At 36.6% G+C, this 144,179-nt stretch overlaps 1 protein-coding gene across 1 annotated transcript; it reads right to left on the bottom strand.

Annotated features, from left to right (window-relative positions):
- Positions 1-61,086: 61,086 nt before the first annotated feature.
- LOC127833965 (uncharacterized) lies at positions 61,087-140,113 on the bottom strand. The gene is made up of 6 exons (XM_052359487.1): positions 139,250-140,113; positions 81,936-82,653; positions 81,227-81,282; positions 76,303-76,449; positions 75,321-75,510; positions 61,087-67,165 (listed from the first exon to the last, which is right to left on the bottom strand). Exons 1-6 carry the CDS (start codon positions 139,298-139,300, stop codon positions 66,948-66,950), a joined length of 1,380 nt encoding a protein of 459 aa, XP_052215447.1. The 5' UTR covers positions 139,301-140,113; the 3' UTR covers positions 61,087-66,947.
- Between the last annotated feature and the right edge of the window lie 4,066 nt (positions 140,114-144,179).

The following is a 144,179-nucleotide window of genomic DNA, read 5'->3' as shown; positions in this document are numbered from 1 at the left end:
ACTTCAACATGTATTTATTATTGCAAAATAATTCCACTTGACACTTTGCTATTGTACATTTTTGTTTATGATATGTGATCTGCCTTGCGTCGTTATGATGTATGTCTGAAATAGCTCTTAAAACAAAATAATAATTTATGAAGGTCTATGTATCGTTTTTAAACAACCGCTTTTTCGAGGAATGCATGTACTGTATTCAATTTTCTGTATCTAGACATCATTACTAAACTTGTTTTAAATGAATAGTGGATGCAATATTTCTTTGAGTGTGTCATTCGTGAAAAACTTATTGTATGGACACTGTTTGCCTTCGCTCTGGAAAAAATGTACAACTTTATTATTACAAGAGGGACAAATTTCATAATGTGCTCATCTGCGACCCAAAGACACTTACCTGACCTAAGCATATAGTTTTATAAGGTTTCCCAAAAGAGATCTTAGGAAAATTCATGAAACACATGCCATGTTTGTATCCAACCAAATCAATCATTTTCCAACTCAGTCCAACTGTTCTCAACACGTTTCACGATGAGTGGGTAAGTAGTGCGATTTGTTAGTGTGTGTTCACATGATTTTACTGCAGCCAAATAACGAAAACTACCCCTTCCGATGGCGACCATGTTTTTTCAATTTACCGCATCAATTCATTAAAAATTCAGAGCAAGTTTCATGAAAATTGCGCAAATGTATGGCAAGCGGTTCGACGCATAAGCCCAAGAAACTAGGTTTCTCATGAGAACCAAGGTTTTCAGAATGAGAACCTAGGTTCTCATGAGAACCTAGGTTTTCAAATGAGAACCTAGGTTCTCATGAAAACCTAGGTTCTCATTTGAAAACTTGGGTTCTTGAAGCCATGTGCAATCTTCAAGCGAGGACCTAGGTTCTCATTCTGAGAACCTAGGATCACATGAGAAACCTAGTTTCTTCGGATTATGCGTCGAACGATTGCCATACAAATGCGCAAACAAACGTCACTCCTTGAGTGTAAACAAGTGTTTACTTGTAGTTTTGTACCCCATGTGATCCAGTTTGCACTGCTCTGAGATACAATTGGGATAACTGTTATGAGCAGCAAGGCTTGTGCAAATAATGATGGCTTCCAAAGTGTTCACATGTCAAAATCTGGACGACGCATAACGAAAACATTCACGAAGGACAACGTGCGACTGACAAAAGGTGATCACAAAAGGATATCATAAACAATTTGTGCATAGGATAGCCAAAATTAATGCAAGGTTATCCATACTAGTCATGTTGCACATTGCGCCAGCGTGTCTGTAAGAGGCGAGGTATTTGTCTGCCGCTGTAGCACTCAAGCATCGATATTGTTTAGATGGGTAAAATAAATCAAATATTCTCTTCTCTGACATCGATTATCAAAACTAAGTAAATAAGCATATCTATACGGAGAACAAGTATAATTTTGTCAATAAGAAATCGTGTGCTAACTTCAGAAATAAAAATAAATGGTATATGTTTTATAAGGGTTTTTAAGGTATAAAATGTATCAAACTTTAAGTACATTCATAAAGGCTACATTAAAAACCACTTTCGAGTGGATTAAAAAAAGGTCTTTTGACTTTAGTTGGACGAGAGCAAACACGTTTCTATTTACGCCGATAGTCCACATTAATTAAGGCACTGAAAATAAATGGCAGATTAATTTATGAGCTTTGTATAATATTATAAATCATATCTTGTACATTTATCTCCTGTTTATGAATGTTATTGCATGTACATTTCCTCGACTTGTTAACTGTGTTTGATTAAAAATTGTATACATCATGCAAAACTTATTCATTAAAATATACATTTCAATGAGACGCATTTAGTACATGGCTCTGTATAAATATAAAAGCCGCGCGGTTTAATGCATGTGTGCGTTAAGGCTTATCAGGGATGACACTTCCCGCTTTTATGATATTTTCGGATTAAATAAAGTCTCATCTTAGCAAAAATCCATTTCGGCGGAAAGTGTCGTCCCTGATTAGCCTATGCAAATTGCAACATCGAGTTGAAATGAATAATGCAGTTTTGCTTTGAACATAACATTTATAAATATCTCATCTCTGCATTCTGTTCTAGAAAACATATAACTTAATTATTCCGTGAAATGCAAGGTAATCAATGGACATTATATTTCATAGTTTATCAGTGTTTCATTCTTGTTAAATGGCTTTCGTTTCAAACATTACGATTTAATCGTCACTATCGTAGAAAAGACCTTAGCGCATTATAGGAGAAAACTTTTGATGTCGTTTTAAATAATCATGTATCGATTTATTGACTAGACTTTTATTCTACAGTCCGAGATAAATAGTTATAATTCAGTGAATGACTTAATGCACGTGCGTTTTAATTGAGTTATGAAACGGAAAAAAAGTTGACAGGCTATCGATTCCGTTAAGAGCAGAACAGGTATCTGAAAATAGTCTCGAAGTTTCAATAACAATAAATCATTGAATGATATACTGCGTCATTTATCAAAGTTCCTGGAATCGCATAGAAAATGGCCTTTGTGACAGACGACACAGACTGGGATATACAACCCAGTGTCCACAGAACGAGGCGAAGGCTAATTTAACCCTTTGCATGCTGGGAAATTTGTCGTCTGCTAAAATGTCGTCTGCTGAATTTCTAAAATTAGCATTTTCTGCGATTTTTTTTCAAAGAATATTATCAGAATAGCAAACAGTTTGGATCCCGATGAGACGCCACGTTCTGTGGCGTCTCATCTGGATCCAAACTGTTTGCAAAGGCCTTCTTAATTCGGTTCCCGCACTGAAAGGGTTAAGAGTCGGATGACAGTAACTCAGAGATTTTCAGAGATTTATTTCCGTTGATATTTGGTTTTAATGTAAATTATTGTCTTCGTTTTTAACAAAACCAGACACATCCAAGTTCACGCTGAAGAATTAATTATAAATGTATGCGACAAAAACAGACGTGTCATAAAATGTCAACGTATCACATATATGTCTCTTCTTTCAATGAAATATCGTAATTTGTGAAGGAGATGCACCTGCTAAGAAGCCACATCGCTATCCTATTGTCTATGTGTGCATGTATATATGATAGTAAGGGCAATACAAAGCTTTAACATTGTTACTGATATACGTCTCGTATTTACTCAAATAACATACAGGTAAATACTTATTTAATCAAATAACATACAGATAAATACAGCCTTAACTATATCAATTTAATACACGCTAACAAAAGAAACAAGAGTATTGTCAAATACAAAACATCAATATCCTACCGGATAGTTGCACGAGTAAGAACAGGATCTTCAGCAATTGTATTAACCTAAAATATTCACTATTCAGTCATAGCATTGCCAAGATTTTAATTATTTCTGTAACTATGCACACGGAAATATCGTTATTATCATCACATGGCCCTTCATTCATAAACCGAGGTCCGTGAATTGCGCGTATGTACTTTTTTGTTGTTGACGGTTGCAGATTTAGTTTTCACTTACAAGTCTTGCTATAGCAATAGCAACCACCATCTTGTGGGACGAAGAACGGAAATAACGCTTATATTTACCATATGGTTCTATCCACATACAGAATTTCATCGACCTTGCGCAAGTTCTGTTAGTTACTGCAGGATCCATTTTTTGAGAGACAGAAAGACGCACGGACCAACTTGCAAATTCAGCTTTTGATTTGATTAAGATGGACATTGTAAGCAATTTTCATGAAAATCAGGAAAATAATGTGACCTGTAGAAAGGTAAAGGAAGTTTTCTATATTTTGACCGTATGACCTAGTTTTTGACAAACTACCAACTTTCAAACTGAAACTTTATTTCATCGAGATAACATTCAATTCTGTCCAATTTTCATGAAGATCTGGTAGAAAATGTGACCTCTGGAGTGTTCACTAACCTTTTCTGTGATTTGGTTTGTTGACCTAGTTTGGGCCACATATGACCTACTTTCAAACTTAACCTAGAATTGACAGAGATGAACATTTACCAACATAAGACAAACAAGGGCTGTTTGTAAAACATGCATGCCCCCATATGGGCTGTCAGTTGTAGTGGTAGCCATTGTGTGAATACGTTTTTTGTTACTGTGACCTTGACATTTGACCTAGTGACCTGAAAATCATTAGCGATTATCTGCCAGTCATGCTCAATTTACCTATGAAGTTTCATGATCCTAGGCCTTGCTTTTCTTGAGTTATCATCAGGAAACCCTTTTACTGTTATGAGTCTCTGTGACCTTGACTTTTGACCAAGTGATCTGAAAATCAATAACGGTCATATACCAGTCATGATCAATGTACCTATAAAGTTTAATGGTCCTAGGCGTAAGCATTTTTGAGATATCATCTGGATACTATTTTACTGCTTTGAGTCACTTTGACCTTGACCTTTGACCTAGTGACCTAAACATCAATAGGGGTAAACTGCAAGTCATGATCAATGTACCTGAAGTTTCATGATCCTAGACGTAAGCATTCTTGAGTTATCATCCGGAAATCATTAAACTGTTTTGACTCACTGTGACCTTGACCTTGGACCAAGTGACCTGAAAGTAAATAGGGGTCATCTGCAAGTCATGATCAATGTACCTAAGAAGTTTCATGATCATAGGCGTAAGCATTCTTGACTTATCATTTGGAAACCATTTTTCAAAGTTGAGTCACTGTTACCTTGACCTTTTACCTAGTGACCTGAAAATCATTAGGGGTCATCTGCGAGTCATGATCAATGTACCTATATTGTTTCATGATCCTAGGCATGAACGTTCTTGAGTGATCATCCTGAAACCATTTTACTATTTCGGGTCACCGTGAGCTTGAACTTTGACATAGTGACCTGAAATAAAATAGGGATCATCTGCGAGCCATGATTAATGTATTTATGAAGTTTCATGATCCTAGGCATAAGCGTTCTTGAGTTATCATCCGGAAACCATTTAACTATTTCGGGTCACCGTGACCTTGACTTTTGACCTAGTGACCTCAAAAGGGGTCATATGCGAGTCATGATCAATGTATCTATGAAATTTCATGATCCTAGGCATAAACGTTCTGAGTTATCATCCAGAAACCATTTTACTGTTTCGGGTCACCGTGAACTTGACCTTTGACCTAGTGACCTGAAAATCAATAGGGTTCATTGTGAGTCATGATCAATGAACCTATGAAGTTTCATTATCCTAGGCATAAGCGTTCTTGAGTTATCATCCGGAAACCATTTTACTATTTCGGGTCACCGTGACCTTGACCTTGACCTAGTGACCTCAAAATCAATAGTGGTCATCTGCGAGCCATGATCAATGTACACATGAAGTTTCATGATCCTAGGCATAAGTGTTCTTGAGTTTTTATCAGGAAACCATTTTACTATTTCAGGTCACCGTGAACTTGACCTTTGATATAGTGACCTGAAAATCAATAGTGGTCAAATACGAGTCATGATCAATCTACCTATAAGTTTCATGATCCTAGGCATAAGCGTTCTTGAGTTATCATCCGGAAACCATTTTACTATTTCGGGTCACTGTGACCTTGACCTTTGACCTAGTGACCTGAAAATTAATAGGGGTCATCTTCGAGTCATGATCAATGTACCTATGAAGTTTCATGATCCTAGGCATAAGTGTTCTTGAGTTATCATCCGGAAACCATTTTACTATTTCTTTTTTTTTTTGTTAAACGTCGTCAATTATTAATTGTATATAGATTTCTCTATAGTTTGAAAAACATTTAGGCAAATATTTCTCATGTAAGATAAAGTGCAAATAATTAATAAAATATTCCCTTTTAATCAGTATGTTGGTTTATCGGTCAATAACAATATCACTTTGAACATTGAATTATTTAAAAGTTATTACAAACATTAAATGTTCTCCGAACAAATGACTCATAACACATATAACAGATTGATAGGAAGATATGAACAAATCAAGGTTGCTCGCCTAGAATGGTCCTGTTAGTATGGAAGTACTTGATATATAAATTTATTAGCCTGTCGGTGTTGTAAAGACATAAAATATTTTATGACTGTCTCAAAGTGTAGAATTATTTTGCATTTAGTAAAAGAAAGGCAACACATAACCCTTAACTGGCTGACGAGAACTTGTGGCTAAATACAACTACAAAGAGGCATTATGATTCTTGAAAATAAAAGTAAACATCATTATATATGAATTTTCTGATCAAAAGTGTTATTTTTAGTGAATAGGGGAAATACATTTTCAAGAATAAACAATATAATTATAAATGTTTTGGCGAAGTGCATCATAATATCATCATAGTACAGTTTTGGTCTAAAAATCCTGTATCATTTTTTAAATTTCATAACACCTTGTTGCAATAAAAATCATGAAAAATAGAATTTTCAGAGTAACCTATTAAAATAAAATAAACAAGGGCTGTTTGTAAAACATGCATGCCCCCTATATGGGCTCTCCGTTGTAGTGACAGCCATTGTGTGACTATGTTTTTTGTCAATGTGACCTTGACCTTTGACCTAGTGACCTGAAAATCAATAGGGGTCATCTGCGAGTCATGATCAGTGTACCTATGAAGTTTCATGATCCTAGGCCCAAGCGTTCTTGAGTTATCATCCGGAAAACCACCTGGTGGACGGAGCGACAGACCGACAGACCGACAGACTGACCGACATGTGCAAAGCAATAAACCCCCTTTTCTTCGAAGGGGGGCATACAAATGCTTTATATGACCTTAGATATTATTTTTGCAATCATTTTTCATCAATTACAAATGTTTACAAAAAATTATTGTTTCATGCTACTCATGGTACCAGTTTTTGTCAGAAAATTAATCACATTTTTAAAAAATGCATTATCCCTTGTTGCCAAAAAAATCATGAAAAATATAATTTTCAAAGATATCCTTTAAACAAAAAGAAAATGCTCCTTGCATTCTGGGAAAGTTGTAGTCTGCTAAAATGTTGTCTGCTGAATTTCTAAAATTAGCATTTTCTTCAATTTGTTTCAAAGAATACTATCAGAATAGCAAACAGTTTGGATCCAGATGAGACGCCACGTTCTGTGGCGACTCATCTGGATCCAAACTGTTTGCAAAGACCTTCAAAATTCGGTTCCAGCACTGAAAGAGTTAAACCTTAAATATTATTCCTTCAAGCATTTTACATCAATAATTTATGTTTGAAAAAATAATTGGTTCATGCTAAATACTGTTTGATATACTGTAAATAATGTAACTACACATCCAAGTAGTGAGTCCATTAAACTATTGCAACCGAAACACCTGGTGTGCCAAGGCACACGTCGAAGTCAAATGCCTTCTGACTTAGTGCATTTTACTATTTATATTTGTATGCATTTGTATGTGTTTGAAAAAATGTATAATCTTTAATGACATCTTCTGACCATGCATGTCCTAGATTTCAAAATCCAGGCCCTGGTCTGACACATTGGTAACATAAACGTTAAACTGTTTCCAGGCTTCTGAATTTAATTAGCCAGGTCACAGGAAAAGGGCAGTCTAATCAGTATCCAATTAAACTATTTGTCATTGTCAGAAAACCGCTCTTAAGCAAACAGCTTTCAAGCAACTGCAGGCTGAACTGGATCTAAACTGGCCACAATCGCTTCAATGTCTCTTTTACTGGGATATGGTTCCTTTTTACTTTAAAGGGATCTTTTCACGTTTTGGTAAATTGACAAAAATTTAAAAAAGTTGTATCGGATTTGCAAATTTTCGTTTTAGTTATGTTATTTTTAGGAAACAGTATTACTGAACATTTACCATGGTCTAATATAGCCATTATATGCATCTTTTTACGATTTAAAAATTATAAAGCGTTGCAACGCGAAACGATTGAATAATTTGGAGAGTTATGTTGTTGTTGTTTAATTGTGTGAAACTACGAAGATTGCTTATACTAGGTATAAAATACGTCAACCATTTATACTTGGCAGAATAGTCGAGCAGGCTAATGCGTTTTTACTCCAGGACTAAGGGGGTCACTGGTTCGAGCCCTGCTGCGGACTACTTTTTTTTAAAGAATTTTATTCTGGATTCTTAACTGGAGCTTTTAATATCCAATGTTTACATTTATCAATATAAAGCATTTCATGACTTACTTCAAAACATGTCAAAATCTGTGAAAAGGCCCCTTTTAACATAATATCTAATCCTATAAATATGAGGTCAATATACATGGACTAAACGGTAAATTACGTCTAATTATTTGGACTGTAATGACATCAACTACTTAAATAGAAAGAAGAAAGAATTCATACTTACCAGTAATTTGAGTAAAGAGTTTGTATTCAATGTTGTATTTCAGGACAGCTTGGTGATATGCAAATCCCATATGACATATTGATATCGGGTATCATAGCCATTCAATAAGTCGCAAAATGCTTAAACAAAATTTATAAAGCAAAATGTGACTTAAATTGATAACTAAAAATACCAGTATCATCAGTATGCCAGTTTTGCCTTGTCAAACTGTCGAGATCCAGAAAGTGCTTCATTCACATTTAATATAGCCTTCGAATTCAATTAATTGTTGCATTACTAAATAGCGAAACAAGCCGATATAAGCTGTAAGAAAGTTTTGACACGAGTGTTATCAAGTCTCTCATGGGCGAAGCCATAGAAAGTGATCCATTCACATCGAATATATCCTTCGAATTCCATCCTTTGTTGCCATTAGCGGAGATTTAGTGAATAAATAATTCATATATCATAAATGACAGCTTCTAAATAGCGAAACAAGCCAATTTATGCAGTAAGAAAGTTTTGACTCGAGACTCTCTTGGGGGCGGCCATTGTTAAATATTGAAACACGAACGACAACTCTGCTAGGAGAATGTAATCAATGACGAGCAATCTCCTACGCAGTGGCGAATGCAAAAGGGAAGTAACTGAAGAATCGAGTTATCTCAATCGGACTGGCTCGGTCTTTTACATAGGTTGCCATTGTGAGAATTTTTTTTACGATTATGATACCTTGGACGATGCTGTTAGCATCGTCAAAAAACCGACAACTTATTATCGGAAATAGCAAATGCCGTTTGGTTATTGGAACACTTCATTGAAGTTTAAAGAAAACCACAAACATGTTCTAGCTCTTCGATGACTTTCGAAAAGCTACCAGCACGCATTTTTTTTCTAGGTTTGCAAGCGTTGTAATTATTATCGATTTTATATTATGTCACTTGAGAACTGATACAAAAATTGCTGGTCAGCCCTCGTTGAGACTATCTAAAAGTAGTGAAACAAGATGTTTTGTACTAGGCCTCGTCAGTGTGCCCCTCGGACCATACGGTACCCATCAAGCGCCAGTCTGGTCTTGAAGAATGTGACCTGTTTATCACTCAACATAACATCCCAGCCCTAGATTGTTTTCTTGAGTAAACAAGTCGGTCAGCAGACAAATACTTAAGGATAAATCAAACCCGTAAACCATGTTCAATAGTGTTTCCGTCATGTCTGCTGCGAAACCGTAAAAAAATTAATCTGGATTGTGAAAGGAAGCTTGTGATAGTTCGATTAAAACACCTCTAACCTCTAATACCTTGTATAAAGATGAGTTCAAGTATGTGAATACGTTTTGAAGAAATAACTACATTTTAAATCATCTGGAACCTGTCGGCGGCGATAACTAGATTATATTCGCGCTGTAATAAAACCATACATTTTTACACATGAAAGTATACATTAGCGTTCTCTTTAATTTTAAATGAAGTGAAACAAAAAAGTGTTGCAATTTATATTTAAAAAAAATATAATCGAATGCAACTTGAAATAGATTCATTGTGTTACTTGCATATTTAATAAAAATAAAATTTTCAGTGAAAGAAAATAATTTATTTCGAAAATAAATCTGCCATATGGCTTAAAGATTATTAGATCTGACTTAAAACTGATGGGTTTGATAAAGTCGAATCTCTTGTTTCGATGTGCTAAATTTATCATTGAAACAGTTTTGGAATAGAAAACAAAGACTTCAGTCCCTTCAATATGTCTGAAATGTCCCGTTGGTGTGATAAAATATTATTCTTATTTATATCTTCGTAAATCACGTCGTGAGACAAAAGTATCAAGAGAGTGATCTTTTTAACAATCGTTTCTGGGAAATTACCAGACAAATGAACTTCCTGTTCAGACGTTCATTTTACGATTTCTTTGTCGTCTAGAAGTAAAGACGAACAATTAAGGTGAAGCAAAATTTTGTTCGACTCGGATAATGCACTGTTCTACGAGAACACATTTTTAAGTATTTCAGATTTTTGTGTAGCTATTAACAACATTTGCCTTTGCTCAGACAAAAACAAACGATATGGCACTGTAAGCAGACATGTCCATAAAATAAAACATATGCGACTTATCTTGAATAAGATTAACGTCTCTGTTCTGGAAAATTTAGTGAATGTGGTATGACGAATGTGTTAAAGATCGAAGGCGTCAGAGCGCCAGTGAATCTGCACCAGTGCAGCGTAATGCACGTCGTCTGCTGCGGCTTAAATACATTACCGTCTGCCTTCTGTCAGCACAAGCTTTTTTCGACAACGACATGTGGCATGCTGCTGACCCAAGAATAACACTCATCCTCTTCCAATATTGCGAAATGTATTTCCTTGATTCGTCGAGGACAAAGACGTGTATATTTACGCTGTTATTTACCTGTTTTGACGGCAATACTTTTCAGAAAGATTCTCGAGAATATGTGGCACTGGCACATAATAATAAAAGAGCCTCACAGTGTGATAACGGTGTTTAATGCTGGCGCGTAATGTGTCGTCCAGATTAACCTGTGTAACCGCGCTGGCTTATACGGAACGACTCTTTCCACTTTTCTTTTATTTTCGTTTAAAAGAAGTCTCCTACAAGCAAAAATTCAGCTTTGTCGTCCAATATAAGCCAGTGCGGACTGCACATGGTAATCTGGGACGACACTTAACGCACTAAAATAAAACGCCGTAAACGACAAAAAGATCATGTGTCATTGCTTGTCGATATATTACAGGGTTGTCTTGCCTTATATATTTCATCAAGGATACAGTTTTCTGCGGCTAAAGATGCAGCTTATAACAACTTAAAATGAAAGTATATATGTGTATAAATAACATTAAAGTCAAAGCATTTTATATTTATCACTTAGGTTTTAAGTTTTCTGAATCATAATGTTCAAAATCTAATTACAAATATTATACATGTATTATATATGAAACGCAATTATACAGTAACACAGAGCGATTTTTCGTGTATATTCGTTTAAAGTGGGTATTCACGATTTTGTCAAATAATTATGAATTTATATAAATTGTGTAAAAAAAACTTATCATACATATATTTCCTTATAAATCAAAATAAAAGATAAGTAAAACATTTGTCGAAAAATGCGAAACTAGCCACATTTTTAATTCTAAAATCGAAAAGGTATATGCAGTCGAATTTGCCAGTATGTATATCATACATGAACGATGTGAATCTAAATTTATTCTTACGGTCGCTTGCGAACAGCTTAAACTTGAAAGTCAATACCACGTGTTCAAGCCAGTTTCCGTAACTACGATAAACCTGATAACTGCCGCATCCGCGCCGAGAAAGAGTTGTATAATTTATGCCAGAGTTGTGAGTTGTTCAACTATATTCATTAACAAATGAAATCATAATTTGAATATCGTGTTAAATGCAATATTCTTTAACGGAGCGTATATAGAACAGAATCAATAAACAATGTTATAAATAAACGTGTTGCGGAAGAGGATGTTTATGAATGATAAAAATAGTCCATTATCTGCTGCGTCTTAATCACATGATATTTTTGCACAGCACAGGTCATTCATGATTCATAATCTTAGGCTATTAATATCAAGAGTCGAATACACTATCACGCATCGGTTGCGTAACCTAGTGCTTGCTACTACAGCGGGGTTAAATTTGATATGTCAGGTAAACGTTCTTTTGTTCTCAACAGGTAGCGGCAATATCACATGTATTCTAAATTGCACGGTTCATAACAACGCAATAGTATAAGGTTAAGCTTGTTTATATCCACACTTCTCAATTTATAACACGTTGAATATGAGTTACGAAAATGCTGACTTTGAAATAAAGTTTCGTTTCTAAATAATTAAATTAAAAGCACAAGTTAAACTATTGTGTGTATGTGTTTTCACTTGTAAGTCACATAATCGCCGCATGAAATGTGTGTCATTATAGTCAAACCACATATTAGTGTTAGTAGATACAAATTATACTACGGGAGTTTCACATCATATGTGTCCTCACATGGCTTATTATGAGTTTATTTCTACACCATCGAAATATATCGCATGTTAATATCTAACACGCAGTATTCTTTCGACAGACATTTCAAATCACACATTTATAGCCGCGTCATGTGAAAATGGCGTTTCGGCCAGTAGCTCAAGCCCAGCCTTTGTATTTGGGTAGCCTGGTCCGAGGCGATGCTGTCCGCTATAAAATCATTTAATGTTTTATGGTCTCATTATGTATCTCCTGACCAGACTGAGAGATGCGCAGGATGGGTGGGCTATAGCTATGATGGGCGCATATGACATAAGACTCAATTTCGCATGACGCGGGTATTTTTAATCTCATTGCGAGTTGTAAATGGCATATTTAGGCACAATGCATTTCGATATGCAATTGAATTAAAAAAGCAAATACAGCAAACTGGCAGATAAGGGTAGCCTATTCAGGCGCTTAGGAACGATTTCCAGACGGGATGACCGAGTACCGAGTACGTTAGATAATGAAACGATTTTCTCTTAACATGACATTATACTATTTCGGGAGTGCGTTTTTTCTCATGTTGAAAGCAAAACTGTTTTTATCGATAGTCAATTATGTCTTCTCCTGACGATTTAGTTACCGAGTACAGATGCTGAAATTCTGCGAGATGGAATTTAACGCGTAATGGTAACTGGGCCACAATTTGTGTACATGTGTCGTTTGAACACGCAGAGAGTAGTCCGGAATTCCGTACATTGAACTGTGTTACATCCTTTACGCTGCCCACAGACACAGTGATGCAGCCAAATTTCAGGGGATTTCTCTCGAATCAGCCTTTAAAATATTCGAATGTATTCATTCGTGCCTGCTGGCGTTATGTAGAGGTCATTTAAGGTGAAAAGCTGGGTAAACCAGCTATGCCGAATAAGCGCGCGAGTGTTCTATACCGATGTTAAGGTAAGAGACTGGTTGACACCGTATGAACTACTAGGGTAGCAAGTAATGCATCAACGACAAAGTAAGGGTAAACAGAGCTGTCTTTAAGACTACATATTTCATGAGTAAGAATTAGTGGTCGCAGATTTTTTTTATTTTTTTAATTTTCATCAATTATCTTATTGATTATTTTAATTTGCATATGGTGTACAAAAAGTTTGGTAAAGGGAATTTCCATCATGAAATTACATTCTTAGTGTGATAGGTATTCGATATTCCAACAATATTCTTTTAATAAGATTGCACAATTTATTTTATATTAACTGGTTCTCATAATACCATTGTCATCATATTTTTAATGCTTTCAGAATGTCAAAAAAGAGACATGTTATTGTTACTTTGTCTAAGTTATCTCTATAACACAAATATGGGGATAAACAGTGCACACACATCTCGTTAGTTGTTCGCGTAGCGAACAGCAAATGTTGTTACTAAAAATTTCAAGTCAGTTCGCTGCTATCTACAGAAAGCCTACTGCCCGCATGCCGTATCCGCGCGAGAAAGATTTGTATAATTTATGCAAGAGGTTTGAGTTCAGCTCCTCCAACTATATTCATTCACAAATGGAAACATTGTGTGAATTTCGTGTAAAATGGAATATTTTTTTAACGTAGCTTATATAGAAAAGAATCAATAAACAATATTTGTATTATACGTATCGCAGAAGAGATTGTTTATGAATGATTAAAATAGTCCACTATCTGCTGCGTCTCAATAACTTAGTACAGATCATTCATAATCTGATGCTATTGATAGATTCGGAAAAACAACGCAATAGTATAAGTTTACGCTTGTTTATAATCTCAACTTATAAAACGTTAAACGTGCGTTAAACAATAACTTCAGGGATACGATAGACAACAACAAAAATGCTCCACACTCGCTAAAACCGAATATAACAATTAAATATAGCAATAATTATATGTTTCGTAACCTCGTCCATGCTTCTACAGCGGGGTTAAATTTGATATTTCTTGGAAGCGTTCTTTTGTTCTGAACAGATAGCGGCGATCTTTTGTATTTACGGGTGCTAAAAAGGCAATTATAGAAGGTTAAGCTTGTTTATATTTACAGTTCTTAATTTATAAAACGTTGAACATGAGTTCACCAATAACTGGTAAACTATAGACAACCTCAAAAATGCTTTATACTCGCTAAAACCGAATATTAAAAAAACAACTAAATTTAACAAGACATATCTTCTAAAAATGTAGTCAGCGTAAATGCTGACTTTGAAATAAAGTTTGCAATTTACGTTTCTAAATAAATCAGTTAAAAACAAAAGTTTAACTATTGTGTTTTTTTCCCAATGTAAATCGCATATTCACCGCATGAAATGTGTGTTATCATTGTCAAACCACACATTAGTGTAGGTAGATAAAAATTATACTAATGAAGTGCACATCATATGTGTCCTCACATGCCTTAATATGAGTATATTTCTTCATTATCGAAATATATCGTATGTTAATATTTGATTTAAACGCAGATTTCTTTCGAAACATTTAAATCACACTTTTATAGCAGCGTCATGCGAAAATGAGTCTTATGCATTTCGGCCAGCGTATCTTAAATCCAACATGTGCCTTTGCGCAGTTTGGTCAGAGGCGATGCTGTTCACTATAAAATCATTCAATCTGTTATGGTCTCATTATGTATCTCTGACCAGACTGAGAGATGCGCAGGCTGAGTGGGCTATATATATGATGGGCGCATATGGAATAAGACCCATTTTCGCATGACGAGGGTCATTAAAAATCTGATTGCGAATTGTAAATGGCTTATTCCATATGCGCCCATCATATATATAGCCCACTCAGCCTGCGCATCTCTCAGTCTGGTCAGAGATACATAATGAGACCATAACAGATTGAATGATTTTATAGTGAACAGCATCGCCTCTGACCAAACTGCGCAAAGGCACAATGCTTTTTGATACAAAATTGAATTCAAAATAGCAAACTTGTAAATAAGGTCAACTTATCCAGGCGTTCAGGAACGATTTCCATACCAGCTGAACGAGTACGGCAAACATTGTGGTTGGATAATTAAACGATTTTACTCTTATCGTGACACTTTACTATTTCGTTAATATTTTTTCTCATCTTGAAAGCAAAACTGTGTTTATCGATAGTCAATTATATTTCCCGGACGATTAAGTGAACGAGTAATAACCTTGAAATTCTGCGAGATTGATTTAAACGCGTAATTGTAACTGGACCATAATTTGTGTCTTTTGAACATACAGAGAGTAGTCCGGAATTCCTTACACTGAACAGTGCTACATACTTTGCGCTGAGCCTGTACAGACACAGTGACACAGTGATGTAGCCAAAGTTAAGAGGTTTTATCTCGTATCAGCCTATGAAATATTCGAAAATATTCATGCGTGTCTGCTGGCGTTGTGTAAAAGTAATTTAAGGTGAAAAGCTGGGTAAAACAGCTTCGCCGAAAAAGCGCATTAGTGCTCTATACCTTTGTTTAGGTAAGAGTTGTTGACACCGTGTGAACTGCTAGGGTTACAAGTAATGCTTAAACGACAATTTACTGGTCAACAGGGCGATCTTTATGACTACCTAATTCGTGAGTAAAATGTATTGCTCGCAGATTTATTTTTTTATTTATTTTCGTCAATTATCTTATTGTCTATTTTGAATATGAATATGGTGTCAAAAATCAAATGTTTTGTACAGGGAATTTTCATCATGAAATTATATTTTAGTGAGATAGTTATTCAATATTCTAACAATATTCATTTAATATGATGGTGATTGCAAATTGTCTTTATATTTAGTTCTCTTTACCATTTTCATCATACTTTCTATGCTTTCAACACGTCCAAAAAGGGCCGTGTTGTTGTTATTTTGTCTAAGTTATTTCTATGAAATAAATAGGATGAAATAAAAAAAAGTGCACACAAATCTCGACCCGTCCGTTATGACACACTATTTATAAATTTGAATTTCGTGCGTTCATTTCAAACTTGCGATTAATTTTGAAATATGCAATACCGAACAACTTCAGTACCTTCAGCGCTTTGATCTTAAGGTAGCGCACTTCTAATGGGCACATATCCAAATATAATCTAAGTAATTATTTTCTTAATCAGCATCATTTCACTGAACTACATGCAAATTTGTAGGTAGGCTTTCCATGCTTTTAAAAAAAATATACCGATTTTTTCAAAACCACCCCCACGCTCGGCTTTTGTCCAGTTTATTTTCACCCCTGGGGTATATAAAAGTTCCATAATTCATTCAAATTTCCAAATATGGGCATGCAGTTGGTGTGTACAGATGCTGTAAAGGTGTTTAAAGTTTAAACACGATGAAATAAGTATTCTTTTACAGACATTTATTTTTTACAAATTTTTATCTATGGAAGAGCGCCATGAAATGTAAGTGATTTCAGCCAAGTAAAAATTGGGTCGGTTAAAAACAAAGTGTCATAAAATTCAAAATAGTATCATTTAAGTCACATTTTAAACTTAGTTTTTATAAAAACACTATATACAGCAAAAATACCAAGAAATAGACAGATTTACCGTTTACTTTTTGAAATAAAAATAAAAATGCATAATGCATGGTTCGTATTTTCAACAGTAAATCAATCAATTTCGCCATAACGTTGTTTTAATTTTAATAATTGAAGAATGTGCATAAAAATTGCAACATATTTAACAATACATATAGCTTATATGCCATATTAAATCAAATTACGTTAGAAAATAAATAAAACGCGTCGCAAAAAAGTATACGTCGTCGGCAGGATTCGAACCTGCGCGGGAATATCCCAAAAGATTTCTAGTCTATCGACTTAACCACTAGGCTACGGCGCCTAATATTAGGCTCTTCAACCTTCGAAGAAATCGCGGGAAATCATTAGAGGTGCGCTACCTTAACAGTGTTTTTTTGAACACTATTGCATGTATCCATAGTTTGAACGCACATTGTTATACACATTTCAAATGAACCCGATCGCACAACAGATTTTGGTCGAGTGCTACAGAAGTGTATATAATGCTTACACGGTCTCAGATTAACGTGAGGTATGGTTTATATTATAACTTGAGCCTCGCATATCAATTTCGCAGTCCGGGAATACACAATTGTTGTCTGTTTGATGTCGAAAACTATTAGCTTTACTATATTAATTATTATTATTTTCTATATGAAGTAAATAATACCAACTTGTTTTGTACAACATACTTGGCTGTTTTAACTCTATATAATTTTTGCATCGTAATCATTAAATTAGCGAAAATCATAATAGTAAGCCAGATACAAATAACGGTCCGCTGGCGATGTCAAATGGATTCAATTAATAGTGACAATATGTAATATCGCATTTTAAATGCTTTCATAATAATTATATCATTATTAGAAGAAACCATTCATGTAATCAGAATAATTTTTCTTACACCTTAAATAATTTTGCAATGAGCACTTTATGTTCATCTAGTTAATTTGACCTTTTCACTTCTGTTCAAAAAGTGTCTTCATCCAGTGGGGGAAATTAAACAAAAACACACATCTGTTGGTAATAATAACGTCACCTTTTGTTAAGCGATTATCACGGTTTCATTGAAATAATTTGCTAAAAACAGGCACGTAGCGCGAGTGATGAACAAAGTCATTATTTGATATTTGAACAAACAACGATGTTAATTGTTAAATTAAATCACACAAACTGGCCTGCAATTTTACACGTTAACAAATGTAATTAGCTAACCGTGACACCCGTCAACTAATTACGCCTGTGAAAGAGGTGCTCGTGTCAATTAGCTACTCAAACGTGCCAATTAACACGTGTCTGCCGACAATCGTGCGTGCTTTAATGAGGCTTTTAGTAAATAAAAGGACCATAAGTAACATTCAAAGGACATACACATAGAAATAACAACGCCTTGCGTCCAAGACACAACTTAAATCGAAATATTTGCCCTCTCGAAATCCGTAAGTATGAATTTAGTTTTATTGTTATAACAGTTCATAATATAAAATATACATAACACATTACCTGATGGACCTTATGATTTAAGATGCTTTACATTTAAACGTCTACATGTTTTAGTAACAGATAAAAATGGTTTACTTGTTATGTTTACTTATTTTCATGTTAACTTAATAAAGTTTTACGAAGCATAACGTTATCAATATAAATCTATGTATATTTTCAGATCCCGTGTACTGATACAACGATGACTACTATATACGTGACAATCTCTGGAATCGTCGTTCCCTGTGACGTAACAACGACAACATCATGCTATGACGTCATACGCATGTTGACCTCGAACAGCATCAAACGTGACTATGCAATGTTCGAGTCGACCAGTGAAAAGGAGAAGCTGCTTCCGATGAAGTCGTCGGTGCTCAAGGTCGTAACGTCATGGGGCGACGAGTGGTTCCGTAAGTCGTTGGTGATCCGACCAGTAGACGCGCACACATGCAGACTGGCGAGCATGTCACGTGCGCAGAGGATGCTTTACCGTCTGACCCACGGAAGGAAGTCGTCAGTTAGACGCGTATGTTCGGGCCCTCACCGGGAGGTAGTCACAGAAAAATACTGCGCATCAAATGCCGGTAAATGTGACGAAGTTCTTGGTAAACAGAACATATTGCGTCGCTTTTTTCTTGATGTAGAAATGTACAGCAGATGGTCCTCTTCGCGACTGAATGCCGTGCATGATGCCGTGGCATACGAGGCATTGGAAGAAGTACTTCTGGGGAGGTTACGTGATGACGACAAGGGTAGGGAGTATGTGGCTTCAGGATTGCAGCTAGACCGGATGTGTGTCACTTGTTTGGATTCAAATGAAGACGGAATTAGCGATAGTGGATCCGACGGTAGCGAGCTAAACAAGTGCTTCGTAGCGAGTCTCAACGACACGTGCACCGCGGACTTCAACTGGTAACAGACTGAAAGCGAGTTCTGTAATGACAGCGACTGCAGCAGCGTCGGAGAGCTGGAGAAGAAATGTTCTATAGGAGTGTGAGGTAGCGCTTAGAGGCACCGGCCAAGTAAGCTGATGAAGGGAGTCGATCTAGTCAACTCGTTCATGAGAGCCTGACAGGATGTGACGTCACGTGTTATGGATGACATACTTAAACTTATTTGTTTGCTGTATTTGTTTTTGTTGTTGTTATTGTTAAGATGGAATGTGCTACACACTGTTATTAAAACGCCTATCAAGTACGTTGGTTTTGTTCTGTTTTGATCTATGCTGTTTTTGCGTTTAAGAATCCCGCTAGGAAAGAATGTACACACGGAATCTTATTTACAATTTTTAGTTGTGAGCGTTATCCCACGACTAATGTAGAGGCAGTTATGCAAGCCAGTCTGCTTTAGTTTAGCGATAAAGTGTTTTTTTTTATTTATTTTTTTTATTATTATTTTTTTTAATTGTTGCGGCTGCATCAAATAAGTGCCTGCTGTTTGTGTATCACAATGTCTATTACAAATTAAATTGTACTCTCTGTATTGCTTTCAAATATGACAATATGTTGTAATGCCTGGGTATTGATGACGTGTGCAAACTACAGAGGCGGCCCAAATAATATGTACACATGTCGAGTAAAAGTCATGTCAGTGTAGTGAATGTAAATTTATTATTGTACTACTACTATCCACCTATGGTACCCCCCAACCACATCTCCATATCCCACTGATAATTTTTTTTTTTGCAAAACTCTATTGTAAATATTACCGGAAGTTTATCATTTATTAAATAATCTTGCTTTGTTATATTGCCCTTATTGTATATTTTGTATACTTGGGTGAAAATAAACGATTTGTTCTGTTCTGTTCAGTTATGCAAGGAACAGCCTGGGCCCGTATTCACCAAATAATTCTTAGACTTAAGTCTAAGAATAAAGAAAATTCTTTAAATTAGAATATTCAAGAATTTCTTTAATTTTGAGTCAAACTCTACAGTAAACATCTCTATTTATATTATTCTTCATATAGAACATTTTGTTAATGACATAATAACCAGTGGAGGCCTGTATATATTCAAACACTGAACACATTTTTCTTGGTTCCGAGTCTATTCTTTATTCTTAAGTCTAAGAATCGGTTGGTTAATACGGGCCCTGTATGAAAAACAATAGGTTTAAGATCTTGTGCGACATATAGGCGAATCTAGTGTTTATAACAGCTTGTGCGACGACATTGGCCAGTTTATCATTGAATGAAATCAGTACATATTGGCTGCTTGCAGGGAAAACGGGGATTAATGCTGCATTAAAAGGCTGTCTTGTGTGCATTATTATTATTATTATTATTATTATAATTATTATTATTATTATTATTATTATTATTATCATTATTATTATTAGATACACATAACACAACATGTACATGATTATAGGCTTGATATTCTTTAGCAAGGGAACCAAATCTCTAAAGATGGTTGCAAGTGGAGTAACCAATTGTGAAAAAAAGAGACATATTGTTGTTATTTTGTCTAAGTTATCTGTATAACATAAGTATGATGATAAACAGTGCACACACATCTCGACCTGTACGTTCAGCCACACTCTTTATAGATTTGAATGGGTTGTGTTCATTTCAAACTTGCGATTTAAAAAGCTATAAGATCATTTTGAAAAATGAGTTGCGTCTAAGAGTGCATACACATCTCGACCTGCGCTTTAAGACACACTCTTTATAAAGTTGTATTGGTTGTGTTCATTTAAAACTTGCGATATAAAAAGCTATAACATAATTTTGAAAACTGAGTTGCGTCTAAGATTATGTAATAGCGAACAACTTCAGTGCCTTCAACGCTTTGATTTTTATATAATATTGTCATGACCCCATGTTGACATTTTTATTAAATAGGTCACGAGAACATGTTTGTTTTTATGACCATGTTTTACATTTTAACTCTATGTCAAGTGTTATTTCTTATTGCATTCAAAACTAAACATCTTATTATCAACATCTACTATGCTTAATTTACCGTTTGTATGGTTCATATCCGTGTAAAATCCATTTTTGTTGCTCACTACAATCACATGTTTGGATAGACGCCATATTTAAAGGAAGTGACTTTTGACCTTTTGTTGAATTATGGGTAGTGTACATTGACGACCTATGTCAAACTTGTCAGCAGACGGTTTACCTTTTCATTTTCGCAGTACATTTCTTCATCATGCGGAGGTTTGATTTTTATCAAATAATTACGGTCATGTGTATTTATATGTTCTAAACCTTATTATTATACTTAAAGAAACATTTCCAGTCATTTTAATAAAGTTTTTACTGTTTAAACTTTAGGCGGTAACTCTGTTTATTTTGAGGTGATCGGTTACGCTCGGAAGACGCGCGGATGGTGCGCGGTTGAGTTACTGCTCGGATTAATGTTATGACCGCGCAAGGCTCGGACCTGCTCGGAGCCTTAGTATATAAACACTGTTAATTTCGCAGTCGAGGACTCTGATTTTTTTGGAATTAAAGGCACATTCTTATTACTAAATTTTTCTCTAATAAATATTATTTTTAGGCATTTTCATTAAAAGTAAGTTAGAAACATTATTCATATTTTTGCATATGATGGAGTTTTTGAATAAGATTTAAGACTAAGGTATAGGGATATTTAATCCTACAGTTTTAAGATTGATTGAGCATTGTAAATGTGAGTTTTGAGAATTGTATTATTTATGATAGATTGTTGAATGCATTGATGTACTATTGATGCAAGTTTAGTTAAGAATAAAAATTTGTTGAATTTTATTTGGTTGTTTATTATAATTATTATTTGAGAGTCATTAAATGACTCAGGCTATTATCTTCAGTTTATTTTACCAGAGTCCATTTTATTTAAAATGTTTTTAAATACAACTAAATGAAAGAAAAGTTGGTTTAACACCAAGAGTAGGCCCGCTATCACATTGCGTTAAGGAAAAGAAAAAGAAGAACCGCTCGGCTCGTTACAATATTATATATTTTATATATATATATATATATATATATATATATATATATATATATATATATATATATATATATATATATATATATATATATATATATATATATATATATCTATATATATATATTATATATATATATATATATGCATTGGCAGTTTATTCGGACAACAGATATGCTGTTTACGTGTATATCTTTTGCTCGATCAAATTTAAGTGGGCATCGAACGGTCGGTGATGACTGACCTCGGAAATAAGGAGAGTTCATGCTGGCGGGAACCGAAAAATGTCTGGATGGCGCTCCTGTGATTTTAGAGGATCCTTCTCGGGTGAGTGGATTCGATATAAAACTGTAAAATGTATATATGTTATTTATACATCCTTTAATGGGCATATTGGCAGCAAATGCAGTATCATATTTTCAAATGATCTTTTAGTTTGCGTTTATCTTAAGTTATTGATTACACCATATATCTCGTGTTATATTTATGAGATAACATATTTACTTTCATAATAGTTAAACTTCGGTCACCCTGACACTTTGTGGGAGTGGGAAATATATTGTTGGTATTCTTCATGTATTAAGTAGAGAGAATAAAGTAATGGTCTTGCGCATAAAATGCACGTGTTTCAAGTTTTTGCATTTATATGAGGTGTAAATACATTGATATGATTATCAATGTGTGTATTCGGTGGGGGTAAGATATGGAGAAGGAGAAAAAAGCGCTAATTGTTGATTTTCAATAAAGTAACGTTTAATTTATTTTAAGGTCAGTTTATAGTTCGTGTCAAATGGGACCCTAATACGATCCGCTTCCACTTATGGAGAAGTGTGGCACAACGTTTACGGATGTCACGAAGATTCCTTAATTTAGCCGTTCCGTGGAGGCTGAACATCGTTGCATATTAAAGAAATGGTAACGACTGAATAATATTTTTTTTTTATTATTAATGTGGAAGAAACCCCGTTAAATACAACATACATACCTTATTTGTCCATGTATAATAACTTTTTTATAAGAAAATACATTTTGTTAAATTAACAAGGAAAATAATGATTTGCAAGATGATGATGATGGCGATGGTGGTTGTGGAAATGGTGATGGTGCTATTGAATGTGGGTATTGTGGTGAAGGTGATGATGGTTGTGATGATGGTGTTGGTGATGGTAATAATGATGGTTATGATGGTGATGAATGTGATGGTGGTGGTGATGATAGTGTTGATGGTGTTTGTGATGGTGGTGGAGATGGTTGTGGTAATAGTTGTGACGGTGGTGGTGATGGTTGTGATGGTGTTGTTGATAGTGGTAACGGTGGTGGTAATGGTGGTGTTGGTGATTGTGGTGTTGGTGATTGTGTTGATGGTGGAGTTGGTGATGTTGGTGATGACGGTGGTGATGGTTGTGGTGTGATAGTTGTGATGGTTGTGATGGTGTTTGTGGTGACGATGATGGTGGTAGTGATTGTGATGGAGGTGGTAATGTTGATGGTGAAGGTGATGGCGGTGGTGATGGGGTTATGGTGATTGTGGTGGTGATTGTGAATGTGGTGATGGTGGTGATGATGGGGAAGATGGTGATGGTGGTGGTTATGATGGTGGTGATGATGATGGTGTTGTTGATGATTATGGTGGTGGTGATGGTAGTGATGGTTAAAGTGATTGTAGTCGTGATAATGATGGTAATGGTGGTGATGGTGGTGATGGTGGTAAAGGGGGCGATGGTGGTGGTGATGGTGATGGAAGTGGTGAGGGGTCATAGTTGTGGTGATGGTGGTAATGTTGGTGTTGGTGGTGGTGCTTGTTAAGGTGGTGGTGATGGTGGTGGTGGAAATGGTAACGGTGGTGATGGTGGTGGTGTGGGCGATGACGACGATGGTGGTAATGGAAATCATTGTTATGGTGGTGTTGGTGGTAATGTGATGGTGATGGTGAGCTATTGAATCCTTGTGGCGAGTAAGTTGTGAAAACAACAACCTTTAAAGAATCTACGCGGTAACAATTTAATTTCAGTACATGTACATTTAGAATTTTTACAGCCATGTGTTTATATTTTCTGATTAAAGTCCCTTCGTACGCATCTAAAAAACGTGTTTTAATAAGAGTGCGACATTGTTACTATCGTTTGTCCAGTTCCACACATGAAAAGCGTTCGTTTTGCAACAACCAGGTGCTATAATTAACTATAAACGTGCAATTCAGTACATGTAGTATTTTATGATGAAAAATGTTAATTGGAATAAATGCACACGATGAGAAGGTATTGACCCATTTAAAATATAGAAACAATATGTTAATTTACGACTTAAACATTGCAGTAGATGATACGTTCATAAAAATATTGTTGACGGATGGGAGGGTAGAGGAAATACACGTAAATGTCAGTGCTTGACAATGATAAAACAATGAAATGGAAATACATATAATGAAGCATTTAATTTCAGGCGAAAAAAAGATATATTTAATATTTTTAATGTGGTTTGATTGAGAATTTAATGCAATGCTCGTTGATACCAATACATTTTTTTAAACATTTATTATTAGAATTATGTTGTGGTTCATTCTTTGTTAGACTAACTGACTTTTTCATTACCGCAAACTTAGATGTACGCTGAATGTTTTTTCATCTTTTAATCATAATGGAGTTTGTGTGAATCCTGTATAAAATTATGAGAGATTGTTAATAAATGGCATTTTCCTCCTTGATGTTTTTTAACACCCCCTACCCCCACTGTAGACAATTAAAGGTAAATTACACGGGTGTTTGCAGTTTTCGTAGCCGGTCGATTGGCCTACGTTAAAAAGTTGAACAGTCTGCTGTTAACTACGATAACGTCTGCTCTACTACGCTAGGAACGATAACCACCACATCTGCCTGTTTATAGTTCACCACTGGTACACTGCAGTGTGCGTATGTAATCAATAGTGTATAACAGCTTGTAAGACCATATTGGCCAGTCTAGTGTTTAAAAAAGCTTGTGAGGCAATATTGGCCAGTTTATCATTGAAATCTGTACCTATTGGCTGCTTTCAGGGACAACGGAGCTTAATGCATGTCAAATAAGATTAGCCTGCTCACACTGATTAGCCTGTGAAATGCGCTTAAGCTATTCAAGGACGACACGTTCTGCTTTTATGGTGTTTTTCGTTTAAAGAGAGTCTCTGGTACTGGGCTGACAATTAATGCATATGCATTAAGCCCTGTTTTCTCAAAATGAAGCTTAAATTATCTTTTGTATTAATGATTTGAAAAAAACACATTTCGACCAGTGGTTTGAGACATACTTTTTATAAATTTGAATGGGTTGTGTTCATTTCAATCTTGCGGTATTAAAAGCTATAACATAATTTTGAAAACTTAGTTGCGTCCAAGATTATGCAAAAGCGAACAACTTCAGTGCCTTCAGCGCTTTGATTTTATATAAGCATGGGCAGTTTATTCGTAAAACAGCTATGCTGTTTACGTGAATATCTTTTGCTCGATCAAATGTAAGTGGGCATCGAACCGTTGGTGATGACTGACATCGGAAATTAAGAGAGTTCAGACTGGCGGGAACCGAAAATGTTTGGATGGCGCTCCTGTGATTTGATTTTAAGCTAGAGGATCTTTCTCATGCAGGATTGTACATTATTGCAAAGTGAATTCGAACAATTTCAGTGCCTTCAGCGCTTTGATTATTTGCAACCATATCTATTCATGCGACACATGAACACTACATGATAAGTATTGATGCAAAGCATCAAAGGGCGTCGGGAATTTCTGTCTCAAAGGCACTCAATGAAGTTACATGGAACGATTTTTTTCTACTGTAAATATTAATATATTGGCCGATTATATTAAACAAAATAGAAAAAGATACTGGTAAAACCATTATCTATAATTTTGTGTTCTAACCCCCAAATAACCATAATTTATGATGTTGTTTTATAACCCCCAAATAACCATTATATATGATTTTGTTTTGTAACCCCCAAATATTTCATAGTGTATTTTATTTACACTGGTTTCCTTTTTTACTGGCATTCCGTGTGCAGTTTTCATTAATGGAACAGAACTGTGTAGGTTTTAAAAAATCTGCTTCATCTTGTACATGTGTAAGCGTAATTTCATAATTTTCTCAACTTCAAGGGGAGATTATTCTGGACATATGTTTACGTTGCTCATTTACGATAGGGGTTGAGTACTCATTGATATGAAAACACTGTAAAAGTTTGAAAAAAATGACGGAAAACTGTAAATTGCATGAAGAAGCTGCATTTCACAATACTTTGAAATTCAGTAAAAGATCATAATAGATTTATTGCTCCGATATTATCATCATTTTTAATAGGGTTCGAGTAATACTGATATGAAAACACTTAACAAGTTTGGAAAGATTCAGACGAAAGTTGTGAAATCTTTTTTAACAAGTGGAAATTCTTTATTTTTCTAAATTTAATAGACTTTTTTTGGACTTATTGTCCCGATGTTTCTCATTTTAAATGAGGTAAAAATGCTCATTGATATGAAGACACAGTAAGCTTGGAAAGAATCTGATGAAAAATGTTGACATAATCACCTAACCAAGCAGTTTTTCACTTTTATTTTTAAATTCAAAGAGACATAATTCTGGACTTATGGTCCGATATTGCTCATATAGAGTTTGGGTTGGGTCCTCATTGATAAAAAAAACCTGTGCAAGTTTGGGAACAATCGGATGAAAATTTTGGACTTCGAACAACGATTTCAAAATTTCTCAAATTCTAAGGAAGATAACTATGGACGTAATGGTCGGATAATGCTACATGTAAAGGGCCCATACCATCTGGATATTAATACGTGTCGCGCTTTGCGCTCTATATGTGGTTCTTAATAAAACTCCGAGGAGTGCTTGACTCTAGGGAAACGGGTTGCTGGGACACAGCACCTCCTTGATAAGCGGCTGCTTCCTTTATCGCAACTCATTGTTACAATCAATAATACGAATCGTGCTTCGCGCTCTATATGTGGTAGGGATAGTACTTAGGGTCTATGATAGACAACCATAAAAATACATGGATAATAGATGTGTTGTTTGCATTTATTTGTTAATATAAAAACACGTGTATTTTTTATAAGATATTTAAGTGATGTAAGAAATTTTAATTAACGTTGTCACCACGCGGCATCCATTGATTTTAATAAAAATGTCCAATTGTAGTTAAATGGATTTTAAAATATCTACATAAAATAAAGCTTTATTATTTTTATTAACCTGACTGAAAAAATTGTCAGCCGCCAAACTGTTCCGTTCGTGCCGGAAACCGGGATTGAACCGGAGGCCTTACATGATTGTTGCGTAAACAACTGCAGTCAAACGCTCTCCCAACTGAGCTATTCCGGCTGACATTTATGTACTGCTATTTGGTGAAGTTGTGTAAATCTATCGTTATAATATGTCTATTAATAAACAAATACATTGTACGTTTTCGGACCACTACGCCTCCCAATAAACTTGCTTGCGCGATAGGTCGTCAAATATCGTATTACATGGATTCTCCACTAAATAAGCAAATTAGAAAATCCACAAAATAAATTTATTTGGTTTATGTTTTGTTTTTATACAAAACCAGAAAGTTTCGCGTATTAGCCCAGTCCTGTGATCTTTCCCCTGTGATCATTTGTGGATCAGTTATTAATTAAAACAATTAGCTTTGCATTATTGGCAATAAATGTTGTAATAAATGTAATAGGCACAAATGCAGTACTTATTTACACTAATTTACACAAAAAATCACCACTATGCAAGGTATTCTTAAAACAAAAATATATGCATCGATCTGTAAAACTTCTCCTCCCATAAGCGCAAAAAATGCATTACATACTAGTCGCCGCTCTCCAGAGCGACGCCAATAACTCCTAGCCTATTAAAAAGACGAATGCTTCGATCATTGCAAGAAAATATGTACGAAATATCTTCGTCACAATCGGCTCAGGCGCTAATTTGTCTTTGCTGCGTTTAATGAAATTCGTCTTCAATGTATAATTTGTCTTGCCTATTTTGTGTAATTGTAACATATTTGTCTCAATCTATTACAATTTAACACATATCAAAATCGTGCATACCCATTTTGAAAATGGTTGCTTAAAAACCAAAACCAGAATGTATGGTCAGACCCTGTTTACAGACCCTACAGTGGAGAAGAAACAATGTACTCACACTCGTGTAAGTGATCTCTCGGCCATACCTTTTGTATCAACATCCTCGCTTATAAGAATATGATGTGTTTATTCCTAAATATAACATCCCAACCTTAAATAAATACATATATTAAACAAGTCGTTTCTATATTAAGCAAATCGCCCAGAAGACAAATCATCAGATAAAACTAATTTCCTAACATATGTCCAATAGGTGTTACCGTTTACATTTCCACGCGTATTTTATGAAATAGCGAACTAGCAGATACACAAATAAATCAGGGTAGTGGGTGAAAGCTTGTGAAAGTTTATATAGAACATCGCTAATCGCCCTAAGACGATTTATTAACCAATTTATGCCTATTGGACTCTTCCATCCTTCTAAATTGGATCAGTTTATTTCCAAAAGAAGGGATGTCTAGCATATTTAATTCTATATTTATATTTCTTACAAAAATTCCTTTAAGCAAACGGTGCAGACCCTGATGGGACGCCGCATCATGCGGCGTCTCATCTGGGTTTACGCTGTTTGCCAAGGCCTTTTTTTCTAGACGCTAGGCATAAATGGGTTAAGAAATCTCTATGTTTGTGACTAGATACCGTCGCCATGATTACGATGTGCATCACCTTGAATACGCCAGCGTTGATTCTGAGCTATGGTTATAGTGGCCACATCTATGATAACAAGACGTATTATTTGATGCTGTCTGCTTTTAAACTGATAATTTCACTGTTTCAAACAGTGAAAATCAACAGTGAAAATTATCGATAATATTGTAAAAATGACGTCATGATCTTCCGTCCACATTGTTTAATCACATATACACAGATAATCATGTGTAAGCATTATACAAAAGAAAAAAATGTTGGATTTGGTGAAATATCGATTTTAATTGACACGTAATCATTAAAAATTATTTTCTATGATCACTCGTGAATTTAAATCGCTATTCCACCAAAACCCAACATATATCTCTATATATCCTCAATTTAACCCTTAAAGCGCTGGAGCCGAATTTTAAAGGCCTTTGCAAACAGTTTGGATCCAGATGAGACGCCACAGAACGTGGCGTCTCATCAGGATCCAAACTGTTTGCTATTCTGATAGTATTCTTTGAAAAAAAATCTAAGAAAATGCTAATTTTAGAAATTCAGCAGACGACATTTTAGCAGAAGACAAATTACCCAGCATGCAAAGGGTTAATTAACCTTTCCGATTGGACAACAATTCACTGTACATTTTTGTGGAGTCATTAGCGTCACTTACAAATTTCAGAGTTAAAAGTTTTTGTTCCATTTGTATGGCCTCTTCTTATGAGAGAGGTCATATATGGCATGCTTGGATTTATTCAATAAAGCCTCGTTCAGGAAAAACTGATTAGCCTGTGTTGAGAAGTTCAGTTTAATTAAGACAAAAACTACATCCCCAACTCCCTTGGGTTCCGTTACCCAATAACAAAAAATAGCACGATTGCGATTTCAAATGATACCAAGAAGGATGCTTAGACATGTCCATCAACCAAAACATATGCGACATATCTTGATGAATATTAGTGTCTCTGTTCTGGAAAATTAAGTGAACGGAGTCTGACGAATGTGTTAAAGATCGAAGGCGTCAGAGCGACAGTGAATCTGCACCAGTGCAGCGTAATGCACGTCGTCTGCTGCGGCTGAAATACATTACCGTCTGCCTTCTGTCAGCACAAGCTTTTTTCGACAACGACATGTGGCATGCTGCTGACCCAAGAATAACACTCATCCTTATCCAATATTGCGAAATGTATTTCCTTGATTCGTCGAGGACAAAGACGTGTATATTTACGCTGTTATTTACCTGTCTTGACGGCAATACTTTTCAGAAAGATTCTCGACAATATGTGGCACTGGCACATAATAATAAAAGAGCCTCGCAGTGTGATAACGGTGTTTAATGCTGGCGTGTAATGTGTCGCCCAGATTAACCTGTGTAACCGCGCAGACTTGTCAGGAACAACTTGAGAAGTTCAGTTTAATTAAGACAAAAAATACATCCCCCACTCCCGTGGGTTCCGTTACCCAAGAACAAAATAGCATGATTGCGATTTAAAATGATACAAAGCAGGATGCTAAAATACACTCATTTTCATAGTATTTTATAACCGATATTCATATTATTGTTATTATATTCATGCATGTACATGCACTTTGAAATTTATCAAGAAGCACACTTAAAAACAAACATCTTACTAAGCGAAACATAATTATGGTCTAAGACATTAGCCATTATTTCTAGTGTTTAACCTTATGACCGCTTTGTTAATGATTGAAAATGGGAACCATAAGTGCATGAGGATAGAATAAGCTTAAGGCATGATTAAGTAAAGTATTTAAAACCTGATGGAAAAATAGCGCTGTGTGCATGTACGCTTATTACCGGGGTACTTATCAACATTTCATTATCTGTAACTGGCAAAAGCTATTGACCATAACATGGTTAAGGGGCCCAGCTTCCGTTGTTGATTGCTACTAAGAAATGGCTCAAAGTGTTGCCAGGGAAGATCGTTTCCGATATTAGAGAAACAGAAGGTAATTCTCAATTTACGGGTTTATAAATTAGATTAAGGACACTCACAGCCTGAGGTTTGAATTACAAGCTTTTTTATCCATGCAACGCTGCTGCATGCAGTGTTATGGGAAATTAGATATAACGGTCCACTCTAATTGACAGACCTCTGTGTTTACCGCCGCATCACACTTAGAGCACGTAGAGCGCGGATTTTGCCTTGGTTAACAAGCGTAGTGTAACTATCTTATTTCTCAAGCATTTTTAAACCAAGAGGATTTAGTAGATAAACGGATAGGTTAACGTTTCCGACTAAAACTCATCATTTTAAATTACCAATAAATTTTACCTAAAATCACTTATCGTGCATGATTTTTTTTTATAAATCGCACTACCACAAAATCTACCTACCATACATCGTTCACATACATACTGTATCATCAACATTAGCTAACTTCCAATACGCTGAAGTTTACTGAAACTGATGTATTTAAATTGATATAAAGGAAAAATAAAAAACACGACTGTTAACTTTATGTGAGTTATTTTATGAAGAACCTTATCAGGGTAACACAACAGAAATACATATACCCGATTTTCTGATGTTCATTTTGACTTATGCATAATACATCACGCTTGTTTGCACTTACTTTATTCTTAAATACTTTTTTTATTCATCATGACCTAACTGAGGGCATAATAACTCTCCAAACTCTGAAGTTTGAATATCACACTTTGAAAATGGAGCATAATGCATTTTCGTAAAGTGTCGTCCCAGATAAGCCTGTGCGGTATGAAAGGCTTACTATTACGACAGTTTCCGTCTAAACCGGATTTTGCTAAGAAAATAACTTTTTAAGGGAACACTACTAAAATAGCGAAAAATGTCATCCCTGTTAGTCATGTGTAAACTGCCTAGCTAAACAGGGAAAACAATTAGCGCACATTAAACCCCGTTTAACTAGAGTGTGACGCCTCCACTAAGCAATATCCTGATGTAACAAGTTTCGGCAGTTTATTTTTTGGACAACTCTAGCGTTAACAACAGTACGACGCACTGACACGCCTCTGCAGTTTATTTCACGGACTACTCCAGCGTTAACAACGGCACAACGCACTGACACGGCTCTGCAGTTTGTTTTAGGGGCGAGTCTAGAGTTAACAACGGCACGACGCACTGACACGGCTGTGCAGTTTGTTTTTGGGGCGAGTCTAGAGTTAACAACGGCACGATGCACTGATACGCTTCTGCACATTGTTTTAGGGGCGAGTCTAGAGTTAACAACGGCACGACGCACTGACACGGCTCTGCAGTTTGTTTTAGGGGCGAGTCTAGAGTTAACAACGGCAAGATGCACTGGTACGCCTCTGCAGTTTGTTTTATTGACTACTCCAGCGTTAAAAACTCACGACGCACTGATACGCCTTTGCAGCTTGTTTGATTGACTACTCTAGCGTAAAAAACGGCAAGACGCACTTACACGCCTCTGCAGTTTGTTTTAGGGGCTAGTCTAGAGTTAACAACGGCACAACGCACTGACACGCCTCTGAAGTTTGTTTTAGGGGCTAATCTAGAGTTAACAACGGCACAACGCACTGACACGCTTCTGCCGTTTGCTTTAGGGGCTAGTCTAGAGTTAACAGCGGCACGACGCACTGACACGCCTCTGCAGTTTGTTTTAGGGGCTAATCTAGAGTTAACAACGGCACAACGCACTGACACGCCTCTGCAGTTTGTTTCATGGACTACTCCAGCGTTAAAAACGACACGACGCACTGACAAGCCTCTTCAACTTGTTTTAGGGGCAAGTCTAGCGTTAACAACGGCACGACACACTGACACGCCTCGGCAGTTTATTTCATGGACTACTCCAGCGTTAAAAACGGCACGACGCACTGATACGCCTCTGCAGTTTGTTTCATGGACTAGTCCAGCGTTAACAACGGCGCAACGCACTGACACGGCTCTGCAGTTTGTTTTAGGGGCTTGTCTCGAGTTAACAACGGCAAGATGCACTGATACGCCTCTGCAGTTTGTTTCATGGATGACTCCAGCGCTAAAAACGGCACGATGCACTGATACGCCTCTGCAGTTTATTTTAGGGGCTAGTCTCGAGTTAACAACGGCACGACACACTGACACGCCTCTGCAGTTTATTTCATGGACTACTCTAGCGTTAACAACGGCACGACGCACTGACACGCCTCTGCAGTTTGTTTCATGGACTTCTCCAGCGTTAACAACGGCACGACGCACTGACACGCCTCTGCACTTTGTTTCATGGACTTCTCAAGCGTTAACAACGGCACGACGAACTGACACGCCTCTGCAGTTTGTTTTATGGACTACTCCAGCGTTTACAACGGCACGACGCACTGACACGCCTCTGCAGTTTGTTTCATGGACTACTCCAGCGTTTTCAACGGCACGACGCACTGACACGCCTCTGCAGTTTATTTTAGGGACAAGTCGAGCGTTTACAACGGCACGACGCACTGACACACCTCTGCAGTTTATTTCATGGACTACTCCAGCGTTAATAACGGAACGACGCACTGACACGCCTCTGCGGTTTATTTTAGGGACAAGTCTAGCGTAAACATCGGCATGACGCACTGACACGCCTCTGCAGTTTGTTTTATGGACTTGTTTAGCGGCATGACATAAATTATATTTATTTAAAGATATGCACAAAGATTGCTTAATGTTTGCTTGATGTATTGTACATTGATATGAATATGTGTGGGATGAACGGACAGTTTGAAATAGTATTGCTTTAGTCGTTTCGACGTTTATATTAAGCCAATAACCGATAAAATATTTCTTATCATCCTTAAGCATTTACTCATATACAAATAAATTGAAATTTTATTTACACCAGAGAGTCACAAATCAACGTACTAGACAGTACACACATCCTAACACAAACAGAAAGTAACAAATCGACGGCACATGACAATACACTAACCCGCACACACACAGAGAGTCACAAATGAAACGCACAAGAAATACACACACACTCACGAAACAGAGAGTAACAAATCAAAGGCACTAGACAATACACACACCCTCACACAAGCAGAAAGCAACAAATAAAAGGCACTAGACAATACACACACCCTCACATAAATAGAGAGTAACAAATCAAGGGTATTAGACTGTACACACACACACACCCTCACACAAACAGAGTCACAAATCAAAGGTTCTAGACGATGCATACAATCTCACAAAACAGAGAGTAACAAATCAATGGCACCAGACAATACACACACCCTCACACAGGAAGAGAGTTACATATCAAAGGCACAAGACAATACACACACCCTCACCGAAACAGAGAGAATCAAATCAAACACATAAGACAAAATACACACCCTCACACTAACCGAGAGTAACAAATCAAAGGCAATAGAGAATGCAAACACCCTCACTCAAACAGAGAGTCACAAATCAAAGGCATTTAACAATACATACACACTCTCACAAACAGAGAGTTACAAATCAGAGGAACTAAACAATATGCACACCTCCACACAAACAGAGAGTACCAAACCAAAGACATGAGACAATACACACACCCTCACACAAACACAGAGTCACAAATCAAAGGCACTAGACAATACACACTACCTCACATAAACAGTGAGTAACAAATCAAAGACACAATACAATACACATACCCTCACACAAACATAGAGTATCAAATCAAAGGCATTAGAAAATACACACACCCTGACACAAACAGAGAGTAACAAATCAAAGGAACTAGACAATACACAAAGTATCACACAAACATGGAGTCACAAATCAAAGGCACTAGACAATACACACATCCTGACACATACAGAGAAACACAAATCAAAGGCACTAGTCAATACACACACCCTGACACAAACAAAGAGTAACAAATTAAAGGCACGAGACAATACACACACCCTCATACAAACAGAGAGTCACATATCAAAGGCACTTGCCAATACACACACACTTACACAAACAGAGAGACACAAATCAAAGGCACTAGACAATACACACACCCTCACACAAACAGAGAGTACACAATCAAAGACATGAGACAATACACACACCCTCACACAAACACAGAGTCACAAATCAAAGGCATTAGACAATACACACACACTCACACAAACAGAGAGTCACAAATCCAAGGCACTATACAATACACACACACTCACACAAACAGAGAGTCACAAATCACATGCACTAGACAATACACACACACTTACACAAACAGAGAGTCAAAAATCAAAGGCACTAGACAATATACACACACTCACACAAACAGAGAATCACAAATCAAAGGCACTAGACAATACACACACTCTCACATAAACAGAGAGTCCCAAATCAAAGGCACTAGACAATACACACACCCTCACACAAACAGAGAGTAACAAACCAAAGGCACAAGACAATGCACACACCCTCCTACAAACAGAGAGTCACAAATCAAAGGCACTAGACAATACACATACCATTGCGCTAACAGAGAGTCACAAATTAAAGGCACTAGACAATACACACACAGACGCACTCAAGCAGAGAGTCACACGTCAAAGGCACTAGACAGTAAACACACCCTCTCGCAAACAGAGCAAGAAATCAAAGGCACACTACAATTCATACACCCTCACACAAACAGGGAGTAACAAATCAAAGGAACTAGGCAATACACACATTATCAAACAAACAAACAGAAAGTAACAAATCAAAGGCACTAGACTAAACACAAACTCTCACACAAACAGAGAGTCTTAAAGCAAAGTCACTGGACAATAAACACACCCTAAAAACAAACAGAGAGTCGCAAATCAAAGGCACAAGACAATACACACACCTTCACACAAACAGAGCGTCACAAATCAAACGCACTAGACAAAACACACACCCTCACACAATTAGAGTCACAAATTAAACAAAAACGCACTAGACAATACACACACCCTCACACAAACAGAGAGTCACAAATCAAACGCACTAGACAATACCATCACTCTCACACAAACAGAGAGACTCAAAACAAAGTAACTGGACAATAAACACACCCTCTCACAAACAGAGAGTCGCTAATCAAAGGCAATAGACAATACACGCACTCTCACAAAAACAGAGAGTAACAAATCAAAGGTACTAGACAATACACACACCCTCACACAAACAGAGAGTCACAAATCTAAGGCTCAAGACAATACACATAACCTCACAAAATTAGAGAGTAATATATCAAAGGCACTAGACAATACACACACTCTCACGCAAACAGAGGGTCACAAATCAAACACACTAGACAATACAAACACTCTCACACAAACAGAGAGTCACAAATCAAAGGCACTAGACAATACAAACATTCTCACACAAACAGAGAGTCACAAATCAAAGGCACTAGACAATACACACACCCCCACACAAACAGAGAGTCAAAGGCACTATCCTACACATAGCCTCACACAAACAGAGAGTAACAAATCAAAGGCACTAGGGAATACACACACTCTCACACAATCAGAGAGTCACAAATCAACGGCACTTGACAATGCTTAAACTCTCACACACACAGAAAGTCACAAATCAAAGGCACAAGACAATACACATAACCTCAAACATACAGATTATCACAAATCAAAGGTACTAGATAATAAACATACACACACTCTCACAAAAACAGAGAGACACAAATCAAAGGCACTAGACAATACACATAACCTCACACAAACAGTCACAAATCAAAAGCACTAGACAAAACACACACCCTCACACACACAGAGTCACAAATCAAAGGCACTTGACAATACACACACCCTCACACATCCAGAAAGTCACAAATCAAAGGCACTTGACAATACGCACACCCTCACACAACAGAGAGAGTCAGAATCAAAGGCACTAGACAATACACACAACCTCACACAAAAAGAGAGTCACATATTAAAGGCAATAGACAATACACACACCCTCACACATACAGTCACAAATCAAAGGCACTAGACAATACACACACCCTCTCACAAACAGAGAGTCAAAAATCAAAGGCACTAGACAATACACACACCTTTACACAAACAGTCACAAATCAAAGGCACTAGACAATACACACACCCTCACACAAACAGAGAGTCACAAATCAAAGGCACAAGACAACACACACACCTTTACACAGAGAATCACAAATCAAAGGCACTAGACAATACACACACTCACATAATTAACAGCATTGTTCTTTTTTTTCAAACATCAGCACATTTTCTTCCTCGTATAGTTTTGATGCATATGTTACCATAAAGTTAACTCCGTAATATTTATTCAAATTATGTTTTTAACAAAGTTTTACTAAAACTTTTAGTTAGAAACAGTTCAGGTAACATTACAAACATTCATTAACGAAAATAAATCAGGTCATAAGTATTTTGACCTTGAACCTTCTGTTAATGTTGTTTCCATAAAATACAAATATTTGTTTTAGTCTATCGTCATACCAACACATACCGAATAGAATTACGTGATTTCGTGTCTTGAACGTAAGAATACCAATGGTATATAACTAAACATTGAGATCAAACGTGATAGGTTACACAAATCCCTGTTGGGAGACTCAAGAAAAGGTACCTCAATAGTTGAACATATGCTTGTAACATATGCATCCTTTCCTTATCGTACAAAGCCATTCAAAGGGCTTGGTCGCGATCAGGCTTATCAGGCGAGTGTATAGATGTAATAAATACACACACTAACCCTTCTTTTAACTCAGACAGACAGGGTTTATTTTTAAGGCAGTTTCTCGTGCTGAACGTTTAAGCTTTCTTTGATTAGACCAGATCACCTATCAACATTATTATGGAACCACTCGAGTGAATGCCGTGGGTTTTGACACGTGATTAGCCGCTGTTTTTTTTTATAGTTTATTTGCAACGCAAATATACTTTTGTAATACCGCATTTCAAAACCACAGGGGAAACGGTTTTCCTTTTCCAAGCCTTACCTGATTTGGGGCAGACGAAATAGATATTAAATATAGTCGTAATTCTTACAATTTTTCATTTGCAAACTTTTTTCTAGCATGTTCTTCCAAGACCATTACTTTTACTATTTTGTTATATTATGCTGTTGTTGTTTTGATTGTTTCCTTGTTTTTTTTTGTTTGTTTTTTTTTGGGGGGGGGGATATTATATATTATAGACCTCAACTGTGTTTCATGAATGCGTGGATCCAACGGCATTTTTTAATTCCCTATGTATCTTGCATAATATTGAAATGCGACCGACCTCTAAATCTGATTTGCGTGAAAGTACTTTAGATGCGAAAAGCACGAGAGATGACGATGTACTGCGCAGTGACCCATAGCCGCAAGGTGCATTTCAACTCAACCGAAAATTGCGTACAGTTTTGAAGGGGTTCCTGTGCACATTGTTTCAACCAGACCGTGAGATTATTTATGTTTATTGAACGCCATTCAAAAAGTTTGCACTATAATAGACCTTATAAAATCTGTATAAATTACTGTACAGAACTATGTTAAGTAGTCCTGTGTCCGTATTAACAATACTCCTAAGATGAGGATTTAAGGACATTTCTTTAATTTATGAAAATGTTTCAGTCTTAGAAAAAAAAATTTAATTACGCGTTTACTTTCATATGTTCAAAAATTGCTATTTTAAATGATAAATACTTCGTACCTTTTTAAGCAGAAAAATGAGACTATACCAAGAAATACAATCTATAGAACCACCTGGAGCTTTATGCAGAAGGACGATGTAATTGCAACTGCATGAAAGTATAAGCCGCTGCGAAAATCGCGTGGGACGACACTTCACGTGTGGACCTGGGACGACACTTCACGTGTGGACCTGGGACGACACTTCACGTGTGGACCTGGGACGACACTTCACGCACATGCATTAGGTCTGGTTTCTCAGAGTCTTGTTTGATTGTACAAACCTTTTTTGAAAACGCTAGTGTGTACATATGGACAGTTTACAAATAAACATGTGTGTATATCAAAATTTAGCACATTAATATAAATTCGATGAATACACTAAACACATATATATGTATGTTTTTTCTTGAAATAAAATACTTTACGACAATTACTTAACGTTAAGTGGTTATTTTCATAATTAAATAAAATTAGATAACGTCTGTCGTTTCTACCTACATAGCGAGTTTAAACGCGGGTGCCTAACTGGGCTTTAGTCTCACATACTGGCTGAAAAAATTCATAATCTTTATAGGGACTTTATTCGCCCAACCAATGAGTGCTTTCACACAAGTTTTAACCTGAATTAAATACTTATCCGTAAAATTGAATCATTATGTCATGCTTAACTTGGTTCGTTTTTGTCATAGATCATTTATGTACTTGATTCCAGGTAAGCTGAATAAGATCATACAACATTAACTGTTAGTAAATATTAATGCGCCTGTATTTTATAATCATTTAAGCTGTTATCAATATATCCCTTATTGCAAACTAAAGTTAGGCGTAAGCTTTTATCCTTGGTATCGTTAACCCAACGTTTGGATTGATGGTTTTAATCTATATAATTATATTGATGCTGTGCCTAATTACGATAACATAGCATATAGACATGCTACCAATACCTACGACAGTGTGATTTGATAATTACCGATTCATCACATTCCAAACAAGAATGCGACCAAAATAATACCTCTCTTTAATTACATCCGATGCAATTAACCTGTAAGCACTTAACCTGCGGTCACTTGTCCAAAATCGAAGTCATAAATTGCAAAAGGTATCCGCCAATTTATACATTGACTCATTGCGTCCTAATTAGCTCTCCATTTGAAAGTCTGCAGTTTGATAACCGAGCCAATGATGACGGTCCATTAATGGACTGGATGATAATTGATGATGATGATGACGACGACGACGACGAATATGACGATGATGATGGTGGTGATTGTGATGATGATTTAAAACATTGTTTTTATTTTTATTTTCATGCGTCTGCTTAAAATGTTATGCTTATCCGTATATTATATATCGTGACCATGCGGTTGATGACCAACAAAGCATGTTAAGTCGATAACTTGAGGCAGTTATTAACATAATGAATGCCTTGTGGGCTACAGTTGTTTCTGTCGTAACAAAGTGAATGTGGTCCACATCTTACATACAATGAATTATTCATTGTTGTGAATTGTATGCATCGGTAAATCTGAATAACAATTTCCATATGATATTGATTGATGTTAAATAGTTAAACGCTGTTTTCTTTTAAACAATTAAATATACAAGCCTGAAGTATTACTTTATGAATAAGATTGCGTACACACCGGTCTCACTAGCGTAGTGACGTCACCATCTATGTATAGAACGTTATGAATAGCGCATGATTGACATTTTGACAGTAAATAATACCAGCGGACCTGCGTACAATTGCTGACATTTCGATGACAGCGGAACAGACGTGTTGATAGTACCAAGAAGTCTGTACGAAGGTAAAATAATCTGACTTCAGCAATATGCAAAAAAAAAAAAAGTTATTTAGCAAAAAGACAAGTACCTGCTATTCTAAATCTTCCACTAAATTAAAATGAATACGCAGTATTTGAATATTTTTTCCCATTTAATTTCAACATGAATTAAACCCAACGTTTTACTATTAAGAATACGAACGGAAGTAGCAAAGTAGCAATAATGTATGACTCAATGATGTTAGCAAATCTAACGTTTATCATTTCAACAACGGAGCCTTGTGCCGCTACAACTAATGACATACATGTATTGTTAAAAGCGGTTGCTGTCATGTATGGTGTCATGTATTGCATTTCCGTGTCACATTTGTGAAGCCATGACGTAACATAAAAGCGCTCTCTGTCCGATGAACGAACGAGTGAAATGTATACAGGTGAAAAAGATTTCAGTGAATCTTAGTGTTTACGTTGCTTCATTGGAGATTTGCGTGGGGTATTGGGTTGGCAATCGGCATTTTAAAACTGACTTGTACGACGATATCAGTAATTTATGAGAACATGTCATATACACTTTTACTCGTGATGTTAAATGTTATGTATGGTTTTCAATTGGACATGGTTCCTATATGGCCCATATATTACGATCGTTGTGTGGTTTTAATGACAATTAGTGTTGTATGTTAAATTAGACCGTTATAAACCTTTCATTGTCCCGACATTACAAACAACCCTACTGTTTGTGTCACCTGTGCTATAAAGGATCACAGTAATTTGTCTCGTGTTTCGTGTGTCGCCCTTGATGAAAGAAAAGAAAGATTTTAGATGGCACTATCCGGATTCCGCACTTTATACACAGAGCGACGTAGGAGAAAAAGTAACGTACACATGTGCACGTTTAGGTTTTAAAGTTAAAAAAGTTTACAGTTCAAAGCTTGCCATAACGGGCGATTTGTTCGCGACTACAAAGGTAGATCTAGATTTCCTCGGGTAAATGACGAGTGTTTGTGCCATACAAAGGATGTTTTAAGATATGAAGTTACATGGATGAAAGACAGGTGTCTCTCTAGTGCAGAGTCTTGTTTCCTTTCGATGGGCCAATTTCAGTTTTTGGACAACATTGTTGAAGCCAGTACTTCTTTGAAAGGTTGTGATTGGTGCAACCTAATTAGCTATTGTTGGTTCTGACAACCAATAGTAAACCATAATAAGAAATTAATATGTGGTCATGTTTACAACCAGTTTGCGTGAACAAATTGAGAGCGTTTTAATGCATCCGTATATGTAGTAGTCACAATTTCAAAGAATTCTGTATTACATGGAAAATGTAGGCACTTTTAACTTACCTAAAGTTAACTTTATTCAAACAATATCTTCATTTACCTACGCACTAAAAAACATGGGCTAAGTCAGCGTTAGCCCTTAGCCATTTGAGTTTATGTCGATAAGTGACATTCAAACGGTGTGTTATAAGGAAATGAATACCGTGTTGGCCCTGTGATGTGAGATCATAGATAGTGCAAACAGTTGATAATATTGCGAACTTAAAAGAAATCAGACTTGACAGAGACAAAGTACTGTGATCCTTTATAGCACAGGTGACACAAACAGTAGGGTTGTTTTTAATGTCGGGACAATGAAAGGTTTATAACGGTCTCATTTTGCATACAACACTAATTGTCATTAAAAACACACAACGATCGTAATATATGGGCCATATAGGAACCATGTCCAATTGAAAACCATACATAACATTTAACATCACGAGTAAAAGTGTATATGACATGTTCTCATAAATTACTGATATCGTCGTACAAGTCAGTTTTAAAATGCCGCTTGCCAACCCAATACCCCACGCAAATCTCCAATGCAGCAAAGTAAACACTAAGATTCACTGAAATCCTTTTCACCTGCATACATTTCACTCGTTCGTTCATCTGACAGAGAGCGCTTTTATGTTACGTCATGGTTTCACAATTGTGACACGGATATGCAATACATGACACCATACATGACAGCAACCGCTTTTAACAATACATGTATGTCATTAATTGTAGCGGCACAAGGCTCCGTTGTTGAAATGATAAACGTTAGATTTGCAAACATCATTGAGTCATACATTATTGCTACTTTGCTACTTCCGTTCGTATTCTTAATAGTAAAACTTAGGATTTAATTCATGTTGAAATTAAATGGGAAAAAATATTCAAATACTGCGTATTCATTTTAATTGAGTGGCCGATTTAGAATAGCAAGTACTTGTCTTTTTGCTAAATAATATATGATGTATATATATATATATATATATATATATATATATATATATATATATATATATATATATATATATATATATATATATAATAAAAGTAAAAACACGTGTCTGGGATTTTAAGTATATATTGATTTAGCCAACGCGTTTCGCATAGCTCATCAGGGCATAATACAATATATTACAACGTCAAAATGTCATGGAGATAACGTCATATCAATTATGACGTCATAACGTCAATAAATATTAAATGAAATTTAATTTGGGTTTAAATACATGTATAAAATGTTGTTCTTTTGCAAACCTAGCTGAAATATTGTTCGAAAATAGCTTATAAAATGGAAATATTTTAAATTTTGGTTCATTATGTGAACATTCATCTAAATGTTTACTTAAAGGCATCTGTCTTGTTGAGGGGTCTCGCATTTGTTGTTCATGGACAGATCGCCTATTTCTAAGTTTATCGCCAGTTTGGCCTATATAATATTTTTTGCATCCATTGCATACTAATACATAAATCACATTTTGTATATCACATGACATATTAGTTTTTATTTTGAACATTTTGCCATTAAAATCAAAAGAATTCCCTTCAATAATATAACCACACAGGGCGCATCTAGGATCATTACATTTGGATACTCTTGGTTCTTGAGATGAAAAGTAAGATTTGGTTAACAGACGTTTTAAATTAGGTGGCTGTCGCTTACATGTTATTATCTTCTGATTTGAAATTATTTTATTCATAACCGGGTCTGTTTGTAAAATGTCAATGTTGTTTTTTAATACGCCAAACAGTTCTTTATTTTTTGGATTTTGTGTTGAAATAAATGGAATTATATTACTCTTGTCTTTTTGTGTTGATTTTGAAAGTAATTCATGTTTAGGGATGGAAAGTGCTTTTTTAATACCTGTATTTATAATAGATTGTGGATATTTTCTTTGAAAAAAAATAAAGAACTGTTTGGCGTATTAAAAAACAACATTGACATTTTACAAACAGACCCGGTTATGAATAAAATAATTTCAAATCAGAAGATAATAAAATATATATATTTGTATACACCAATTTTTTTTTTTACTTTGTAGCCATGTGAGAATTTTCCGATAACAAGTACAGAACAACTAAACCAGGTATATTATATCTTATACGGCCAGCATAATGGTAAAAGTATCTGTAATTTTTTATTGAAACAATTTTCAACTAAAGTTGCCCACAGTTGCGGTCGAAATGATCTTGAACACACACACTTCCGTAGTTTGCAAAAACGACTTGTTATAAGTATAATAGAAAAATATTTTCGAGCTAAGGTAACTTTTAAATTGGTTTTGCATATTGCTGAAGTCAGATTATTTTACCTTCGTACAGACTTCTTGGTACTATCAACACGTCTGTTCCGCTGTCTTTGAAATGTCAGCATTTGTACACAGGTCCACTGGTATTATTGACTGTCAAAATGTCAATCATGCGTTCTCATAACGTTCTATACATTGATGGTTACGTCACTACGTTAGTGAGACCGGTGTGTACACAATCTTATTCAGAAAGTAATACTTCAAGCTGGTATATTTAATTGTTTTAAAGAAAACAGCGTTTAACTATTTAACATCTTTCAATATCATGTGGAGATGGTCTTAATCGTTATCGGCGGGAAAATACTTCAATATTAAATCCCGATGAGAACTGCAATTAGTATGCAACAAACTCGTTATGTCGATGTGATAGTTCATATACATGTAGTCGAATATAGCGGTTTGTATGACCAGATTAAAGGACGTTTGGAGAGAGCATTTATGGCGAGATAAGTCAGCTGATAACAACTTACCTTCTTAAGAAGTAATCTAAATATTCATGTGCTCAGTCTATATTTGATAAACGTAAGCGTGCACATACAAGTGTGCTCAAGACAATTATTAGGTAAGATATCCCAAATAGCATGACGACATACATAGAAAAGTAAAGAATTCGTTTAGTACGGCGTCACTTGTCGTGAGGACTATACATGAAAAGGCAAGAAAGATTATGACCCGGTCGGGTGAAAATAGGTATTATGAAGCTCCACACTGACCTGCGGCACTATAAAACTGAAACTGGTATATTTTAATTATTTTTTTATTATTATTTGCTAAAAACGCCTATTTCTACATTTAATTATATTCAATGACGTTGTACATGATCTGTATAAGTATAAATAAAGTCAAGGAAGGTTTCGTGGTCTCATACGTGGACATAATTACAATGTACATATAATCACAATATAAAGATGCACAGGCGTATCTGCGATTACATAGAAGTGACGCTACTTTTTTAAACGCAGTCCTCTTTTAAATATAAACTGGTGTGGTATGATTCAACACCGGATGTTTGTGAGTTTGGTTGAAGGTCACCATGCCGGACAGGTTGGGTTTCCTTCGGGCAATCCGGCTTGCCCCCACACCCCAAGACAAACTCGTTTGTATCGGCCATGATGATTATGGGTAAAGGTAATTTATATAACAAACAAATTGATTCGATTACTAACCTATGGCAACTTCATTGCTAAGTCGTTCCATCGAGATAGAGAGTAATAAAAATAAAACAGTAAAACAGTAAAATTATTGCAAAATTAAGGAGTGATTATCACCTCTATGCCACCGTTATTATCTTGAACTACTCTCATCCAATGATTAATAAGGCCCATTATGCCACCGTTATTATCTTGAACTACACTCATCCAATGATTAATAAGGCCCATTATGCCACCGTTATTATATTGAACTACACTCATCCAATGATTAATAAGGCCCATTATGCCACCGTTATTATATTGAACTACACTCATCCAATGATTAATAAGGCCCATTATGCCACCGTTATTATCTTGAACTACACTCATCCAATGATTACTAAGGCCCATTATCTTGAACTACACTCATCCTAGTGATTACTAAGGCCCATTATCTTGAACTACACTCATCCAATGATTACTAAGGCCCATTATCTTGAACTACACTCATCCAATGATTACTAAGGCCCATTATCTTGAACTACACTCATCCAATGATTACTAAGGCCCATTATCTTGAACTACTCTCATCCAATGATTACTAAGGCCCATTATCTTGAACTACACTCATCCAGTGATTACTAAGGCCCATTATCTTGAACTACACTCATCCAATGATTACTAAGGCCCATTATCTTGAACTACACTCATCCAATGATTACTAAGGCCCATTATCTTGAACTACACTCATCCAATGATTACTAAGGCCCATTATCTTGAACTACACTCATCCAATGATTACTAAGGCCCATTATCTTGAACTACACTCATCCAATGATAACTAAGGCCCATTATCTTGAACTACACTCATCCAATGATTACTAAGGCCCATTATCTTGAACTACTCTCATCCAATGATTACTAAGGCCCATTATGCCACCGTTATTATATTGAACTACACTCATCCAATGATTACTAAGGTCCATTATGCCACCGTTATTATCTTGAACTACACTCATCCAATGATTACTAAGGCCCATTATCTTGAACTACACTCATCCAGTGATTACTAAGGCCCATTATCTTGAACTACACTCATCCAATGATTACTAAGGCCCATTATCTTGGACTACACTCATCCAATGATTACTAAGGCCCATTATCTTGAACTACACTCATCCAATGATTACTAAGGCCCATTATCTTGAACTACACTGATCCAATGATTACTAAGGCCCATTATCTTGAACTACACTCATCCAATGATAACTAAGGCCCATTATCTTGAACTACACTCATCCAATGATTACTTAGGCCCATTATCTTGAACTACACTCATCCAATGATTACTAAGGCCCATTATCTTGAACTACACTGATCCAATGATTACTAAGGCCCATTATCTTGAACTACACTCATCCAATGATTACTAAGGCCCATTATCTTGAACTACACTCATCCAATGATTAATAAGGCCCATTATCTTGAACTACACTGATCCAATGATTACTAAGGCCCATTATCTTGAACTACACCTATCCAATCATTACTAAGGCCAATTATCTTGAACTACACTCATCCAATCATTACTAAGGCCCATTATCTTGAACTACACTGATCCAATGATTACTAAGGCCCATTATCTTGAACTACACTGATCCAATGATTTCTAAGGCCCATTATCTTGAACTACACTCATCCAATGATTACTTAGGCCCATTATCTTGAACTACACTGATCCAATGATTACTAAGGCCCATTATCTTGAACTACACTGATCCAATGATTACTAAGGCCCATTATCTTGAACTACACTCATCCAATGATTACTAAGGCCCATTATCTTGAACTGCACTGATCCAATTATTACTAAGGCCCATTATCTTGAACTGCACTCATCCAATGATTACTAAGGCCCATTATCTTGAACTACACTGATCCAATTATTACTAAGGCCCATTATCTTGAACTACACTCATCCAATCATAACTTAGGCCCATTATCTTGAACTACACTCATCCAATCATTACTAAGGCCCATTATCTTGAACTGCACTCATCCAATCATTACTAAGGCCCATTTTCGCATGAAGCAGTTCACCGGTTCGTTATAGGGCCATCTTTCGTAAAGCTATTTGAGGTATAACGAACGACGTGGAAGAGAATGTCCAAGAAAATTATGCATTCAACATCTGGCAAAATCAAAAAGCATTTGCAGACATTTGCACGGTTCGAAAAACGCTGTTAAGTAACCCAACATCTGATAAATCTTTTCTATGTCACGAATACAAGTATGTATTGAAACAAACGTGCGATCACCTTGCTTATGTGATCTCTAGGTTAAATCATTATCTGGTTAGATAGTCCTCACCACAAGCGATGACATGACTGACATTCTTCGCATATCCTAAATACATGGATGTCCGTGTTCTTGTCTAACCTTACTTTACGAAGATTAGACTGGACTATTTATTTGAGGTCGACAGGAAGTGACTTTGTATTTTATGCCTGTAACGTAATGATACGATATGTAGGACAGTATCGAATAACCATATGTTAAAGTCAGCAGAACGCTATCAATGGGAAATGTAACAGTACAAGACCTAAATCAACAAACCGTCAAAATTGCATAAATAAGCCTCTCATGGAAGATATAAAAGTCACAGTTGTTTTAGTTTTGACTTTGAAGAACGTAATTGAGTTTATTGATAAAAATGTAAAAAAACATCTGTAAAAGCCACCGAAACAGTCAGTCATTTACAACAAGTTACGACACTGTTCATGCAATAATAAATAATTGACTTGGAAATCGACATTTGTTGTTTAGATAAGTAATATGTAAGATATTATACATAAAGTGTGGGTGAATCACAAAGTATTATATTTAGTAGAAACGTACGTTTGTGACTTTTTGAACATAAAAAAGAGCAATGTTGAATGTACAAGAAGAGTCCAGCTCGAGTTAAACCTTTGCATGCTGGGTAATTTGTCGTCTGCTTAAATGTCGTCTGCTGAATTTCTAAAATTAGCATTTTCTTCGATTTTTTTTCAAAGAATACTATCAGAATAGCAAACAGTTTGGATCCAGATGAGACGCCACGTTCTGTGGCGTCTCATCTGGATCCAAACTGTTTGCAAAGGCCTTCACAACTCGGTTCCCGCACTGTAAGGGTTAAACTAGCTTAAACATCGGATTTATTTAAATTGTGAATCGTGGGGTAGGCCCGTTATGGTCTGGCCACCCGCAATATTTTAAATGGACTTCAATATTTTACGATCTCGAAAGTTACTGAATGTATCGTATTAATTAGAATATCACGTGGACTTAAATAACAGAATAAAATCTCAATTAACACTTCGTCAGACTATGTTACACAAAATGTTAGAATGCCATTACATATATTGGAAGCTTTATGTTAAACTGTAATTTAGAGGTTATAAACTTGACGTGTTAAGATTCCCACTATTTGTTCAAATATTAAATAAATTTCCAAATCTCGTGACATTTGTCATGACGCAACATTTATTTTACTTTTAACAAATATGTACACTGTATAGTGTATATTACATTTCCTATCAATAAAACGCGACATATTTGAATACCGAAATTGAACACGATTATATCTTCGATCGATACAAATCAAATGTTCTCGAATTGAAATAGTTTCAAAGCAATGTTCTTCGCAAATATATCTTTATCATACCACCGCATTGATATCTGCCTGATATAACGTTGCCTGATATATTTTTTATATCATGGTCAACAGGAAGTTCTTTTATCATACCACCGCATTGATATCTGCCTGATTTAACGTTGCCTGATATATTTTTTTATATCATGGTCAACAGGAAGTTCTTGAATTAGTCAATGTTTGGAGTTACGTGGCATTTTCAATAAAGTCAACAATTTCTATCAACATGAATCAGGTTCAACAAAACAAACAATTTAATACCAAGAACGTACATATTTTATTCTAGTTTAAAGTCATAAATCACAAAAACGTTTATTTTTTAAAAATCACAACAGCCCGCACTGCATAAGTTAAATGACGTCATCAATGGGGCAATAAATCTTAAATATCGATATAGTCTTTGCACTCGCAAATTTTGCACAGAAAGTCAAGACAAATGATAACTGTATGCTTATCCTCAACTATTTAAACAAACGATTTCACACGCTTATGTCATTATTGACACCATCATCAAAATGTCAATTTCAATACACATCTCCAAAATGGCGTCTCCAAACTATTCGGTGAAGTGTGTTCTTAAATTAAATTTGTCGCTGCAGTCCATTCCTGATCTCCAATTCAAGACGTTTATAATCAAAGCGATAAGATGTTTAAAATAAGCGATTATTCGTGTTGTCTTTTCGAACGCCGTTTCTACATGTATGTCAACGTGTAAAAGCCGGATCAGCAAAATCAGCTGGGATCCGGCTCGGCACGAATAAAAAAAACGGCTCGGCAAGCCTCGCCGTTAAATTATTCTAAGCCTCGCCTGATATATTACAAAATGACGGGACAGTAACCTGTAATTCTCTATATATCAGGCTCGGCACGAATAAAATAACGGCTCGGCAAGCCTCACCGTTGTATTATTCTTAGCCTTGACCGATATATTACAAAAAGGTCGGGCTTCAGGCAGTAACCTGTTATTCTCTATATATAGTCCCTCAATATGTTCGTATAGTTTTACGAACTTAATATTGTAATATGTGATAATGGTTGCGGGTTCGAGCCTCTGGGATGATATGCTTAAGGGCGAACCTCTTAGCCGCTCGGTATTATTTGATTTCAGCACATCGACTTTCAAGCCAACAAATATCGTAAACCCTTTATATGATGGCAGGAATGAAGGAACGTAAACGAACACTTCAAGAGTAAACTGGGAGCTAACACAAAGGCTTTCCTAACATAAACAATTCCAATTCACCAAGAAATTTTCCAAAGGGGAAATGAGCTTTCGCTGCAGATAACAGTTTTTCTTGCATTTCGTGGCACTGTGATAGTTTCCCAGCGAGTTACTAGTGCATGTAACGCCAAAGAGACCAACTGCAATATGGTTAACTAGTTTGGTGCAGAGCTTACCATCTTAACCTCTATATCGACACCTCGTTGTTCTGGTCCCGGCTCCAGTTAGCCTGTCAGATATCAGTGATATGTATCAGACGACACGCTATGATAGGAAGAAGCCCAAGAGCGTCGACGACTTTTGCTGCCCCTGCTTTGTATGTGCGGGTGGGGGATGAGATTTCGCTTCAGATTACAGTTTTTCCTTGCATTTCGTATCTCTCAGGTAGTTTCCCCGCGATTTACTATTGCATGTAACGCTGAAGAGACCAACTGCAATATGGTTAACTAGTTTGGTGCCGAGCTTACCATCTGCTCCTTATCTCCGACACCTCTTTCTGGTCCTGGCTCCAGTTGGCCCGTCAGATATCAGTGATATATATCAGACGACACGCTATGATAAGACAGACGCTCAAGATCGTCGACGACTTTTGCCGCCCCTGCTTAGTATGTGCGGGTGGGGATATGGGGGAATGATTTCCATGCAAGCGTACAAGTTTATCGTTCGCTCGACGAACAACAAATGCCACGTATAACGTGCTATCAATATCTCGGGTGGTGATATACATGTATACTTAACACGTAAAATTTTACATAACTTCATAGGTGTAGTTTTTAATAGTTTTTTTTCATGCGCAAATGTTAAAACAGTTCACGTATTCTCAAATAATTTTAGTTTAATCTATATGTTTTGTTTGGAAGTAAATATATATTACGTTAAAATCGTTTGCGAAATATAAATTTCGATAAATTAACTAGTTTGATCCTGGTGTCATCCATCCATCATTGCGATTCAACAAGATAAACAAGCGTATTCTATTGATTCATGTTATATCGCTCATATAATTATAAGCGTAAACTTTAAATCATTCATCATTAAAACTATAAGCAAGTACTCAATCATTTGACACACGAAATGTTAAGTTATACTAGTATATGCATATATTCTACTCAGCTTGTAATATGTCTCGATTAATGGTTTTTAATGCTCTTTCGCTATTGTCAATTAAGTACATTTTCTGCCAGGTAAATCGGCAAACTGTTTTTTTTTTATATACTCTTTATGAGTAATGAATACGAAAGATGTCATCGTGATTGTTTTCAGCATAATGAACGTCTTGTCGCTGTATAATAAACAAGCGTTTCATACTCGTTATATAAGGTGGTAGCGGATAATAATGGGAACACTTTGTTTCAATTGACAGCGTGAGTTATAGCACGGTAAATCACACATTGTTGTACGATATAGGAGACTGACCTTATATCTGGTATCAAAGTGATTTTTGCAATAAATAAACATGGAGTAAAAAGAGTTTATTTAATGAATGTTCATTATACAATTGATACTATATTATACATTGTTGCAATATTTTAATAAAGATTAAAGCTTTTGTATAACTATTAAATTGTCTGCTACAATTCTGCAATTGTGACTATTTAACCCATTTATGCCAGACAGACAGACAGACAGACAGACAGACAGACAGACAGACAGACAGACAGACAGACAAGACAGACAGACAGACAGACAGACAGACAGACAGACAGACAGACAGACAGACAGACAGACAGACAGACAGACAGACAGACAGACAGACAGACAGACAGACAGACAGACAGACAGACAGACAGACAGACAGACAGACAGACAGACAGACAGACAGACAGACAGACAGACAGACAGACAGACATTTTATTTGACTTGCACAATGTACATCGTCAACATCACAGGTGGTTAGAATTGATATATGTCAACATGTATATGCGCAGAAAACAAGTGTCAACAAAAATGAATATTTACAAAACAAATATATACAGAAGTACAGAGGATGAACAATAAGAAAATTATGTTATACGATTTAACAAATTCAATCTAATACTCATTGATTCCTTAACAAACAAACATAGTTTTATTAAATCAGACCTATTGGTTGATTGTAGCAATTGTACATACTTAATAACAGATGGATTATTATAGAAATATTTTTTTATGTATTTCTTTCTTAAATCAACAAATGTTGAACAAATACATACAAAATGAAATTCGTCCTCAATATCCGTGGTATTACAACAAAGACAATATCTTTCTTGCCTAGCAATAGTGTTTCCATTATATCTACCAGTCTGTATACGAAGGGGGTGTACAGATAATCTTAATCGGCATAAATAAAACCTTAAATGTTTCGGAACTAAGTCTAGGTAAATCTCATATTCGAGATTTGACTTAAATGTTCTTAAATGTCTAACATTGAACTATCTTCTAGTGTACGGTGCCAATTTTGTTTATATAAATCTATAATTCTGGACTTTATAATGGGTTTAAACAAATTAAAATCAATATCATGGACACTATTGAAGACATAACTTAATCCGTAATCATCCAATAATTTCTTGATGTTATAAATCCAATTTCGGCAGCCTTTGGCGTAATCTGAAACTCCAATATTGTATACAGTTTTAATAATTATGTTATCCGAGGATGCTATTTTAAACCAATATTGTACGATTCGCATGTATCTATGTATAAAAAGAGGATATCTTTCTAACTCACCATAAACACATGCATTACATGTATTAGTTTTAACTCTTATAAGCCTTTTACAGAACTTCAGATGTATCCTTTCCAATTCCTTAGATTTCGTAAAACCCCTAACTTCTGATGAATAACCTAAGATAGACCCTACGAATGCGTCAAATATGCCCAATGGACTCTCCTATCCTTCTTAATTGGATCAATTTATTTCCAAAATTAGGGATGTCTAGTATATTTATTTCTATATTAAGAATATTTCATAAAGAAATTCATTTAATCAAACAGCGCAGACCCAGATGAGACGCCGCATTATTTTGTAAAGATTTTTCATACAAGTGTAAGCCAAAAGGTCAATACCGCAGTGAATAACATAAATTTAACATATTTTTAGCATGCTAGCACGAACATACCCGCCCCTTTCAATGATTATCAAATCGCACCCTTAAGTAAGCAAAACTGGAACATGATTCGTGTGCAGTACTAAATAAGTCAAAATGTATACATTTTTAATAGTGTATTACTCTACATACGCATCAGTGATATCAACTAAGTGGGACCGTGGTCTAGTGGTGGGATCCTGGTCTAGGAACCAGAAGGTACCTTGTTCAAATCCCGCTCAGACCACTGAATTTTCATGAGCAAAAAAAAAATAATCCCACGCTTATTCCAGTCCACCCAGGAGTATAAACGGGTACCTGTGAGGGAAAAAAGCCAATGTGCCGTGGCTGCAAACTGCGCCGAATGTAAACGGACGATTTATATTCCAGTGATCGAGGGGCAAATGTCAAAGTCGATTGAATATGAGTCTAGTATAATAATCAGACTATAAACACATGCATTTGCATTCGCATTTACTCGTCATTGATAATAACTTTAACCGCTGAGGGTGGCAGGACTAACAAGGGGTCATTATCTTATACCATATTATGTTGTAATAGTGCATCTGTATTGAGCCACTGTTGTGAGTTCAACAGTGGTGTTAGACCTGTTTAAACCACTGTGGTGAAACGTACTCCGGATATTTCGCACTTTAACTTACTGAATACAGGATTATGATGGATGATATGTATTTAGTTCTGTACATATAAGAAATAAGAGAGTTAAATTAATTACGTTGCAAACTATGATGACAAATCCTGAATGGTCCAGAATAGTTTAAACTTCTAAGTAAATTTACTGTGCAATTTATTAACTTGATAACGAGTTAAGCTATGTGCACTGATGTGTTTATTCGAATGCACGGCTTTAAATTATCATTGAATATATACAATTTAGTAAAAAAGCGTACTGGACTCCACAATGGTGGTGTAGTCAGAAGAAAAAGAAACTTGTCAAAATAACACAACTAATTGATATTGGTAAGTACAATACATGCTATGTACCAATCTGTTTGAAGAACCATTGTTCAAAACATGTCACAGTAGGTTTGTTAGATAAAGACAACGAAAATGTTAGACGCGTCTGCTAAATGAAATATATTTTGCAAAACCGAATCGATTATCTTACAAAATAATTATCTGACAATTTTCTGCAAGCATTTTCTGCATAATCACAGAAAAACGAAAGAAATTCAGATCTTTGCTAGCTCTCAAATAACCGATTACCAAGTAGCAATTTATTTTACAACACAGACCACATTGCATTAGGATATAACAGATACATTTGTGCTTCATATTCAATGACGCGGATTGTGAAAATATGCACCATTAAATAAGAGGGAACACATTTTGTAAAAGGACACAGGCAGTACAATAAACAGAATGACATGTGTTGTGTCCATCCCAAAACATCAAACAAAAAAGAGAAGACATTTCATTACTTGTACATTCTACATACCTGTTTTGACCTCAACATAGTCCCTCGATTGCACTACGGTAAAGGTCGCGGTGGTGTAGTTGATGAGGTGTCCGCCTATCGATCGGTAGTTCGTGGGTTTGATTCCTACTCGGGGAGCGTTCTCATTTTCTCCTCTATTGACACCAACGTCACCAAGTACTGATTCTTCCCAAAAAACGGACTCGACAGTGTCCAAATCTGCCTGTCATACTCAAAAGAGCGGCTGGCAGTAAACAGAAATACAAAGATAAATAACTTTCTCTGCAAACAAATCCGTTTCACGACATAATATTTATGTTACTGTTCATGCGACGTTGCTCATACAACTAAGGTTGTCTGTGATTGGTAACCCCATGCCTACCGTCGCCGACGCGCTGACAACTAAGGTTGTCTGTGATTGGTTACCCCATGCCTACCGTCGCCGACGCGCTGACAACTAAGGTTGTCTGTGATTGGTTACCCATGCCTACCGTCGCCGGCGCGCTGACAACTAAGGTTGTCTGTAATTGGTTACCCCATGCCTACCATCGCCGACGCGCTGACAACTAAGGTTGTCTGTGATTGGTAACCCCATGCCTACCGTCGCCGACACGCTGACAACTAAGGTTGTCTGTGATTGGTTACCCCATGCCTACCGTCGCCGACGCGCTGACAACTAAGATTGTCTGTGATTGGTAACCCCATGCCTACCGTTGCCGACGCGCTGACAACTAAGGTTGTCTGTGATTGGTTACCCCATGCCTACCGTCGCCGACGCGCTGACAACTAAGGTTGTCTGTGATTGGTAACCCCATGTGCAACTAAGGTTGTCTGTGATTGGTAACCCCATGTGCAACTAAGGTTGTCTGTGATTGGTAACCCCATGTGCAACTAAGGTTGTCTGTGATTGGTAACCCCATGTGCAACTAAGGTTGTCTGTGATTGGTAACCCCATGTGCAACTAAGGTTGTCTGTGATTGGTAACCCCATGTGCAACTAAGGCTGTCTGTGATTGGTAACCCCATGTGCAACTAAGGTTGTCTGTGATTGGTAACCCCATGTGCAACTAAGGTTGTCTGTGATTGGTAACCCCATGTGCAACTAAGGTTGTCTGTGATTGGTAGCCCCACGCCTACTGTTGCCGACGCGCTGACAACTAAGGTTGTCTGTGATTGGTAACCCCATGTACAACTAAGGTTGTCTGTGATTGGTAGCCCCATGCCTACTGTTGCCGACGCGTTGACAACTAAGGTTGTCTGTGATTGGTAGCCCCATGCCTACCGTCGCCGACGCGTTGACAACTTAGGTTATCTGTGATGGGTAACTCCATTCCAACCGTCGCCGACGCGTTGACAACTAAGGTTGTCTGTGATTGGTAACTCCATTTCAACCGTCGCCGACGCGTTGACAACTAAGGTGTCTGTGATTGATTACCCCATGCCTACCGTCGCCGTCGCGCTGACAATATTGAGTTACATCGTCTCAGCAAACCCTACGCCATGAAGAGTCGTCTTCTTTTTTTTCTTAGAAACACTTCATGTACATACTTTCTGTGGTTAGAATATGATTGGAATGTATTTAAGTTCAACGCAACAGATCAATAACGCTAGATCTAACTGTACGGTATTTACCACTATCATTACAGTTTGCAACGACGATGACAAAATGTGATATTGTATGTTGAAGTTTATAATGCGCTTTATACAAGTAGGCAATCAGCGTTTATATTACCATTTATACACAAAGTTTTGATGTGTTTGACGTCTTCATCAGTTTGCAATGTACAATAATTTAGGTATCGTATTGTGCAGTCTTATGATCGAAAAAGAATTGAGCCGCGCTTTGTGAAAAAGGGGTTTAATTAATGTGCGAATGTTTTTTCCCCGGATTAGCCTGTGTAGTGCGCACAAGCTAATCAGGGACAACACTTTCCGCATAAACTTGATTATTGCTTAAAGAGATTTTCTTGAAACGAAAAATATCATAAGAGCGGAAAGTGTCGTCCCTGATTAGCCTGTGCGGACTGCACTGTGGAAAGTGTCGTCCCTGATTAGTCTGTGCGGACTGCACAGGCATTAAACACCTTTCTTACAGAGCATGGCTCAATTAACTTCTTCGAAATGTCAAACAAGAGGTCATGGTACTAGGCTGTGCCTCACATACATAAGGTCATGGTACTAGTGTGTGCCTCACAAACAAGAGGTCATGGTTCTAGTGTGTGCCTCACAAACAAGAGGTCATGGTACTAGTGTGTGCCTCGCAAACAAGTGTTTATATTACTAGTGTGTGCCTCGCAAACAAGAAGTCATGGTACTAGTGTGTGCCTCGCAAACAAGAGGTCATGGTACTAGTGTGTGCCTCGCAAACAAGAGGTCATCGTACTAATGTGTGCCTCGCAAACAAGAGGTCATGGTACTAGTGTGTGCCTCGCAAACAAGAGGTCATGGTACTAGTGTGTGCCTCGCAAACAAGAGTTCATGGTACTAGTGTGTGCTTCGCAAACAAGAGGTCATGGTACTAGTGTGTGCCTCGCAAACAAGAGGTCATCGTACTAGCGTGTGCCTCGCAAACAAGAGGTCATCGTACTAGTGTGTGCCTCGCAAACAAGAGGTCATGGTACTAGTGTGTGCCTCGCAAACACGAGGTCATGGTACTAGGGTGTGCCTCGCAAACAAGAGGTCATGGTACTAGTGTGTGCCTCGCAAACAAGAGGTCATGGTACTAGTGTGTGCCTCACAAACAAGATGTCATGGTACTAGTGTGTGCCTCCCAAACAAGAGGTCATGGTACTAGTGTGTGCCTCGCAAACAAGAGGTCATGGTACTAGTGTGTGCCTCGCAAACAAGAGTTTATGGTACTAGTGTGTGCCTCGCAAACAAGAGGTCATGGTACTAGTGTGTGCCTCGCAAACAAGAGGTCATGGTACTAGTGTGTGCCTCGCAAACAAGAGGTCATGGTACTAGTGTGTGCCTCGCAAACAAGAGGTCATGGTACTAGTGTGTGCCCCGCAAACAAGAGGTCATGGTACTAGTGAGTGCCTCGCAAACAAGAGGTCATGGTACTAGTGTGTGCCTCGCAAACAAGAGGTCATGGTACTAGTGTGTGCCTCACAAACAAGAGGTCATGGTACTAGTGTGTGCCTAACAAACAAGAGGTCATGGTACAAGTGTGTGCCTTACAAACAAAAGGTCATGGTACTTGTGTGTGCCTCACAAACAAGAGGTCATGGTACTAGTGTGTGCCTCAAAAACAAGAGGTCACGGTACAAGTGTGTGCCTCACAAACAAGAGGTCATGGTACTAGTGTGTGCCCCACAAACAAGAGGTCATGGTACTAGTTTGTGCCCCACAAACAAGAGGTCATGGTACTAGTGTGTGCCTCACAAACAAGAGGTCGTGGTACTAGTGTGTGCCTCACAAACAAGAGGTCATGGTACTAGTGTGAGCCTCACAAACAAGAGGTCATGGTACTAGTTTGTGCCTCACAAACAAGAGGTCATGGTACTTGTGTGTGCCTCACAAACAAGAGGTCATGGTACTAGTGTGTGCCTCACAAACAAGAGGTCATGGTACTAGTGTGTGCCTCACAAACAAGAGGTCATGGTAATAATTTGTGCCTCACAAACAAGAGGTCAGGGTACTAGTGTGTGCCTCACAAACAAGCGCTTCGACAAAAAAGAACTCACACTTTTGAAACTTGTTCATAAACAGGGCTTATCGGAATAAGACGATAACATATATATTATGCTTATATTAAACGAAGTACATACAATAATGGAATCCGAATGGAAGTACCATATCACATTAAAGACCCGAGTGAAAATGCGTGCTGCGTTGGAGACATGCTGTCAACAGGATATTTGATTGATACTTTGTATTAAGCCAATCACATGTTATATTTGATTGATACGTTTTATTAAGCCAATCACATGTTATTTTTGATTGATACATTGTATTAAGTCAATCACATGTTATATTTGATTGATACATTGTATTAAGTCAACCACATGTTATATTTGATTGATATGTTTTATTAAGCCAATCACATGTTATATTTGATTGATACGTTTTATTAAGCCAATCACATGTTATATTTGATTGATACGTTTTATTAAGCCAATCACATGTTACATTTGATTGATACATTGTATTAAGTCAATCACATGTTATATTTGATTGATACATTGTATTTAGCCGATCACAACGATATATTGGATTATACATTGTATTTAGCCTAATACATGTTACATTCGATTGATAGATTGTATTTAGCCAATCAAAAAGTTATATTTGATTGATACATTGTATTAAGCCAATCACATGATATATTTGATTGATACCTTGTATTCAGTCAATCACATGTCATATTTGATTGATACATTGTATTAAACCAATAATATGTAATATTTGATTGATACCTTGTATTAAGCCAATCGCATGCTATATTTGATTGGTAAATTGTATAAAGCCAATCACGTGTTATATTTGATTGATACCTTGTATTAAGCCAATCACATGTTTTATTTGATTGATACATTGTATTTAGCAAATTACATGTTTTATTTGATTGATACATTGTATTTAGCCTATCACAAAGTCATTTTTGATCGATACATTGTATTTAGCCTATCACAAAGTTATATTTGAATGCTACATTGTATATATCACTAAGTTAGGAATCGATAGCTTAGGTATGTCTTCAAAACATGTTTTTTTCACTGTTTGCTATGTTTGACCAGGTCAAACCACAAAAAGGCCGATAGTAGCGATGAAATATTCACAATAAGTGCGTCGTTTGTTGGTATGAAAGACAAATAAAATTATTTAATAAAAATGAATTACATGCGATATCTAGAGGATTGTTTTCTCTTTCATTTCTGATATTCTTTGAGTCGATGGTATATAAAACACAATACCCAAGCACCCAGTTTAATTTAGTCGAGTGTTGCATGTTACTGCACTGATAAAGTCTTGAAAATAAACAAATTTTGCAACAAAGCGTGTGGGACACGAAGACTTTATCGCCCATTTGAATAAACGGTTCCTTAAAACAGCACGATTTGAGTTGTAAAAACCACAGCCGTAAACAATATGATTCATGCAACCACAAGTAGAATAAAAATGAAGTTGCTTGTTGTGTTTAAACGAATAAACAAAGTCGTTAATGTAACTTGAAGCAAATAAAGTGTTTAGTCGAAATTTAAATGCATCTTCATTTTCCAACAGAAAGTTGAACAATACGCAGAAACTCAGCACACAGGAGAATAAGGATAAACCACATTTTTGTGTAACGTTTTTTAGATCTAATGGTGCGCGGTTAACGAAAGGGAACATTTTAAAATAGACATATAATACCATACCGGCCTCTCCATCCCTTCAACCATGCCTTTAAAGCATTGCGAATGTACACATTAGCGTCTAAATTTTGAAAGGACGTATCGACCAAGGGCGTGTTGAGGTACAATCGAACACAGGATCTCCTGTGACTAGAACGCCTCTTTTGCGCAATGAACATATGTCTTCTGTAAGTGGATATGTATCTAATTATAATAAAGCCTCGCTTTGGGAAAACGAGGGTAAACAGGAACAACATTTCCCGCGTTTATTGTATTGTTCGTTTAAAGGAAGTTCTTTTTGCAAAAAATCAGATTATTCAAGACGTGTCCGTCTCTGATTTGCCTGTGTGGGCTGCACGCGCTAATATAGGACGACAACTTACGCAAATGCATAAAACCCCGTTTTCCCAGATAGACACTCAGTCGAAATGGGAATGCGCGTGGATTTTTATGTGGTCTGTATGTATTACTATGTTTTGCAAAAATTGTTATCTGTCGACGTAATCATTTTTCCAATATATTCGAATACGCATTTCTCGTCTTTCATATATACGCATACACGGTTTTATTGAACATACTCGTATCTCAGTGGCAAACTAATCATACGCATCTGTATATTGTTTCAACTGCAAATTAAGTCGTAACTGCATCACGTCGTAAGATTTGTGATACGATGGGTCCGTCTTATCAAAGATCGTACGACACTGTTAACTTACGATCGAATTTTGTAATTTTAAAATACATGTGATTATGATCTGTATGTTTCAAATATAAAGGCTATTTGACAGTTTCTTTGAAAATGAATGGAAATGTTCAACAAAAGTAATTATAAATGTGACGGTTACGTATTTATGGTGCTTCGAAAATTGCATCGTAAGGTGAGAATGTCGTACGATCTTTGATAAGACGGGCACCAGAACTTAACTTGCTCCAGGGCGGGGTAATCGCAAGATTCATCCGATGAACACATAGAGGTTACAATACACTAAATGATCGCTTCATGTAGGGCTGTACATCCGATGAACACATAGATCTGGCGGAGGGCGGACACCTTTGCTGTCCTGAGTATCCCACGTTCAGATATACAGTACACTGTCCATATAGGCGGGGAGAGGGGTAAGAAGGTTAAGGGTCATAGCTCGGTTTACGAATCACATTCCACAAGTTTTGGACAAACGCGACTGCGTTACAATCATAATTTAAGTATCAACAATTTATAACATTTCAAGAACACTTAAGTTATCAGGACTACATAATATGAGAAAACATGTTTTTATTCATTGTGTTTGTTTTTAAGACATAAAAGATTCACTCGTAGTATGTTGGAATTTGAAGTCAAACTAAAATATGAGGTTCAATTTATGTACACACAATAAACATGATTTGTTTTAATGAGTGATATGAAGTGATGGCCTACATGCCATAATAGCGATAAAACGTCCATGACTGTATACATACTTACATATGACATTGACATTTTTCAATATGATCTAAACGTACAACAATATGACATGGTCAAAGATAAACATGATACACACATAATCACAATTATGTACATCTATACAATCTTTGCATGTTTGATTAACACATCACCAAATATCAACGTAAAGATAGCATTACATTAACAAAATAAATCCTGGTAAAAATTCATAGTTATATATGCCAAATATGTAGTAATGATTTATATACATATACATGCATTGTAGAGTATGCCGTAAAAATAAAATAGGCAAAATATGATACAGTTATGTGTTCCTGTCAAACAATCATATGGAATTATATGAAATTGTCATAGCTATATCTGACAAACTTTCCTTCATTTTACTGACGAACAATAATCAAATAACAAACTTACCAGAAAAGTGAAAATACTTCTGATAAGGTAGCCCAAAAATAAGCAAAATACCAACAAACGCAGAAAACTATTAAGCAAATTAATAATGCAACGATATTATACCCTAAATGCACATTTCTTGGATACATCACATATATTTGTTCTCTGAAAAGACACGCAACACTTGTCAAACGCGCTTTCCAAAACATTAGACTTCAATAGATGAACACAATTACAAATGTATTAGTACTAAACACGAAAAAAGTCAAGTTTTACAATTATGAATACAAATTTTAATTAACACATTTATGCCTAGAGTCTAGAAAAATGCCTTGAAAAACAGCGTAGACCCAGATGAGACGCCGCATGATGCGGCGTCTCATCAGGGTCTGCGTTGTTTGCTTACAGGAATTTTTGTAAGAAATATTCTTAATATAGAAATAAATATACTAGACATCCCTAATTTTGGAAATAAATTGATCAAATTTAGAAGGATGGGAGAGTCCACTAGGCATAAATGGGTTACCGGTAATGTTTATTTGCACAAATATAAATTAGATTGTTTACAAGTCATACTAGCCGGTATATACCAATCGCCATGCAGATTTACCTGGGTAGGTATTGATATCGTTCCATCAGAACATGAGCTTGAATAAACAAACAGTGGGTGGAATATATTGATACATCATGCTCCACGTTATTTTCATAGTTGTTTTTGGGTGCACTTCACCATTCTGTTCATTTAAAATGTTTTGAACAAACCATGATGAAGAATTACATAAACATCTGTTTGGACACATGTACATGAGAATGACTGATTGCTTTAGAATAAAGCAATACTTAGGATTAAGCGTTGGTATTTAAGAACGATGTTTAAATGTGAACAGTTTTACGATTCTAACGCATATGTTTCTGTCTTAAACATAGCACGCTATGGATGGTATGTTGTCTTTAATTAGCGTTTTAAATGTGCTTTATTTGCTCTCCTCACTAACCAGGTATTTAGATATGCTAAGCTTCTTGTTGTGTTTACTTTGCTAATCATTCAAGAAATCCAAATTGAGACTTCTTCGAGAACATTTAAGATTTTAAAGCTGTTTTAGCAAATGATCAAACAATGAAAATGTTGTCACTTGCTTTAAAACTAAAGGCATCCAATTGCGTGCTTTCGGAATGGAACATGTGATTAATCGGGAAGAGTTTTATTTACAATACCGTTGATATTTATTTTGGAATTGTCGTTAATCAAACGGTGGACATGAATAGACAAAAAGTAAAAACATGTACAAACATTCACATATCTTGCAATATTTTTACAAATGATGTGTCAAATTTCAAGAATAACACGATACACAACTCGTGTAACCTACTCGTCATCAATCTGACCCGATCCAAGACTGAAATCTTCACGGAGTAAAGGGCATTTTCCCTGCAAAGTTCACAGAACTCGGTTCCATAATTTAATAAACGTATGAAAAAAAGCATTCTTACCGTTCTTGCATTTACATTATGCATCAAAACCAAATGTCCAGCGCCTTTTGAACCTTTGTTTACATTTATTTAAACTGGCCGACATTTTAAACAAACGAGCGATTTCATTGGTCCAACGCGAAGAAGTGTCTTAACTCCCTGAAGATTTCATACTTGAATCGGGTCAGATCGTCGACGAGTTGGAGTATGGCACGCGAGTTGTGTGTCGTGTTATTTATTAAAATTTGACCCAGTATTTGTTTAAATATTGCAAGATATCTTAATTTCCAGAAAATAAATACATTTCTGCGTTTAATAAGATTGAGTTCATAGAAATCGCTGCACAATTGATGAAGTAATTTCAAATCGATGCACCCTATTTTTGTGTCATTTTGAGTTGAATACCTTGTTATTTGATAGTGATTTTTTTCCAAAGAAGTTGATTTTTCGTTATAATTTGATTATTTTTCATTCAAAATGATTTTTTACCAATTAATATCATAGTCACTCGCTTACCATCTGTGGACAAATGCAAGAATATAAAGAACTACCTTCAAGAAGTGTGTGCGTAGAGGTATACTGTATGTTTATTTCCAGTTAAGACAGTCCACTTCTACAAACGTGTTGCAACACTCATATTCCGGTTTGGTTATATATCTTTGTAAAATCTTTAAAATAAATATAACACTTAAATACATTATCTGAAGCTTTATCTTCTTGCATTTGTCCACATGTGGTTAGCGTGTGGCTATACTTTTATATTTATTTTATTTTATATTGATATGTGTAGTCAAAATGTATTGAAAATTATATTGAACATAATTTTACTTTATACACATACAATTAATGACATGTAAGCATATACATTGAATTGGAAAAGGCTATATTAAATATAAGTCTTGGAATATTCACATATATTTATTCCAGATTTATTCCGTATACATACACATTTCCAAAAAATATTTTCATATCAATCTGCCACCACATATATTATCACCGTATACATATATTTACAGTGTATCAATGAATGATAAATCAAACAAAGCACAAACATTGTGGCAAAAGGACAAAAAAACAATGACAAATTTTGTAAACAGCTAAGCATATGGTTCTAAATATACAGGCATTTAACATGAAAGTATAAATTATGAGACATTAAGAATATGCAACAAAATCGCAGAATCATATAATTGTATGTAAAATGTAAACACTAATTTTATTCTATTGCACATTTCGGTTTAAGATTATCTATAAAGGTGTATTATTGTTTTATCCTTGATCGACAACGGCCTGTACTGAATAATATTAAAGTTGCGCGATTTACGTTTATAAATATGCAATTACAATTATTTTACTAAGTAAGCCCTTTTTGTAATTACTTTATTTTTTAACATTAGTTAAGACCTTTAAGTGAATAATACCCGGAACGAAAATAACAGTAAGTTTTAATTTGGTAATTCATTTACAACAGTAAAATGTAGCACTCGTAGCAGCGTCTTTCTAATTTAACCCTTTAAGCGCTGGAACCGAATTTTAAAGGCCTTTGCAAACAGTTTGGATCCAGATGAGACGCCACAGAACGTGGCGTCTCATCAGGATCCAAACTGTTTGCTATTCTGAAAGTATTCTTTAAAAAATTCTAAGAAAATGCTAATTTTACAAATTCTGCAGACGACATTTAAGCAGACTACAAATTTTCCAGCATGCAAAGGGTTAACCTAGGCAACACAACCCAGTAGTGAACCGAGTCAGGAAAGCAATAGGACGAATGTTCTCATCATGTTTCATGTTTAATAAAGATTTGGCAAGTATTACGGCTTCTAGTGTTCCCACAATCATTTTTAAAATTGACCTAGTGATTTACTTTTGACCCAAAGTGACACAGTTTTTGCCTTGCCGGAGACACATGTTATCTATACTTTAATGAAGATTTAAAATAAATGTTGCAAATAGACTGTTAAAATTTGCGTTAATTTTCGTTCACTTGACGTTGTTATCAAGTTTTTAGTCGTAGTGTCCCAGCTTTGAACTCGTCTGAGATATCATGGCAACAAATGTTCTCAACAACTTTCAAGTCGATTTGTCAATTTGGCAACTAAAATGTTCACATGGAAAAATTCGAAGTAGCAAGACGGACGATGCACGATACACGAAGATCACAACAGCTGACTATGATCACGTTGTGCTCAGGTAACCTAAAACACTTTACGAACATGTATCAAACCCCTTTGTCCCAGAGGACGGTTCTTACACTGTTTTGACGTTACACATCGCACCATATTTCGATAGTTATTGCCTTATAGGATGTTTAGGTGTCAGAACGAATTCTCAAATGTCATAGCTTGGCTACAAACTGTTGCTCTTGTTTATTTCTTGACTAATTCGTACTGTTTTTGCACATATATTAAAGTGTGGCCTTAAATGGCAATGCCCATCATTTATTTTTCTACGGCGCCATCAAGAAAGACACATAGCACGAACACAGATACCGTCGGAGCGGTTACAATAGATACCGTAACGACATTGTTAGTTTTCTTTCATTCTTGTATTCAAACTTTATGTTATCATGATATTAAAATGCCAATCTATAAATATAAAAATACATGGAATTATTACTTGTGGCAACACGAAAACTGCTAAACTACACCAACGCAACCATCACTAGCTTTAATAACTAACATAACTTAAGGCATTAACATGTCACAGATAATTAAATTTAATAAATTAGTTATACGCGTGTGTTAATATATTTATATTTAAGATAGCACAACGCACAAGTAATTCAGGGCATACCATTATGGGACAAAGCAAAATAATAACATTATACTCAATAATTCCGATCTTGTCCGTGTAAATAGGCTGAAGCGCATATATCGAAATACTAAGTTGGCTTCAAAAACAGAAACAATCGAAGCAATAAGGTGAGAAAATAAATAGCTCTATTCTGGTCAAAACGCTCTATGAGAAATGAAATGAATATGCGACCGACAGAAGTTTAAATAAAAAACAGCATAACAAATGTAATTAATTTAAAGTCAAGAAATTAAAACGAGAGTGAATGTAATGTAGCCGGTTCTGACTTGACGAATAAGAGGAAATTAAATCTTAAAGCGACCGTCAACCACGAATGACGAAAAAATAAAAGTTCTAAAATACCATATTTTTTACAATTATTAGTTCATATTGATTAAAATATCACGACTGGTATATTACATTACTTGAAAAAAGTTGTTAAGTTTTCATATTTTCATATATTCGGTAATACAATTTTACAGGGTATGTGTACCAGGTATCTACCATTGACTATAAATAACGCAAGAAGATTGATCATCATTGTCACGTGGTAAACCCAGGAATGCAAATTGTTCATGCGCCGTGAATTGTATATATTTTATTTATATAATGATTTATCTACTTGCGTTATTTATAGTGTATATATTGTTGTGTCACCTATTTTCGCGATGTTCTTTCGATTTCACATCGCGAAATTTTATTACCGAATACACTGAAAATATAAACTTTGTTCAAGTACTTTAAAATACCAGTCTTGATATTTTAATCAATATAAACTAATAATTGTATAAAAATACGGTATTTACGATCTTTATTTTTTCGTCATTCGTGGTTGACGGTCCCTTTAACACGACAAAATGAAATTAGGCGTTTGCCATTGGAATCAGAAGAGAACCAGGCCAAGGGATTTTCTCACAAAATCAAATCGCAACCATGTACGATGTACATCAAAAGCTCAGTTAAAGTCCTTATGACATTATGATCATTAAGTTACGATTTTAAATTCGTCACGGTCGCAAGTCAGCTTGCCTTGCCCACACCGTTGTTAGGCGTCCCGTCCGACAATAACATTCGGTCTTTCTCGTCAGAGAGTCTCTGAACTGAATGGTCACTTTCGATAGACGCCTGCGGCGGCAGCAGTCGGTCTGTCTCCACCACCTCCTCATCATCTATGTACCGTATTTCGCTCTGTGGGCGGACAGGCGATTTGCTCGTGGCTGTTTCCTGTTCTTGCGGTTCTGAAATTGATAAATGTATATGCATAAAGAGCCTTTCCAATCTGCAACCAGACTTCGCCCCTGGATTTATCGAGTTGCAATAAAATGCAGATGCCGTCGACGTCTTGATGACGCATGCTTTTATAAATGTTAATATGCACCAAGCAATTCGTTGTATAAAATACGCAATAATATACTTGTACTATGTTATTGTCAATACATTGTAAAAGACATGATACATACAGTTACATAATAACTTGTATACATTTCTAAATTGACTACATATTTCCACGGCAGATCGCTACATAATACATTTTGATTGTTAATATTCAACGATTCTAGGTTTGGTTCATAATTGGGATTCATCGTCCTCCCTCTTTAGAGGAGAGTAAGAGAGGCATTTATCCCCTTATTATTATTTACAATTTAAAGAGACTTTGTTTACAATATGTTCAGAATCACAAACAAAAATAATATCATCTGGGCATACCACTGGTCATAATGTACTAAAATCAATATACAAATTGTCAAAGATATAAATGTCATCCGTGTAACCTACTAATTTAGATGAGAAGTCGTCATCATTAACATCATAATCATCATCGTCGTCGTCGTCGTCTTCATCATCATCATCATCATCATCATCATCATCATCATCATCATCATCATCATCATCATCATCATCATCATCATAATCGTCGTCCTCCTCCTCCTCCTCCTCCTCCTCATCATCATCATCATCATAGACACAAAACTCTTGCACATACAAACTCTTGCACATGAACACAATGCACTTGCACATAAGATAACAAACTCTTGCATATCGGCTTCAATATGTTGCAAAGCGGCTACAAACTCTTGCACAATGGCAATATCTTGTATATATAATGCAATCTCTTTCAATTTGGAGACGAACACTTGCACAACGGCTAAAATCTCTTGCACATTGGCTTAAATCGCTTGCATATTGGCTATATTATATTGCACATCGGCACATATGACTTGCGTATCGGCTTAAATCGCTTGAATATCGGCTATATTATATTGTCTTAAATCTCTTGTGCATTGACTACAATCACTTGCATATCGGCTACATTCTCTTAAATATCGGTTACATTCTCTTGCAAATTGGCTAAAATCTCTTGCTAATAGACTTAAATATCTTTCATATCGGCTATATTCTCTTACACATCAAGGCCATTGAGTTAACTGGGTGGTTATTTGAATTATTATCAAAATTTTCCAACAAAAATAAAAAGAAACCTTTCTTGTTCTATTAGAAGACGTTTTACTTTGGAAATTAAATGATTAATTTTCATTAGCAAGAAGCCAAAGGTTTAAGTCGCTCTCTTGAAACACCAAAATCAACTCATTTTTCTGAGAAGATAGTATTCACTAGGTTTAAAGATAAAACTCCCTCACACCTGGCAGCTATGTTTTGTTAACAACCCAAAATAACTCTAAATTTATCAAGGTATCATAACAACATAAAAGCACATGTTTTATTATTCTTACCAAGTTTGATGATGAATGAGATAGCAATGTAATTTCAAAGGTAAACGAACGTTTTTACTGTAATAAGATAAGTACAAAAGTCTCGCCTTATGACAGCCATTGTTTACAATTATCTGGAAAAGTATCTAAGTCGGCGGAGAAATCTTAAGAACAACTTTCAGAACAAGTTTCATGAATATTAAGCAATAAAAGTGGCCACGAGAGTGTTCAAGAGCGTTTCAAAATTCAACCTAGTGACTTAAGTTTTTTACACCACGTTATCCAGTTGAGACATTTTAGAGAAACACGAGTTTCGTGTAGATAGGACAAAAACATTGGCCTCAATAGTGTTCAAACGCTTGTTTCATAGCGATACTGCGACCTAGTCTACATAATCCAGTTTTAAATTCCGCCGAAAAATCATCGGTACACATTTTCTTACAAGTTTCATAAAAAATCGGAAATAAAGTTAACATGACCCTGTTACCTAGTTTTTGACACAACTTTGACTTTAACTGAGGTATCATTAAAGTAACATTACTATTCAAAATCAACGAAAATTTCGTACAAACGTTCTTTAAATAAAATTAAGCAATTAAAAGTCAGTGTTCCTTATGGCAATTGCCGAAATTTCAACGTCAGATGTGGTCTGGTAAAATAGATGTTTGTAATTACAAAATGCTCGTTTTTATTATTGTTTTGCATATCTATTCATACGACACATGAACACTAAAATGGTGTTCTTGTGTCGTATGAATAGATATATTCGCGGGAATTAATTGTGGCCACAAATAAATAAAAACGAGCATTTTGTATCTACAAAAATCTATGTAATCATACCACATCTAGCGTTGAAATTTTGGCTATTGCTATAAGGAACACTGATTGCTAAGGTGTTAACTTTATTTTACGAAATACTAAACGAAATTTCCGTTGATTTTGAGCGTTATAGAGACTACAAATGTTTCTACCAAGTTTTATGGACATTTAGCAACAAAGGTGGCTTCTAGACCGTTTTTGTAGTTGTTAAACCTTGTTACCTTACTTTTGAAATCTTTCGACGACATTGATCGATAAATCGCCAGGACACATTTCCGACCGAATTTCATTAAGATCGGACAATACGTGTGACCTATACAGTGTTCAAAATCAGTTTTCTATCATTTGACCTTGTGACCACCAGCAACAAAGTTTCAAAAACGGTCGATACATCATTGGGAGAAATGTTATGACTAAGTATCACAACAATTGGAAATAATGGTAACCTCTATAGTGCGGCCATGTTTTGCAACGGACAAGGATCATTCGTGTCCGGGGCCGATATATCATAGGGACACACGTTTTGAGCAAGTTTCATGATACCTAGGCAAGATTAGTACCATTTTAAAAGTCCTCGACGTTTTACTATAGCCAAATAATAATAAAATGCCCCCTTCTCTTGGTGATGTTTTTTCAACAAACCGTAGCAATTTTTATTACTCGGCCTATATATGATTTCGATTATTGTTATCACCAATGTTTATATAGTATTTGATTAACTCACCTAGATTTTGACCTACTTAGTAACCCAGTTTCTAATTCGGCCGAGATATCATACGGACAAATGTTGCCGACGAAGATTTGGAAATACAGTGGCTTCTAAAGTTTTCACAATTCAAAAGCTAACGACGGATGCCTAACAACGGACAAAATGCAATCACAAAGCATTACAATGTGCTTGTTGTACTCAGGTGATCTGCAATGTGTTCACTGATAATAACCATAGTCCACCACAAATAAGTATGGTATTTTATGCAACTTACCTATCTTAGCCATATATTGTTACTGACATTATATTATTGACATATCTTATGGTTATTCATATCGTATTATGTACTAAAAGCATAACGTTCTTTTGTCAAAGTTCTCAAAATGATTTTTACAGGTGCATAAGGTTTGTGGCGATAGTTCAAGCTGGAAATAAACAGGAGTTTTGCGTTTGGCATCCGAGATCGACATGTTGAGCAAACAAAATAAAGTCTTACTGTGTATAGACAAAGAGACTAATGTTGTTACAAAGTGGTAAGTTTCTAGACCCATTTTTTAAATAAATGGTTCAGACCACATAAAAAATTCTACATACATACATTACACATGTAAAGTTAAAATTGTTTAAATTGATTTACTGTTAATTTTGTTTCAGAAAAAGAAAAGCTAATAATTTGCAATAACTAGTAACTATACAATATAAAGCAATTGCGTACTATAGTAATCTTAAATGCAACTGAAACAATGGTGAACGAATTTCCCCCCCCTAAAAAATACATTGTATATGTTATAAGTATAATTAATTTGAGATAATTATACTTTTATCGTTTCCAACTGCAGTGCGTTTTTTTTTGCTTTATTTAAAACATTCAAAACATCCACGAATTTATTTTATATTCCAACAAGAAAAGTGGCAACGACACGACATCATGTTTTCATGCTGTACTATTTAGATCTAATATACTTTTATTTGAATAATTGTAAAAATTCTTCCATCCAAACGAAAGTAATCGAGCAATACAGTTATTTTCTAATTTAAAGTATCCTTTACCGTTCCTTGACCCGACATGTCCCAAACACAATCACAAATTAGATTTCCATTCAAGCTTGCTATATCAAACATTGCGTCGAAATTGGCCTATGCACACGTACATTATACCGAAAACCCCATGTCTGACGCTGCATGGCTCTGGTTATAATTCAATTTGGTAACCATGCAGGAGTGTCAACTTTGTTGAAAACATTGATAAAAAACATAATGCTTACATTGTTTACAACCAAGCGGAAAAACGATCATGAAAAATAAATACTTCAGCAATTTGGTACGCTCTTGAAAACTGGGCCCAATACAAATGAGTAAAGAATCTTCCCATATTGAAAAGTGCAGTCCGTAAAGACTTATCTTCTCATCACAGGCTAATCGGGGACGACACTTTACGCAAATGCTTTAAGTCTTGTTTCCCAAAAGCACTGCTCATGTTTTGGGTTTTGGAACTAGATAATCATGGGTAGAAGTTGTGTTCATAAGGGCGCGCTGAACTGGATAATCATAGGTAGAAGTGGAGTTCATAAGGGCGCGCTGAACTGGATAATCATAGGTAGACGTGGAGTTCATAAGGGCGCGCTGAACTTGATAATCATAGGTAGAAGTGGAGTTCATAAGGGCGCGCTGAACTGGATAATCATAGGTAGACGTGGAGTTCATAAGGGCGCGCTGAACTTGATAATCATAGGTAGAAGTGGAGTTCATAAGGGCGCGCTGAACTGGATAATCATAGGTAGAAGTGGTGTTCATAAGGGCGAGCTGAACTTGATAATCATAGGTAAAAGTGGAGTTCATAAGGGCGCGCTGAACTTGATAATCATAGGAAGAAGTGGCGTTCATAAGAGCGCGCTGAACTAAATAATCATAGGAAGAAGTGGAGTTCATAAGGGCGCGCTGAACTGGATAATCATAGGTAGAAGTGGAGTTCATAAGGGCGCGCTGAACTAGATAATCAAACTTAAAAGTTGTGCTCATAAGGGCACGCTGAACTGGATAATCATAGGTAGAAGTGGAGTTCATAAGGGCGCGCTGAACTTGATAATCATAGGTAGAAGTGTAGTTCATAAGGGCGCGCTGAACTGGATAATCATAGGCAGAAGTGGTGTTCATAAGGGCGCGCTGAACTTGATAATCATAGGTAGAAGTGGAGTTCATAAGGGCGCGCTGAACTTGATAATCATAGGTAGAAGTGGAGTTCATAAGGGCGCGCTGAACTGGATAATCATAGGTAAACGTGGTGTTCATAAGGGCACGCTGAACTTGATAATCATAGGCTGAACTTGATAAGCATAGGTAGAAGTGGAGTTCATAAGGGCGAGCTGAACTTGATAATCATAGGTAGAAGCGGCGTTCATAAGGGCGCGCTGAACTGGATAATCATAGGTAGAAGTGGAGTTCATAAGGGCGCGCTGAACTTGATAATCATAGGTAGAAGTGGAGTTCATAAGGGCACGCTGAACTAAATAATCATAGGAAGAAGTGGAGTTCATAAGGGCGCGCTGAACTTGATAATCATAGGTAGAAGTGGAGTTCATAAGGGCGCGCTGAACTTGATAATCATAGGTAGAAGTGTAGTTCATAAGGGCGCGCTGAACTGGATAATCATAGGTAGAAGTGGTGTTCATAAGGGCGCGCTGAACTTGATAATCATAGGTAGAAGTGGAGTTCATAAGGGCGCGCTGAACTTGATAATCATAGGTAGAAGTGGAGTTCATAAGGGCGCGCTGAACTGGATAATCATAGGTAAACGTGGTGTTCATAAGGGCACGCTGAACTTGATAATCATAGGCTAAACTTGATAAGCATAGGTAGAAGTGGAGTTCATAAGGGCGAGCTGAACTTGATAATCATAGGTAGAAGCGGCGTTCATAAGGGCGCGCTGAACTGGATAATCATAGGTAGAAGTGGAGTTCATAAGGGCGCGCTGAACTTGATAATCATAGGTAAAAGTGGCGTTCATAAGAGCGCGCTGAACTAAATAATCATAGGAAGAAGTGGAGTTCATAAGGGCGCGCTGAACTGGATAATCATAGGTAGAAGTGGAGTTCATAAGGGCGCGCTGAACTGGATAATCAAACTTAAAAGTTGTGTTCATAAGGGCACGCTGAACTGGATAATCATAGGTAGAAGTGGAGTTCATAAGGGCGCGCTGAACTTGATAATCATAGGTAGAAGTGTAGTTCATACGGGCGCGCTGAACTGGATAATCATAGGTAGAAGTGGTGTTCATAAGGGCGCGCTGAACTTGATAATCATAGGTAGAAGTGGAGTTCATAAGGGCGCGCTGAACTTGATAATCATAGGTAGAAGTGGCGTTCATAAGGGCGCGCTGAACTGGATAATCATAGGTAGAAGTGGTGTTCATAAGGGCGCGCTGAACTGGATAATCATAGGTAGAAGTGGAGTTCATAAGGGCGCGCTGAACTTGATAATCATAGGTAGAAGTGTAGTTCATAAGGGCGCGCTGAACTGGATAATCATAGGTAGAAGTGGTGTTCATAAGGGCGCGCTGAACTGGATAATCATAGGTAGAAGTGGCGTTCATAAGGGCGCGCTGAACTGGATAATCAAAGATAGAAGTGTGTTCATAAGGGCGCGCTTCCAATTCTTGTAAGCAGTAATTTTGGAACTACTTGGTTCATTTACATAGAGTCAAAATACATGTGTAATATTTTGATGCCGAGTTTGAATCTTAGAAATGTGATAAACTGTATTTATTCAACTCTTGTTCATACCATAATTATTGAGATATTATTATTCCAAATACAATTCTTTTTACCCGTAAAACAATGACTGATATTTTTAAACACCGAATAAACATCCGTTTAATCCCAACGTGCAATTTCTTTGATCCTTTCAAAAAAGGCATGCATAAAACAAGCAAAAAAAGAAATTATGTTAATTGTGACATTATAATATGGTTGAGTATGATTACTACATTTAACTCGTATATATTGTTGAACATATCATTACTGTCAAAGACCGGTTACCAGTTACAAATTTAAGACAAAAGAAATAACACTAGTACAATATACCGAACCTAACTTAATGCTAATCTTTTAATGAAAAGATATGGAAGAATAATGATCGGATTAATACATTTGAATTCTTAATTTAATATGAGATACATAGAAACTTGAACCATATAAAATTATTGTTTAAAAAATGTTTTTATTGCCAAATATGCGCTTCCATTAAAGCAGCATATTGAACGAAAATAAGCATGCGTTAATGTATTTCCCATCTCCTATTCAATTCTGTATATCAAATCACCAAAACGAATCTATTCGTTTTACTTAATACTTGTTACTTGTAAACATTCAACTCCGGATATTTAAATAAAATCCATGTACATGAAAAGCATGAATTATAGTAAAACCAACATGCAACAACATGAGAGTACAGGATGTGTCGTCTGCGTTTGACGTCTGCGTGAGCGAACAAAACCCGCGTGCCGTCACGACATTCCGGTTACCATTTACTTACGCAATATAAGGGATCCGGAGGAGGAGTTTCGTGAAATACTAAACCCCGCCCACACCCCATCACGTGCCACTGGAATCAGGTAAGCATACGAAATTGTTATGTCTGTCTGTGTGTGCGTGAGGGTAACTACAAACCAATGCGTGTTGCAGTCGACGAAACATTCTGTGTAATGCAACCTTATGTAATACGATTTTAAGCGGTGACTTAAAATACTGAAATTTACAGGATTGTTTTAGTTGTTTTGGCGTTTCCTTTGTGTTGGCTTTTTCACAATACGTAAATGTACTTAACTGTCTATTGTTTTGTAATAGTAAGTATTTTAGCTTTTTAAGAAAAAAATGTTAATTAAGCGTATATAGTTATTAGTTACAAACATACATGTAACTCTATGCATGTCGAATCCGCTAGTCCGTGCTTATAATCATTAGAAAGTAGCCATTTTAGAACCTGCATGAACAAAAAAGTGCAAATAAAAGGCAAAATATTAGAAGACAGTGTGCTGCATTGTAAGACATTGGTTTAGGTATTACTTCGTGCATTTGTTGATTATATGTGCACAAAGTCAGGATCGAGGTGTTCCATGAACCAGTAAGCTAGTCGAATATTGATTCGCATCATACTCACCTATCGTTGGGGGCGGCTGTGCATGTGTGGGTTGCACGCTTTCCCGGACTAGAGGAGTCCCGTTCGTGGGGTTGGGTGGTGATTTCGCGGCCGTCTGCCCGTTAATGTCATCGTAGTGGTTCTTCCGCGAAAAGGTAGTCTCGTCCTTGAATTCGATGCACTCCACAGGAGCGCCGTTCCTTCTTTCAGCCTGTGGGAAAACAGTGGCGGGAGTTCGAACACAAACTAAGAGAATACCACCAAGACACTGGGCGTTTAAATGTTGTATGATAAGCAAGTACGATACATCTTTATAGCCAACACTATGGTTTGTCTCAAAACTAAATCGTGTTACAATAAAAAGAGACTGATATTTTAATACAGCTATAATCGCTAGATAAACGCTGTCATTGCTCACAAGGAGATTGTAAAGCTGATAACAATCTTTACCGACAGTGAAGTGGGACAATAAAAAAGTAAATGCATTTAAACATAATAAAATTCAAACTTGTGCTATTGAATCTATAAATCTTGAATGCCAGCATTTGTCTTTTTTTTGTTAGAGAGTCGATTTTTATCAAATGAAAGGCAATTGAACTGTTATATCTTTTAAGTAGAAAAAGTGTACAATATTCTTTAAGATTACATGCATATACATTGTTTCGATAAGTGATATATGTGACATGTAACCATGCATACGTAGCTATGCCTTACTGACTAACTATATTAATGTATAAGACTCGCTATCTTATCGTATGTTTTAATTCATCGTTCATCAGTTTAAAACCATCCAAAACATTTAATTGCTCCTTCATTGTATTTGTCTTAGGTTAAAGCACTCCTTTTGTTTGTCTTAGGTAAACTGTCCACGACTTCGAACTTAACTTATTTGATTGATCCTTTTTTGAAATACAAACGTATAATTGTTTCATTCAACCCTTAATTGAATTATTTCATCTCGTTTCAACCAGTATTCCGTTGCGACGCCCTGACGTCGTCTTACCTCGAGCACGTTGAAGGTTCTCTCCCGCCGCCTGCTCCAGTACCTGGAGGCGAGGAAGCCGAGAGCGAAGAACACGAGTGCCGCCACCAAACCCACCGTCACCACCACCCCCGTACTGGCGCCACTGATGGACTCGTTGTTGTTCCGCTGCAAGAAAACGAGCATTGTGTACGGGAAGGAGTTGACAGTTTGATGCAATTAGGGTAATCAGTGGATTCGTCGGGCTTCTGAATCTTAATGTATAGGGGAATGTGTCGGTTGATGTTTCAAACTATGGACATATGTACGCGAAGGAGATACGCGTATGGTAATGGTGTCTTCAGAAGACTTGTTGAATGGCTAGATAAATTCACGGTAAAGGTGGCATGGTCTATGTTTACCTTCCCCCTACATTTTGCTGGCCATTACAAACGCCATTAGCATACATTGGTGTATATTTTTAATGTTAATTATGCTAGTCATTTAAGTTATGTGTAGATGATACATCACCCATGGAGGTAATCTGTTTGGATAATACCTCACACGTGTCCAAAAAAGACATATTTTGAAATGGACGAACAAGAAAGAGCCATGACTCCGCTTATCTGTGATAATTATGTAACAAGCTGAAATATATAGGGCAAGCCTTACATGTGCGTAAAGAGTATCCGTTTGAACTCCGTACAGGCTAATAAGAGAAGACACTTTCCGCTTCTATAGATTTTTTCATTCAAATTAAACTCCTGTCTACTAAGAAAGTGTTCCCTGATTAGCCTGTGTTGACTGCACAGGCTAATCTGGGACGACACTTTACACACTTGCCTTAACCCGGTTTTCTCAGAGCGCGGCTCATATGTAACGGCCTTCCCTCCTTTTTGGAAACAGCCATGGTAAGCGGGGAAACAGCCATGGTAAGCGGGGAAACAGCCATGGTAAGCGGGGAAACAGCCATGGTAAGCGGGGAAACAGTCATGGTAAGCGGGGAAACAGCCATGGTAAGCGGGGAAACAGCCATGGTAAGCGGGGAAACAGTCATGGTAAGCGGGGAAACAGCCATGGTAAGCGGGGAAACAGTCATGGTAAGCGGGGAAACAGCCATGGTAAGCGGGGAAACAGCCATGGTAAGCGGGGAAACAGCCATGTTAAGCGGGGAAACAGCCATGGTAAGCGGGGAAACAGCCATGGTAAGCGGGGAAACAGCCATGGTAAGCGGGCCTAGCGCCTCCTGTTTCTGCTAAGATTGTATGTATGGATCATTCTTGATTGGTTGTTTTTACGATCATGTTAAACATACAGGGAACTGATTTTGTTCAACGTATTCTTTTGATATTTTGTGGTTACGAACAGGTCGGCGTGATGCATTTAAATATATAACATTGGTGGATGAAATATTTTGGTCAAACAAGACCCATTTTATCGCCGAGAAACAAAGCTTTGCATTATAAGACCGAAGTGTATTCCAAATGCACGTATTTAATCGTGAAGTATTAAACGCAGTGGAAATTTATATCGATAGAGAAATTTCGCGTTCCAAAAAGACTAGGGTCTGTTTTGCTACTGGGCCATAATTTATACATAATGTTGGAGCATGTGTTAGAATTGATTTACACGAGTTTGATGACACTTAATGTCTAGCAAAATGGAACAGCGGCGTAAGTTACAAATAAAAACGCTTTAATAAGCTGGTCCACGGAAATGAGCGACACTTAGGAAGTAAGTTTTTGCTAGAGGGCATTCATCTATATATATTGATGAGGACTTGTCCAATATTTTTTTCCGCGTGATAATGCTCATACAAGCGCAGGTGCTTAGAAATGAGTTTGACCAGTGTGGCATATAGGTCTTCTAATATGATATCTTCAATAAACAACCTATTGGGGTGGGGTTTATATAATACTGCTAAACAAAGCGATTCAAGTGTATTTGTGAACAAACATGAACATGTTTGAATTAAACATTTCCAAAAATGTAACTATACATGTATGGCTCACTTGTTACGTGAATATATTCGACTCATCTAGGTGATAACAAATAATACATTGTTTGTAGTTCAATCCTGCATCAACGGAAATGAAGATGTAATATAACTTTCTTAAAGGGACTTGTCCTCAATTTCGTAAAAAAAGTGTATGAAATAATAAGGTAATATATAGCTTTAAATAATAATAATAACATGAACAAGAATAAAGGAAAAGATAGTGCTTTTCCATGGGAAATAATTCTGCACCTTAAATAGCAAGATCTAAACAGCTTTCACTACGTCACACAAACTTTTGAATAAGGATGTCAGTTAAACTGCTATTTTATAACGCACATTTTTGCTAAATTATTGATGAAAAGCATTACAAACCCTAAATTATAATTATTTGATTTTGACTGATGATTATTATTAACCCTTTGCATGCTGGGAAATTTGTCGTCTGCTAAAATGTCGTCTGCTGAATTTCTAAAATTAGCATTTTCTTCGATATTTTTTTAAAGAATACTATCAGAATAGCAAACAGTTTGGATCATGATAAGACGCCACGTTCTGTGGCGTCTCATCTGGATCCAAACTGTTTGCAAAGGCCTTTAAATTCGGTTCCAGCGCTGAAAGGGTTAAAAGAACACATATTTTAAACATGTTTAGTAATCAAAAGTGAACTGTTTCTTTTTATGATATAATGCAGGGATTTCCTTTGGAATCGTTGACATTTTTTTTAACATTTTAGTTGTGTCAAACTATGTTTAAGTCCCTTAAAACATCAATGATAGAAGGCGACCATATTCATGTGTGCGTTGTATGATATGCATAGTGCATCACGAGAAGAGCGATGAAGAAATAATACTGTAATTCACGGGGCCTCTTTTACAGGTTAAATGCAATCAAATCGCATAAATCATCCATTTCCTCATGTTTTGATGGAAATAGAATCACATAATTATGTCAAATTCCGACACACCCTGATTTTAAAGATAGTTTAAATATTGCGTGCTGATTTGACGCCCCTTTTTACATTTCCATAAGCATGATAAATCATCTCCTAGTGCGCCATCTGACGCATCAAACAAAACGTCAGGAATCTAAAAAGTAAGTTGAATACTGTCGTTTTTAATGCAATGATGAATCTGGCACGATGCGATATGAATGAATGTCAATAAAAAGTCCGTGAACATACATACAATTTAATTATAGATACAACGTGTACTTATCACGATGTAAATCAAGACTTAACATAATAAATAAGAAAATGTGCCAATGTGTAAACTGTCTTACGATAAAGAAAGGACCTAGTGAAAGCACGCTTAGTTTATGAAAGTCCCCATCAATAAATATGCTCTTTTTATTATTAAAATCACTTCCTTCAACAGACACAACAAACCGCACTGTTTTAGCCTATAGGAGACCTACTACGGTGTTGTTGTTGTTGTTAATTTTCTCTCCCTTTATATAAATGGTCAGTCCTTTACATGCATTGTACTTAATATCCGGAAATTATAATGTCATATGTACATGGCAACCGATAGTATTTGTCTGAGTAAGGACGTAGCCAGGCAGCTTTTATCAGAGATGTATTTTTAATAAAGTCTGCTCGTCTGCTGCTATGACAACGCAATTTCTGTTTTTCTGTGACAATCGGCTTAAAGCCGAAGTTCTTTAATTAAAGATTGTGTAATGGGAGCTTTAAATAAACGCACACGTCAATCAATACAAATTTTGTCTTTTTGCAGAAAATGAAAACATTTCAACGGAGGAACAATGCTAGACAGAATATGCAATCAGCAAATTGTGTTGGAGATAAAAATGCGTGCATGCAAACTTTTATCGCCAGTCAACGACATGTTGTCGCAGTAAGAAGAATATCTACATAAATGTTATATGCCTAGTTTTAGTACTTCTTAGTTATTGCAGGATGAAGATTCTAATTTTCAAGTATTTCGGTATCCGTAGCAACCACAAATTATGTCTGACGAAAAACATGAAATAACGTCGGCATAAGGCCCTCTGCAAACATGCGAAGTTGCATCAACCTAGCTCGAGTACTTTTTAGTTATCACAGGAACCAGATAGTAATCTTTAATTACCCACCGTCATTTGTGTGTGAAGAAAACACTAAAATAGCATACATAATCCCCATATATTCAAGTGTCATCGACGTTGCTTCAGTACTTTTAAGGTATTCCTATTTGGGCTCATATAAAGACATGACATGCCGGGCACACAGAATGACGGACACACGGACGGACCGGGGTAAACTTTTTATGCCCTCCAGCTACATGGGTGGGGACTAATAAATGCCTGATGCATTTAAAAATAAAATGCTTCGTTATCAGCAATGCCTTTTTTTTCGATTGGACGGTTAGACATTTGATATTTTTACGTTTCTTTTTATACGGTAGGGCACACACAATTGACTGAGTCGATTTTAGCAACACACGCGTGAATACGGCGACATTGACGGCGTGACTTTGAAACGGCGCAACCAGATCATGAAGAAATAGGGAGTTTGATACATAGATATGCTATAAGATGTACATAATAACCGTATATACAAATCACAATGACAACTGCTTACAATAAGCCCTGTTTTGTTAATTATATGCGTATATATATATACGATAAAATATATTTTTCCGTTCTACCAAATAGTTCTTAGAAAGGTCTCATTCACAAGCTGCATGTTTTACAAAACCCATTGCCTTCGTTTTTCAGCCGTCTTTTAGACTGTTTGGGTAGACTCGCTAAAAACGTCAACAGTCAATGAATGCATGTTAAAATTATCGACAAAAATGATAATATATAAACATAATAATTTATAATATGAGTTTCATGCATTTGCAGTATGTATGCTGAAATCAAATGATATGTTTCAAAAAGCGTTGTCAACAGTTGTTTGATGAAACATACCATTTATTTCCCTTTGATAAGGCTGTTTGCTGGCTCTGATTTGTATACAAGACTTACCTTGCTAGCTCCCGTGTGGGGTTGGTCTCCATTACGAGTCACGTAAACCTCGCGTTCTGAAATCAAACGGTGACGTCTTATAGAGTCGAGACAAATGATTTGCGGGTCGAGTGCGAACAATTGATGCTTAAAAGATAACTTAGTTTTCTAAAAATGGATCTTACTTTACTTGTAAAAGGTAACCTGATAAGGTCAAATAACGCACTGGCTAAGGAATGGTTATTGTTGAACGTTGTTCATACAAAAAACTTATCGCTTTGAATTCAAGTCAGATGATAAGAAAAAAACAGATCGGTTTCGTGACGTGGTGTGCAGTGGTGATTTATCATTTACTTTAAACCATTCATGCCTAGTGGACTCCCCCATCCTTCTAAATTGAATCATTTTCCAAAATGAGGGATGTCTAGTATATTTGTTCTATATTTAGAATATTTCGTACAGAAATTCCTTTAAGCAAACAGCGCAGACCCAGATGAGACGCCGCATGATGCATAAATGGATACGGAGAGTGTGCTTCGACGATTCATATGATTCACACATATTTCTCTATACAGGAAGGTTCGCGTTTTAAAAACATGTAATCGTATTATTTGTTAAATAACATACAGTAGGTCTTAATGATAGAATGATGAAATGTACTTTTAATTTTTCACTGTACGCATAACACATAACTATGCAAATCAAATGAAATACGCGCGACATATTTTACCTGGTAAGTTACCCGTATCGTCTAGTTTGGTTCCACTTTCGTCTTCGAGAATGATTGCAGGACTCGTTGTGTTCGTGGAACTAGGCACGCGCGATGATATAACAGATTCCGGTTCACGCTTGCCAGAATCTGATTCCAAGACGGTTCCACCTTCCGGTATGATTATTTCCTCTATTGGAGTAGATTCCGTCGTCATTGACACTTCATGGCCGTCTCCGCGTATAACAGCGTATGTGGCGTTATCCACCTCGTCGTGGTCGGGAGTTTCGCCGCTGCCCTCCAACTTTTCTGACTTAAGCCATGCGTGGACGTCTTCCACTAACGTATGCTCGCCGGAGCTTTCGTATATTCCGTTATGGTCGTTATCACCGTCCGTTAACTGAATGCCATGTTCGCTCTCCTCTAACGGCTGATCTTTCTGATTATCATCCCAACATTCGCGGGCATACTTTGCGTCATGCATGACGTCACTTGCTTCGGAACACGGCACACATATTGTATCACTATGTTTAGTGCACTCTCGCAACACGAACTCGCCAGCCGTACATTTTGAACACCGTAAACACTTGTCGAACACATTATAACTGTGAGTAAAGAAACCTTTTGAGCACGGTTTGCAGACGGTGTCGTGAGTGGCCTTACACCTGATGGACACGTGATATCCAGGTTTGCACTGGCGGCAGGATTTCGCATCGCCGTGAGCAACGGAATACACTTCCTGAAAACATATACGGGGTAGGGTAATTATGATGCAGCATTTTCAAAAAGCTCTACCGCGTCGTCTGTTGATGTTATCACTGGTGTTATATTGTTTTGTCAGTATTACTGTCTTTTTTTTACTGTTATGTTGTCCTATTACAGTTATGTTTAGTAGTACTTTCGCTTATGCTATCGCAAATATTACCGATATGTCTGCATCACTAAAATAACTTAACTTATTCGAGGGTATGGTTAACAATACTTGTTGAAAGAAGACGGTATACCTCTATTATCGCTTTCCGAATATTATATAAAAAAACAAGGCTATTGTCAAGCAATATTGTCCCCACCGGCTCCACCATTGTAAGAAAATTCCACCATTTTCAGATATATTTTTTTTACAATAGCAACCACAATTTTTGACGTAGGAACAAAATAAAATGACGTGCATAATGTCCATATTGCCATCTATCCATGTTGCAAGTTTCATGAAAAATATTAAGAACTTTTAAAGTTATCGCAGGATCCAGAAAACCACCATTTTTAACAGTATTTCTAGTCTATTTGTTGCCATAGCAACCAGAATTTTTGACGTAGGAACAAACTGAAATGACGTGCATAATGTCCATATTGCCATCTATCCATGTTTCAAGTTTCATGAAAAATATGAAGAACTTTTAAAGTTATCGCAGGATCCAGAAAAGTGTGACAGACTCACAGACTCACAGACGCAAAGAGTGCAAACCATAGGTGCCCTCCGGTGAGACCGGTAGGGGACAATAAATGTAATTAAAATGCATAAATACAAAAAAGTAACAACAGAAAGATTATTTTAATAAGATTTGTGTTTGTGAAACACTATGTCCCTATATATTTGACCTTTGACCTTGAAGGATGACCTTGACCCTTCACAACTCAAAATATGCAGCTCCATGAGATACACGTGCATGCCAAATATCAATTTGCAATCTTCAATATTGCAATACATGAAATGAACGATGTTGACCCATATATTTGATCTTTGACCTTGAAGGATGACATTGACCTTGACCTTTCACCACTCAAAATGTGCAGCCTAATGAGATACATCTGCATGCCAAATATGAAGTTGCTATCTTGTATATTGCAAAAGTTATGGCAAAAAATACAGTTTGCACAAACATACAAACAAACAAACAAACAAACAAACCAATAAACCAACAGACAGGGCAAAAACAATATTAATAATAATTAGATTTGCACACTGAAATGTTCGATTCATACAGGAGATATTCCTACTGTTAATGGTTTACAAACAGTAACTCGATATGGTGAAAGCGCGCTCTCATTAGAAATTAAAAACAAACGAATATTTGTTCAGTTGCGGGTAATTTACCACATTAAAGACACGTTAACATAGTATAACGTAACCCCGAGTTAAAAGGTGTGATTCATGCTGGGATGAAGTGATGAGATAGAGGCAAAATGGTAGTGGGCGTAACGAAGGTACTGTCCGACAGTAAACATATAATCAGGTTTCAACAATTTTGAAATGCTTGTGACGATAATGACTCTGTTTCGAAACTTGCACGACTATGATGTGTATCAGTGGTGGTGGCAAACGGTGATGGCGCAGTTTTCTATGCAGGACAGGACATCTCTGTCAAACTGCCGTAAAACACAAAAACTAGTCCCGAAACTGGGACAATACCCTCAAATAGACATAGGCGAATGTTTTTCATGGCATTGAGGGTCGCAAGAAATTTAACTTGTTGTGCACGATTTTATAATAGTGCAACTTTGATTGCGACAGCAAAATCCATTATCAGGCTCAATATCAAATATGCGTTCTCACATGCAACATTTATTTACATCGTTAAATGTATTTCACAACTTTTTGGAAAAAAATAATTCAAAGGCCAATACCCATTGCACTCGAACAATTAAGCGCTTGAGTTCGCTTTTAAAATATAACATCGTATTTGTTCAGGCCATCGACAACACAGGCCGCTATTGGAGGGCCTGGAAGTAAGGTGACATGTGTCAGTTGTTTCTTAGGTACCGCCTCCCGCATTTATATATTCATTATCAGTGATGTGACCACAGGCGCGACTAATTGTAATACCTGCTGAGAACTGACCTCGACACTGAACTGTTAATGTTCCACCATTAATATGTGCCTAAAAGAACTTTTTCAAACGAACACCATCAACAAAATGTTTCGCATTAATTTAGCAAGAATAATATGCTGGAGAGTAACGTTCACAAAGATTTAATATTTAAAACAGTTCGACACCAATGACGTGCCAGTTTAAACCATTAATCAATCGAAAACTCTATATAACTACTGGTATGATTAATACTTATATTGACTTTTTATCTTTCAAGTCTTATCCCAGAATTGATTATTTAACCCGGACAGATTTTCTTGTGTCTAGTTATCAGAACATGTACGGGACACCGAGTGCCAGACATGCGCGTAAATGTTGACACCGTTTTCAAAACACGTGATCAACCGCTCTGCCAATAAATAAATAAAATAGCAAAGGTCTGGACTTGTTTACAAAGGATTTTTATTGGTCATCATTAACTCCATTAACCCATTTATGCCTAGCGTCTAGAAAAAGATGCCTTTGCAAACAGCGAAGACCGAGATGAGACGCCGCATCATGCGGCGTCCCATCAGGGTCTGCGCTGTTTGCTTAAAGGAATTTCCGTAAATAATAATATCCAAATATAGATATAAATAATATACTAGACATCCCTAATTATGGTATTAAATTGATCCAATTTAGAAGGATGGGAGAGTCCACTTGGCATAAACAGGTTAAGATTCGTAGAATGATAGCACGTGAGGATACTTTTTTTCAGCGCTACGCGTGAATGTATTGCGTGTGGGTTGCGTTTTTTTTTTTGTGAAACGTTTCCAACGCCTTTCATGAAAGGTATTTTTTAAGTTTTGTATAAATGTCGCGTCAGGTGCATTCACTGACATGTGCCTGCAATTATGTTTAACACGAATTTCGCTTGAAACAGAGATGTGCGTGGTTTAAAAGCAGAATAAGATTTAACATTATATTCCTTTTATATAGCCGATGTATTTTCTAAATGCATTGTATCACATAATGCCTTGCTTGAAAAAATGTTCGCTAATTTTATTTCGAAGAAACAAGATATGTCAAATAAATTCTGTATGACTGGCACAAGTAGCTTTATTAATTTAAAATAACAAATATTCCACAGCGATTGCATCTTAGCCGCTACATGGTTTGCTATTACTAAGTGTTTCAGAACGGCCAGAGATAACAACGAAATACATTAATGACAAACTATCAGTACCAAACTAAGCTCATATGCACGCAATTTACATGAACAGGTACCGTATTTTTTTCACGACTCTATTGCTCGCTATTCCATTCACAAACAACTCTGAACAGTAGACGGGTGACTGATTACCTGCATTAAGTACAGTGCATAGTCATCCATATGTTAACGTATCGTGAAGTCAAGACGTTCTTGGACAGCTTGAAAGTGAAGTGCGCGGGGCTTATCAGTTAATTAATTGAGTCACCTTGATGGGCCAGTCAGTTAGTCATCAAACCAAACTCACGGAGAATATTTAGTAATGCATATGATTTGTTATTGAATTAGCTTGTTCAGCGTTATGAAACATATTAATTCACAGCGAATCTGTTATTGCCGGTGGCTTGTTGGTACAAGTTATCAAGTATTAAGTTGGCCAATAAGAGCGAATTGCTGTATAATATTATAAAAACAAACGACTGTTTGATCTAATAAGAACAAACGACTATATTATCTTATAACACCGTATGTCTGTATAATCTAATAAGGTCACATGGACGTTAAATTGTATATGCTCATACGGTTGTATCACCAAAATAGAGTACACGGCTGTATAATCTTATAAAATACACGTCTTTGTAATCTAATAACAGCATATGGATCTATTATTGTCTAAGACCACACGAATGCATAATCAACAGCCGAGTCGTGCCAAAATAGGTCTTAGGACATCCGCATAATGGCATACTTTCCATTTCCGCACGACGCGGTAAAAATAATTTTAATAAATTTACTTATTCATTGTGACAAACAAGCTTCTACAAGCAGATAGGCCACTCCGCTTTATTTTATAACAACTTAGAGAATCGAGATCATTAAACCTAAAGCAATATTAATGTAGCTGTACACACACGAAGAGAAGAAGCCAACTAACTGTAACTTCAATAACACAAATCGTATCATTAGCTGTAAAAATTTCGATTGATTTGACATTTAAAATACTGAACTTTTATAATATACATTGTTTTTATTTGTTAGCATATAAATGTGTTTAGTCTGAATGGTAATATGTGTCTTGTTCTGAGAAAACTGGGCTTAATTCATGTGCGTAAAGTGTCGTCCCAGATTAGCCTGTGCAGTCCGCACAGGCTAATCAGGGACGACACTTTCCGCTTTAATGGTATTTTTAGTTTCAAGGAAGTCCCTTCTTACCGAAAATCAAGTTTAGGCGGAAAGTGTCGTCCCTGATTAGCCTGTGCGGACTGCACAGGCTAATCTGGGACGACACTTTACGCACATGAATTAAGCCCAGTTTTATCAGAACAAGACACATATTATAATTCAACTAAAAGAGTGTACTTAATATTTTCGGATATTTACTAATCCGTACTTCACCCTGTATTTATTATAAACGATAGAATACCACGTGACAATCTGCTGGTTCTTATATAGTGTTTATGGCATGCGATCTGCATTTTTCCGTTGTGATGTATATCGGGCCAGATCTTGAAACAAAATGAAAATGTAGGGCGTCACGGTATACATGTATAATCATTCTTTAATCGTTGCATTTTTTTTTGAGAAAGCACGTTCGCATGCTAAATGTTCTTCATCTAGACATCAATACGTGGTTGCACAAAAATGCAACGATAGTTTGAATAATTTATACAAACTGTTCAGAGCACTTAAGTGCTTAAAGACATGTCCAACTAGTTCAGTAAATGAAACAAATAATACATGTATATTTGACAATTGATATGACTTTTTAAAGACCATGTGCATAGCAAATATTTTGATAAGGGTTTAATTTATGAAGTAACAATATGCGGATTCAAACACGCTTGGTACGAAAATAATAAGCACTAACGAATTTCTGACGAACGAAATACATGCAGTAAGTATGATCACGTGTGCGTCGAGCCGCTTCTGAGAAATCGTAGGACTTCATTTTTTAAGTATCAAATATTTACTACGAGTATTGTGTTTAAATAACTTATAATTAGTTAAGCTAAAAACAAAAATATCATGATGTTATGTGCGTCTGTGTAATAACTCTATCCTTTACAACTACCCTCACTATTTGAGTTCATTCAATCGTTTATGAAACATGTGAATTTCAAATATGATGTATAGAAAAACGCGGTTCATTTAAAATTAAGTGTAGTGACTGCATTTATATGATATATACCGTTTTCTGTCCCAAAGCTTTTAATGCTATAGTGATCGTTGTGATACGTTTTTTTAAACGTAACACGTATATTTGTAATACAATACAGAGTTGAGTTCAAAATGACACCTCTGGTCGCAAACAGCAAAAGGGAGGTCACGGGTTCGATCCCCACCGTGGGAGCGTTCTTTAGATCCCCCCCCCCCCCCAAAGACACCAAGTACTGGTTCTAGGCCAAGGAAACGGACTCGAGAGCGTTTATATAAGCCCTAGGCTTTCGATGCAATCGAGCTAAAATAAATAGGTTTAAACTTAAACTAAACAGCATTTGATTTTTTGCCTATGGGAGTATGGCACATTGAGTGCCCCTTGACATTTCTGCTAAATAAAACCTTCCTGTGAAGACGTTGATTGTGTGTCATATTATTTTCGAAAACAACTTCACTCTTTATGTTATATGTAACTTATACATACATATACTAAAAACATACATGGCAATAATATAAAACGGCAAACGCAGTCATCAGTTCGAAACTAGTTTTTACAAAAGCAAAACATGCTGAACATGAAATACAATTCCGTTAAGTGAACGTCTGCGCAGGAAATTGGATTTTCTTTCGCTCGCTTATTCCAAGAAATCATTATTCAATCCTAAAAAAATGCAAAAGTGAAAATGTACATATATCCATTATCAAGACACTTTGTAAGGATTTCGCAAATTATTAGTAATGAAGTCAAATTTTTGAGAGAATTTTATTGAATTTCTGCGTTGTATTCAAGGAGATTATAGTTGCACACTGCCTTGCGGATGACAATTCTATTAGGCAGACGACGATTTTGAACGACAATATAAGCTAGTTTTGTATGATGGTAACGATTACATATTTCGTGGTGAGATTCGGTCAAAACACCATATGCAAGATACATTTAACGTTAGCGTGCGATATGGCTATGAAAACATATGTCTTTCATTGGGTTAGACCGTTAATTATAAGAACATCTAAGGGTAAACTCTTCTCGTTGTATAGCATGAATGAATGTGATTTAATTTTTAAAACGATCCGCGGCGATGTGAAAACTCGGCTATATGTATGTGCGTCAAGTATCGTCGCATATGAGATTGTGAAGAAAACGGAACAACGGGTACAGCCGTTCATTGCAGTGCTTGATTGTCCTCAAGAGGCAAACGAAGCCAATTAAAACACATAATATACGCGGTGAACGGCATTTGAATAATTGTTATTTAAGTGTAAATAATCTTCTTATATAATTTTTAGCATCTTCTTTAGTGAAATAAAAGGGACAATCAACAATATGACACTGTTTAAGGACACTTTATAAAAAGAAAAATTTATGATTCATCTGGAATAATATTAATAATTCTTTAGTCTGTTCGTGTGAATGACGGATCACGTTTCAGCACGGTAGTGTTTTAAAAATGCACCGTTGATATCTGATTACTTTTAGGCAGGCTTTCTGGGCTGCACAATAACAGTCGTCTGCCAATGTTATGTGAGACCCGCTGCAGTTTTTGACCTCATCTGTAATATTTTGGCAAAAAAGCGATACCAAAAAATCAGCTAAAGAGCTCTCGTAAGATTGGGACATCTGTCGTTAGTTAAACCATTGTGTTTAGTTTGTGTGTTAATTGTTGTTTGTTTGTTTGCTTGTGTGTGGGGTGTGTGCCAAGTTTTCGTTCGTATTCTTTGAATGAACAGTGGATACAATATTTCTTTGAATGTGCCATCCATGAACAATTCATTTTCTGCAGATTGTTCGCCTTCGCTCTAGGAAATATGCAACTTCAATATAACAATTGGGCCAAATGTCTGAATATCAGGCTCTTTTGCGATTCCAAAAGACGTTAACTGATATGAGCTGGTAGTTTTCACAAGGCTTCTCAAAAGATTTGTAATGAATCTACCTTAATACCACTCGTGTTATTGAACAACAAACAATTATATATATATATATATATATATATATATATATATATATATATATATATATATATATATATATATATATATATATATACAAGTTTTTATTTCTCATCAAGTTTTACGATGCGTCGGTAGATAACGTGACTTGTGTGTTCAAATTATTGACTGTAGTCCAATAAGACAAAACTGCCCCGCCTTATGGCGGTCATTTTGTCAACTGATCTGAATCAAATCTTACTTGTTTTAGAAATCATATCGAAACAACTACAGAGCAAGTTTCATTAAGATTGTGCATACAGACGTCAATTCTAAACTGTAAACACGATTTAAGTTTCATTTGACACAGAGATAGTTACCTAGTTGTTTTACTCCACGTGACCCAGTTTCACAGTGTTCTGGGATGTGACCCAGTTTCACAGTTTTCTAGGATATAACTTGGATATTCGGAGCAAGGTTGATCCAGATAAAAGGTAGGGCCTTTACAGCGTTTGCAAGGCAAAATATTGATGACCCACAACGTAACACGTACGTCGGACGACAAAGACTGACTAAAAGCGACCCCAAATGCTGGCCATGAGCACATTTTGCTCAGGTTGGTCTAAATGCATGCACGATTTTCAATAGTTGTCGCAATGCAAATTGTACTTGTAGTTCTGTTAGAACCATGGACCACTACGACTTCGACTTCGTTTAGATTGGTAGAATAAATAACGACGTCACTATTCTTGCATCGATTATCAAAAGTAAATAAATTAGCATACCTAGATGATATTATATAAGAATCATAATGTTGTCATTAGAAATTGTGTTTTAATTTAAATAAAATTACCTGTACTGTGTTATATTTGGGTTTAAATGAGGTATACCATTTATAAAATCTAATGTATACTGATGAGTCAGTGAAAAATACTTTAAAAATGAAAAAGCAGTCTTTGGGCCTTAGTTGGACGAGGACAAACACGTTTCTGTTTACGCTGCTAGTTTACAAGTTTGACGGCACTACAAAAAATATTGCGTTAATTAATGAATTCGTGGCGATTCCGGACTTCGGCATAATGTCTTATCTTGAAAATGTGTCTCCTTTTATTTAATTCAAAGAACCGTACGTACACTTTCTGTACTTGTCAGGTGTCTCCAATAAACAATTGTATACATTATGCACAAATGATTTATTAACATATTCAAGGATCGTACATTTAATGAGACGTTTTTAGTACAATGCTCTGTATAACATATATAGGTCAATTGAATGCAAACCGAGACCGCAGTCTAAATTGTCGGCGCTAGAAAATATGTAATCTGTATGCATCGTATATACCGGTACATGTAGGAATAGTGCACAGTGGTCTTCAAGTCACCATTTTGTTGAAATGAATTATGCAGTTTTGCTTTGATCATGACATTCATGAATATCTCATCTCTGTACGCTGTAAATATTTGTTCTCGAAAACATACAACTTTATAATCCCTTGAAATCAATAGACATTATATTTCACATTGCATCAGTGTTTCATTCTTGTCATATGTATCTCATGTAAAGCATTACGATGTAATCGTCACTACCGGTATATTTAATAGACCTTAACGTGTTAAAATGAGAAAAAATGTCTTTTTTATTAATCATGCATCGATTTATTGACAATACTTTTGTTCTACATTCAGTGATAAAGAGTTATAATTCAGGGATGTGCTTAATGCAAGTGTGTCTAAATTGGTTTTTGAAACGGACAATACGTTGACTGGCAATCGATTTATTTCACACTATACTATGTATCTCAAAAGTCTCGATTATTTAAATATTTAATCTGTGGCAAATATACTGCGTCATCATTACATTTCCTGGAGCCGCATAGTGACGCACAAACAGTTAGCCCAGATTTACCCTAAATGAGGCTAATGTAATAGTCGGGATGACAAAACCCCACAGAAGAATTTTCGTTAACACTTGGTTTCATGTCAATTATAATCTGCGTTGTGAACAAAACGAAGTACATCAAAGTTCATACTGTAGAATTAATTAAAATTGTAAACTACAAAAACAGACGTGTCATAAAATGTCAGTTTATTACAGGCCTGTCTCGCCTCAAATGTATTTTAGAAGGAAAAAAACGAAATTTGAAAATTTGTCACAATGTTATTCTGTTGTTAACAAATTAAGATATTCATGAAAGTCAGGAAAGCCAAAAGCTTGAACACTCTTACTAATATACGACTTGTTTGCACTTTAATCGCATGCAAAGTAAAAACAGCCTTATTTTTTTAATTATACGCACGCAAACAGAAAAAACAAAAGCGTTGTCGCATACAAAACAGCAATTCCCTTACGGTAAGTTGTTTGAGTGCGAACAGGATCTTCAAGAGTTTTATTAACCTAGCTTAAGTACTTTTCAGGATAATCGTATGTATATTCACCATATAGTTTTAGTTTTAACTTACAAGTGTATCTATAGCCGCAACAGCCACAATTTTATGCAGCGAAAAAAACCTGAAATAAGCAAATATTTCTAAAATGGCAATCTTTCCACATCCTGAGTTTCATCGACCTTGCTAAAGTTCGTTTAGAATTATTGCAAGATCAAGGACAGACTGACGAAGAATATTAAAATAACTGACAAAACTGACGGACCAATAATACAAATAATTCAGCTATTTGCAGTTTTCATATTCTAGTTTTCAATGATTGCTGTTTTCATAGTATCTGAAACCTTACCAACCAAAAGTATTTTGCGACCGAAAAGAAAAGAAATCACGAGTATATTCACCGTATGGCTATATATTCACATACACAATTTCATCTGCTCTTCTTGAGTAACTTTTGAGTAATGGCATATCCGTAGTTTTTAAGTTTCAATTATTTATTTTCCCACAACATATATTGTGGTGAGGAAATAACTTAAATAACGTGCAAATGAATCATATTGTCCTCTATCCACATAGCATGTATCATAACAGCTTAGGTAATTTCGGGCACGGACACTCGCAATGAAAACAAGGACAAACTGAGGGATACACCTATAGTGCCCGACGGTTATACCGATAATGAACAATAAAGATTGAAACTAGGTTTTTAACTCGAAAAAACGTGGAATCAATAATAAAAATAAACAACATGCATGTTTTGCTTAAACCAATATTCTTCAGCCTACAGATATTTATTCCGCGCGTAGATTAGTGGAAAATGGGCTGATTTTAAAAAAATTAGAAACGACTTTTTAAAAACCGATAAAAGAATTCATGATCAGCCTTTGTTGAAACTACTTCAAAGTAGTGAAGCAAGACGTTTTGTACCAGCCCTCACGAGTGTGCCCCTCGGACGATACGGTACCCATCAAGCGCGAGTCTGGTCTTGGTGCCCCTCGGACCATACGGTACCCATCAAGCGCCAGTCTGGTCATGAAGAATGTGATCTGTTTATCACTCAACATAACATCCCAGCCCTAGATTGTTTGCTTGAGTAAACAAGTCGGTCAAAAGAAACATACTTAAGGGTAAATCAAGCCCGTAAAACATGGTCAATACGTGTTTCCATGCATACCTCTTCATGCCTGCTGCGAAATCGTAAACACAAATCTGGATTGTGAAAGGAAGCTTGTGATAGTTCCATTATAACACCTCTAACCTCCAAAACCTTGCATTAAGATGCTTTCAACTATGTAAACGCATGATGTTTAGATGATTACATTATTTATCCTCTGGAACCTGTCAGCGTCGACACGGTAAGATAGTGTATCATTAAAAATGCAATGATACAAAAGTGAAATAGGCAAGGGAAAACTATTTTCTATGTGCGCAACTTGAGATTCATCAAATTACATCCATTTAAATAAATTAATGTTTCTTAGTAAAAAAAAGAACAATTGTGTGCAATAAACATACATTGTATGTTAAAAATATATTATAGAGTTAGCTTTCTGGTAACATCTGCATGATAATGATGTGAGGTGGATACTTTTCAGAAGTAAAAAAAATGCAAAATGCACTTTGTTATGTGCGTTAGTGTTTGGGGTTATTGTCAAGTGCGTTTGATTTGTGCCTCCCTTTTCGATGCAGCTGAAGTTTCACTTGCTGTTTACGTAAGTAAATACTTTTAAACATTCCGAGAAATATAGCCTTGGTAAGGGGCATTATATAAATGTCGGATATACGAAAGCCATGCTGGTTGAAAGTGTCAGATGATTAATCCACACATATATATCAATGTGTAATACATCAGTAAAACCTTTAAAAGATAGTGTATATCTTAAAAACTTCTAAACACATGCAGCACACAATACGTCTTTCCTACAACATCTATTTCATAAAATTTGCATAAAAGCAGGACTGTTTCTCAAGTAAAACCCATTTTCAGTGCTTCGTGCCGAAGGAAGCGCTAGACTAGTATAACAAAAATGCACAAACTTGTTGTATATGGATATTGCACGTTTAAAGAGACATCCTCTGTGAAAACGGTGCTTATTGCATGTGCGCCAAGTGTCTTCCCGGTTTAGCTACGCATTTCGCACAGGCTTATCAGGGACGACACTGTCGGCTTTTATGGTATTTACCTATTAAAGAAAGTCTGCTCTTAGCGAAACTCCGGAAACTATCCTTCTAAGTTTAGCCTTTGCGTACTGTGCTAATCTGGGACGACGTTAACTGCAAATGCATTAAGCCCCATTTTGAAGAGTGACACTCAAACTTCCATGGGAGAGTTCTCATTCAGTGAGTTTGGCAAGAACGTTATGCAAATAATATAATCAGTGCACAAGTAGCATGCTAGATTATGCATAAGTTTAAATAAACATCAGAACATCGAGTACCTACTTCGGGTGTGTTACCCTGATAAAGTTTTTCTTATAAAAACACCTTCAGTTAATGTTCGCGAATTTTGTTTGTTCTTATACGGAAACAACAATGACATGCTTACTTTTATCATATTTGTTTTAATGGAAAACAAATAAATATAAATTCATTAACGCAAGTTGATTACAGCGTACTGGGACATCTTTTATTCGGTCAGTTTACCATGGCAATTTCTGCTTGTAGTTGTATTTGGTTGATTTGAATTTATGAAGTTAGATAGTGACAAATATACGGCTTTCGTGAGCACTATTTATTTGAGGCACAATTTGTGGTAATAGATTTATTTTCGTGAAAAAAAAACATGCACGTAAAGGTGAAATCGATTGGTAATTTAAAATTGTATACATTTATACCGATCCCCATTACCTATCCGTTTATCTTATACAGTCTATTTGTAAAAAGATCTTGAGACATAATGTGCGCCCTACGTACTATATGTGTGATGAAGCAGAAAACACAGAAGTCTGCTTTTTGTCGTGGTCCGCCATATCTAATTCCCCAGAACACTGCATGCTGCAACGTTTGCATGGATTAAACGCTTGTAATTCAAACCTCTTACTGTGAGTGTCCTTAATCTAATTTATAAACCCGTAAAATGAGAATTACCTTCTGATTCTATAATATCGGAAAATTTCACAGGCATCAATTTGGAATGGTAGCTTGGCCCCTTCACCATGTTATGGTCATTAGCTAAACTGATGTTATTTACAGATACTGGAATTTTGATAAGCATTCTAGTGGTTGACCGTACATGAAAACGGCGCTGTTCTTCCATCAGACTTGCCGCTAAGACTGTATTAAACCATGCTTGAAGCGTTTTTCTATCCCTATGCTCTTATGGTTTCCCTTTTCAATAATTAACAGAGCGGTCATAAGGTTAAACACTTGAAATTATTGCTATTTAATGTCTTAGAACTGATGCTTCGCGTACAAATATTTGTGTTTTGTAAGTGCGTCTCAATACATTAATAAGTTTATTCATGCATATAATTATAATAATATGAATATCAGTTGGATTACCATGAAGTTATATCTTGAGTGTACTTAAGCCTTATTCTTGGTATCACTTGAAATCGCCATCGTCCACAATTCATAACACAAACGAACAAGTTGTATGCCTAATTGAGTCTCGTTCTCTGAAAACTTGGCTGAATGCATATGCGTAAAACATCATCTGAGATTGGCCTATTATGAGCACAAAAGCTTAACCCTTTGCATGCTGGGAAATTTGTCTTCTGCTGAAATGTCGTCTGCTGAATTGCTAAAATTAGCATTTTCTTCGATTTTAATTCAAAGAATACTATCAGAATAGCAAACAGTTTGGATCCAGATGAGACGCCACGTTGTGTGGCGTCTCATCTGGATCCAAACTGTTTGCAAAGGCCTTCAAAATTCGGTTCCCGCACTGAAAGGGTTAACAGGGTCGACACTTTCCGCGTTAAGACTTTCGTTCAAAGCAAGTCTCTTCTAAACGGAAAACCAGTCGAGAAAGGAAGTGCACAGAACCAGTCGAGAAAGGAAGTGCACAGAACCAGTCGAGAAAGGAAGTGCACAGAACCAGTCGAGAAAGGAAGTGCACAGAACCAGTCGAGAAAGGACGTGCACAGAACCAGTCGAGAAAGGACGTGCACAGAACCAGTCGAGAAAGGAAGTGCACAGAACCAGTCGAGAAAGGAAGTGCACAGAACCAGTCGAGAAAGGAAGTGCACAGAACCAGTCGAGAAAGGACGTGCACGGGCTTATTTGTGATTTCACGTTACGCAGTATGCTCAGTTTTCTAGAATTAAGTTCGAATAAATATATCAAAGAATGCTCCAAGCCCCAGACATACACTCCTCTCATCACCGAAATTATTCGGAACAATAACCGAAAGATGTAAGTGTAATGACTCTTTTACAAAATTAAATGAATGGTTGTCAAATGCGAAAGGGGAAAGAGGTGTTCGTATCGCAGATGAAGCGAATACAACACTAGCGCATAATCAAAACTGTTGTATTCCAGATGATGAACATCGTTATCCTGCCAACGTTATCTATGCACGCACACATACATCTTTAAAAAATAAATCATCTTAGAGCGATAAAGGGTTCATACGTTAACGCTAACAAGCTATCATTTACCACCCGATTTAAGTTTATTGTTGACGCGCTATTTTATAGCAGAAGTATGTAAATGTAAACGGTTACACTTATGGAAATGTACTAAGAAATAAGTTTGTATCTGATTATTTGTCTTCTTTGCGATTTGTTTAATATAGAAACGACTTGTTTAACATAGGTAATTATTTAAGGTTGGGATGTTATATTTAGGAATAAACACATCACATTCTTTAAAGCGAGGATGTTGATACAAAAGGTATGGCCGAGAGGGCACCAACCCAAGGTCTAGTACAAACGTTACTTTAACAGACAGCTGAGGGTAATGTAAACAAGGTCTGACCGTGCATTCTGGTTTCAGTTTTGAAGGAACCGTATTAAAAGAAATGTACTGTCAATAAATACGGTGCTGGAATTTAATACTGGTCATCAATGTAACCAGTTTTTTGCGAAACATATCATAGAAAGTTTATGTGATTTAATAACAAACATGCTTTTAAATTATGCACGGAATATCACCTTTTATGAATTTATAATTGCGCATAATATACACATAATTATGTATTTTATATATATTAACTTTAAATTTGTACAATTTTGAACATTTGGTCTTTGATTTCATGAATACACGGACACATACATATTAAGTTATCAAAAGCTGTACATAACATTATCTTTGATAAAACATACAAGGCGAGAAAGGCATGCTAAAAGTTGACATTCAATTACACATAAATGTTTGTCGTTAACAATTGAATGAATGAGCTAGTATGAACTTTGATGTAATAGTTTTTTTTATACACAAACGAAGTTTCAGGGGGTATATAGGAGTGAGCTTGTCGTTCGGTCTGTCGGTCTCTCTGTCGGTCCGTATTAAGTGTCCGCTCTCTTATTCAAGTTGTTTGCATCCGATCTTCACCAAACTTGGTCAGATGTTGTATCTAGATGATGTCTAGGCTAAGTTCGAATATGGGTCATGCCGGGTCAAACCTAGGTCACGGGGTCACTTAGTGCGTTTTTTAAAATTCAGCATGGTGCCCGCTCTCTAATTCAAGTAGTTTTCATCCGATCTTCACCAAACTTGGTCAGAGGTTTTTCTAGATGATCTTAAGGCAAAGTTCGAACATGGGCCATGCCAAATCAAAAACTAGGTCACGGGGTCACTTAGTACGTTTGACACATTAAGCATGGTGTCCGCTCTCTAATTCAAGTTGTTTACATCGGATCTTCACCACACTTGGTCAGAAGTTGTATCTAGATGATGTGTAAGTCAAGTTCGAACATGGGCCATGTGGGGTCAAAAACTAGGTCACGGGGTCACTTAGTGCGTTTTATACATTAAGCATGGTGTCTGGTGTTTTTTGTGAAGACAACATGCAAAATATTTTGTGTCAATGCGGCATGTGGGGGTATTCGCCACATGTGTGACAAAGCTCTAGTTGGCAATTAAAAGATTTGAATCTTGATCTTGGAAAACGGGGTTTAATGCATGTGCGTAAAGTGTCGTCCTAGATAAGCCTGTTCAATCCACTCTCCGCTAAAATGTGATTTTCGCTTAAAATACTTCTTTAAAACGAAAAACACGAAGACCACTTTGGCAGAGCGAGGCCGCAGAATGGCGTCAATATTTCTGAGAATTATGGCCGTAATAACAGTTTCAAAACAACGGCATTGTCCGCGTCAAACCAAGGACATAAATATCTCGATGTTTTAAGAGGAAAATGTTTTTTCTTATATAAACAGCAAGTAGGACGACACATATTAAAGTCTTTAGAGTCCTTTAGAGACACGAAAATATAATCCAGTCGCAGCAGACGACGTGCGTTATGCTGAAGATTTATGGAATTCGCGTTTAACGGCGTCATTTTATGCAACCGGTCTTATTTTTGTCAAACCCCAAAGTTTCCGAAACAGAGACATAATTATTATTATTATTATTCAATATAAGTCATTATCTGTTTGTTTTTTACTTGATATACATGTCTGTATACAGTGTCATGTTATTTGTTATGTCTATAATATGCAAAATGCGTTTTAATGTTACCCCAATAACTGCGATATGTTTAGCTTATTCTCCGGGAACAGTGCATTATCCGAGTTGAAACACGATCTTTATTAACCTATTTTTGTTTTGTCTGTATTTCTAGACGAAACAAACTCGTTAAATGAACGCCTGAACAGGGAGTTTCGTTGCCTCATGATGTCCAAGAGTCGATTGTTAAAATCATCTCTCATTTTTTCACGACGAAGACACACAGATAGATATCAGAAAAACGTTGTATCACGTGATGCTGAAGTCTGCAGTCTTTGTTAATATTACTTCATTGTTTTAAATATAATTCAACAATAATGATGCGAAAAATTAATTGGCTTTGTTAAACCTATGAGTTTTAACAAAATGTTCAGTTAAATCATGTTAACGTAAGACTTATTGCAGATTTATTTTCGAAATCTTTTAAATTGATTATCTGAAAAGCCACTATGTGCCGATCATCTTATAAATATGCAGGAAACAAAAGAACTTTGGTAATCAGTATTTCGCCCTTAAAATTCTTCAAAATTCGGGTTGTGTTTTGTAATTTATAAAATACCAAGAATTGTTTTGGATTCCATCGTTTTACCCAACATATAGCAAATAATGTTAACTGATATCGTGTCTTGAACGTAGGGATCCCAATGGTAATGGTAACGGAACTTTGAGATCAAACGCGATAGGTTACGCAAAATCCCGGTTGGGAGACTCAAGAAAACGTACGTGTATCTCAAGAGTTTGAGACATGCTTGTAACATATATATATCCTTGCCTTATCATACAAAGCCATTCGAAGGGCTTGGCCGCGATCATTCTTATCGGGCGAGTGTCTAGATGTAATAAATACACGAACCCTTCTTTGAAAAAGAAAGACAGGGTTTGTTAACAACCAGTTTCTGGTCCCGAAAGTCAACGCTCTCTTTGATTTGACCAGATTGCCTATCAACGGTGTTATGGTTCAAATCGAGTCTATGCTGAGTGTGTTGAAACATGATTTAAGCTTCTTTTTTCGTTTGAGGCAATGTCTTAGACGATTTCGTAAAAGTATTTACGCGAACGCTTATCATTTTGGGGATATAAAGCAACAAGATTTCACACGTATTATCAGCGTTGTATAACATATTTCGTATGACGTGTGTAGTGTATGATGTTTCCTCGTTCTTTTTCTGGAATATTACAAATGATAGACCACAACTGTGTGTCTGAAATGGGTGTATCAAACAGCACTCTATTTTTAATTCCGAACGTATCTAGCGTAACACTGGAGAGCGACTAGCCACTAATCTAATTTGCTTGCAAGTATTTTAGATGCGAAACGCACGAAAGCAGACAACACACCCAGCGATCCATAACCGACACGTGCATTTTAACTCAACCGATACATGCGCGCAGATAGTTTATAAGGGTTTCCAGGGCAAACCGTGCGAATGTTCATTTTCAATGAATGCCATACTGTTAGTTTGCACTAGTATAAAATACCTTATCAAATCAGTATAAATAATTGTACTCGCGTATTTTAAGTAGTCCTGTGATAAGCCCCTACGATGGAATTTAAGGAAATGCATGGAACTTACGGAAATGCTTCAGTCTCTATGTTTTTTGCCTTATACGTTCAGATCTTAAGATAGATATTTATCGTTAATAATTAATAATTAATTTGTAAGCAGAAACATGGGATTATACCAAGAAATGCACGCAATATAACAATCTGGAGCTGTGTGAATAAAGACGATGCTATTGCAGCTGCATAAAAATATTTGCCGCGTTCTTTGAAAACAACACGTTCTAATCAGGAACGACCGCTTATATGGAATTTTTCGTTGAAATTGAGTCTCTTTTGAACGAAAATGCAGTCTAGACGGAAAGTGTCATCTCCCATTAAACTGTGCGGTTGGATATGTAAATCTGGGAATACACTTTACGCAAATGCATAAAGCCTGGTTTTCCCAGAGACAGGCTCGATTGTCCACTTACTTAAAAAACGCAAGTGGGTGTATGTGGAACGTTTTCATTCGACCTTTAGTTTACAAGTAATATAATATATATATATATATATATATATATATATATATATATATATATATATATATATATATATATATATATATATATAAAAACTTAGCTCTTTAATAAAAAAAACAATTAAAACTATTAACACACATTTGTGAACATTTTATAAAATGAAATACTTTACGACAAAAACTTTATGTTCAGTGTGTATTGTCAAACTGAAGTTGAATTAGATCACTACTGCCATTCTCCCTACATAGCGAGTTGAAAGGCGGGTCCCTAACTGGGCTTTAGTCTCACATATTGGCCGAGAAAAGTTCATATCTTCGCTCAAACAATCGATGCTTTCACACTATCTGAACCTAAATGGAATACTTCTCCGTCATAAATGAACCATCATATAATTGCTTCACGAGGTTCTTTATGGCCACATTTTATTGTTGAACTGCACGATTCAAATTAAGCTGAATAACACTTTACAACATTTACTGTTTACTGTAAACTAAATATATATGTATATATGTGTAAAGACTATGTATGAGAGCTGTAAAGTAATTTAACCCTTTGCATGCTGGGAAATTTGTCGTCTGCTACAATTTTGTCTGCAAAATTTCTAAAATTAGCATTTTCTTCGATTTTTTTTCAAAGAATACTATCAGAATAGCAAACAGTTTCGATCCTGATGAGACGCCACGTTTTGTGGCGTCTCATCTGGATCCAAACTGTTTGCAAAGGCCTTCAAATTCCGGTTCCAGCGCTCAAAGGGTTAAGTTGTGATCAATATTGAACTTCTTGCTTGCTAAGGTTAAGCGTCAGTCTTTAATATCGGTAAATTACTAGTAAATGAAACGTTTGGATTGATGGTTAACATTATAATTACATGGATGCTGTGCATATTTACAATAACACAGCACATATACACTTTAGCAGTACCTCGAGCAGTGTGGATTAATAATTGCCGATGCATCGCATTCCACACAAGAATTTGACCAACATTATACCACGCTATACTGACATCGAATGCAATAACCCTTAAGTACTTAATTAACATGTGGTCACTTGGTCAAAACATAGTCATAAATTGCAAAAGGCATCCGAAAATTGACACCTTGACTCATTACGTCCTAATTATCTCTCCATTTGAAAGTCTGCAGTGTAATACCTCCGCCTAAGGTGGCGGTCCATTAATGGACGGGATGGACATTTTAACTACAAACTTTGAGGGATGTGTGATTTGCACAATTGTCAGGACACTCGTGAATTTCGGTTTCAACCTGTCCACTTCTGACTTGTTGTCTGCCTTATGATCGTCTACATTTCGTAAATCGCTCATAAATGTACATACGATGCAGATCAGTATAAAAGTATATTTGAAACATGCATCTATTAAGCGCGTTAGGTACAAGCGTGCAATACGTGTCCGCTCTTTGATCGCTTGAGGTGACCTCTCCAGTCATCTAAATTGGCGGCGAGATGTATATATGATGCAATTATGGATTGATGGTGAACATGATGAAATGATCATCATCATCATCATCATCATCATCATCATCATCATCATCATCATCATCATCATCATCATCATTGATCATCATCATTGATCATCATCATCATCATCATCATCATCATCATCATCATCATCATCATCATCGATCATCATCATCATCATCATCATCATCATCATTGATCATCATCATCATCATCAATCATTGGTTATCGATGAAATTGTTATAATAAAATCAATATCAAGTGAAACGACACCTGGAATAGCACAAATTTAAGTGAACCGTCTTAAAAATATTTGTTAAATCATGTTGTATTTCATTCTGCTGGTTTTGGCGATTATTTTTATGGTGTTGTATCACTGGTGTTCAGTCGCCAAGTAAAGCGGCGATCTATAAGAAGTTCTTATCATAATTAGGTGTGAATGTGAGTACGGCTTTAGTAAAACGGGTCTTTACAGACTATGCGCAAATAATCCCTGATTAGCCTGTAAAGTCCGCAAATATTTCAAACAGTACTGAACACAATGCGCGGTCAACATTCATTTTAAAACACGGGTATATATGTTTATTTCTGAACTGCCTTTATACATTACCTGTAGACAGAAAATCATCGCTTGATTCCCAAAAAAGTGAGTAAACATTTATCAACAAGGACATTGATTGAAATTCGTCGATTGTCTTGCCACTGCTTTAAACGTTGGGCCCAATGATTCGTGACAATGCGGTTTATAATGAAACGCGAGTATTGAAGTACTTGGGGCAGTCAATTAACATGAGTGTTAATCAAGGCCTTGTGGGTAGTATAGCAGTCGTTCTGTCGTAACAGAATAACTGTGATCCAAAACAGATTTACAATGAATTATTCATTTATGCGTATTTCATGCGTCATTTAATCTGAATAACAATCCCCACATGGTATTGACTGACATAGAAATACTTTAACGCTGTTTTCTTTTTAAAATTTAAATATGCAAGCCTTCAGTATTATTATATGAATAACGCATGACTGACATGTTGACAGTAAATAATACCAGCGTACCAGTGAACACTTCTGACATATAGATGACAGCGGAACAGACGTGATAATACTACCAGGAAGTTCGGTAAAATAACATTACTTTGACAAAACGCATAACCAAGTTAACGGTTATCTTAGCCCGCAACTATTGTGACATTGCGATTATAAAGGAACTACGGAAGTGTGGGTTAAAAATGAATCCAATAATGACCTCATCCAGCCGCCAATGTGGGCACTATGGCTTTTTTTAAATTACACATAATTTTACCATTATGCTGTCCGTTAAAGATGTAATATAACCTGGCTAAGTTGCGCTGTACTTTCTTTCTCAAAATTCTCTTAAAATTGCTTATTTCTTGTCTAAATGTATACGTATAATATTTGCATCAATTTTGTTTCTGCCACTAAATTTAAATGTATTACCAGTACTTAAATAATTATATTTCCCATTTAACTTCAACAAGGCAGAATGAAAACATGTCTACGGCATCAAAGTTTAACCCATTTATGCCTAGCGTCCTGAAAAAAAGGACATTGCAAACAGCGTAAACCCAGATGAGACGCCGCATGATGCGGCGTCTCATCTGGGTCTACGCTGTTTGCTTAAAGGAATTTCTGTATGAATTGTTCTTAAAATAGAAATAAATATACCAGACATCCATAATTTGGGAAATAAATTGATCCAATTTAGAAGGATGGGAGAGTCCACTGGGCATAAATGGGTTAACTGTTAGGAATACGTTTATGCAACGAATAGACGCACGGAAGTAGTAAAGTAGCAATAATGTATGACTCAATGATGTTAGCAAAGCATTTATCATTTCAACAACGGAGCCGTGTAACGCTACAATGAATAACGTATTGTTAAAAGCGGTTGCTGTCATGTCTGGTGTCATGTATTGCACAATTTTTAAGCCAAGTTGTAACATGTAAACCCTTTGTAAGACGAACGAACTTGTGAAATGTATACTGGTGCTAAAGGTTTCAATGAATCTTAGTAGGTAACGATGTTTAATTTGACATTTGCATGAGGTGGCGGGGTATGAATCAACATTTTTTAAAGACTTGTACGACGATGTTCGTATTTTATGAGAACATAACATATTCACTAGTAGCCGCTATGTTTAATGTTGTGTGTAATTTTGTATTATACTCTAGATTGTATATAGCGAAGCGAATGACGTTGTCCATACAGACCCCCTTTCATTACGATCGTTGTGTGGTTTTAATGGCAATTAGTATTGTATGTACCTTTCATTGCCCCGACATTAACAAACTAATGTTTATGTATTATATACAATAAGCCTGTGTCAAAAGTGCTATAAATGGTAACAGTACTTTGTCTCTTTCAAGTCTGACTTCCTTTCAAGTTCGCTATATTATCAACTGTTTGCACTATCTATGATCTCACATCACAGGGCTCACATGATAGTATCTTATTGATTTCCTTATAACACCCCATTTTAAAGTCCCATATCGACATAAACCAACATGGTAAATGTCTAGCGCTGACTTATACACATATATTTAACAGATACAAGCACACACAAAAATAAATATTAACAGCGCTAAATATACGCCATTCTATATTTATTGTATTCATTGAGTTAAACGACTTCATGTTTAACCTTACATGCTAAATGTACTTCGAGTTAACCAACAAACTCATTACAGTATGGCGCTTTCTATATAAAATTGCAGATAAATTATATTAATTACAGAAGAATTATCAAAATGTTATCCGAAACAAGTAAAACATTCGTTATTCATCAAAAGTTCAACATACCACTCCTAAGGGCATCCGGTCCGTGTTAAGGACAGATTGTTTTTAACGAATCCGAATGGCGTTTGAATGTCAAGCATGATTCAGTTATGATTCAAATGCAATTTGTGGTCAAATATTGAAGTGATACAGTAATATAAATGCAACATCTTTATGAAATCGATACGATTTAATTAAAAAAAATGAACTTGATGTATTTAATGAATGCAACCATGCATTCTGCAACCGTTATTCATATGTATAAAGACTGTTTACCGGTAAATGAATTGAATGAAGTTATATTGTGAATAAAGTACATTCTAGATAAGTTCCAAAAATCATACATTGTGCGCGTACTGATGACCATTGTTTGAATTTTACGAATATCCAAAATCTATAATAGGTCACGAATATTTTTATAATATTAGCACAGAGTTGTTTCTTATTATGGTTTGCAATTGTTTGTCAGAACCATCAATTGCTTATTGGGTTTCACAACTCACTACCTTTGTGAGAAAACTAGGCATTAGGCATGTGCGTAAAGAGTCGTTCCAGATTAGCCTGTGCAGTCTGCACAGGCTAATCAGAGACGACACTTTCCGCCTAAACAAGATTTTCGGTAAAAAGGGACTTTCTTTAATCGAAAAATACCATAAAAGCGGAAAGTGTCGTCCCTGATTAGCCTGTGCGGACTGCACAGGCTAATCTGGGACGAAACTTTGCGCACATGCATTAAGCCAAATTTTCTCAGAACACGACATATATTATGATTTAAAACGGCTAAAAATGATACAGTTGTTACTGCTTTATATGAATATCGCACATTGACGTTACGTTTCTCCTTGTTTGCTCTTGTATAACGAGCTTAACATTTGATATCGTTATTGACATTATCTAAATAATTTCCTCCCAGAAATTGTAAGTCCCAAAATAAAATAGATCCAGGATTTATATTTGATACAGCACCTCGGCACTTTGTTTACGGGGATTAAACTAAACTAGCAACAAATATATAATATTAATATGTTTTAGATGAAACAATGGAGATCTGTTGTACAGCAATGGCATAGACTGAAACGCATGGACGACAATAGAATTAATAGTAAAGTGTTCTCAAAATGTTGTCATAGAAGTAATAATAACTGCAGAAATTTGAAATTCTATGATAAATCTTATTTCAAAAGTATTGATATGTTGAATTATCTTGATGATTGTGCAAAATTACCTCAAAGCAATTATGTAATATTGAAGAATATGTTACCATGAATAAATACATAGAACAGTGGAAAGATTCAATACAGAGTGAACAAGGTCCCTCCCGTACTGGTAGAAACAAACTTAGAACATATCGTATTTTTAAGCATGATTTTGATACGGAAAGTTATGCGAAATTCTAAAATGCCCATAAAATATAGATCTGCTTTTGCTCAATGCCGGTGCGGGGTGGCACATATTTGACTAGAAACTGGAAGATATGTGAATTTGCCTGAAAAATAACGGTTATGTCCAATATGGAATTTACCAATCGAACATGAGATTCATGTAATACTTAAATGTTCTACGTATGTTGACGATAGAAATGTTTTATTACGTAAGGCCACAGAAAAAGACAACAACTTTATTAAAAACGTAAGACCATTATAAACTTTATTTCTTTTTTCCAATGAAATTGTTATGTATGAGATTGCCAAAACCTGTTACAAAATGCTTCAGTCTAAAAATAACTATTTGTATAGATAGTCTAATTGGGCAGTAGGGTTGGTCTGTTGTATGCTCACTGGCAGTGTCTTGGCCTTGGTCAATTGGTCTGTGTTGCAACCCCTTGTGATTAACACCAGTGTACATGCCATGGATTATGCCTTTATTTCTTGATAACACTATCAGATATTTAGATTATTCTTTCTTTTAGTCTTACTTGATACTACTGTTTACATAGTGTACAAGGAAACATTATAATTTCCCAAGAATATGATATAGTAAATATCAGTGGTGCTAATCAGTTCACTTCAGGCCTGGCCTGGAGTGATATGTGTTTTACCTACATTTTACAATTTTGGCAATGGTCACAATATGTCATTTAAGTATCTTAAAATTCTTGTTTTTAAGGCAGTTTTTAATCTTATAAATGACAGTTAAGATTAGCACTACTGATATTGCTTTTAGTTAACTGTACAGTTGTTGCATTTCTGAATGCATTATGTATATACTCCATTCAGTAATTGAGTTATCTTGTTGTTAAAATGTCAGATACATCTACATATATCAAGATGATAACATTTATATTGCATACATAGGTTAAATGGTAGTTGATCTACCAATACACTAGGTTACCAACAAGACAATTTTATCAATATACATGTGTATACTCATTCTTAACTTTAGTGGTCAACCACTGGCTTTGTCACTGAATAAAACGTAATTCATTTTAGCTCAATTGCCATTACTTAACTTATAATCAAGAGCCACACTCTAGACTCACTCACTCACTCACTCACTCACTCACTCACTCGTATTCATATAACCTACCTAAGCCCCACTCATACAACTCTTATTCACACAGTCACACTCACTCATTCACTCACGGAATACATGCACTATCTTTAACCATAAATGTGTTCTCTGTATTATATATACAAATTGTTATAGTCTCTTATAATTCAAATTTGAATGGCCATTTACAGATGTTGTTATACATGTGTTTTTATATCTTGTATATACTATGTTGTACATGTAAATGGGTGAGACTGAAATAAAATAAAATATATACATTAATAACTAAACACACAAGTACGTGTGTAACATAGCTACTTCATTTCACTAGAGTCTTGGGGAAATACGTCGCTTTCACTTTCTCAATTTTGCCTAAAAGCGCTTTTTTTTATAAATATCATCCAATCAACGATGGTGAATTCCGGAGGATGTTTAAAATAACGTTGCAATAAAAAAGGTGTCGGTCTATTGACCAGTTGGTCGGGAGTTGGTACCTCACGCTGGGATCTTTCCAAAATCGTTTCTCAATGCAACCATGTACTGATTCAGCCAATAAATCAGACACGAGTGTTTCTTAGTAAGCATTGGGCTTCGATGCAATTGAACTACTACAGGTACCGGTAAGTTCAAACTTAAAGAACATGTTTTTGGCTTTCCTTTACTTATGGGTAGGTGAATGCCCATATAAATAATGGATCGAACAAAGCGGTTGTGACTCAACGGATCAACCGAAATGGTCTTCAACTTTCTCCAACATTAATGAATCTCGATAACAACCGCGTTGGCACTTAAACAATACTTAAAAAGCTACATTTATTGTGCAACAAACTCGATAAGTCGATGGGATTGTGCATATTCAATTATTCATGTAGCCGTAAATAGCGGTTTGTATACCCAGATTGAAGGCATTTCGAAAGAGCGTTTATGGCGAGATTAGTCAGCTGATAACAACTAACCTTCGTAAGAGACATATGTACATGTGTATGTCGGTGAGCCGTCCATATGTGACAAACATGTGCATGCACAAGATAATGGTAAGGACGCGCAGGCATATCTGGAGCTGCAACTTTACTACTTGTTTCAACTACTACTCATATCGTAACGTTACTTAACCCATTTATGCCTTGTTGACTCTCCCATCCTTCAAAATTGGATTAATTAATTTCCAAAATTAGGGATGTCTAGTATATTTATTTCTATATTTAGAATATTTCTTACGGAAATTCATTTAAGCAGACAGCGCAGACCCAGATAAGACGCCGCATCATGCGGCGTCTCATCATGGTTTACGCTGTTTGCCAAGGCCTTTTTTCTAAACGCTATTCATAAATGGGTTAAAGCATAATGTTTTCCATGCCTTTTTCATCGCTTAGTCCAATTAATACATACTTTTATTGTGTATATTAACTTGAAAATGTCATCTCTCACTTTAATAACCTTAATGATTTGTATGTCATTGACTTTTATTATTTAGGTAACTGTATAAATATAGCTTAAGCATCTTTTTTAATCTCTGATTGCATTATATTATTGTAATATATGTCATACTTAATATGCATCTGATTGCAGTATTGACATAAATATGTTGAAAAAAGGAAAACATATCTGGAGCTACCTTGTTCTGATACAAACTAAGGCCCATTTTCGCATGAGGCAGTTCATATATTAGACACATTTACTGTCTCATGAACACCCGAATCCCGTCACGTTATTGCATTGAATGTGTGCGCGATTCTTTGTATTACCTAATTCGAAGTAGAGAACCCGAATCGTTATTATGCCATCACGTCTGTCTTTCGTACAGCAGACATAAATTGTGTGTATAACGAACGACGTAGACGAATGGTCAAGAAAATGGTGCATTATACATTTAGAGATATCAAAGTACCAAACATGTCAAGATGTGCACAGTTTGAACGACGCTTGTCCGTAACCAAAAGTCTGATAAACGTGTTCTATTTCACGAATATAAGTATGAATTAAACGTACCCGCGATCAAATTGGTTATGTGAAGTATATGCACTCTAGGTTAAGTCACTATCGGGTTAGATAGTCCTCACCGCAAGCGATGACATGATTGGCATTGTCGACATATCCTAAATACATGTATGTCCGTATTAATTTCAAACCTTACTTTTAGAAGCTAAGGATGGACTATTTATATCAGGTCGAATGGAAGTGACATTGCACTTTATGCCAATACATATACAATAAAAAAAAAGGTTCCAAATATAAGAAACAACGTAGTCTTTATGTTTTAAAAATTTCAACTAGACTAAAATCTTGTTAAAATATTGCAATCACCTGCACCAAATCTTGTGCAATCATTAATGTAGTAAGGTATGTAGTGTGGCTACTGTAATGGGAAATACGGTACGATATCGGAGGCTTTATCTTAAACTGTAATTTAGAGGTAATGAACATGACGCATTATGATTCCCACGTTATTTTTTCAAATGTTAAACACATTTTCGAATCTCGTGACATTTGTCATTCCGCGTCATTTATTCTATTTGTTACTCATATATGCACCGTATATCACGTTATTTATCAACATAAAGAGACATCTCTGAAAATGAACCCGATTATCATCGGTAAAGATCAAATGTTCTTTATTGACATTTTGTTTTAAAACAGTGCTCTGCGCATTTATTTATATCTTTACACAAGCAACTAGAGCTTTGTCACATACGTGACGAATACCCCCACATGCTGCATTGACACATAATATTTTGCATGTCGTCTTCACAAAAAACAGCGGAAACCATGCTCAATTTTTAAAACGCACTAAGTGACCCCTTGACCTAGTTTTTGACCCAGAAAGGCCAATGTTCCAACTTGGCCTTAAAATCATCTCTATAAAACTTCTGACCAAGTTTGGTGAAGATCGGATGAAAACTACTTGAATTAGAGAGCGGACATCATGCTGAATGTTAAAAAACGCACTAAGTGACCCCGTGACCTAGTTTTAGGCCCGGCATGGCCCATGTTCAAACTTGTCCTAGAGATCATTCAGATAAAATGTGTGACCACGTTTGGTGAGGATTTTATGAAAACTACTTGAATTAGAGAGCAGACATCATGGTGAGGTTTAAAACGCACTAAGATACCCCGTGACCTAGTTTTTGACCCGGCATTACCCATATTCAAACTTGACCTAGACATCATCTAGAAACAACTTCTGACAAAGTTTGGTGAAGATTGGATGAAAACTACTTGAATTCGAGAGAAGACAACATTGTGATGTTTAAAACGCACTAAGTGACCCCGTGACCTTGTTTTGACCCGGCATGACCCATATTCAAACTTGCCCTAGACATTATCAAGATACAACTTCTGACCAATTTTGGTGAAGATTTGATAAAAACTTCTTGAATTAGAGAGCGGACAACATGGTGAGGTTTAATACACACTAAGTGACCCCGTGACCTAGTCTTTGACCCCGCATGGCCCATGTTCGAACTTGACCTACACATCATCTAGTTACAACTTCTGACCAAGTGTGGTGAAGATCGGATTTAAACTACTTGAAATAGAGAGCGGACAACATGCTTAATGTGTAAAACGTACTAAGTGACCCTGTGACCTAGTTTTTGAGCTGGCATGGCCCATGTTCGAACTTGGCCTTCAGATAATCTAGATACAATTTCTGACCAAGTTTGGTGAAGATCGGATGAAAACTACTTAAATAAGAGAGAGGACACCATGCTGAATGTTAAAAAACGCACTAAGTGACCCCGTGACCTAGTTTTTGACCCGACAAGGCCCATGTTCGAACTTGGCCTTAAGATCATCTAGATACAACTTCTGACCAAGTTTGGTGAAGATCGGATGAAAACTACTTGAATTAGAGAGCGGACAACATGCTGAATGTTTAAAACGCACCAAGTGACCCCGTGACCTAGTTTTTGACCCGGCAAGGCCCATGTTCGAACTTGGCCTAGACATCATGTGGATACAACTTCTGACCAAGTTTGGTGAAGATCGGATGAAAACTACTTGAATTAGAGAGCGGACAACATGCTGAATTTTTAAAACGCACTAAGTGACCCCGTGACCTAGTTTTTGACCCGACAAGGCCCATGTTTGAACTTGGCCTAGACATCATCTAGATACAACTTCTGACCAGGTTTGGTGGAGATCGGATGAAAACTACTTGAATTAGAGAGCGGAAAACATGCTGAATGTTTAAAACGCACTAAGTGACCCCGTGACCTAGTTTTTTACCCAGAAAGGCCCATGTTCGAACTTGGCCTAGACATCATCTAGATACAACTTCTGACCAAGTTTGGTGAAGATCGGATGAAAACTACTTGAATTAGAGAGCGGACACTTAATATGGACCGACCGACCGACAGACAGACAGACAAGCTCACTCCTATATACCCCTCTAAACTTCGTTTGTGGGGGTATAATAAATATAGTTTCACGAACGGAATATGAGTCTTTAATGAGACTTTTAATTTTTTGTGTTCGAGCCTTTGGGATGAAACCGTTAAGAGCAAGTTCCTTAACGGCTCTGTACTTTGCATTCAGCGCATCGAAATTGAATCCAATAAATATCGTAAACTGTTCCTCTGATGGCAGGAATAAAGGAAAGCAAACGACATCGACATGGGGAAAATAATAGCTTCTCTTCACAATAAGTTCTAATACACCAAGAAACTTTCCCAGTGGGAAATGATATTTCGCCTAAGATAACAGTTTTTCTTGCATTACGTTTTACTCAGTGATAGTTTCCCAGCGAACTACCATTGCATGTAACGCCGAGGCGGCCAATCGCAATATGTATTACCATTTTGGTGCAGAGCTAAGCATCTTAACCTCTACTACTGACACCTCTTTTCTGGTCGCGGCTCCAGTTGGCCTGTCAGATATTAGTGATATGTATCAGACGACACGCTATGATAAGGCAGAAGCTCACGATCATTCTGCTACTGTTTACATGGGTGGGTTGGGGATATGGGCAATAATTGAATCTCGCTCTGTGGTTAAGTGCATGTGCGTAATGTGTAGTCCCAGATTAGTCTGTGCAGTTCAATGTGTAGTCCCAGATAAGTCTGTGCAGTTCAATGTGTAGTCCCAGATTAGTTTGTGCAGTTCAATGTGTAGTCCCAGATTAGTCTGTGCAATTTAATGTGTAGTCCCAGATTAGTCTGTGCAGTTCAATGTGTCGTCCCTGATTAGTCTGTGCAGTTCAATGTGTAGTCCCAGATTAGTTTGTGCAGTTCAATGTGTAGTCCCAGATTAGTCTGTGCAGTTCAATGTGTAGTCCCAGATTAGTTTGTGCAGTTCAATGTGTAGTCCCAGATTAGTCTGTGCAGTTCAATGTGTAGTCCCAGATTAGTCTGTGCAGTTCAATGTGTAGTCCCAGATTAGTTTGTGCAGTTCAATGTGTAGTCCCAGATTAGTCTGTGCAGTTTAATGTGTAGTCCCAGATTAGTCTGTGCAGTTCAATGTGTCGTCCCTGATTAGTCTGTGCAGTTCAATGTGTAGTCCCATATTAGTTTGTGCAGTTCAATGTGTAGTCCCAGATTAGTCTGTGCAGTTCAATGTGTAGTCCCAGATTAGTTTGTGCAGTTCAATGTGTAGTCCCAGATTAGTTTGTGCAGTTCAATGTGTAGTCCCAGATTAGTTTGTGCAGTTCAATGTGTAGTCCCATATTAGTTTGTGCAGTTCAATGTGTAGTCCCAGATTAGTCTGTGCAGTTCAATGTGTAGTCCTAGATTAGTCTGTGCAGTTTAATGTGTAGTCCCAGATAAGTCTGTGCAGTTCAATGTGTCGTCCCAGATTAGTCTGTGCAATTCAATGTGTCGTCCCTGATTAGTCTGTGCAGTTCAATGTGTCGTCCCAGATTAGTCTGTGCAGTTCAATGTGTCGTCCCTGATTAGTCTGTGCAGTTCAATGTGTAGTCCCAAATTAGTCTGTGCAGTTCAATGTGTAGTCCCAGATTAGTCTGTGCAGTTCAATGTGTAGTCCCAGATTAGTCTGTGCAGTTTAATGTGTAGTCCCAGATTAATCTGTGCAGTTCAATGTGTAGTCCCAGATTAGTCTGTGCAGTTCAATGTGTAGTCCCAGATTAGTCTGTGCAGTTCAATGTGTAGTCCCAGATTAGTCTGTGCAGTTCAATGTGTAGTCCCCGATTAGTCTGTGCAGTTCAATTTTAATTCCAGTATACAGGTTTATCGTCTGTTCAGCGCACAATAAATGCCACATATAACGTGCCTTCAATTTCTAGGTTGGCGATAAATATTTAATATGTAACATTTTATTTTACTTTACATCGCTGTAACTTAAAAAAAAATCTTTTAAGCGCAAGTGTGAAAAGAATGTATGTATTGTGTTATAAATAATGTCACTTAAGTCCATTTTTTATTTTATTTTGTAAGTTTATATGTTTTAATCGTTTTCTCAATATAAATTTCGATAACATAACTAGTTTAAATTATGATGGCATCCATCGTGACGATACGACAATAAAAACATGATCATTCTATTGATTCGTGCTTGAAATTTTATAAATTTATAGCATACAATTTAAACGCTGTAATAATTGCCTCTTTGTACACTATATTAAATAATGTATCACTAAATCTATGAACAAGCACTTAATTATTTTACACAAAAACGGTTAATGTATGTATGCGTATATTGAACTCAACTTGTACTATGTCGTATTTTATGATGTTAAATCATCTTTCGCTGTAACTATGTCAATTAAGTACATTTATGCAAAACAAATTGGCAACTGTGGTGTTATTTACATACTTTTTCGGCATAGCTGTATAAGCCAGATTTTCACCTTACATGACCTTTGTAAGTGTCCAATAAAATTCAAATAAAATTTCCCGCGGCTAGGTACGAATGAATACATTTCATTTATTCCATTGGCTGATTTGAGTATACCACCAGAACATTGGAAACATATCCGCGCCTTTGTAACACTGTTTAACTGCATGAAACAATGTTATCTCTAATGAAAAGGCTTAATAGATAGAACAGTTTTACACTCAACTCTCGACATCAATACAGTTTGTGCGTGCACCTTTTATTTTCAGAGGATTGCGAGCGCAAAAGCGTTTATACTTAAAGGCTATGTTCTCATATTAAGTACTTACTTCCATATTCCTGTCAACATGTTAACATGTAAAAGTATAAAAAGCAGTGGAAGCGCGGCATCACTTTAATGTATTGTATTTCAACCCGCAAAGTACCAGAGTTTATTTACAGGTCATCGCTGCGTCTTCACGACTACCTTATGTGCTGACCTGAGTTCGCGGCCAGTAAAATAGTCGTTATATAATATAGACGCTATCCGTGAACTAGGTGACCTGGAATTTTCTTTAGAACAGAAATATGTTAAATGAAGATATTCAGCGATATAATTATGGTATATCAATAATCGATTCTGAATGTGTTTTCAACAATACAATGATAAATATTATTTTTGATTAATTTAACAAGAATTATTCCACCATATTGACTAATGTATTAAGCATGAGCGCGATGATTCTCGATACTGTTAATAATCGAATCAAATAGCAATGCCCGACAAACCACTAAAACAGGTTTGTTCGAAGAACGCGCCTATAAATATTTAAAATATGTACGGATACTTCGCGTGTTGACTCATATGTTTTAATTTCACTTCCATTCTTCTTTTGGTTTTCTATTTTGTATCTATAGGTATATGACCAGCAATATGTAATAATGTAAAATAAGCCGCGGAAACTCCGCGTAACATCCCGTACTGCGTGTGATGCAGCTAAGAACTGCACAGAAAAAGACATTCGCTATCATTGATCTCATTCATTGAACTATCAACGCCGTATATCTTTTTTAATGATATTTCTTGTTATGAGTAATGAATACGAAAGATGTCATATTGATTGTCTTCAGCATGATAAACGTCTTCCCGCGGTATAACAAACAAGCGGTACATACTCATTATATAAGGTAGTAGCGGAATAATAACGGTAACACTTTGTTTCAATTGACAGCGTGAGTTATAGCTCGGTAAATCACACATTGTTGCTTCGATATAGGAGACTGACCTTATATGTGATATCAACGTGAATTTTTAACATAGCCTAAAAAAGAGTTAATTGAAATACGTTCATTATACAAACAAGCAATATTTGATTACACTTTGATGCTTTTGTGTAGCTATCGAATTGTAGTCTATAACGCCAGTGAGACATAGTTAAATCGTGGTTGTCAATTGGATGCTTGAATCTGTCAGAACTGTGGATACATAGAATCGTTTCATAATTATTTGATGACATCATGCGGCCTCTCATCTGGGTCTACGCTGTTTGCCAAGGCCTTTTTTTCTAGACGCTATGCATAAATGGGTTTAGGATGATTTTGTAACGGTTTTCCATACAAGTGTGAGCCATAAGATCTATTATATACCGCAGCGCATCACAGAAATTTAGCGTCTATTTACTAAACGAGCACTAAATGTGCGATCCCCTTTAATCATCTCAAATCACATCCTTTTGAACGTAAAAGGCATCTTTGTTGGATAGACACATGTCCAGGGAAGTTTCAAAAGCTAAATAAAATCATTTTTGCATATAGAACAAGAGCTGTCCCTATAGGATGATATATGCCCCAGATAAACGCTTTGATAGAAGTTATGAGCATTTTTCGATACCTAAACGCATTTTTCGAAACCTAAACGCGGACCATGAGTTCAAGGTCAAGGTCAAAGGGGTCAAAATTTGTGTGCGTATGGACAGGCCTTGCCCATATACACATGCATACCAAATATGAATGTTACACCTGAAGCGACATAGAAGTTAAGAGCATTTTTCGAAACCTAAACGCAAAGTGCGACGGACAGGCGGACAGACGGACGGACAGTGCGATCGCTATATGCCCTCCTTCGGGGGCATAATAAACGTCTTGGCAAATAAAAAATCCTGTAGCTACGATAATTGCATAAAGGCAGAGCTTACGGACGCGTACTTGCGTGTTAACGCATTTAACATTCCAAAATACGCATGAACACTATTTGTCTGTTTCAAAAAACCTATTTCTTGCACGTTGGGTACGCGCGTTCATTTTGAATTTATGTTACGTGCAAATGCGTCGGTACTGTCTCCTGATTATCGATGATTATTTACAGACCGTTTTTAAGTTCTACTTAATTTCATTAATCTACCTTTTCGTAAGTAAATAAGTTTTATTCATAGTTACTTTCCTGATACCAACTATCATAATCATACTATAAATCATTGGAATTGCGAGTCTAATATGTGTAATTGAGCCGCGTTCTGAGAAAACGTGCTTAATGCATATGCGTAAAGTGTCGTCCCATATTAGCCTGTGCAGTTCGCACAGGCTAATAAGGGACGACACTTTTCGCCTAAACTTGATTTTCGGTAAGGAGGGACTTCCTTGAAACTAGAAATACCATAAAAGTGGAAAGTGTCGTCACTGATTAGCCTGTACGGACTGCACAATCTTATCTGGGACGACACTTTACGCACAAGCGTTAAGCCACGTTTTCTCAGAACGCGGCTCAATTGATCATGGACATACAAGAGGGATCAACGATTATGTGCGTTATCAGGAGTTCTTAGTAAAGTGAAAGCAATAAACAACATGTACAGCATCATATGAAATCAATTATATGACCTCGTCGTGCGAAAATGGGTCTTATGTCATATTACCACCGTAGCTCAAGACCAGCCTGCGCAATCAAGGCTTCGTAGTCTCATTCGTGGACTGTGTTGCTCCTGATCAAACTGCGCAGATGCCTGCCTATGGTATTTACGCAACGTAACTATAATTGTGTGTTTCTCTTTCCACATTGTTACTTTTATGATTTGTTATCGTTTGAATTATAAACTGTATTGTCACAATACACGATATTAATTATATCACTTTTTTCAGAAATTTATTAATTATAAACATCTATACTTTAAACTACAATATTAAGTTAGTTTTTTTTCAAACTTCTTATCTTAAGATCTTTAAAAAGATGGGACCGAGGTCTTCCTAACAAACGATGACCAGGAAGAGGTCACGGTCACATTCCAAGATTTGCACGATAAACACACCGCCCTTGGGTGGAGAACAGACACATATCTATAATACATACCTTGGACGGGTTGGAGGATTTATGGCCGGGGGGGGGGGGGGGGGCTGGGGACAAGGGACAAGCGTGCATGTCCTCTCGGAGCGCATTGGCTGTAAATGACATACCTTAATCGCCGGGCATGTAGGCGGTTGACAGGCTGAGTCACGGCATCACGATGTGGGTTGTCGCGAACATTGGGCAAGTTTGGCTGTTTTGTGATGAATATACTACTCATTGCATAAAACAGGATTATTATGATTAACCACACTTTTAAAAGGAATTTTGGACGACATCTTCATTCTGTGTTTAAGTCACATCTATTCGATTTAGATTTGTATACGTGAAGTATATTTAAAGCAGTTGTTGCCTTCATAATAATTGAAGTCTATTGTTACAAATACAATGGCTAAGACTATGATTGTCCTTTGTAGAAGGGAAGACAGTTGTCAATTAGGGCAAAATAACGAATTAGACACCAAAGTTTGGGATAACTTTCACGTGATGAAACTGGGAATGGACTTTCTAAAAGTCATTTCGTTATGTGGATAACTGCATGAATTTAAATAGTTTTTTCTTAGTTGATGTAGCTTGTAATCGGCTAAAAGTGTTGAACAAAGATGCTCTGAATGCGCTCAAGCAACAAGGATTGTGTGTAGGAAGAAAACGATGTATTTGTGAATAATTTTATTAAGGAAATTATTAATCTGATTAAGTCAATAATAACTTCACGCATCAAAAACACTCGATATTGAACTTCTTTCGGCAGACTTAACTATATTACATTAACATAATGCCATATTTCATTTAGAAAAATAAAACAAATATGTTTGGTTTAGCCCAGCTTCAAAAAAGGAATGTTATCTTTCTTTTTTTGGGGGGGGGGGATAATTGCTTTGAACGTTGAAAAGCTAATCGTCCTTTAAAAATGTGCATGGGCACGAAACGACCCTTGTGTGACAAACATGAAAAGAAAAACAACCATGTTTTTTAAACAAACAAACTGTAATCGAAATCCTGGTAACGCAAACAAATGACGAATTTCTCCTCGTTATATCAGACCGAATAATTGAGCCGCGTCGAGCGAGAATGAGTCTTACGCCATATGCGGCCAGCATTCACAAAGTCTGTAAACGAGTTATCATATTCGCTTATAAGCCCACAAAATCGTGTATGTTTTAATGCACTGGATAACTGCTATCAAGACCGCGATAATAGTCTGGTTTAATTACGCTTACCGCGTATAGCATTAATTAAAGCGCTAAAGGCACTGAAGTTATTCGCTGTTGTCCTTGATTAGCTTGTGCGCATTGCACAGGCTAATCAGTGTGCACAGGCTTATCTTATTTGACATGCATTAAGCCACGTTTTCCCTGAAAGCAGCCAATATGTACAGAGTTCAATGATAAACACGATACTGGCCAATGTCGTCTTACAAGCTGGTTAATACACTCACTGCAGTAGTAGATAGTAGATGCAGACGCTCCTAAGCATTCGTCGTCTGCAGTGCAGACAGGCAGCGGTAATCGTTCCTAGCATAGTGAATTACGGTTCTTAGCGTATCTAAGGCTTCTAAGCACATACTGCTTTGCAAAACATGCTCTGTAAATTTAGTCGTGAGCCAACGCTCACAACTAAAAAACATTCTTACATGACTCAACTCGATCTTACATGCCTATGAAAATGAAGGTACATTAATAAAAATCGGTAAAACACTGTCGTATTTAAGATATTCATAAAACAGTATTGTTCATCTGAGCGAATAAGGGATAATTGCATACCAATTAATTTATTACAACAAGTACGATTTATTTATATACATAAATCCGTATGTGTATTTCGATTACAAATTTAGAACTTCCTTTTAAGCAAATGTAGGTACATGTATTCATTATCCTCACTACAGAAATTTATCGAGGTAGAAACATTTATACGACGGACCTGTCTTTAACAAATGCAAAATTAAAGTTTGGGCCATTTCGCACGTATTATGTATGAGCTTATTCGGCGGGATATCAGACAGCCTGACCAGGTTTAACATGAGGATAGAACCAACTTCACTTCAGCTTTCCGTGGAGCATTCGACTGAATGTTAACCCATTTATGCCTAGTGGACTCTCCCATCCTTCTAAATTGGATCAATTTATTTCCAAAAATAGGGATGTCTAGTATATTTATTTATATATTAGACTTTTTTGTTACAGAAATTCCTTTAAGCAAACAGCGCAGACCCAGATAGGTCTACGCTGTTTGCCAATGCCTTTTCTAGACGTTAGGCATAAACGGGTTAACGGTGTTTACACAATTCAAGTGTATGTGTTTCTTGTATAATCAAATGAAATATTTATGTGGTTCTGTAATAATGAACTGAAATATTTATAGCGCACTATAAAAGAGCCAGATAAGAGATACTCTCGAAACCGATCATTTCTACGAGCATGGTGCATCTTTGGTTGTCCCAAAGTCGCGCACTTTTTATGAGATCGATTGTAAGTTAACCCATTTATGCCCAGTGGACTCTCCCATCCTTCTATGTTGGGTCAATTTATTTCCAAAAGTAGGGGTGTCTGGTATGTTTATTTCTATATTTAGAATATTTCTTACAGAAATTTCTCTAAGCAAACAGCGCAGACCCAGATGAGACGCCGCATTATGCGGCGTCTCATCTGGGTCTACGCTGTTTGCAATGTCCTTTTTTCAGGACGCTAGGCATGAATGGGTTAAAGGAGAAGCGGCGTTTTATTTGCCATAATAGCAAACGAACAGTTTACGGGATGTCATCATAAAACTGGATATGACATTTGCAATTATAATGCAACATGCACGCAATTATCTGTGCGCCGTTGGTTTTATTCGTTTATCCTTTTTAGTTATTACGAGCTTTACATTTCGACCATTAATATGTTACTTGACGAATACTTAAAAAGTATAAGAGCGTAATGTAAATTGCATGATTGCATGTATATCTGAATGTTAACACCGACAAGTTCGAGGCCATTTATTACACTGGGAAAGTAACCTTATATCAAATAGACCACAGAGCTTTCATCGGCATCGACTTTGTGTTAAATTTTGAGATAGAGACAACACAAATATTAAGCACGTCTGCTAAATGCAAGATATCATGCAAGACCCAAATCGATTGTCTTGCAAAATCAGTATCGTACAATTTTCTGGAAGCATATTGTGCATAATCACCGAACAAAAGAAAGAAACGCGAATCAATGCTTTCTCCAAAATAACCGATTGACAAGTAGTAATAAATTATAGTACAAAGAGTCGCTACCACATTGCATGGGGATATAACAGATGTTTTGAAAATACACACAATTGAATAAGGACAAAGGCAATATAATAAACAGCAGGACATATGATTTTTCTATCCCAAAACAAAACAAGAAACAAAAAGAAACGACATTCCATTCCTTGCATATGCATGTTTTGACCTCAAAGTAGTCCCCCAATTGTACCTAATTATATTCTCAACTAAGGTTGTCTGTGATTAGTAACGCTCGATTGGTCATTGTCGGCTCGGGTACTACTTATATGTAGCCTAGGTACTCTTAAGTATACTTACATGTACCCCGGGTACGGTAAATATACTAAAACGTACCCGGGAAATTTAAAGCTTAATCGGTCGTTGTCGGCTATTTTTTTTAATTAAACATATTCACATTTATGTCAATTTTCTGTAAAATGGCCTCTATATTATCGAAACTCATACTCACAAAGCATGTCGACGCAGTTTTTTTTTTAAAAGAGAAGTTTGTTTAAGATAATCGGTAGCGCGTTTTACGACATAGGATTTTAGGCGGGAATACAACTCGGGTACAGTCTAATATCGACCGGGTACGATTAAGTATATTTACCGTACCCGGGGTACATGTTAGTATACTTAAGAGTACCCGGGGTACAGGTAAGTAGTACCCGAGCAGACAATGACCAATGGAGCATTAGTAGCCCCATGCCAACCGTCGCCAACGCGCTCACAATATTGAGTTACATCGTCTCAGCAAACCCTAATGCCAATTAAGAGTCGTCTGCTGGTTTTCTAAGAAACACTTCATGTACATAATTTGAGTGGTTAGAATATGATGGAAATGTTTATAAGTTCAAGGCAACAAATCAATAACGCTAGATATAAATGTAATTTTACCACAATCATTACAGTGTGCAAAGATGGCAAATTGTGTGAGTTTGTATTTCGACGTTTATAATGTGCTGCGTTTGCACTCAGAATTAGTTGACATACAACAGCGTTTATATTACCATTTTCTATGCTTGTTATACACTCATCCGTGTTGATGAGTGTGGAATGAACCATTATTTAGATAAGTATAATATTGTGCAGTCATGGGCTAGAAAGTGGTTAGTATTCTTCAAAATGTCTTAATACTAGCCAGAGGGGATAATCACGTGACGATCATGATGGCGACGTACATGAAGAAACAGGTATTTTCGCCATTTTATACCCTTTATTTTGTTTGTAAACGCCGATTACGTTTCAGCCATACCAGCAAAAAAGCAACACGATATTTCGTATAAATATTCGCTCTATATCCCTACTTTACTCGCTACAAAATTTCTTAGCGTGATCACAAAATTGCAGCTTCCCTTTGACATTGTCGACAACATTCGACGGTTTTAAACCGAAAAGGGACCGGTAGCAACGATGAAGTTTTGCAAATAAGGGTGCCATTTGTTTCTATTTAAAAATTAGATATAAAGGCGATTAAACATTGTGTCCGTTCGTTTTTTTTACGCGAGGATTTGACTGGAGGCACCGGCTACCCTATATGTATTGTACATTTCGAACATCTACTATCGACATAGCAGCAAGCATTCTTTCCATGCATAAATCAGTGACATGCTTAACATCCAAATCGATTGATGATACTAGTAATAAACAAAAATATTTTCATATTACTCGTTTTCGGTCCGAAAGATGGCGCGCCGTTTTTCGGCGTATGCGCTTCACAAGGTTTTTGATTGAAATTATTATAAATTAATCACATAATTTTTAGAATAGTTAAATACTACTCGTATATCTGTTCGCCCTCGTAAACACGAATTAATCTTAAATCTAGAATATGTTTCCAAATTAATTTCATATGGTGTCTATTGGATCGTTATCTTTTTTATTTATAATCTACTTTGTGCCGATGATATATTTATACAATCTGGAAGCATCCAGTTTTATTTAGGCGATCGGTGCATGTTACTGCACGGTTAAAGTCTTAAAATTAAACAAATTTTATAACACAGCTTATCAGACACATGTCACAAGCGAAGACTTTATAGCCCACTAGAGTTAGAGGTTCCCTGAAACAGCACGAGTTGACTGTAAAAACCCATTACAGTAAACAAAGTTATGCATGCCAACATCAAGAGGATAAAAAAGCAGTTTACTCGTTGTTTTTTAATGAATCAACAAAGGCGTGTATGTAATTGAAAGCGAATAAATAAGTTTTTATTTGGAATTTAAATCCATCATCATGTTTGACAAATCGTGACACGTTTTTTTTCCAACAGCAAAACCAATAGTACGCAGAAACTACGTAAACATGAGATTAAGAATAAACCACATTATTGTGTAACGTTTTTAGTTTAGCTCACGCTAAAGTAGAGAGGCAGTTTTGAAAATCAGTATGCTTTAACTACGCTAGGGACGACAACTGCAGCTAGTAATGATAACCACTGCCTGTTTATACTTAACCCCTGGTACACTGTAGCAGACAGCATTTATAAGGTTTAAGAGCTTGTTCAACGATATTGGCCAGTCTAGTGTTTATAACAGCTTGTGCGACGACATTTGCCAGTTTATCATTGACATATGTACATATTGCCTGCTTTCAGGGAAAACGGGGCTTAATGCTGTATTAAAAGTATGTCATGTTGGCAAAATTGTTGATCAATAATTTAAAGAAAATAGATACAGTATTAGATACACATAACACAACATGTACATGATTATAGGCTTGTTTTTTTTAGCAAGGAAACAAAATTCTAAAGATGGTTGCCAGTGCAGCAGCCAATTGTGAAAAAATAGACATATTAATGTTATTTTGTCTAAGTTATCTCTATAAAATAAATATGAGGATAAACAGTGCACACACATCTCGACCTGTGCTTTCAGACATACTCTTTATAAATTTGAATGGGTTGGGTTCATTTAAAACTTGCGATATAAAAAGCTATAACATAATTTTGAAAACTGAACTGCGTCTAAGATTATGCAATAGCGGACACCTTCAGCTCTTTGATTTTAAATCTAATGGTACGCGGTTAATGAAATTGAACATTTTAAAATATACATCTAATACCATACCGGCCTCTCCATCCATTCAATCATGCATTTAAAGCATCCTTGCGAATGTACACATTAGCGTCTAAATTTTGAAAAGACGTATCGACCAATGGGCGTGGTTAAATTCATTCGAACACAGGTTCGCCAGTGACTAAAACGCCTCTTCTGCGCAAGGAACATATGTCTTCTGTAAGTGGATACGTATGTCTTCTGTAAGTGGATACGTATCTTATCTCTTTCAGTGCGGGAACCGAATTTTGAAGGCCTTTGCAAACAGTTTGGATCCAGATGAGACGCCACAGAACGTTGCGTCTCATCTGGATCCAAACTGTTTGCTATTCTGATAGTATTCTTTGAGAAAAAAATCGAAGAAAATGCTAATTTTAGAAATTCAGCAGACGACATTTTAGCAGACGACAAATTTCCCAGCATGCAAAGGGTTATTATAATAGAGCATCGTTCTGGGAAAACGGGGTTTAATGTAAACGAGTAAATGTCGTCCCGGATTAACCTGTGCAGTCCACACAGCCTCAAATGGGGGAACACTTTCCGCGTTTATGGTATTTTTCTTGTTAGGGAAGTTTTATATACGCGAAAATGAAGTGTAGGCGGAGAGTTTGTAACTGATAAGCCAGTGAGGACTGCATAGGCTTATCTGTGACGACACTTTGCGACATGGATAAAAACACGTTTACCCAGAGCGAAGCTTAATTGAAGTTTGATGGCTTAATGGTTTTTGAGTTGTATGTCATTGCATGTCAGGGTGGCATATACGCCTTTCTCGTCTTTCATACACACATGCACGATTTTAATTAACGCGGTGGTATTTTAGTTCCAACCTGGTCATTGACAACCGTACATTGTTTTTTTATTTTAATTATAAAAGTCACGTGTCGTAGGATTTGTGAAACGATTTAGTTATACCTAAACAACTTGCTCCGGGGAGACGTAATCGCCAGATTCATTCGATAAAACATGTGCGTGGAGGATTGACACCTATCTACGATACACAAAGATAGACAAGATACACACATATCCCGGGGGTGCATGTCGTGTGGTCAAGGCGCTAAAGCGTTTAATGGAGTACCTTAGTCGTTAGGCATGAGTGCAGTGTCCGCACTGATTCACTGTATCACGCTGAGGTTGTCGCAAAATTTGGACAAGTTTCGATGTTTCATGGTAATTTTACACTAATCTCGTGCGTGTGTGTGAATAAAATATTAATACAAATACATAAACATACGACTATTAAATTATATCTTAACGCAGTTCGTCAATATGCATCCTGAATCGTGACGCATGTAGACAGATTATACAGCGTTATGGTGTTATAGACATTGATTTAAAGAGAATGCAGTTTGTGCTTTAAAATGTATCTCACTGCAAATCAATTACTATTAACCCTTTATAGCGTAAGTGACAAGGTATTCAAAGTATGTTATAAATTATCAAGGCGTCGATATTTACCGGTGAATTTAAATATTTGTTCGTTCGTTTAAGTTTCAATTTTATTAAATTAATTTCATTTTCAAAAGCATTCGACTAAGATGATACTAGTTATGAGTTGATAAATAATTTCCTCAAATTAATATGACGAACAGAGCAATGACGTGATCCCCAATGGCGTTGGGAAATTGGAAAATTGTACATGTTCTTAAATTATCAAAACTTTGTTCCGTCATTACAAGTATTTAGAGTTGAGAACATGTTATTCCAACCAATGAAATGCATTTAAGATTCATTTACTTTCACAATCATTTCAATGGTCAGTTTCATTTGGTTTGTCAAACAAATACTTACATGATTTTATATTCATTTTACCAATGATTGAGAGCATAAACTATGTATAAAAAATACTGAAAATATACATAATTCGTTATAAAAAACTAAATAACCGGTCAATTTTGTAAGCGGCTAATAAAAGGATAATTTAGTGTTAATTCAAAACACTACTTATAATTATTACCGATATTTATTTTATGTTTCCGCTGGTTTATAGAGAAATATCAGTGAATTAAAACCGATAATTTCACTGTTTCAAACAGTGAAAATTAACAGTGAAAATTATCGATAGTTTTCACTGCATACTGTGAAATGACGTCATTTTTGACGAGCGAAATAAAAAGAACATTTGTTGGACTCGTGATCATAAAAAAAATATACTTTCACTCGTGGGTGCGCCACTCGTGAAAATATTATGTTCTATGACCACTCGTGAATTAAAATCGATAATCCACCGATTCCAACAAATATTCTTCATATATTTCAGTCGACTTGACACGCATACATATAGACAATGCAATCGTCCATGTCTTCTTGGAAGATTAGCACGTTGCCTAGCCCAGCCACAAAATTGGAAATAAGATCAACATTCTGTGGGAGTTCCTTTTCACGTTGTATAGCAAATGTTTCATTTGAGATGTGCACTTGAATGAATTGATCCTTTAGCCAGAAAATGAAAAGAAAACAAACATGTTTTTAAAACTAACAAACTGTCATCTAAAGCCTGGTAACGCAAACAAAAGTGAATTTTTGTATGTGTGTATCAGACAATTTATATACGCCCCATGGAGATCGTATTTACAGCAAGGTACAAATAAGCTATAAATGTACCGGGGTCGTTTATGCTTTGTCCTCTTTTGAACAGATGTGTCGTGTTTAGAAATAAATAAATCAAAGCGCTGAAGGCACTGAAGTTGTTAGCTGTTGTCGTCCTTGATTAGCTTTTGCGCATTACACAGGCTAATCAGTGTGCACAGGCTAATCTTATTTGACATGCATTAAGCCCCGTTTTCCCTGACAGCAGCCAATATGTTCAGATTTCAATGATAAACACTAGACTGGCCAATGTCGTCTTACAAGCTGGTAAATACACTCACTGCACACTCACTGAGTAATAGATGCAGACGCTCCTAAGCATTCGTCGTCTGCAGTGCAGACAGGCAGCGGCAATTGTTCCAAGCATAGTGAGTTACGGTTCATAACGAAGCTAAGGCTTCTAAGCACATACTGCTTTGCAAAACATTCTCTGTAAATTAAGTCGTGAGCTGACGCTCACAACTAAAAACGAGGTTGGGATCAAAGAAGTTATACACCTTTGCAAACATAGAACAAAGTTATAACCAGATTAAAAATGTGCGTTTGTATAAAGAGGTAAGAACAATATAGTAGAGCATCTTTTAGCAAAAGGTAATCACCAACAATAACTCCGCCAAGGACGGTCCCAAGCCCGTGCTGAAAAAGGAGGAGGATTTGGCGTGGGGCTAGCAACTCCACCCCGTAAAAAAATGCTTGCTACGGAAACGACAACAAGGGAACAAGCGACAAACGGCGCCGGGAGTGAAGCAGACCAGGCAACTGGACTTATGAAGGATGGGGATCAAAGCCGCAAGGACGTCCCCACCCCGATAGCGGAAATCTTGACGCCAAAGCGATGGATCAGAGTTGGATGTTGGAACGTGCGAACACTCTACCAGACTGGAAGGCTAGCGCAAGTGGTGAGTGAGCTGAACCGATACAACCTGACCCTTATGAGAGTAACAGAAGCAAGATGGACTGACTCTGGCAAGCAGAAGGTGAGTTCCGGAGAAGTCATCATCTGGTCAGGAAGAACTGACAACGACCACCGGGAAGGAGTTGCCGTCATCGTCAGCAAGAGCAAGTCCAACACCGTGCTACAGTGGAAACCTGTGAACGAGCGCCTGCTGTACGTCAGGATGAACTCCAAGTACGCCAAGCTGTCTGCTGATGTGGGCTACGCACCAATAGACGATGCGGAAGAAGAGGACAAGGATGCATTCTACGACGCCCTTCAAAGTGTTTTAGAGGACATCCCCCAACACGACGTGCTGATAGTGCTCGGCGACCTCAATGCTAAAGTTGGCTGCGACAACAAAGACAGGGAGAGGACCATGGGACGACATAGAATGGGTGTGATCACCGACAACGGGGAGAGACTAGTCAACTTCTGTCACAGAACGACTTGGTCATAGGAGGGACCCTGTTCGCGCACAAGGAGGTCCACAAACTAACATGGACATCACCAGACGGCAGGAATCAGAACCAGATCGACCACATCATCATCAACGGTCGGTGGAGGCACTCTCTGCAGGACGTGCGTGTGATGCGACATGCAGACATCGGCAGCGACCATAGTCTTCTGGTGGCCAAGGTGACTTTGAAGCTCAGGAAAGCCAAGACGGGAGACATCAAGATCCAACGCTACGATGTCGTCAAGTTGAAAGACCCAAAAGTGAAAGAAGAGTTAAGGTTAACCCTCAGGAATATATTTAGTATTTTGGAAATTGAGGCAGCACTGACCATCGAAGGCTTCAACAGAGTAATGAAAGAGACAGGAGAGGAAGTTCTGGGCTTCAGAAAGAGCAAGAAGACATAATGGATCTCAGATGAAACGTGGTCTCGTATAGAAGAAAGAAGACAGATAAAAAAGAAACTGTTGGACACCAAATACCTAAGACTTAAGGAAAGAATCTCAAAGGAGTATAGTGAGAAAGACAAGGTGGTGAAATCATCAGCCAGAACAGACAAGAGGAGGTACATTGAGAGGCTGACAGGAGGCGGAGACAGCAGCAGAGCACAATGACATGAAGACAGTGTACCAGAACACCAGGAAGCTGAAGCGACTACGGCCAGCACCATGACCTTCCTGTGAGAGCTGAAGACGGAACTCATGTCACTGTGGAAGAGGAGAAGCTGAAGAGATGGAAGCACCACTTCGAGCCCATCTTAAACCGCCCAGACCCACCAACCCTGACCGACATTCCTGAAGCTGAAGAGGATCTTGACATCAACCTCAGCAACATCACTGTAACGGAAGTCAATGAAGCCATCCATAAGCTGAAGAATGGGAAGGCGCCTGGCGACGATGGAGTGTGCCCTGAGATGCTGAAAGCAGAAGACACAGTGACGCCGCAGCTTCTTTGCCATATTCTTCAAAAGATTTGGGACAGTGAAGAAGCGCCAAGCGAATGGAAGACCGGCACCATTGTCAAACTGCCCAAGAAAGGAGACCTGGGGAACTGTAACAACTGGCGAGGCATCACTTTACTATCTCTCACCAGTAAGATCTTTAGCCGCATCATCCTCAAATGCATCACAACAGCAGTGGACGGTATCCTTCGCCAGGAACAGACCGGCTTAAGGAAAGGCAAGTCCTGCATCGACCATATCTTCGTCCTTAGGCAGATCCTTGAGCAGTCCCATGAATGGAATGGATCCCTCTACGTGGTTTTTGTGGACTTTGAGAAGGCCTTCGACAGCCTACACAGAGACTCCCTCTGGAAGATTCTGCGACATTATGGCATCGCTCAGAAACTTGTCAACGTCATCAGGTCCCTGTACGAAAACTTTGAGTGCAGAGTTGTCCACAACAACCAGCTCACTGAACCATTCAAGGTGGAAACTGGGGTGAAGCAAGGATATATCCTCTCGCCGCTCCTCTTTTCAATGGCAATTGACTGGATTATGCGCCGCATCACAGAGGAAAGGGGGCAAGGAATACAGTTGACGCTGACCTCGCTGCTAGATGACCTGGACTACGCCGACGATATCAGGCTACTTGCTAGCAGGAATCAGGATATCCAGCAGAAGACAACAGTTGGCACTGTCAGCAAGCACCATAGGTCTCAGGGTCAACATTGGAAAGACTCAGGTCATGAGTAAGAACACCAGAGTGGGCGACCCAATCACCATCAATGACCAGCCTCTGCAAGATGTGGACGAGTTCATTTACCTGGGCAGCAAGGTTACCACAGATGGAGACTGTGCAAGGGAGATCAACACGAGAATCAATAAAGCCAACCAAGCCTTCGCAATGCTGAAGCCCATCTGGAGGACCACAAATCTAAGCCTGCACACCAAGCTCCGCATCTTTAAGAGCAACGTGCTGAGCGTCCTTCTAGATGGGTCTGAGTGCTGGAAGACCACTGCTACCATCGAGCGCAAACTAGAAGTCTTCCAGAATAAGTGCCTACGACGGATCATGAAAGTCTTCTGGCCAAACATGATTACAAAGATGGAACTGCGCGAAAGAGCTGGCGCAAACAGCATTGCTGAGACCATCGCTTTGAGGAGATGGAGACGGCTAGGCCACGTCTGCAGAATGCCACCCGACTCACTACCCAGGGTGGCACTGAGATGGACTCCACGGGGGAAAAGAAACCGTGGACAACCGAAAGAGACGGGGCGCCGAACCGTGGAGCGAGAGCTCAAGAACAGAGGCCTCACTCTGCAGACAGCACCCGCAACAGCAGCTAACAGACCAAAGTGGCGCTCCCTTGCCGTCGCCTCAAGCACCAGACGGCGCAGAGAGGATTGAATTGAATGAATTGAATTGAATCACCAACAATAAAACTTTACGGTAAAGCATCAGTTATACGTTAGACGTCTATTCCAAATGCACTATTTACTGTTTTACGAGAATGCCTACTTCGCAACATAATGGATCGTATCCACACATACGAGTCGCGTTCTGAGAAAACGGGACTTAATGCATGTGAGTAAAGTGTCATCCCAGATTAGCCTGTGCAGTCCGCCCAGGCTAATCAGGGACGGCACGTTCCGCCTTAACTGGATTTTCGGGTAGAAGAGACTTCTTTTATACGAAAAATACCATAAAAGCGGAAAGTGTCGTCCCTGATTAGCCTGTGCCGACTGCGTCTCATATGTGAAGTTTATCTTAAAACGTATTCACTTCGTTTCAACTGTAAATGTTATTGGATTAGGAACTGCCCGCATGCGAAGGAAAATAATACTTGCACATGAATTATTACAGACACTTAAACTACAATGCTTATCTGTTTAGGAACAGGATAATATCTTAACAACAACAGTGGAATTAAGTTTAACATGTAGACATGAAACGTTCAGTAATGCTAATAAAGCATAGCTGATACACTAATACGTGACAACATTGTATCTGTTTTGACCCGCTAAAGGCGCATTATTACACCTGACTTATGTGGCATATTGTTCTGTAGTATATTGGACAGCTTGACCGGGATTAAAGCAACTTAATCGGATAAGACCTGTCCTCGTCTTCACCTCGTGCTTAAGGATAGTCATGATGTTAACAGGCGGGCATTAATGTGTTTGTGATATATAAAATTATCCATTTATGGCGCAATATAAAAACACAACACCATATACTTAAACTACTAGCAATAAGTATTTTAATAGCAAATCTGTACCCATCCATAAATAACTTTCTTATTCATAAGATAATCATTTAATGAAATGTTTTTTTTATTTTATTGAGAATTAATTTACCGAAAATAATGATAAACATATATTCTCCCACGGGTTAACGCTAGAAAACTGTACACATAGACCGTGCTCTGTGAAAAGTGGGTTTAATTCATGTGCGCAAAGTGTCGTCAAAGATTAGCCTGTGCCGTCTGCACAGGCTTATCAGGAACAACACTATTTGCTTTATTGATATTTTCCGTTTCAAGAAAGTCTCTTTTTAGCAAAAATCCAGTTCGGCGGATAGTGTCGTCCCTGATTAGCCTGTGCGGAATGTACAGGCTAATCTGGGACGACACTTAACGGACATGCATTAAACTCCCTTTTCACAGAGCACGGCTCATATGCCTTGTAATGTTCGTGCAATGTTCAGGCACCGTGGCTTTTTCTTCAATTGTTTAAAGTTGATCAGATCTACTCTTACAACTGACCATTTAGTTTTTACCACTTGTTAACTATTTTAATGAGTGAAATAGGCATAAAATGATTTCCGAAAACCAAACCAAACTGCAAATACCAATGTTTTCAATGTGTTGTTCACCCGATAGTTCCGTTATCTCAGTAGTTTAACCCTTTACCACTTAGATACGTATTTTGAAACATTTCCAGTCCCTTAGAAAGTTAATGTAATTAAAGACCTTTCTTACTAGATTCAAGTTTTAAATGCTTCATTTCTAACCCTTAGATACTGATGAGCAGTAACTCGCAGTCTGTTCAGGTTTTATGCTGTTTACACATAGCCATTTCCACTTTGCTTCTGAGTGAGAAAGGGTTAATGCCAGAGGCATTGATGAACTTGACTCGGTGATTTCTTATGCGAATGTAAAGCACATGCTACCAGCAAACAACTTTCATTAAAAGAGTTTTGAAAACATTCCTTAGCCTAAAAGTCATTGTTTAAGATAAAGGCAAGACAACCACGTTATTCTAAATGTAAGATATCATGCAAGACCCGGATCGATTATCTTTCTAAATAAATATCGTGCCATTCTCTAGAAGCAGTTTCTGCACAATCATCGAAAATACGAAAAGATGCAGATCGATGTTTGCTCCAAATGCACTGATAACGACGTGATATCTTGTTATCATACAGCAAAGACTCCCTAACTCGATGAGTTATGATAAAACAGCTGTTCTATTTTATACGAGAAACATTGCGAAAATATACACTTTTCAGTGGAAACATGTAATATTTAATTAAAGGGGAACATATCTTGTTAAAGGGACAATGAAACTAAAATAAAGAGCAGGGCGTTTCGCTGGTCCCCTTTCAAAAACAAGCACGACATAGTATCTAATGTCAGGTTTAATTACCCGTCGACCTTGAAGTAGTCGCACACTTGCATTCAAATATTCTCTCCGTACATAAATCCGTCCACGTGACATAATTTACTTATTATTGTTTGAGCGAGGTCTATTGGGAATTGCTGACTGTGATTTCGTAGACATCCGTTAACCAGAACAGCACGGCGTACCGCAACGGACAAGAGGCCAATATCGACAGACAGCCTCCCAGTGAAGACTAATGTCATTTTAATGCCTTCTGCAGTCAGTATACAGCCTTTCAACTAAGTGAATTTCGTGACAGTTAAAGAATAAACACATTTAGTAGAAAGTTTATTCTGTAATTTTAGTACGTCTGTCATAATTCGTGGAGAGTTGTTTTAGACATGGAAATGTAATTATTTTATATAAACGTGTCTGTGAGTCTGTCTGTCAGTATGTATGTCTGGTTGTCCGTGTGTCTGTATATGTCTCTCTGTGAGTTTTTTGTCTGTCTGTGATTATGATTGTCTGTCTCTCAGACATTTATTTATTATAGTGGCTGGTTAACAGAAAGAAATTCCGTTTAAATTACACATTTTAGTTTGAAGATTAGTTTGTTTTTAGATTACAGTTAACGAATTGGTGGAAGAAAATGTTACAGCTTCCATATACTTGTAGTTGTCAATTGTTTTCATTAAATTATTCGACTTATAAATGATTAGACCGGATCGTGCGATCGCATGGCATTAATGACTTAAATACAATTTTACGTCATTTCCAATATATCATAACTAGCGGTATCATTAACATGTCCTCATTCTCATCATCATCATCATCATCATCATCATCATCATCATCATCATCATCATCTGACATCATCATCTGACATCATCATCATCATCATCATCGGTAGAAAGAAGTTTTATATTCTTTCAAAGATTAATTATAATGTGTGTGTATCACGTATAACAAATAAAAAAATGGCAACAATAAAGTGTTTAGAATATATCTATGACTTTCCACTAATATTCTTACCGTGTTGTAAGTTAAGAAAGAAACACGAATTTATGGCGTTTCAATTTGATTTTTTCTTAAAGTGTAATAGTACCATTTGTTACATGTTCAACCATAAGCTTTCGAAGTATATATTTTTCACTTGCACATCAACAGTCTTATCTAAGATTATTGTGGTACAATTGAAGTCAAGAAGTACCACTAACTGAAAATTCAAGAAGTTTTCACTTTTATTCTAAATATTCGTACATTTTTGTTTAATTGAATATTAACACAGTGACATTTCAAAACTTTGACTGACGTGAAATCCCACGCTGCATTTCAGAAATGATGTCGCCATATGGCAAGCGGTTCGACGCATAATCCCAAGAAACTGGGTTTCTCATGCGAACCTAGGTTCTCAGAATGAGAACCTAGGTTTTCGCTTGAAGATTGCACATGGCTTCAAGAACCCAAGTTTTCAAATGAGAACCTAGGTTTTCATGAGAACCTAGGTTCTCATTTGAAAACCTAAGTTCTCATTTGAAAACCTAGGTTCTTATGAGAACCTAGGTTCTCATTCTGAGAACCTATGTTCTCATGAGAAACCTAGTTTCTTGGGATTATGCGTCGAACCGCTTGCCATATCGCCATCAGATTTGATTGGCAATGCGTTAAGAAAATTAAGAAAACAGTCTTCAGAAAACTAGGACGTAATTGTTTAACTAGCAATATCACGTGTAAATTTGTTATCGGCTTTCGACATAGATAAACCAATTAAAAAACGGGTAACACATTTAAGGACGTATTGTCAATTGATTTTGTCATTTTTTATCTGAGAATACAATTTATATCAAAATTGTTGGTGTAAATGAGGTCTAATGTTCAGTCCGTGGGTGTGAGGTTTTGGCTGATCCACTCGCGGCCTGAACATGTATTGTACCTTTCAAATATCTTCTAATGTCAGAACTATGTGTTTAACCCATTCATGCCTAGCGTCTAAAAAAAAGGATGCGGCGTCTCATCAGGGTCTGCGCTGTTTGCTTAAAGGAATTTCTGTAAGAAATATTCTAAATATAGAAATAAATATTCTAGACATCCCTAATTTTGGAAATAAATTGATCCCATTTAGAAGGATGGGAGAGTCCACTGGGCATAAATGGGTTAAAACATCTATCTAGCAATTGCGAAAGATCAGAAGAGATGAGCGATACCAAACCAGAGCATTTAGATTCATTTCGCTTTTCCATGTAAAATTACGTGATCATAATATGAGGCTTGTTCTGAAAAACTGGGCATAATGCATGTGCGTAACGTGTCGCCCCAGATTAGCCTGTGCAGTCCGTACAGGCTTATCAGGGACGACACTTTCCGCCTAAATTGCATTTTGCTAAGAAGAGACTTCATTTTAACCAAAAAATGTCATAAACGCGGAAAGTGTCGTCCCTGATTAGCCAGTGCGCACTCGCATTATGCCCGGTTTTCTCATAACAAGACTTAAATATATTAAGCAAGTTTTGTAAAAAAAACACAAGTATCTAGAAGATTCTCTCCAAGAAAAGGGCTTTTAAAGGCGTTAGTAACGTCTAACGTTTAACAACCTGAAACGTATGTTTTTGGTCTAAAAGATATTCGGTTGAAACGACGAATGCAACTTTTAAAATATTTTTTAGTGAGTAAGTTAGGCTTTGAACTAAAACCGTGATTACAATGGCTGTACCAATGAATTGTCCTAAAATTAACACGTATCAATGTCGGACATCTCAGGTCAAATGTTGATTACGGAGTGATAACGTTAGAAATCACCATATAATTACAAAGTGCACAGGACTGCACGCTATTTTATAGTATACGCTGTAACGGAGACTTGTTCAAAGCAGAGACGTAGATAACGATAACATCTACGTCTCTAAACTTTAAAAAGCACACTTCTTGCTAAAGAACGCTTAAAATGTATATTCGTGTATTGCGATTTAGCAATCGAAATCGGGAAAAAGTAACTCCACTAACTCGTTCGTATCCCTTTATATTGATAACGTAACCCAACATGTGTAGCAGACATTAAGTATAGACTACTGTTTAAACTCGAAAGCCTGCGTGGTGTAGTGGTAGAACGATGGATTCTGCATCGAGAGGTCCGGAGTTGAGCCCCAGGAAAATCAAATTTATAAAAAAAATCCTAATTAATTATAATAAATTAGCGCGTGAAAGATGGTCCATTATAATCGGATTGATACATATCACTAGCCACTGGCAATAGACAGTCTCAACAAAATAGCAACAAAATAGCAACCAATTAAAAACTAGAACTTTCATTGTCATGTCTTACTTTCTCCCTCAAGCCGCTTTGTCAGATTGCATAGAAAATAAGTTTCAATAAATTGCTTACCAACAAAACTTCGCCCAAATTAATACGTAGTATTTACATGATACTGTATATGCACATTAAAACGTTAATGTTAAAAAAACATTCGTTGAGAATGGTGCTATTAACAAAAAGCATCAACGCACTGTTAAATCAAGCAAAAACCAGGAACTCACGAAAACAACAGCGGAAGCTTTACTGATCCTATGCATCAAAACTACAAAAAAGTTTGACAACGTTTTACAGCTTATCAGGTTCTCAACCGCCAAACCTAAAAACAATTAACACAAGTCTAAGGACAACCACTCTATGAAATATTTATTTTTTGCAATCGCGAAACCCTGTTAGGCATTTAAGAAAACAATTCAACACCACAGTGACTCATTCTGGCGACAGCACTGTGACACTTCTTAAGACAAAAGTGCCATCAGCATTGCTGCTCTTTCCTGTGTTCGCGCCGCGTTCGTAACATAGCCGGAAGTGATTCAACTTTCGCTTAAACGATGATCCGAAATCACGCAATCATTTGCTCAGATTAATTGGTAAATGGATGCCCGGAACGCGAAACTTCAAGAAAAACGTTTGCATACCATTTTATCCCATTGTTCCGTCATTGTACAAACTGTCAGCCGTGGCAAACAGACTTACGATGCACTTCTCCCTGAGACCGATCTTTGTGAGCCGCGCTCACACGCCGTTAACGTCCGCTTCGACGAGGCCCGTGACAACCCTGTGTGTTACACATGAGCCATTGTTCTATTAACCTTTTGTTCTGAAAACAATTCCCGCTATTATTGTCATCTCGTAAAGTTTCAATATCCTTAAAACATTCATCGAGCGGTTTCAAGTTTCAGTTAAAGACCGTTGTCTAAAGTTAGTGATTTAACATATGCAATCGTTTAAACCTGTCACTTAAAGTGGACCTGCGTGCATACTGGATCCGCGTCATCCGAAAATAGTTCTCATGTGCTACGTGGTCAGAGTACCTCCAGACGAGCCAACGCATCCACACAGTCTGGTCAAGAGCTTGCCAGTCCGCTAATGATAAAACGGAACCTTGCGGGACTTAATAGCCGACAGCGTACCAGACTGACAGCTCGTATAAAGCTATTCTGGTTGCATATGGCATAATATACATTTTCGCAAGACGCGTATCACTGATAAATCACACATTCTCTTCAACCTTGACGTTTCCGGTTGCATTAACATTTCATCATAATATCAATATTAAAATCGACAAATGCGTGTTACAGATAAAGTTCATTTTCTTTACATCGCGTTAGAGTTTCTTTTGTGCCTTATCTCATGTAAAACACTCTCAAGATATATGGGCTACATGATACTTGTCGGCGTCAGACAATGTATGTGCGGAAATAGCAAGACCCTCGACCTAAGCCTGGAAGCGTGAAAACTTAACATAATACGACCAGCATTCTCGAGTAAAGCTTCAACAATCGTAACACTTTAAGATAAGTTATGCGTCTGTGCTTTTTTTTAGAATGCACATCCATTTGTAGCTTTTCCACATCCGTCATGCACTTAATTCGGGTATTTTTTTAACTTAACAAATCCCTACTGACGAAATATAATACATTTACATAAATCAATTTAGTACATGTCTGAAAAAGCATGACTCAGTCAAAAAATCCACGTATGACAAGTTAGGGTAACATAAAAATTTATTAGTTTCGGAACACGTTTGGGTCGCTGCAAGGAAAATATAGCAAGGATTTATATTAAGTACACTGATAGGGTCACTTAAAAATGTATTAGTTTCGGAACACGTTTGGGTCGCTGCAAGGAATATATAGCAAGGATTTATATCAAGTACACTGATAACAGGTCGCGTTTTTGCAGTAGAAATAGTGTTTGCCAATAGATCGAGAGATGTTCCGAGTTTGATCCGTACTTCGGGAGTGTTCTCATCATATCGCCATTAAGACGGTCCATCCTGTACTGGAGAAGAACACGACACTTATCAATCAGCTTATAATTTCGATATAATTTCGATGCAAAAGAGCTTAAATGAATTGGTTTTAACAAAACTTAATAAGACCAATGGTGTCTAAACGAGGACCATAATTATTTGGTACAGACGAAACCTTGATGGGATGCCCAATGCGTCACATACGAGAGCTATCAGCCAAGACATGCAATGGTCCTGTACGGGTTGAAACTTGGATCAAACAAGAGTGGCTATGTATCATATTATTTCAGATTAAACGATGTTCAAGAAAACCGAGCTGTGACCATTGTTCGAATGACAGAGTCCGGCATTACTTATATGCAATATGCCGATGTAATATATGCTTGTCATATCGTTCTTTTGGCATCGTGACAAAAAATTAGTAATTATAATTAACAATAAGGATGGATCGAACGAAAACGTGTGCTTGGCTTTTAAGAACGTTTGCTTCATACATCTTTTCGAAAGTGTAAATTTGCAAACAGATTTACTTTTCCACCAAACTGTATTTAATTTAAACACCGACAAATGATACATTTACTAAATCATCACCAACGTTTAAGTTTTAGTGTCGAGATGACAACTTTTTTTTTAAATTAATGCATGCAAATTTTATGTTAACGTTTATCAACCAAAAACCATCAGACATATAGGACTATTTAGGTGTCAATGACAAGAAAATGGAAAACATGTGTTACCAACGTGAAATTTCTAAACCCAGTGGCCTAAATGCACATTATCTGAGCACTTTATTCCTGTTAATGTAATTTGACCCCCCCCCCCCCCCCCTTAACTTGATATTTTAAATGAAGATAATGACGGTTATCTACCGATATTGTGGTGGCAATGGTCGTCAAAACCTACAATTTGTGTAACAATAATGTCATAAAATTGATACCAATTTCTTTACAGATATAAAAAAGAAAGCGGCTTACATGTAGACTATCATTACTACAAGCATGTTTTACTGATACAATAACTGCATCGACAGTTAATGCGCGCTGCTTCTACAAGTACGACTTATTCTTGGATTTGTTTATATTAAAATCGGTATTTCCTTTATGCTCGGTTAAAAAATTACCACATTTAAATTATTTCGTCATCAATACAAATATATCAAATGTACGGAATTTTCATTATATGAAATCAGCTCATATTCCTAATACATATGTGATAAGCAAATATTGATATTATAAATTATGTAAATGGATGACAACTTACCGTCTGTAGCAGAAGACAAAATAATCCGTAATAACAAAAGCGAAAATCCATTTTGGATACACTTCCGAAACAGCCTTTGATATAGCCTTGAAGAAATAGTTTTATTCCTTCCTCAAGAAAACACCACTATTTGAAATCAATACGAGTTTTCTAAACCCAGTTGAGCTGTCCGAATTAACAGTCGACACACAGCAAACGAAACGCGTAACAAAGTCGTCTGCTCCGTTGCGTCCGGTATTACGGTGACACAACTAGTCCTCACGCTTGACTGGAGTTTTCATTCCAGTGTAACCACTGAGCAAACGTGAAACTCGCCTCTCCCACAGCACTGAATGAATTCGATTCCAGTCGATTTTTTTCTCTCGTGGATCTATCAATTCACTTTTCTTTTTACATCTTCTATCGGATCGGACCACGTGTCTGAGAAATCGTGCGATATATTCCTCCGCTTGCTAAGCAGAAGACAATTTTATTATGTTAAACACTAACCACTTTGTTACCTCGCTTTAAACGCTAATCCTTATTTATTGAAATCAAAATAAAATAATTCAGTTTAAATCGACTGTTGTAACCGGTTAAGTTAACTTTCAATGTGCTGTAAGTAGACTGTTGTAACCGGTTAAGTTAACTTTCAATGTGCTGTAAGTAGTAAAACTTTAACTCATTCATTCGAATTCAACTTAATCGAATTAAACGCACGAAGTTTCGCAACGCTCCGTGTGACATAAATGGAAATACTTGAAATCGAAATTAAATTAAACACTGGGTGCTAGACAGCTTGAAAATACCGACTAATCCCAAATCAGGTATTTTATGGACCACACAATAAACATACAATGAGCTTAATGCACAGTATGTCACAAAATTGATAAACACGCTTGATAAGGTTAGATTTAAATAGATTGATATAGTTAGGTGTACGTAATCAGTATAGTTCACTTTTTAAAACTGATAATACACAATGCATTGTTGCAAAAAAGAAAAATAGGTAAATATGATTCAGAGAACCAAGGTTGATATTGCATGTACATGTTTAGTGATATTAGTGTCGGATTTTCAAACACAAGAAACTCCATTGGTGATGATCAGTGGTAATAACGAGATAACTCTTGTATACTATTATAACTTTTAAACATGAGTTATCAACCTTGCCGCTGGTGTACAATGCAACGTTCTCACGAGACTGCGAAATAAAAATCAAAGCGCTGAAGGCGATGAATTTTTTCGCTGTTGTACAATCTTAGACGAAACTCAGTTTTCAAAATTATTTTATAGCTTTTTATATCGCAAGTTTGAAATGACCACAACCCATTCAAATTTATAAAGAGTGTGACTTAAAGCACAGGTCGAGATGTGTGTTTTTTTTCAAATCATTGATACAACTAATCAGTGTGCACAGGTTTATCTTATTTGACGTGCATTAAGCCCCGTTTTCCCTGAAAGCAGCCAATGTACAGATTTCAATGATAAACACTAGACTGGCCAACGTTGTCTAACAAGCTGTTAAATACACTGTGTAGTCTACCAGTGAGAACAGGCAAATGAGGTGGTTAAACCAAACGCTTTAAGCATTTGTCGTCTGCTAAATTGTACTAGAGTTATCCACACAGGCAGTCATGGGTTACGGGTCCTACCGTAGCTAAGGCATACTGATTTGCAAAATTGCGTCTGCATTATTTGTTAGCTTTGCTCACAAATAAAAATGTTTTGTTTTTATTTAAAGAATCAGACAAATAAAGGTAAGATTATTTTTTTTACTCACATTGTTTCCGAACGTATTTTATAATCAAAACAAAATGTTGTTGCATCTTCAACTTACCATATGCATGTACAGATATCTAAAATGGCGTAACATGCCTAACCATCAATCGGTTACAGACGTCGTTGTTTTGTGCTACATGTGGAGTGTTGGGCATATTGCCTTTTTTCATGAATGAAGCATATCATTAATTATTTGAAAGCTTAAAAATTGATTTTGATTTCATTAATAATTTTGGCAGTAATAGGAATTGTTTAATCGGTACGCCTCTTGTCGAAAGATATTACCGGTATGTTCGAATTCTCATGACATTTAAATATTATCCTATATTGAAACAACTTTTTTTGTCCAACTTCAATGTTGTTTTCAGTATTTAAGGTTATCAAACGAATGCTAAACATTACACTTACACTCTACTGCTTTAAGTTTTCATGTTTACGCGGAACAAACATGAGCAAGACGTCCAGTCAAAGAGGACAAACATGAGCAAGACGTCCAGTCAAAGAGGACAAACATGAGCAAGACGTCCAGTCAAAGAGGACAAACATGAGCAAGACGTCCAGTCAAAGAGGACAAACATGAGCAAGACGTCCAGTCAAAGAGGACAAACATGAGCAAGACGTCCAGTCAAAGAGGACAAACATGAGCAAGACGTCCAGTCAAAGAGGACAAACATGAGCAAGACGTCCAGTCAAAGAGGACAAACATGAGCAAGACGTCCAGTCAAAGAGGACAAACAGTCACCATGTGCGATTAATCTTCAGATATGTTTTTTTCGAAACAAAATGAACTGTTTTTTTTATATTATCTTAGGTTGAGAGACGCATTTGCTCTTCGAAACCTGGGTGCACATTGCGACGTGATTCGAGTATAGCTATTACCGATCTCTTTCTTCAGACCTATCAACGTGATATGATTGTTCATATCTGCAAAGTAAGTTTTCACAGAAAAGCCTCACCACGATTTAACGTCTGAAAGGTCAGTAAAATGTCGGTCTTGCGGATAAACGCACGTGTGATAACACCATAAGAACATAGACCCGCACTGGCTTCTGGGCGTATCTGTGGGTACCTTTTTTAAAATCTAGATTGTAAAAAATGTTCATTTGTACTTATTAAACTACACTGTCCTTAAACATGTCCGGCATGAGAGCTCATGAAAGCATCGCTTTAAAGCTATCTCTACAATGGGACTGTTGGAAGACAATATACTGACTTTTACTGAGTGTCTTTCGCGGCAATCGATCGAACTTTCACTCATTAAATAAGACATGCAAAATGAAAAGGCATTTAAAAAATAACTAAGTGTCGAAACTCTTCAAAAAATTACTGACACCACCCTTTTACCGACCAACACATAGTATAGAAATCGATTACTCCCGGATTACCGCCCCTCGCGCCGCCATCTTGGTACTGAAGAACAATGCAGGGACCTATATGTTTGTATAGGTCCCTGAACAATAAAATAAAGTGACGCGATTTTATTAAATATATTTGAAGATTTAGATGGTTTCTGTGATGGATACAATAATCACATAACAGTTCGTGTTTTTTTTAAATAAATATTGTTATCCGGTTCATCTGCATTGTTTAAGAGTCATAAAACCAGAGACGAAGATCTACGTCTCTGATAAAACTCAGCATGAATTAGGCCTTTAAATATTGTCATTTGACATGTTATTATAAGGCGACGCATAGCATCTTATCTTAATAACAGCATCTACACATTTGGAGATATATGGTGTCACAGACTTAACAATTAACACTTTCAATCCACCATTGTCTCCCACTGAGGGAATGCTTTCGTTCCTCAATCGCAGATGGTGTTTTTTTACCATTAATTAATTAAATTAAATTAATTAAATTGTCAATCCGTAATTACCGAAAAAATCACTGCGTTCGTGTTTTCAAAGTTTATCTTAAATCCTAACTGTATAGTGAACTTTTAAGAAAGAAATTAATACGTTGGCGAAATGTAGCGAACATTATAAGGACTATTTAAAGTGATATTATGGGCATTTTTCACTGTTGAATTGAGGCTAAATGAATTAACAGATCAAAAGAGTTGGTTAAAACATGGTTAATGACCAATTATCTGCAGCTGATCTTGCTACCAGTTGTTTATTAAAAATATATTTTATATTCGATATTTTACATGACTCACCCAGTTCTCTTAGACGAAATGATCCGTAAAACAAAATTGTGTCTTTGTGTCGTATGAACGAATCTGCACCAAAACTAAATTTAGGTTCACATCGTACATGCATGATCAGTTGTCAAACGAAAGTACGGTTGATATTCAAATGCATTATTTTTCTCTTTCCGGAAATTTGTTTTAGTATGTTGATGCTGCATAAACAAATATAAGTGTTTATGAAGTGAAAACACCAAAAATAAACAACGATTGCGATAGACACCTATACACTGTTAGATGCCCATAATATCACTTTAATTATACGTATGACTACAAATGTGTCATGTTGAGCATTTTTATCGTAAATTTACATTGTATTAAGAAAATAAAGTAAAGCAAGCAAACAATTAAGTAAATATTAAGAACATGGCAAACACAGTTTGTTCAGGCTACAGATTTTGATACTAACATTGGAAGGGTATTTAAATGATAAAATAAAAATTAAGTTATAAGCAAAAGCAGATTTTCACTTTTCAATTAAAAAAACTGCCATGCTCTGACATCTTACACATTTTCGTTAATGAATATCCGCTGGACTAGTTGATTTAAAATTATTTTCCGGCTAAAGATATTTGTTCGACAGCGATTTTTAAATAAAATATATTAATAAAAAGCAACACAGTTTTATACTAAACCATATAATTTTTAATATGAAAAGTTTGCCTCTACATGATATCTTACAGAGTTTCGCTAATAAATATTTCCGGATCAATTTTTGTTAAAATCACAAATTTTATTTCAGCTAGAGCTTTAACATTACCTTAACAATGATACTTTCATAAGAAATATTAATAATGAAATAATACATCTTTAGAAAAACAAAGATATGTACTATTCAATAAAAAAATATGTCTCATTATTGAATCATATAAATTTTCTTAATGGGTATATCTGGAATTATATAAATGTTTCTAAAGAAATAATAATGTTTTAATCTAATGCAGATATCATATTTTCAAAGAAATTGTATATCTCGGT

This window comes from Dreissena polymorpha, chromosome 1, assembly GCF_020536995.1.
Source record: "Dreissena polymorpha isolate Duluth1 chromosome 1, UMN_Dpol_1.0, whole genome shotgun sequence".
NCBI classification, from domain to species: domain Eukaryota; kingdom Metazoa; phylum Mollusca; class Bivalvia; order Myida; family Dreissenidae; genus Dreissena; species Dreissena polymorpha.
The sequence above is the reverse complement of the archived record's forward strand: the minus strand, read 5'-3'. Positions and strand labels throughout refer to the sequence as shown.

What these genes read in the sequence shown, in the direction of transcription:
- LOC127833965 (XM_052359487.1), bottom strand. Translation starts at nt 139,300, where the DNA reads ATGGATTTTCGCTTTTGTTATTACGGATTATTTTGTCTTCTGCTACAG. An exon ending in CGATACGGGTAACTTACCAG is followed by an intron (nt 81,283 to 81,935) that starts GTAAAATATGTC and finishes GTTTGATTTCAG; the next exon opens with AACGCGAGGTTTACGTGACT. An exon ending in GAACCTTCAACGTGCTCGAG is followed by an intron (nt 75,511 to 76,302) that starts GTAAGACGACGT and finishes GTTTTCCCACAG; the next exon opens with GCTGAAAGAAGGAACGGCGC.